Source organism: Solanum lycopersicum, chromosome 9 (genome assembly GCF_036512215.1).
Source record: "Solanum lycopersicum chromosome 9, SLM_r2.1".
NCBI classification, from domain to species: Eukaryota; Viridiplantae; Streptophyta; class Magnoliopsida; order Solanales; family Solanaceae; genus Solanum; species Solanum lycopersicum.
The window spans coordinates 60,454,728-60,598,906 of NC_090808.1; the positions used below are offsets into that span (position 1 = coordinate 60,454,728).

The 144,179-nt window shown below is 32.2% G+C and overlaps 10 protein-coding genes and 2 long non-coding RNA genes across 32 annotated transcripts; 9 read left to right on the forward strand and 3 right to left on the reverse strand.

Annotated features, from left to right (window-relative positions):
• The first annotated feature begins 1,566 nt into the window (after window positions 1–1,566).
• On the forward strand, window positions 1,567–15,880 carry LOC543993 (methylcrotonoyl-CoA carboxylase subunit alpha, mitochondrial). 2 transcript variants are annotated; one of them, XR_011211401.1, is made up of 16 exons: window positions 1,567–2,006; window positions 3,740–3,861; window positions 4,825–4,972; window positions 5,206–5,343; window positions 5,570–5,665; window positions 5,743–5,802; window positions 9,249–9,341; window positions 9,420–9,531; window positions 11,182–11,286; window positions 12,193–12,329; window positions 12,445–12,679; window positions 12,769–12,926; window positions 13,028–13,144; window positions 13,530–13,955; window positions 14,065–14,160; window positions 15,624–15,880. XR_011211401.1 is itself a non-coding variant. In NM_001309183.1 (16 exons), the coding sequence occupies exons 1-16, from the start codon at window positions 1,668–1,670 to the stop codon at window positions 15,627–15,629; spliced, it is 2,205 nt and encodes a 734-aa protein (NP_001296112.1). In that variant the 5' UTR covers window positions 1,625–1,667; the 3' UTR covers window positions 15,630–15,880. The 2 variants fall into 2 exon arrangements, 1 of the variants encoding a protein (NP_001296112.1); NM_001309183.1 differs by having other exon boundaries at window positions 1,625–2,006; window positions 13,713–13,955.
• Window positions 15,881–16,078: 198 nt separating this feature from the next.
• LOC138338331 (uncharacterized) lies at window positions 16,079–17,599 on the forward strand. Its single transcript, XR_011211795.1, has 2 exons — window positions 16,079–16,933; window positions 17,075–17,599. It is a non-coding gene; the product is annotated as an uncharacterized lncRNA (long non-coding RNA).
• A 7,944-nt stretch (window positions 17,600–25,543) lies between these two features.
• Window positions 25,544–34,280, forward strand: LOC101265068 (protein NETWORKED 1D-like). The gene is made up of 4 exons (XM_004247280.5): window positions 25,544–25,877; window positions 26,239–26,511; window positions 27,079–32,072; window positions 32,885–34,280. Exons 2-4 carry the CDS (start codon window positions 26,409–26,411, stop codon window positions 34,001–34,003), a joined length of 6,216 nt encoding a protein of 2,071 aa, XP_004247328.2. The 5' UTR covers window positions 25,544–25,877; window positions 26,239–26,408; the 3' UTR covers window positions 34,004–34,280.
• A 123-nt stretch (window positions 34,281–34,403) lies between these two features.
• LOC101264062 (sulfate transporter 3.1) lies at window positions 34,404–43,046 on the reverse strand. Its single transcript, XM_004247144.4, has 12 exons — window positions 42,519–43,046; window positions 41,661–41,868; window positions 40,492–40,663; window positions 40,096–40,161; window positions 39,862–39,975; window positions 38,165–38,281; window positions 37,445–37,571; window positions 36,355–36,641; window positions 35,672–35,862; window positions 35,480–35,562; window positions 34,981–35,057; window positions 34,404–34,784 (listed from the first exon to the last, which is right to left on the reverse strand). Exons 1-12 carry the CDS (start codon window positions 42,868–42,870, stop codon window positions 34,602–34,604), a joined length of 1,977 nt encoding a protein of 658 aa, XP_004247192.1. The 5' UTR covers window positions 42,871–43,046; the 3' UTR covers window positions 34,404–34,601.
• A 23,155-nt stretch (window positions 43,047–66,201) lies between these two features.
• Window positions 66,202–71,718, forward strand: LOC101264367 (serine/threonine-protein kinase Nek2). Its single transcript, XM_004247145.5, has 15 exons — window positions 66,202–66,551; window positions 67,227–67,399; window positions 67,552–67,618; window positions 68,109–68,174; window positions 68,716–68,762; window positions 68,891–68,936; window positions 69,051–69,131; window positions 69,221–69,263; window positions 69,337–69,386; window positions 69,467–69,548; window positions 69,642–69,691; window positions 69,844–69,917; window positions 70,045–70,096; window positions 70,224–70,679; window positions 70,862–71,718. The coding sequence occupies exons 2-15, from the start codon at window positions 67,314–67,316 to the stop codon at window positions 71,489–71,491; spliced, it is 1,830 nt and encodes a 609-aa protein (XP_004247193.1). The 5' UTR covers window positions 66,202–66,551; window positions 67,227–67,313; the 3' UTR covers window positions 71,492–71,718.
• A 136-nt stretch (window positions 71,719–71,854) lies between these two features.
• LOC101264669 (uncharacterized) lies at window positions 71,855–82,592 on the forward strand. Of its 12 annotated transcripts, none has more exons than XR_743278.4 (5): window positions 71,855–72,365; window positions 73,339–74,403; window positions 74,492–74,589; window positions 74,873–74,933; window positions 82,206–82,592. XR_743278.4 is itself a non-coding variant. In XM_004247146.5 (3 exons), exons 1-2 carry the CDS (start codon window positions 72,102–72,104, stop codon window positions 74,401–74,403), a joined length of 1,329 nt encoding a protein of 442 aa, XP_004247194.1. In that variant the 5' UTR covers window positions 71,855–72,101; the 3' UTR covers window positions 74,492–75,174. The 12 variants fall into 12 exon arrangements, 1 of the variants encoding a protein (XP_004247194.1); XR_002028607.3 differs by having other exon boundaries at window positions 82,327–82,544; XR_743279.4 differs by lacking the exon at window positions 82,206–82,592 and adding an exon at window positions 80,856–80,992.
• A 5,777-nt stretch (window positions 82,593–88,369) lies between these two features.
• LOC101264972 (VAN3-binding protein) lies at window positions 88,370–93,669 on the forward strand. Its single transcript, XM_004247147.5, has 7 exons — window positions 88,370–89,697; window positions 90,161–90,298; window positions 91,998–92,439; window positions 92,606–92,842; window positions 92,945–92,994; window positions 93,083–93,140; window positions 93,241–93,669. Exons 1-7 carry the CDS (start codon window positions 89,374–89,376, stop codon window positions 93,453–93,455), a joined length of 1,464 nt encoding a protein of 487 aa, XP_004247195.1. The 5' UTR covers window positions 88,370–89,373; the 3' UTR covers window positions 93,456–93,669.
• A 35-nt stretch (window positions 93,670–93,704) lies between these two features.
• Window positions 93,705–102,972, reverse strand: LOC101265275 (GDP-fucose transporter 1). 2 transcript variants are annotated; one of them, XM_004247148.5, is made up of 2 exons: window positions 100,401–102,972; window positions 93,705–94,218 (listed from the first exon to the last, which is right to left on the reverse strand). In XM_004247148.5, exons 1-2 carry the CDS (start codon window positions 101,422–101,424, stop codon window positions 94,199–94,201), a joined length of 1,044 nt encoding a protein of 347 aa, XP_004247196.1. In that variant the 5' UTR covers window positions 101,425–102,972; the 3' UTR covers window positions 93,705–94,198. The 2 variants fall into 2 exon arrangements, with proteins under 2 accessions (XP_004247196.1, XP_010326400.1); XM_010328098.4 differs by having other exon boundaries at window positions 93,705–95,022.
• A 369-nt stretch (window positions 102,973–103,341) lies between these two features.
• LOC101264505 (protein LIFEGUARD 2) lies at window positions 103,342–107,103 on the reverse strand. The gene is made up of 4 exons (XM_069289040.1): window positions 106,658–107,103; window positions 106,448–106,561; window positions 103,861–104,018; window positions 103,342–103,758 (listed from the first exon to the last, which is right to left on the reverse strand). Exons 1-4 carry the CDS (start codon window positions 106,905–106,907, stop codon window positions 103,552–103,554), a joined length of 729 nt encoding a protein of 242 aa, XP_069145141.1. The 5' UTR covers window positions 106,908–107,103; the 3' UTR covers window positions 103,342–103,551.
• Window positions 107,104–120,076: 12,973 nt separating this feature from the next.
• Window positions 120,077–120,443, forward strand: LOC138338659 (uncharacterized). The gene is made up of 2 exons (XR_011211829.1): window positions 120,077–120,172; window positions 120,282–120,443. It is a non-coding gene; the product is annotated as an uncharacterized lncRNA (long non-coding RNA).
• Window positions 120,444–126,189: 5,746 nt separating this feature from the next.
• Window positions 126,190–128,091, forward strand: LOC101265579 (chlorophyllase-2). Of its 6 annotated transcripts, none has more exons than XM_026032988.2 (4): window positions 126,190–126,574; window positions 127,106–127,454; window positions 127,669–127,710; window positions 127,799–128,091. In XM_026032988.2, the coding sequence occupies exons 1-4, from the start codon at window positions 126,308–126,310 to the stop codon at window positions 127,804–127,806; spliced, it is 666 nt and encodes a 221-aa protein (XP_025888773.1). In that variant the 5' UTR covers window positions 126,190–126,307; the 3' UTR covers window positions 127,807–128,091. The 6 variants fall into 6 exon arrangements, with proteins under 6 accessions (XP_025888773.1, XP_004247197.1, XP_010326403.1 ...); XM_069288857.1 differs by having other exon boundaries at window positions 126,215–126,574; window positions 127,124–127,454; XM_004247149.5 differs by having other exon boundaries at window positions 127,669–128,091.
• Window positions 128,092–138,497: 10,406 nt separating this feature from the next.
• Window positions 138,498–143,942, forward strand: LOC101265858 (protein TIFY 4B). 3 transcript variants are annotated; one of them, XR_743280.4, is made up of 9 exons: window positions 138,498–138,970; window positions 139,114–139,256; window positions 139,411–139,559; window positions 140,477–140,567; window positions 140,661–140,823; window positions 141,108–141,173; window positions 142,272–142,335; window positions 142,437–142,656; window positions 143,419–143,942. XR_743280.4 is itself a non-coding variant. In XM_004247150.5 (9 exons), the coding sequence occupies exons 1-9, from the start codon at window positions 138,853–138,855 to the stop codon at window positions 143,430–143,432; spliced, it is 1,020 nt and encodes a 339-aa protein (XP_004247198.1). In that variant the 5' UTR covers window positions 138,519–138,852; the 3' UTR covers window positions 143,433–143,942. The 3 variants fall into 3 exon arrangements, 1 of the variants encoding a protein (XP_004247198.1); XM_004247150.5 differs by having other exon boundaries at window positions 138,519–138,970; window positions 142,445–142,656; XR_011211485.1 differs by having other exon boundaries at window positions 138,639–138,970; window positions 142,418–142,656.
• The last annotated feature ends 237 nt before the right edge of the window (window positions 143,943–144,179 follow it).

Consider the following 144,179-nt stretch of genomic DNA (forward strand, 5'->3'; position numbering starts at 1 on the left):
ACCAAACATAATAAACCTAATGCAACTTTTATACATGAATAAGATGCATCTTATACAGTAACCAAATGATCCTTTAAAGTATAAGAAATTGTACAAAACTATCCTTCATCCACCTATTGACTTCAAAATACCCTTCGTACCCACCTATTGACTCCCAAATACCTTTGTCATCCACCTTTTGAGTTCAAAATTGACCAATTATTTAACAATTTTTAATTTAAACTATTTAAATATATTTTTAAATACATGGCACTCAACTATTATTATAATTTAACTTATTAATATAATTTATAAATCAAATCACTATCCATCTCTTACTAATTAAACTCTACTCAATTAATAAACTCGCCCCCATTACTAATGCAACAATAAGAAAGCTACTGCCAATGAGTGTTTCTAAAAGTTTGAGGCGAAAATGTTTATAGAAGTACATTATTATACATTCAAGTCCTCAATCAAATCATATTATAATTCAAGTGTCTAATTAAAAATTATTTGATAAACTTAAAAATCTGACTATGTTCATCTTAATTATTCCTTTGTATGTGATGTTACGTGACACATAACTTTTTTTAAAAATAATATATTAAAATTTTAATATTTAAAACAAATCATAAATATCTATAATATTATGTTTAAGAAAATACATGAATTAATTCAGAATGTACTACTTCTTTACCTTTAATCATACATTTCAAACTCAAATTTGAAAGAGAATCCTATTGAAAATGTCCTTCTAAATAAGTGACTCAACCTAAGTTTAATTGCTTGTTTGATGTGGACTCGAATAATTTTGGATGTTATTTTCAGAAATCTGTACTTTTGTCGTGTTTTAATAGTGTTGGCAATTTTGATATTAGAATTGGTTTGTTAATTGGGTGGGGTTTAATTAGTAATTAGTGGGTAGTGGGTTGGTTTATAAATGATATTAATAAATTAAATTATAACCAATAGTTGAACGCCAAATATTTTTAATTTTTTTTAAACAGTTCGAATTTAAAATCGTTAAATAAGTGATCAATTTTGACCCTAAAGTTGGATGAGAAGACATTTTTGAGCCATTAGATGTATGAATGATAATTTTGTATCATTTACAATACTTCAAAGGTATTTTAAATCATTTTCTATTGAAATTATGGATAAATGACAAAAATCCCACATTTAAGTTCTCTTATTACTATTTTCATTTTCACACATCAGATTAATATATCTTGCGCATCAGATTAGTGTATCATATATAAAATATAATGTATTTTATTTCATGATTAATATATCTCGCGCATTAGATTAACATATCAATGCTTATATTATTATATCATTTTGAGAAATTTTTGTAATTATAAATTTATAAGGGATAAATAATACTTTTACCTTAAATTACATTTGCCCTTAAATTATTACTATATTAAAGAATTTAAATAATACATATAAAACAATAAATTATCTATTCATTTATGTATCCTTTTGTAGAAGCAGAACAAATATCGTTTTCAAATGATCTTATCGTCATTCGCCAGTACTCTAAATTTAAAACGAGCACGGCAGTCGCCACAGCATCTCCACGTCATATTGGATTAACTCTCCTTCTTAAATTAATTAAAAATGAAATTCATCTTTAAATTCTCTTTCACTCTTAGTCAAGTTAACCATTATTACTCTTCATAACAATGTCGATGATGGCGCTCATACTCCGGCGAAAAATTCTCTCAAAACCCTACATTTCTCATCAATCATCGCTATACTCCACGACGCCGGAGATAAAGAGTTTGAATAGTCAACGAATTGAGAAAATACTCATAGCTAATAGAGGCGAGATTGCTTGTAGAATTATTACAACTGCTAAGAGATTAGGGATTCGTACTGTTGCAGTTTACAGTGATGCTGATAGAGATAGTTTACATGTGAAGTCTGCTGATGAGGCTTTTCGTATCGGTCCTCCTCCTGCTCGTTTGAGCTATTTGAATTCTTCTGCTATTATTGACGTTGCTAATAAATCTGGCGCCCAGGTATAATTTTGATTCTCTTAATTGATTATGTAATGAGTTGATTGAGTATTTTTGGACACTTTTATTGGCTTCTAATTGAGATTTGAAGTGTGTGATCAGTTTGTGTGGTACAGTTGGAACTTTGAGATTCAAAGTTCTAAACTTTGATCATGAATTTGGACACGGAAGCATTCAATCTTTTGAAATAAAATTTATATATTTGAAAACTACGTAAACTAAATTAATACTTTAAAAGATATATAAAAAAGTTGTGGTCAAAGAGAAACTTGGTTTACTCGCGAAATTTATATGTTACCACATAAATTGATAGAGATTGAGTAGTTATACCGTGTTCTCGCTAATATTAATGGGTTCTGTGGACTGTGTTCTGTATATATTTTAAGACACTAGAGTCATCATTTGTGCAAATATTTACTTTTAATTTTGCAATGATTTTATATGTATATATAGGTCTGTTATATGACAATAATATGTAATATTTCAATTTTTTCTGCACTACCATTATCTATTATCTCATTCATTTGTAAAAAAATTCTAGTCCAATAAGTCTTACTTGAGCAGGAGTGCATTATGGAGGTGACCAATAGACTCACCCTCTCCTCCCACCGTAAAAGGAAAAAAAGGAAAATTCCAAAATGAAAAAGGGAAAGAAGAGAAAATGAATATTATAATCATGTTTGACCAGTTTATACCAGTGAAATTTATGGTTAAAACTCAGAAATGCAATTCTAGGCATAATATGTCAATATAAGTAATGATAATCTTTTGGGTGATTGAAAAACAATATTATAGCTAGGACAGAAGCATTTTTCAGAATAGCTTTTGATCAAACATGATTTTAGAGCGTCTCTGGGCCTTACTCTTTCCATCTGTTCTTTTCAGTTGTCTTAGAACTGTATTCTTCAAGCAAGAACTTTGTTACAGTAGTTATATTATTTAGTCAGAACTGTATTTTTCAAGCAAGAACTTTGATACATTAGTTATATCAAACATGATTTTAGTGTGTGTAATATAGATGCTTGTTTTTTAACTTTTGGGCACCGTAATGGTTTAAAAGTTGGATGTGAAAGCAATGCTTATCATTTTACCTTTAATGGTAGAGATATGTGTTTCAAGTCATAGTTGTATTTAGCAGTGTACATTGTAGCAACAAAGTTACCTAGTACCCGTTGCTTGTGGGAGGTGGGAGGTATATGTGGAATTAGTGGAGGTGTGCACAAGTTGACATGGATATACCACTTATAAAAAGACCGGTATACATCTCTAGAAATAACTGACTTTCCTTTTTCTATAAAGGACATATAAGATACAACTCCATGATTCTCTTATACCTAGCTATCCAACATATGAAATTAGTTGACAGGTGCACTACATTGCACACTACTCAGTAAGTGCATCAGATCCAGCTATGTCTTAATGTATAGTTTAATGGGACTAGATGCTAGACTTAGTGATGCTATGGTGCATCCTTAAATATCTTAATTCTTAAAGAAAACATGGCCTTTCTTGCCACTTGACATGAACTCCAAAAAAAAACTAGTTAATACAATGATCATACTTGTTCCTATGTAATGTGTAAATTTTTACTTTTCCTTGTTCGACTCGTGATAATTTCATGATTCACGTTTAGATTTGTCACATTTTAAAATTAGAGTTTTGCTGATTAAATGATTGCCAGCATGTAAACATTCAGAGAGGATCTCTTGTTTATATTTTGTTTATTTTATAATTAGGCTATCCACCCAGGTTATGGATTCTTATCTGAAAGTGCTGATTTTGCTCAACTTTGTGAAAATGAGAATCTCTTATTTATTGGACCTCCTGCATCTGCGATTCGTGACATGGGTGATAAAAGGTAGAGATCATTTCCATTCCACTTGCTATCATGCTATGCCTATATATTCTGCTTGTTTTTTTTTATCAAGTTGATTTTTGAATCATTCAAATGGCTAGTTCTTGTTTCCGAGGGAGATAAAAAAAAAAGGCATAACTTTGAACTAGAATTATGAATCATCTAAGGAAGTTGCTCATACCCTTTTTCGATATCAGCAGGAGAAAGAATTAGGTTAAAAGTCTATTGTAATGGGAAGAAGGGAAGCTCCATGTTTGTTCTTCTCATTTCTTTTGTTTATGAATTTTCAGTTTTTCCCTCCTTTGAGCATGGACAATCATGTTTCATCTCATTACTTCCCACTTTTGTATTAATGTGGTTGATTTAAATTTAGGATCTCACCGATGTAAACCGGCTGCATTAATACTTGAATAAATGGGTATTAACTGTTGCACCAGACAGTAATTTGCATCTACTGTATGCATTTTGACTATTTAAAAACTGCTGACTGTGACATTGGGATTAATATGATTGGTGTTAGTGTTTGTGCGAGATGGGGATGTTGATTTATGTGTAGAAGCAAGCCTTAGTGGTTGTCTATTCATAGCAATTGATATTTAAAGTTGATTTTAGCCTCAAGCGTGTTTCATGTGGCTAAGCTCCACATTTGCAAAGGTCCTGTGTGCAACTAACAGGGAGCATGGCAATAATTCATGCATAACTTGAATGTTAGTCCTATATCACCTGTGTGAATTATATTTTCAGCTTCTCCCATATTGATTAAGCAATGTCTTAGAGAGTGTCTATATGCAAGCATTAAATCACATTGCATCGACCTACTAGCGTTTCTGGCGTGCAGTTCTATGAAATGATCTGTCACATTGAGTGCTAGCCTTTCAGTGAAGTTCTAATTTAGCAGTATGTTGCTGCAATTGGATGCTGACAATTCATGCTTATTTCTTTTCTTCCTCTGGATATTTCCATCAGTGCTTCAAAGAGAATAATGGGTGCAGCTGGGGTTCCACTTGTGCCTGGATATCATGGTGATGAGCAAGATATTGACTTTATGAAGTTGGAAGCAGACAAGATTGGGTATCCTATTTTAATTAAGCCAACCCATGGAGGTGGAGGGAAGGTCTGCCTTCTGTTAACGTTCTACTTATTTTTCTGAAGGAAAACAAACTTAACTTCTAGTGTACAAATTTTGCAATTCAATCCTATTGTGTATGGCCATTTCTGTTAAAGATTTCACTATAGGAAGAAATCTTATAATGGCAACAGGATAGCTCAAGTATATGTGAAGACATGCTCTTGTTTATAATGTTCTATAGTCAAAGAAAATAATGTCTGCTAACTTGTTTTGTTCAGGGTATGAGGATTGTTCAGAGTCCAAATGAATTTGCGGACTCATTCTTGGGGGCCCAACGTGAGGCAGCTGCATCATTTGGTATAAGTACAATCCTACTGGAGAAATATATTACTAAACCAAGACATATAGAAGTCCAGGTAGCTCTTGTTATGTTTTGATTGAATGCTTGGTCCTTTCCGATTTTGTTTTCTTGCTAGTTAGACTAATAGCTAACCTCAAGTAGTTGGGGAAAGAATGAATCGAAAAAATCCCCCTAACTAGCTTGAAATTGAGACATATTAGTTGTAGTTGTTGTATTTTCCTGCCTTGTCCCTTTTCATACTTAATAAAATAATTCTAGTTTGCTTTCAATTATTTTGTTAGATATTTGGGGATAAACAAGGTAATATAATACATCTCTATGAGAGAGATTGTAGTGTGCAGAGAAGACACCAGAAGATAATAGAAGAAGCTCCAGCTGTAAGACTTTTTCTTTAAATTTTTTATATTGCTCTTGAAGTGTCTTAAAAAGGTTGACAAAACTTTGTTATCCACAGCCTAACGTGAGCTCTGACTTCCGTTCCCATCTGGGTCAAGCAGCTGTATCTGCAGCTAAGGTCAGATGAATTTGTCTGTTTTTAGATTAGATAGTCTACTCGAAATTGTCAAGTTTATTGGTGGTTAGTATTTAAATACTTTTACTTTTTCTTGTCAGAGACAGATTATCTGAAATCCCGAAAAATGTGTGCTCATCTTTAACTATCATAAAGCATTTATCATGTAATGCATGTATACGAGTCTCATCAGTTACTTTATACATAACAGCGAGGAAATGAACCTTGGATCTAATTCAACCCAAAAGTGAGCTCATGAGGTGATGATTGCCCAAGGCCAAACAAGGAGGCAAACAACTATAATTGTAGAGAAGTAGAATGAAAAAATGTGTATATATAATGAGCTCTAAGAGTGTATATAAAGGAAATGAAACAAGTTGTGCTAAGCTAACTCCTAGAAGCTAGGAGCAGATAAGCAATATGGAAATAAACTAACTGAATAAATATTGTGAATAGGAAATTAAAGCCTAAAATAACTAAAGAGGACTCATCCTAATGCACAACAAGTACTGAGTAGTAGGGCTCATCCTAATGTACAAGTGATGAGTTATACATACACTGCTATACCCCCTCAAGTTAGGTGTGAACTTGTGAAAAGACATCACCTAACTTAGGAAATATGCGCTAGAAGATGGTCTTGGACAATGGTTTGGTGAGTGGATCTATAAGTTTTTCAGTGGAGTGGACAAGCAATACTCGGATTAGGCCATTGTGTACTTGGTTTCTAACAAAGTGAAGATCAACCTCAAAGTGCTTCATTTTGGTATGATGTACTAGATTTGGAATGTATGTGACCCAAAGGGTTATTACTAAGTTCTATAGGAGCAGAGAGCAGCACATGAAGATCCTTGACCAAGTGGGTGGTCCAGTTCATTTAAGACAATGCAGAAGTTACCAGACGATACTCAGCCTCAGTGGAGGAGGAGCAGGAGTAGTAGTCTCTTACTAGAACACTAGGAAATAGGCATTGTGCCTCGATAAAAAATGTAATCAGAGATCAAGAAATGTTATCAAAAGCAAAAAGTGCAATAGAGCTCCAACTTCTGATGGGTCTTTAAGCACAAAGCGCAAATGAAGTGTGGACTTTAATGAAAATAGGCTCAAATGGAGAAAAAAAAATATATGTATATTAGTCAAAGACTAACTAATAATTATAAGCATGAATAAAATATATATGGACAAAGAAAATGTTTTTTAATGATAAAGTGAAATATCAATTGTTTATTGTCACCTCTTCCGGAATCGCTCATGGGCAAGGAAAGTATGTCTTAGAGCCTTGATGCGATACTGAATTGCACATTAAGCGAGGCAAAACACTCAACAAGCAACAAGAAAAAATTCCCATTTTTTATATTTTTGGAGGCCAGTGTTGCCAATGCATCCGCGAACTTCTTTTTTCTCTGGGTAGTGGAGAGAAACTTATTTTCTTGAATTGCTCAGTGAGCTTTTCAAGATAAGCATGGTATGTAAAGAAAAGAATCTTTCGATTTAGAAATTAAAATTCTTTGTTTGAAAATTTTTTGGAGCCCGGACACGAGGTCTGAATATTAAGTATGAATCCTAATCTCAAAACAAAAAGAAAGGGGGATATGGCGAAATTGGTAGCAGATCCATTTTGCAAGTTCGTTATTACGGGTAGTTCCTACAAAGGATCGGACTAATGACGTATACAATACTTGAATTCTCACTCACATATTCTTCTGAATTATATGTATCCGCGGGATTAATTTGGAAAAACAGTAGGGTTTGCTTGCTGTAAAAAAATTAGGAAATGCCTACGAAAAGTAGAAACAGTTTGCATTTTTTCTAATTCCCTCGTCTCCCCCTGTTTTTGCCCTATCACTATTTGGAACAAAGCATCCATGCTTTAAGAAAACAATATGTTTTCGAACCTTCTCTTTAAAATTCAAAGTGGATATTCCTGCGCGAATCTCAGCAATTACTTGTTCTGACTGACCAATTGAACTACAATCCCAGGGAAATACGGGATCTAGCAGAAAATTTGATTCTTTTTTATCTCCGGATCGGGTATTTCTGAAGTACAAAGGGAGTTATATCATCTCATGGCAGATTGGCGAGCTCGCTTCAGGGCTTACATGCGTATTTGACAACATTGAGATGAAGTGTCTATTATTGATATCGCCTGCCCAATCAACATCTACATAGGCATAGCGCGCAAGCAATTGTTGTGAATACTATACTTGATGTTTCTTTTAGATACCATAGAAAGTGAGGTGTTGAACTGAGTAAGCATGTATACTGGATATATGATGTTAGGTTTGGTAAACAAAAGCTACTAAAGCTTATCAAGCACACTCCTATACTCGTTGCCATCAGTTTCGGTGGTTCCTATCAGACTCAGCCATCTGGAACCCTATTTGAATCAAAGAATCAGTGAGTGCTTCATACCAAGCCTTAGGAGATGAAGCACCTTAATGTTACAATCCGTAGATAGCCTTTTTGCGTATGTCTTAACCATATTATGCCTTCTCAGAAAAACTCAAGTGAAGATGTCTTTGGAATAAATATCTGTAATTGTGTTCGTATGTGTGATTAATGCAAGAAATAGTATCGCGTCACAAAGGAGAAATGGAAAAGTGTAAACTTTTGGAGGGGCAGCATTTGGACAATTTTAAAGCTAGGAGGTAATATTACCAAACTGGGTGCATACCGTTGGTAGCAGAAGGCAGAGGGTATGTTTAGGCAGTATGGACGAAAGACATTTTTGTGTGTATTTTCCTTTCTGAAGAGCAGGAGGGATAAAGTTGTAGGGTGAAGATCCATGTGCAGATAATTCCTTGTTTTACAAATAAAGCAATGTATTCTACGACTAGCAGGGAAAAAATGGTCGTTGGCTTTATTGACTTGAAGTTCAGACTGTTAAAGCTTATATCTGCACTAGGGGATGGGATTAATTCTAGCTCAGCACAGTGTTATATGATAGTTCCACTTCTTGTATAAAACAAGGATGAAGCTTGATATAATAGTAGTGAATTAAGAGCCCTATTTTACTACTGAGGTTTAACCTGCATCTTTGATTAGTAATTAGTTTATCTCCTTTTATGCTAAGTAATTTCGTCATCTTTTTTTGTTTTGGGTAAGGAGATTTGAGTTTGAAAAGCATTCTACCACATTGCCACCAGTGACCAATAAAACGAATATCTCCATTTTCTCTCTCTTATCGTATATTGATATATTCCCCCCTCCCCTCTCACTCGCTCGTGTGAAGTGTGATTGTAATATTCGGTTCCTATACAGATATTGTTATGATAAAGTTAGTTCTCGATCAATTAGTATCACTATCCTTCTGTTTGGAAGAAATGTTCTGTGGAAAACCCTCACATATTATGATCTGTTCCCTAGTGCTGTCTGCTGTCTGTTGAAATCTTTTTTCAGTATTGTTCTCAATTGCTACTCCTGACCTGACAGCTCCTCCATTATGTTTGAAGGCAGTCAATTACCACAGTGCAGGAACTGTTGAGTTTATAGTTGATACACAATCTGGACAATTTCATTTTATGGAGATGAATACCCGTCTTCAGGTACTTTTGATTAGTCTATACCTTTCCTTTCTTGTATCAGTAGACTGTAGAGTATAGGATATAATCACTCTCTGTCAGGTTGAGCATCCAGTTACAGAGATGATTGTTGGTCAAGATCTTGTAGAGTGGCAAATACGTGTTGCAAATGGGGAGCCTCTTCCCTTGACTCAGTCAGAGGTGCCATTTTCAGGTTTGAGTATACACTGGTTAGCTTGCTTTGCTGTTCTCTAATAGATATATGCAAAGTGCTTGCTTAGTAGGAACTGCTGGACGAAGCTAGAGCTATTTACCTAGATATACCAAGATTGCATACGATTCGATAGAACGATTCTTAATATATAATATTCCTTTTACTTCCCTGGAATGTAAAAATTTGCTTAGGATTTTGTGGTCCCTGGATGGTAAAGTTGAAAATTGCTTAGACTCGAAGAAATTTAGTTCCATTACATGCTGTAGCTTAAAAGTTTTGTTGACATTGCTCTTAAGTTAAAATTGGAGGTTGTCTCATATAATAGTGAGAGTGGAGTAGAAAATATTCATAGATCTGTTCTATTTCACTTGTATTTTTGGTGTAAAGAGATAATAACATGTTGTAGGATAGCCGGTCAAACTTGGTGGAAAGTGATGGATGACTTGAGCAGAGTCATATGCACCGATTGTACTGTGCTACTTTTTGCACCAACATGGGTCTTTTGTGATATTTCTCATCTTAAAAAATGGATAAATACTTGAATCAGTAGAATAATCACTTGCACATAAGTTTAACTGATACGACTGTTATTTTTCAAATAAGATAAAACAGAAACTTACTTTAATGTCATAATATTGACAGTGACTCAAAGGCTTATCTGAAATTGAGAACCATTTATTGGAAGTGATGCCTTGAGCCTTGATTAACATAATATCATCTTTGTAGCATAACTAGATCCAGTAATGCTCAATGAAAAGCATAACTTTTGGGTGGTAATGACATTTCTATTGTCTTCAACAACACAATCCAAATCGAGTACTTCGCTTAGTTGTTCGTTAGGAAGTGAATTATTCATGTATTAAAACCAACATAACTAGTACCATGTTTGGTAGCATTTCAGTTGCTGTGTATAAAATTCAGCACACCAACTACGGTGTTTGGTTACCTATTTACAAACTCACATAACTAATACATGTATAAGTTATGAGGAAACTATGCATTATTTATGCAGGGTGGAAGACAGGATAACTATAATATGAATAACTAAACCCCTGCATAAAAGGGCAGCTCCTAGGAAGGGGTAAAAATAGAACCTGCATAAAATAATACATAAATTCACTTATAACTTATCTCTAACCCTGTGTTACTAATACATGTACAATTCTAACCAGCAAGCAAATGAGATTTCTTTTTACCCCTCCTTAGGAGCTCCCCCTTTTATGCAGGGTTTAGTTATCTATATATTAGTTATTCTATCTACTATTCTACATAAATAATACATATATTCCCTCATAGCTAATCTCTATCCCCTGCATTACTAATACATGTACAACTCTAACCAACAACTAAACGACCCCTTAACCCATGGAAAGAAACTGTGTTTCATTATAACATAAAGTTCTTCTTCTTGTTAATGTAGTCAAAGCATGGACATGGTTCAGGAAAATTTCCCATTTCAAACTTGGACTAGCACACTATGAGTTTAATATAATTAATCAGTGGAATTCATTCGTGAAAAATGTTCTCTGAAGTAAACTGCTGCAGGAAACTCTTATTACTGGAAACAAATATAGGAGTTTTAAGTTAATGCTAAACCCTATAGCATATGGGAGAATTTGTAGATGCTAATGTTTGTTGATTTGATGCCAGGTCATGCTTTTGAAGCCCGAATTTATGCTGAAAATGTTCCAAAAGGATTTCTTCCAGCAACTGGTGTTCTTCATCATTATTGTCCTGTTACAGCTACATCAGCAGGTGTGGATCCATACCATGATCATCTTATTCCTGAAATGTTACATTAGGCCTCCTTTAAGTGGGTTTCTACTGAGGAAACATGATAGAACCCTCAATTTCTCCAGAGGGATGCAAGATATTTTAGCAGTTCTTTTAATTTTTTTTACTCTATCAACTACACTTTGTTCCTTGACTTGTGTAGATTGTTTTTCTAACTCTAATAGCATCAAATCTTAAATGTGAAACAAGTTTCCATGTAAAAAGCATAACCATAGCTGTAAAATGTACCACCAGATGCATAACTGCTTATTTGGTGTTGAATAGGAATACCAGCACTTGCTACCCATTCTCACATTTCTGAAGAGTTGCTGTTGCATATAAAAAATGAATTTCTCTCTTAAAACTCCATCCACTTAGAAAAAATATATGAGTGGATTTCTGGGAGATCTATCAGCGTTTTTATGTCAAAATTGTTATATGGAATCATTTGACTCGGAACTAAAATTAGGGCCTCTCTCCAGCTGGATTTCTTTTCACACTGCCTAGCCAAAAGCTCTTCAAATCCAGCTAGTAGTCAATTATTTCATGGTCTTTGAAGTATCAAGCTAGGTTGCTAAACTTGCTGATTGATAAATAAAAGGATAGCCTGGTGACCGAAGCATCCCAGGTTCATGCAGGGTCTGGGGAAGGGCCACTCTGCCGCCTACCTCTTACACAAGCATCAGGGCCGATTTAACAGTTTTCCGACTAATACAATAACATATTTACTAAAGCTAGTTGCTATAGTTTAATGAAGTTCTGAGCCTAGCCCATAGAGGATTCTCTGCTGATCATCTATCGGTTTATTTGCCTTTCTGATTATGCAAATTGCTAACTATTGTCAAGCTGTAAATTTTGCACTCGCATGACTTTAATACATAATTGCAGTTAGAGTTGAGACTGGAGTGGAGGAAGGGGACACAGTAAGCATGCATTATGATCCCATGATTGCAAAGCTAGTAGTATGGGGACAGGACCGCCTTTCAGCACTGATAAAAATGAAGGATTGCTTGTCAAAGTTTCAGGTAGTTCCTTTTTTCTTTTGTTTTGACCTGTTTTGCAGGTATTGATTCAGAATAAATAGTTTATAATGAAGAATACTCTAGTAACTGAGATCGAATCACTGCTCATTTAATGAAGGTTGCAGGTTTACCCACCAATATAGACTTTATCATTAAGCTTGCCAGTCATAGGGCTTTTCAAAATGGTGAAGTAGAAACTCATTTTATTGAGCGGTACAAGGATGATCTGTTCATAGATGGTTCCAATCCAATATCAGCAGAAAAAGCTGAGAGTGCTGCCAAACATGCTGCATCCATTGTAGCTGCATGCATTTGCCAAAATGAACTTGCAAGATTGAAGGATAAGGCTCCTGGTGAATACTAATATCCTGTTGTGTTTAGCAAAGGCGTGCTTTAGTACTGACAGCTGATGCATAGTTTATTGATATGTTCTCTTAAGCAGGAGGCCTTCATTTGTGGTATGGTAATCCTCCATTCAGAATCAATCATTTTGCTAAGCGAACAGTGGATCTTGAATGGGAGAATCAATACAGTATTAGTGGTTCAAATCTTTTAACAGTCTCCATCACCTATTTGCCAGATGGGAAATACCTAGTTGAGGTAATGATAGTTTCTCTGTTTGATGTAACAGAGAGACTACAGTCGAGTTTGTTTTTGCCTTTAAGTTTTTCCATTTGCAGCAAAATAATCTATATCTTTAGACAGGAGAAAGCAATTCCCCTGGTTTGGAGATCCAGGTGACACAACTAAGCAACAATGACTATAGAGTTGAAGTGGATGGTCTAAGCCTGAATGTCTGTTTGGCAGCTTACTCCAAGGTAACACCTTATATTTCAGGTCCTTATCTTCAAGCTGTCCTGGGCCCCTGGCATACATATTGACTGACAAGTACACAACTATGTTTAGGCTGAGGCTGGAGTTATTAAAATGTCTAACATTGCACAACAGTGTGATCAATTATAGCACTAAATTTTGTATATTAGGTGTTCTTTAAGGTTGTGAATTGTGCACTTCACTTCAAAGAAGATGCACTTGTCTGCTTACCTTTTGCTTCAGGCCCTATGGACTTTTTTTCTGTGCACATTTTGCTATTAAGAACACTATCTTTTAAACACCATTTTCAATCTAGTCCGGCCTATGAAAAAGAAATAAAAAGAGAGAAAGATTAACCTTCTAGTGATCCTCGGTGTAAAATTTTTCCAGGGAGTGGTAGAATGGTGCAACTTAGTCCACTGAATACAATTTGGAACTAAAGATCAAGGGTTTGCATATCTTTAGCACATTTAGTCTTTGTTCATGAGAATCTGATGCCCCTTGATCAAGAATGCAGTGATTGCCAAGGAAAACCCGATCCAAATTTAGTTTGCCAAACTTCCATTTTTGCAGGATCAAATTGAGCATATTCACATCTGGCATGGCGACTCTCAACATCAGTTTAAACAAAGGATGGGCCTAGAAATCTATGATGATGAAGAAACAATAGACAAGCCTGCTAGGGTGGCGACATCTTATCCTTCTGGTACTGTGATTGCACCCATGGCTGGGCTAGTGGTTAAAGTATTGGTGAAGGATGGGGAGAAAGTTCAGGAGGGACAACCTGTGTTAGTATTAGAAGCAATGAAGATGGAGGTGTGTATATTACAACCACAACTTAAGATTTAAATCTCCTGAGTGTCTTAATTGTTTTGGTTGGTTCTAATTTATTGCTTTTGCTGCCCTTTACATTGTCTATGAGTAGCATGTAGTGAAAGCACCAGCTAATGGCTATGTAAGCGGGCTTGAAATCAAAGTGGGCCAATCGGTCCAAGATGGTGTAAAACTCTTTGCTCTCAAGGTTAGTCTTCTCTTCTTTAGATTCATGGACTTCATTCACATTTATATTTGATAATAAATAAATATTGCATAGAACATTTTGAACGTTGGGAACAAGCAGCAGGCTGCTAAGGCTTTCTAAACATTCTTTGCATTAGAGGCGGAGCCAGAATTTTTAATAAGGGGGTTCAAAATGTGTAGAAAATAGACACAAGAAGTAGCCGAAAGGGGTTCGACATTTACTATACATACATATAAAATTAGTTTGACCATGTATAAATAATACAATTTTTCGCCGAAGGAACCCCCTTCGTACAAGGTGGCTCCGCCCCTGCTGGGCATCAAGCAAAAGTAGGATAAACATGATGCCAGATACTTCTCATTGATGAATGAATTTCTCAAAGAGAATTGATAACATAACAAAGTCATAGCAAGAAGTGGTTTTGGGGAAGCAAAAGGGCACTAAGATTATTCCTATATATATCCTCAATTTGCTTAGTCAAAATTTCAATGCACATGATTCTGCATGTTTAGGTTGATTGTCTGCTTTGCATAATGAAGTGGGAACTTTGTTCTTAATCTTGTTGGGTATCTTTCCTTGCCAAAGCACACAAATACTATGATTCATAATGTTACTCCAGAGAAGATCAAGATATCACTTTAGAAACTTTGGAAATCTCGCTCTTTGTATCTAATTGTCTTTGCTGTTGTATTCTAACCTCCTCGGTCTTTTTCATTATTGCTTGCCATGCTCGTTATTCCTTGACACTGCTGTCTTCCACCTTTGTTTGGTGGCCGGTACTAATCCTTTTCGTTGCTTGTTGAATTTACTAAAAAATGTATTAAAGACTTCTAAAAGCCTGCAAAACATATTCATTATCTATGTTGCTCGGAAGGTAAAGGGTGCATCTAGAGGTCATGTTCTTCACTACATAAATTTTAAGTTTCCGGGATATGGATCCGAGTGCGGATACTGATGCTCAGATACGACCAATAGATGTCTATTACGACATGTATACTCATATAAGAATATATGTTTTGATTAATTAAAGTTTTTGAGCTAAAACTAATAAAATTTAATTTGATATAAACACCTAATATTTTATTTATAAGATATCTTGTGTAATGACTGTGTTCTAGTATTTTCTATCTATATGTATAATTGTACATGCATAAACCCAAAAATCAACCCAATAACAATTCAATCAATATTTCTTGGTCATAGATGTAGTTGATTCATCCAAAGTAAGTTGGCCAAATCCCTGTGCGTTCCCATGCCCAAATCGTGTTGTATCAACTCGAGTTTGGCAGGGATTTTGAAGGGTTTTGACAAACGTAGATGATTTTATCTAGGGAGTCTTTACTCTCTTGTGAAGAAGTATGTTTATTTGAACGAACATTATTTCATGTTGCATCAATCTCATTACTATATCAGTATATAATGGTGAGAGCATATGCTGAATTAGTTTTTCTACTCTTTGACAGGACTGAAATATATCCTGAGGCTATGACAACATCATTCTAGACAACTGTATGTATGACCTTCCTATGAGGACTGTACATCCACTAGGCATAAGAATAACAACATTGAGATGTAAAATCTCTTGGAGTTTCATCTTCTACATTTCAAATACATTTACTTGTAAATGACTTTCCAGCTCAAAATTTGTCCAGATTAGTGGTATATGATCAATGGTTGCTCATTCATTTCTAAGATATACAAGCAAAGTTCTTTCTGCTTACTTCTGAAAGTTACTTGTTTAGGTATTGCAAGAAAAAAACGTGCTTTGCCTTGTCCTGTTTCTCATGTTCTATCATTTTACCGTCAATTCGTCATTAGTGATGCTTAGTTCTCCATTTTCTCCTTCATTTTGATGCGTGATGAGTTCGGACTTATCACGCAACATAAGGCCTAGTTAGGAAGAAACACTGTCTAATGAGATCGTTTTGTACATTCAGGTGCTTAAACTAAAAAAATTTAATTCAAAGATTGAGAGATTCTATCCATTTCATTGTAAAGTTGATCGATGAAACTTCAAATGTTTCGATTTTGCTTCAATATTATTGCGACGTATTACATTAGTTATCAGTGATTGCTTTGGCTTTTAGTTTTTAAGCTTTTGGAGTTGGCATATTGCAATACTCGAAATGATGTGTGTCAAAACGGCTATAATAAACCTGCCAAAAGGGTAAGTTTCTACTTTCGTTTTCTCTTACTTTTTAGACATTGGATCTTTATTTTGAATTTTTCTCTGTGTTTCTTTATATTATTATTAAGAGTGGGTCTACTTAACATCTTATAGGTTCTCATAAATATTGGCTCTGACTTTCTGTCTGAAAGAGAAATCTATAAATAATAGATTTCAAACCCAATAAATAAATGAATTGTGGTAGAACCCCAATTTGAATTTATGATGTCATAAAAAGTAAGAAAAATTACTTAAATACACTCTTTTACTTACCTTCATATTCATCTATCCCTACTTAATATAAAAATTTCAAAAATTCCTTATTTCCCCCAATTAATAAAATATGTAAGATACATATAGATTTTTCACTTTTTTTCAGTCAATTACCACGTTTTATTTTACAAAAATAAAATTCTATTTTCAGGCTACACTTCCCCATTAACAATAATCCTCTTTAATTTTCTTCCTAAAATATTTTTCCACGTTTAGGAGCAAATTTTTCTATCAATTTGAATTTCAGTAGGAGTAATGCAGCAAATTTATTCTATCAATTTGATTTTCTGTAGGAGTCTCCCTCAAGTATTTAAATTTCTAAGTTTTTAAAAGGTAAGAATTTTAGTCTCCATTTTTCTCTTCTTTGCGTGATTTTACTAATAATATAGAACAGGGTTCATCGCGAGTTGGTGATTCTAATATTAATGCTAACCGTATGTATGATTCTGATGATGAAATGTGGGTTGAGAACAGATCCAAGAGATTGCATGACCCATTTGCGATGATGAACAAGAATGTAGTCGAGCAAAAAAAAAAGCTTGAAGAAATCCCTAAAAAAAAGGCGAAGAAAAGTTACACATGTTGTTTTCCGACCCACACTTCCTAAGGTATGTGTTTAAAATTGATAATTTTGTGTTTTGTTGATAAAACCCTAATTTTAAATTGTTGCATGTCTTTGTGCAATCGAATTAAAAGTCATTTAACAATGAAAAGAGATTCACTAATTTCAAATTCAGTATAACCATCATGTATTGTACAGTATTAAGGTGTATCAGATGCAATAGGTGTATCACTAATTTTGAGTTTTGTATTAGTAAAATCATCATGTGTTGTACAGTTTTAAGTGTATCAATAATTTTGTGTTTTGTATTAGTAAAGGCATCATGTGTTGTACAGTTTTAAGGTGTATCAATAATTTTGTGTTTTGTATTAGTAAAAGCATCATGTGTTGTACAATTTTAAGGTGTATCAATAATTTTGTATTTTGAATTAGTAAAAGCATCATGTGTTGTACAATTTTAAGGTGTATCAATAATTTTGTATTTTGTATTAGTAAAAGCATCATGTGTTGTACAATTTTAAGGTGTATCATATGCTTAAGGTGTATCACTAATTTTGTGTTTTGTATTAGTAAAAGCATCATGTGTTGTGTTTTGTATCAGTACAACACATGATGATTTTACTAATACAAAACTCAAAATTAGTGATAAACCTATTGCATTTGATACACCTTAATACTGAACAATACACGATGATTATACTGAATTTGAAATTAGTGAATCTCTCTTCATTGTTAAATGACCTTTAATTCGATTTCACAAACACATGCAACAATTTAAATTAGGGTTTTATCAACAAAACACAAAATTACCAATTTTAAACACATACTTTAGGAAGTGTGGGTCGGAAAACAACATGTGTAACTTTTCTTCGCCTTTTTTTAGGGATTTCTTCAAGTTTTTTCTTTGGCTCGACTACATTCTTGTTCTTCATCGCTAATGGGTCATGCAATCTCTTGGATCTGTTCTCAACCCACATTTCATCATCAGAATCATACACACGATTAACATTAGTATTAGAATCACCAACTCGCGATGGAACCTGTTCGATATTATCGGTAAAAGCACACAAAGAAGAGAAAAATGGAGACTAAAATTCTTACCTTTTAAAAATTTAGAAATTTAAATACTTGAGGGAGACTCCTACAGAAAATCAAATTGATAGAATAAATTTGCTGCATTACTCCTACTGAAATTCAAATTGATAGAAAAATTTGCTCCTAAACGTTGGAAAATATTTTAGGAAGAAAATTAAAGAGGATAATTGTTAATGGGAAAGTGTGTAGCCTGAAAATAGGATTTTATTTTTGTAAAGTAAAACGTGGTAATTGGCTGAAAAAAAAGTTGGAAAATCTATATGTATCTTACATATTTTATTTATTGGGGGAAATAAGGGATTTTTGAAACTTTAATAATAAATAGGGATAAATGAATATTAAGGTAAGTAAAAGAGTATATTTAAGTAATTTTTCCAAAATAATATAGTATAATTTTTATACTATCTATTTATTATTCTTTAAAGACGTAATAAATTAAAATTGAAGAGACAAAGTGTGTGATACTATCCTACCTTGATTCCTTATTTTGGCCGAGTAGAAAACTACAAAATAATCAGCTAGCTTCTTTTTCTTAGTTCAGTGGCTGTCAATTTCAATACTAAAAGGAATTTTCAGAGCTATAATAAGTTAAACAATGTTGGTGGCTTCTAATTCATGATCACAGTATTTGAAACTTCTTCTTCGTGTAGGCCAGATCAAAAATTAATAATAGCCATCTATTTTACACTATGATGTAATATTTAATAAGAGTATTAACAAAGCACATGGCTAATCATTTCATTTTGTTACATTACACTTACACACCAACAAAGATTTATCTGATAATCAACCTGAGTTGTGGTGCAGTAGTGAGATTATTTTATGTTTAATCAGTAATTCTAGATATGAAGAAAATTCTATAAGATCGTTACTCTCAAATAAGCCCTGTAGAAAATGATTCAGATTCAATTGGAGCTCTGATATAAACACCACCAGATACTGAACACCAGATAAAAAAATGTGTTAGTTATCAAAATAAATATTATATATGCTTACGAATCACCATCTTGAATATAAAATTGAAACACAAGGATAATTGTAAGCATAAAGCAACTTAATTAACATTTATTTAGGTTCCTATTGAGTTTGATGAAAATATTGATTATCTAATTATTGGATGGTCTTCAATTATTAACTTAATTTCCCCCCTACACTCCCAAACAAAGAAACAACACACATAGAATAATAGCTGTATTCCTTTTTCCTTTTGCCAGCTGATTCTATATAATGGTCACTGAATTTGCTTTATTTTAGCCACATACATTCAACTTTAATTTTGTTAATTAATGGAACCACACTTTTTACTTTTTTGATAAAGTAATACAACTAAAAGATAAATTTATTAGCATTTTGAAGATGAAAATATGAAATGATAAAAAATGGAATTTGAGAGTTCTCTCCTGTTCAATACAGCAAAAAAGACACATTTTAGAATTAATAGATTATCCTTTCAACAATAATATGTTTGTCGCAAAAATATTTAGTGGGAATTAAGCTAATGTCATTGTATTTATAGTTTTTCAACTCTTTAGTGACATTTTATATAGAGTGTTGATTATAAATATTTATATTATATTATATTATTACCGCTAAATATAATATAGTAACAATTATATAATTGATGTTAAATATTTACTGCAAAACTTTAGATTTTAAAGTTCAAATTTATAACTTGGAAATATGAGTTTTTAATGTTGTGTTTGGACTCATTATCTTGGAAAAATAAAATAAAATAGGCTCAAATTTTATTTGTATATGTAGATTTGATTTTCAAATTTTGACTAATGTCAATATGGTTAAATGAATATTTAAAGATAATGTTAAAAAATTAATCTAAAATTTATGGCAAAACGCTAATAAAGTAGGAAGGAAGGTTTTCAATAAGTTTAACTAAAAAAATAATCAATTGGACCTTTCTGCATAAGAATTACTAGGCCTTCTAAATGCAACGGTGCCAAGTGAAAGGACTATCGCTCGACGGAAAAAAATAATTTTAGAGATAACATGTTATCTACGTCACTAATCATTTGATATAGTATTCAATACGTACACATATTGATTTGTCCTTCACTTCATTCTTTTTTCTAATTGAAGTTTTGGTATAAAGATTTCTTTACCACGCATTTAACTCTACTTATTAGAATAGATTTCATTGTGTATCTCCGCCTACTTATTTTTCTTCCGAATAAGCCTTAGTTTGTTTTAGAAAATAAGTTTTGGCTCAAGATTGACTATTTCAGATTTACATGTGTGATACATATTTCTTCTATTTCTCTGACTTTTTTTTACCTATAAAACCAACAACACTTACTAATATAATTAGATATAAAAACTCCAACAAGTTCAGGCCCAATATATATTATTTTATTTAATTTAATATTATAATTTGTTGTCAATAATTTTCTAATATTTAAAACATACCTTTAGCAATAAATAATATATGTGACACATGACTACGACGACATTACTCAAAGATTGATGATTTCACTTCCGTTGCTATAATCAGTTATTTGATAATTAAAAAACTTGTACTGTTTTGCCTTAATAAAGTAAATACACAAAAATGGAATCTCTAAGATACCTAATAATGGGTCTAGTATTTTGACCCACTATTTTAAATCCTTTTAATACATCAATTTTTTGCTAAAAAAGATACATTTTTCATCAAGCATATACTTTAGTTGTTAAATATATATTTTTACATTAAAAGATTCACATATATTTGTATTCCATTTTAACAAAAGTTCTCAATCTTCTTTATGTAAAACAAATATTAATTAATTAATCAATTATATTTATGCCATATAAAATCTGAACGTGAAACTAAACATTTTGAGATTTTAAAGTTAAATAATTTTTATATTTATACTATAAAAATCAGCTAAAAAATAAATTTCACCCGAACTTTTATATTTATACTATAAAATTTAAATATGACAGTGACTTTATAAAACAAGTTATAAACACTATAAATTAGCAACTTAACTTAATAAATCATATTAATATAATGAATCAATTTCAGATACCTTTCCCAATTTTTAAGAGACCTCCCATGGTAATGATGTTTGGCATGTGAGTGAAATAAATTATAGTTTTTTGGGGCAGGTGCTATGATTGAACCATATAGGCAATCACCAAATTTCCCCTACCTTGCTAAGTATTAAAGTCATCATCAAGATATCATTTCTAATTGTTATTTTTAAAAATCAAAATTTTATTGGATTAGAAGTTAATTATTTAAATTTACGCTAGTTTGCAATATTATGAGTCATATAAAATTGTTGGACTTTAGATATATGTATCGGGAGTATTCAGATACGTCTAAGTATATGTATTTTAAATACATCAAAATTATGCGTAATTTATTCTATATATGTTATATTTACGTAGTTCACATATAATTGAATCTCTCGCTTGCCTCTCTCCTCGCTCGTCTCTCCCTATTTTAGTGTATTTGATGAGAAAAATGTTTGTATTTAGGTGTATTTCACTTGAATTCTGAAATGAAATTATTAATTAGTGAGACAATATATAATTATTTAGTTTAAATTATAGAAGAATAATAAACATGTTCTTTTAACTTAGCTTCAATTGATATTTATGAGTTTTAATTTCGGTGTATATGAGTAAAAATTTAAATTTGTATAAAGTTAAATAAGTACACACATATGTCCTACGTGATAATTTGTTGAGATACACTCAAACTGATTTGTATTATGTCATGTAGAATAAATATATATATATTTACTTGTTGGTGCATGTATTATAAATGGTGTTAGCTAATACTTAACAGATATTCCAAAGGTGATGAAAATGTCATGTTTAATTTTATACAAATTTAAATCTAAGTTAGCTAGTGCTTCGATTATGAATTATTTGATTGTTATTGAAAACGGATAACTCAATACAAATAATAATAAAAATAAAACATCATATCATTTTAAATGCGTAACAACACATTCTGTTGTGATCTTAAGTTTATGCATTAATTACTTGCCAAATCAAAATTACAAGACATAATCTGACTTTCCTAGAGAGTGTAAAACTTCAAATACTAACAAAGGGAAAACTAGTAATCCAAATTATTAATTGATTAAGAGCTTATTTGGATTGATTTATTATAACTAATAAAATAATCTTTTTTAATAAAGTACTAATTAAATTATTAGTAAAATCAAGAATTTTATTAAGGAAATATACAAGGATAAAAGATGATTATAGTAACATTTACACACCTAAATAAGTTAAAGTGAACCAAAAAAACTTATGAAAAGATGATTTAATTGAAGATGTAATAAATTTACGCAAAAAAATAACTCCGATAAAAAATAAAAAAAGCAATGATGTAGGCATGTAGTCGAATGACAATTTCCTTTAACGGGTTAAAAAAAACAGGTCATATGATTGACCCATCCAGGCAATCACCTAACTAATCCCTACTTATTATTAAACTCATTATTCAATATAAATATTAAATTATTTAAAAATAATGTTAATTTTTTTAATGATAAAGTTACTTGAGTAATTTTAGATGATAAAAATCCTAATAAGTGTAAGGGATTATATTGTTACAAAATAAAATTTAATAATGTTACTCAATAAACTCTCGTAATTAACTGAACTTTCAAGCTCTCATCTACGATAAATTTATTAGATTAAGTTAAATTTAGTTGTATAATATACTCTATGATATGTAAAATTTGTTTTTTGAGACACAACACAACTGTATTTCTTTATCTTTATTCCATCTTGAATTATTTGATTCTTGTTGAAATGGACAACTCAAAGACATATAGTTGTGTAATTCTTGTCCCATATCATCATTCACTTGACAATGTCCAAGAGGCACCAACAAATATTGCAGAGCAGGAATGAATTACATTTGTTGTTTGTATTTTACTCTGAGTCCATCTACATTAATGTTTGATTATAAATTTTAGAAAAAATATTTAATTATTTAAAAATATATATGATTTATATCTATATATTCTAGAATTTTTTTTCTTTTTTTCAAAAAGTTTTTATTGTCATTTTATAATAAACACGTGTCGTTATAAAATTACCTTAATTATAACATACTAACAATCATGAACAACAAAATAATAATATGGACAATAGCTATACATCAATCACAAACATAAACTTATCACTGATTCAAAATTAATTATAATCCATTAAAAATAAAATTATTCTTTTCTGGCGTATAGATAGCGATAGCAGAGAAGAGAAGCTATTAGTTTTTTTTTTGGATCTTCACCGATTTTCAAAGTCCATATTGAATCACTCTCAACAAAATTTTTTTCATAGCTATTAGTTATTAATGGAGCGATTTGGTGGATAAATATTAGTTGAAATTAATAAATGATGAATTTTATTTTTTATGTAATATAAATAAATTTAGGTTAATTTTGTAAAATTTCCCAAATATTAGTACTTTGCCCAATTTGGATATTTGGGAATATATTTGTTACTTAGTGTCAAATTGTATGACTAAACATCATTTTTCAATATATTTATGTTCAAATGGGTGGTAAACATCATTTTTCAAGTTTTTTTCAAATATATTTATGTCCAAATGGATGGTAAACATCACCACTTATCTCCGATCTTAATATTATGGGTTCAAATAGTGACATATTCAAAATTTTCATTAAGATCTAAAGAGATTCAAAAAATAAAAATACAGTTTATAAAATTTATACTTACAATCTCAAAATATTAAATTCCCATAACCACTCACATAACCCTTTTATAGGGTAAAGTTAGTTAGAATACGCATGTTGATAAGTTAATCTCCAGTTTTATATTTAAAAAATTTCATATCTATACAATATAACTTCTTAACATAATAACTCTTTAGATCCACCTCAAAATTCAAGTAAAAATATATTGAAAGCGCCAAAGTAGAAGCAAAGAAAAAGAGAACGTCTCCAACTCAAGTGTTAGGAGCAAAGAAAATATATGACTTCCACCTTAAATGTACCTTACATGTTGCAAACTCTGATAGAGTCCAATGCTAATATTAATTATCGAAATATACGTTACATTCTAATATCAAATATCGAATAAAATTAAAAATTAAAAAAAAAATTAAGAGAATTGGCATGATAAACGTGGGCCATATATATAAATGAAGAAAGAATATTGCGTGTGTTATGACGATTGAAAAGAGCCGTAGCTACCGTTGCCACCGCCCAAAGCCGCCCCACTTTTTTAAAAGCTCACCAACCAAATTTTAATTTTAAAAAATTATACTATTCCACTTTATTTATTTATTTTATTTTACACATTTTGGGACCAAGCATACAGTGTGTAGATGCTGACTAATATTTACTCATTTATGATATTTAAAGTTTGAGCTACCTTTTATTTTATGTAGTATTTTTTAATTTTATATATTATTTTTTTTAAAAAAAGATGTTTTTCTAAATAATGATAGAAGATAATTTTAAAATATTTATATGTCTAAAAATCATTTTATTAAGGGCAGAATTTATTTTTTAAGTTAAATTATTTTACTAATTTATCCTAATCAAAGAAAAATTAATTAGTAATTCTTAATTAAATAAACAAAGATAAAATTGAAATAATAAAAAATTGAATCCTTCTTGAAATTCTAAAATACCACTTTTATATATTGTAAAATGAAGGGAGAATAAATTGCATGAATAAAATAATATTAATAAATCACTATTTTAAGAATGGTTTATTTCATTAATTTCAACGGTACATTTTATTTTTGAGCATACTTTATTAGTCCATTGTCTACTTATGTCAACGCAACCTTCTTTTTTTCAGTGACTTTCTTATTAACGTTTATAAGATGGAAAGTTGTGCAAGTTCGAAGTTTCATAAATATGTTATATTTTAATTCAAAAAAATATATATATATATACAAAATATATTTTTATGCTGTGAATTAAAATTAGTAACTAATACAAAATTAAAAAAGAATTGAATAGATGCGCAGTTATTAGAATCAAACTTTTGGTTCATTATACACAACGCCATCTTCCAAAATTTCCAAATCCCAAGGTTGATCTCGTCATTTACTCGGTTTCTCTCCGTAAGTTTAATTTATAAATATGTCCTTTTAATTTAGTTTAAGATAATTTTATGTCTTTAATTTTGAACCTACATAAATAAGCATTCAAGTTTGTATAAAATTGATCAAATTAACACATATATTATACATGACATAATATACGTAAAATATCTTGAATATGCTAATTGCCACAGAGGGGGTCTCGAGTATGATATATCTACTTAATCAATTTAGTATGAATATGAACGTGTATATGTTTACGTAAAAAAAATTAGAGAACATAAAGTCGAAACATAAAATTGGACGGACGTTACTCCTAGCTGCGCCAACTTTTTGTCTCTTTCTTGTCCTTTTTACCCTTGCTTCCCTGTTCTTCTTCTCCTATACTATTTCACACTTTTAGCTCCTCATACAACAGTAGGTATAATCACAGCTAAGCGTATCAAGAGCCAAATTTTTTTACAGAGAGATCTAACTGCGAAAATGGGTTGATCTAGAAAAACCCAAATCAAGTAATTAAGGAGTTATTGTTCATTTTTGCGGCTGATAATCCCAGTTTTGATTTCATTTTCTTGGTAATTTGGATTTTCCTCCATGATCATCTCAGTTGTTTTTTGTTGCTAAAATCTGTTCAGTTCAAGTTTTTATCAACTTTTAGTCAACCCCTTTATGGATTTTTAGTTAATTCTTGTTCAATCTATGGTTTTTGACTTTTGCTTCTGGATTAAGTAACTAGTTAACCTAATGTTTTCCCACTTTGTTTGATTCAGTGATCTGCAAAGTTTGCTAAGTTTTCATGTTAAAAGAGACCCTTTTGATTAGAGTACAGTTTTATATGTTAAATTTTGTTTGAACTACACCAAATTTTCATTTCATTTTAAACTGTGTTGTTTTGTTCCTTATTCCTTTTTTTCTTCTTCTTGCTGTTATCTGCAGGGACTACTAGAACAAGATTTGGAAATTTCATCAGTGAGCATTGAATTGGGTGTCTCAAAGTTGTAGTATATTTGTTTTGGAAAGCCATATTTTTTTCCTTGGCTTACATTTGCTGAGTTTGGAGGGAATTTGAGGAGAATTTGTATAATTTGTTATATTAACTTGGGAAGATGGCTGCTTTGTCGCATCAAGATTCTCGACGTATGTACTCATGGTGGTGGGATAGTCATATCAGCCCCAAAAACTCAAGATGGCTTCAGGAGAATCTCACAGGTACTGCTGTTTCCTTTCTTTGGTTGTGTACAACTCTTGCATTGTTTGGTTATGCTAGAGTTATCTTAGGAGATATCTAAGTTTTCATCAACGGAAAAATTAACTATTCTAGCTCGACCTTCGTTTCCTTTTAACTGGAGCTTACGTAGCGTGAAGCATTGGTTTCCTTCCCATGTACCATATGAATTCATGATTGTCTAAATTGTTGTGGAAATGATTGAGGTGAGCTCTTGGTGATTTAGATCAGATGTAGTACTCCTTTTATTTATGTAAGTTTGCGCATCAGATTGCAGAAATGGTAACATCATGTCACCAGTAAAAAGACTTGCATAAATAGTGATATCTGTTATTCACGAAGTGGAGTTTTTGTTTGATTCGTAATATGCTCTAGATGGCCTTAAAACCTCAACGACTTTGTGCATTTTCAGTTTATAAATTTTGAATGTAACATTTCTTGAAATGATTCAGCAACCATTAAAATGTGGATTCTCTTTTTCCTCTTAAGTAGTTCTTTCTTATACGGTGTTTTTGAATTACTGCTAATACAACTGTTGTTCACTTTGCTAGATATGGATGTCAAGGTTAAAGGAATGATCAAACTCATTAATGAAGATGCTGATTCTTTTGCAAGGAGAGCAGAGATGTACTATAAAAAACGTCCAGAGTTGATGAAATTTGTAGAAGAATTCTATAGAGCATACCGTGCATTGGCTGAAAGATATGATCACGCAACCGGTGTGATCCGGCACGCCCACCGGACCATGACAGATTTAGGACTTGGAGATGATTCACCTGCAGGTTCTGATCCTCAAACACCAGAGCTATCGCCAATGCTTAGTCTTTTTGACCTTGAAGAGCTGCAGAAAGATGCTCTTGGAGTCGCTGCATCTAATACTCATGATCTCAAGAGCAATGGAGGATTCACAGATGAGTCACACTCAGGGATGAAAAGAAAAGTATTCAAGCAGCGCAATAATTTGTTTGGAGACCAGGGAAGGTTTGCTGACGGAAGGGTTAGGAAGGGTCTGAATTTTAGTGAGGCAGACGAGAAAGTAGTGCAGACCAATGAGAGCAACAGTTTGCAAACTCGAGCACTTCAAGATTCAGAGCGCATGGTTGAATCTGAGGAGATTCTGAAGTTAAAGAAAGCACTTGCCCAAGTGGAAGCTGAGAAAGAAGCAGGCCTTATCCAATACCAACAGACATTGGAGAAATTATCTCACCTGGAGTCAGAAGTGTCCCGTGCCAGAGAAGATTCCCGAGGATTTGGTGAACGAGCAAGCAAAGCTGAAGTTGAAGCCCAGACTTTAAGGGATGCACTTTCTGCATTGGGAGCTGAAAAAGATGCTAATCTTAAGTTGTATCAGAAGTCCTTAGAAATGATTTCTGAGTTGGAGAATACTGTATCCCATGCTCAACAGAACTCTGTTACAGTTGATGAAAGTGCTAGCAAGGCTGAACTTGAAGCCCAAACTTTAAGAGAAGATCTTGCAAATGTAGCAGCTGAAAAAGATGAAGCTCTTAAGAAGTACATGCAATCGCTTGAGATGATAGCAAATCTGGAGAACAAATTGCAGTGTGCTGAAGAAGATGCCAAAAAATTAACTGAGAGAGCTGAAACAGCAGAAAATGAGATTGAATTTCTCAAACAAGAAATCCTAAAATTCACTGGGGAGAAAGAAGCTGCAGCTCTGCAGCTCCAGCAATGCTTGGAAACCATCTCCACTCTAGAGCATAAGCTTTCTTGTGCCAAAGAGGAGGCCCAAAGGTTGAATGCAGAGATCAATAACGGAGTTGCCAAGTTAGAAGATGCAGAAGAGCGCTGCCTTTTGTTAGAAAAATCCAATAAATCTCTTCATTCTGAGCTGGAATCTCTGACACTGAAGATGGGTGTGCAAAATCAAGAGCTTACAGAAAAGCAGAAGGAACTGGGAACGTTGTGGACTTGTGTACAAGAAGAACGTTTGCGTTTTGTTGAGGCTGAGACTGCTTTCCAAACTCTGCAGCATCTTCATGCCAAAGCTCAGGAAGAAATGAGGGCTCTTGCTCCAGAGCTTCAGAATCGGTTACAGGTGTTGAAGGACTTAGAAACGCATAATCAAACATTGCTGGGTGAAGTCCAGAAGGTTAAAGAGGAGAACAAGAGCCTCGGTGAAATAAATGTATCTTCAGCTCTATCCATGAGGGATATGCAAAATGAGATATCCAGCTTAAGTGAAGCGAAGGGTAAACTCGAGCTAGAGGTTGAGCTTCGAATGGATCAAAGAAATGCTCTTCAGCAAGAAATCTACTGCCTTAAGGAAGAACTTAATGATCATAACAAGAAACTATTATCTATTGTGACACAGGTGCAGGCAGTGGGCCTTGATCCAGAATGCTTTGAATCATCTGTAAAGGAGCTGCAACATGAAAAGTCAAATCTTGGAGAAACCTGTGAGAGGGAAAGAAGTGAAAAAATAGCTCTTCTGGAGAAGCTACAAGTGTTCGAAGAGCTTCTTGAGAAAAACTCCATTCTGGAAAACTCTCTGTCAGATTTGAGTGCTGAACTAGAAGCTGTGAGAGGCAGTTTAAAGGAATTAGAAGACTCTTGTCAATCTCTTCTACAGGAGAAATCTGCACTTCTGAATGACAAAGTTACTTTAACTAGTGAGCTACAGGTAACAATTGAGAATCTGGAAGAAGTCTCAGCTAAGAATACTGTTCTGGAAAATTCCCTTTCTGATGCTCATGTGGAACTTCAAAGCTTAAAGGTAAAATCAAAGAGCTTAGAGGAATCATGTGAAGTACTAGTCAAAGAGAAAGCAGATCTTGGTCGTGAAAAGGAAAATCTATTTTCTCAGTTGCAAGCTGCACAAATTGCACTGCATGATCTAGTGGGGAAGTATTCAGGACTGGAACAAAGACATTCAACCTTGGAGAAAGAGAATGAATTGACACTTCGTGCATTTGAAGAACTGAGGGTTTCTTTGGATGCAAAAAACTGTGAACATGAGAGTTTTGTCCACACGACTGGGGTACGGTTGGCTGGTATGAAATCAGAAATTCATGTTTTGCAGGAAGAATGTGAATTAAGAAAGCAAGATTTTGATAAGCTTCTAGAAAAAGCTATTGAGTCTGACATTCTCAACATCACCTTACAGACATCATCCCAAGATCTTGAAGGAAAGGGCTCTTCTTTGCTGGGTGAGTATCAGAAGCTTTTTGAAGCATCTACATTTTTTAAAACTTTAATTTCTGATTTAAAGCAGAAGAATGTTGAACAAAAAATGGAAATGACATCCTTGTTTGATCAAGTTAGTATTCTGAGAAATGGGATATTCAAGTTGCTGAAGGCTCTTGATATTGTTCCAAACCATGCATGTCAGGACAGGAAAGACCAAGTACATCTTGACCATATTTTTCATAGAGTTGAAGCTTCTAAAGAATCCTTCGACAAAACTGAGGAAGAAAATCATCAGAGGGCTATTCAGATGAATGTTCTTGTCACATTGCTGGAGCAGATAAAATTAGAGGTGGAGGCTCTTGATGCTGAAAAAACAATTATTAGCCAAGAGTTGAATTTCAAATCGGAGCAATTATTGGCATTGCAGAGTGAAGCCGCTGCACTCAAGGAGGTTAGTGAAGAACTGAAATTGAAAATAATGGAGACAGGTCATAAAGGGGAACTTCTAGAAATTGAAAATTGTAACCTGGCAAAAGCATTACAGTTGGCAGAAGATGAGTTGAAGACTGTTAAAGGTATGATGCATCAGCTCAATTTTCAAGTAGTTGCTAGCAAAAATCTGATGTCTGAAAAGGACGCTGAGCTTCAAAGAATGGAACAGAAGCTTTATCTTAGTGAAACTGAGAAAGCTGTGTTGCATCAAATTTTGATGAACGAAGTCGCTGCACTCAAAGAGGGTAGTGAAGAACTGAAATTGAAAATAAGGGAGAAAGATCACAGAGGGGAACTGCTAGTAATTGAAAATTGTGACCTAGCAAAAGCATTGCAGTTGACAGAGGATGAGTTGAAGACGCTTAAAAGTATGACTGATCAGCTCAATGTTCAAGTAAACGTTGGCAAGAATCTGTTGTCTGAGAAGGACACTGAGCTTCAGGGAATGGAACAGAAGCTTTATCTTACTGAAACTGAGAAAGCTGTGTTGCATCAAATTTTGATGAATGAAGTCGCTGCACTCAAAGAGGGTAGTGAAGAACTGAAATTGATAATAAGGGAGAAAGATCACAGAGGGGAACTGCTAGAAATTGAAAACTGTGACCTAGCAAAAGCATTGCAGTTGGCAGAGAATGAGTTGAAGACTCTTAAAAGTATGACTGATCAGCTCAATGTTCAAGTAAACGTTGGCAAGAATCTGTTGTCTGAGAAGGACACTGAGCTTCAGGGAATGGAACAGAAGCTTTATCTTACTGAAACTGAGAAAGCTGTGTTGCATCAAATTTTGATGAATGAAGTCGCTGCACTCAAAGAGGGTAGTGAAGAACTGAAATTGATAATAAGGGAGAAAGATCACAGAGGAGAACTGCTAGAAATTGAAAACTGTGACCTAGCAAAAGCATTGCACTTGGCAGAGGATGAGTTGAAGACTCTTAAAAGTATGATGGATCAGCTCAGTCTTCAAGTAAATGTTGGCAAAAATCTGTTGTCTGAGAAGGACACTGAGCTTCAGGGAACGGAACAGAAGCTTTATCTTACTGAAACTGAGAAAGCTGTGTTGCATCAAATTTTGATGAATGAAGTCGCTGCACTCAAAGAGGGTAGTGAAGAACTGAAATTGAAAATAAGGGAGAAAGATCACAGAGGGGAACTGCTAGAAATTGAAAATTGTAACCTGGCAAAAGCATTGCAGTTGGCAGAAGATGAGTTGAAGACTGTTAAAAGTATGACGGATCAGCTCAATCTTCAAGTAAATGTTGGCAAAAATCTGTTGTCTGAGAAGGACACTGAGCTTCAGGGAATGGAACAAAAGCTTTATCTTACTGAAACTGAGAAAGCTGTATTGCATCAAATTTTTAAGAACTTGAGCAGAGAACTTATTGGGAGTAAAATAATTATGGAGGACCAAGAAAAGAAGATCCTAAAGTTGTGTGCTGACAGAAACCAACTGCGCACAGAAAACATGCACCTCTTTGAGGCCAGTCTGCTATTGCAGGAAGGGCTTCAGCAATCGCGTGGTGAGCTTGAAAAGCTAAAGATGCAAGAGGAAGCATTGCACTCTGAGCTCCAGAAGCAATTGAATGAGACTGAGACATGGAAGTTAGAGATGGATGTGCTTTTAGGTGAGTTGCAGGTCTCGATGTTCTACCATATCCTTTACGAGCAGAAGATTCATGAGCTTGCAGAAGCATGTCAAAGCTTTGATGTCCAAATCAATTCAAAGGATAAGAACATTAAGCTTCTGAAAGAAAAAGTGCTCACTTTGAGTACTGAAAATGAAGACCTTAACACTCAGTTAGCTGCATATAGACCTGCAATCTTTTCTTTGAGCCAATGCATATCATCCCTAGAGAAGCATTCCTATTTGCATGGGAAACCCAAAAGGCCTGATAATGAGGACACGAAGGTAACTGCTTCTGCACTAATGTCCCCTGCTTGGCTTCTTTTAGATGGTCTAAAATAAGTAAACTATCATATTAAAAAACTTTTTGAAATTAATTTTGTCCTTTAAAATGCTAATTGGCTACTGACATGTGATATGTATAATGTATGTGTGTGTCTGTATTATATGCCACAAGTTGTTCCTCAATTGTAGAAAGATACATTCTCAATTGTATTGCATGAATTTATTTTTATTGTTGTATCATCTTTTATCCTCTCCAATCGTGTGGTGAGTTGCAATGGTACTCTCGTCACCATGGCCCAGGTGTTTTTCTCCATCTTGCATTTTCCTCCCAAATCATGTTGCATCCTGTCTAGGTTGCCTTAGATTACTTTCTTTAAGAAGTCTTAGGTTTGTTGGTTTCAGACATCGTACTTCTAACAATGACGTGAACACATCTTAAGAGCCTGCTAATTTTCATAGACACATCAACTAATATGTGATTGACCTCAAGATTTGGCATGCACAGTATGATGACCAGAATTAGTTCTTTTTTTCTAGGATTTAGTGACAAGAAGCTTGATTTCCCCAAGTGATGCTAAATATCAGAGTGTAGGGTAAAATGCCAGACACATTGTAAACATTTGTGTACAAAAGTGGACCCATGAATGATGCGCCTGCAATATGAATTTTAGAGAAATTAGATCAATGCTAACTTAGCACTGTATTCTAAAGGTTATTTTGAAGAATTTAGGCCTTATCAATATGAACAAATTAAGGTTTTCCTTTTTCCTTGTATATGTGAGATAAAGATTATCATCTTGGCTTATTGTCAGGACATTGTAGTAGCTCATACAGATGACAGCACTCGTTTGAAAGACAATGAAAATGCAGTGGCAACCGATGCATTTTTTGATCTGCATGGATTGGAAATAAGGGTTCGAGCTGTTGAGAAGACATTGGTTGAAATGGAGCAGCTTGTGGTGAAGGAAAATGTGAACATGCATAGCAAACTTCAGGCGGCGATGCTACAGATTGAGGAGTTAAAGTCAGAGAGCAGCCGGCATAGAAGAAATTCAGCTCCTAAATCTGAAATCTTTGAGGCAGAAAATGGAATCCTCACCAAGGACATCATGCTTGACCGTGTATCTGAGTCTTCATCCTACAGAAATGGCAGGAGAGAGCAGGCTGAGTCGAATAATCTAGTTTTTGACCTATGGGATACTACCAGTCCTACTGTTAGTAAAGCAAAGTTGGATGATACTCCAAATGCTGATAATGATATCGATTTCCATAAACGTGTTATATCAGTGAAGAAAAAGTGTCAACATTCTACCTCAGATGTGCTAGATGAGAAGTACCCAGGTGAGGGCAAACTGAACATCTCAAAGAGATCAACGGAGTCCATTCAAGAGGGAAACAAGAGGAGGGTCTTACAGAGGCTTGATTCTGATGTGCAGAAATTAACTAACCTTCAGATCACAGTAGTAGACCTGAAGAGGGAACTTGAGATAACTGAGAAGGGAAAAAGGGGTAAAGCTGTAGCTGAGTCAGACACTCTCAAAGGACAGCTAAATGAAGCTGAGGCTGCTATTCACAAGTTATTTGATCTTACTGGTAAGTTGATGAAGAACATGGAAGACACCTTTGGTTCTGCTGATATGAAATCTGCACTGGAGTCTGAAGAGGTTGGAAATGTTAGTAGGAGGAGATATTCAGAACAGGCACGGGGAATATCCGAGAAAATTGGGCGACTGCAATTAGAAGTTCAGAAGTTGCAGTTTGTTTTACTGAAACTCAACGATGAAAGCAAAGGAAATAGCAGTAGGATCCCAGAGACAAAAAGAAGGGTTCTACTGCGAGATTATCTCTATGGCGGGGTTAGGAAAAGCAACAACAAGCGAAAGAAAGCACCATTTTGTGCATGCATCCAGCCTCCAACTCAGGGAGATTGAAGTTTTAAATAAGGTGTGCAGTTTACATATGTTAGTTTAACTAGTTTATAGTTCATTTGTGTCCATATTACTTTTATAGTTTCGGTATGAATACATTCAGAACCTTAGCTTCTTGGAGAGAATTTGTTGTATATCCGCGTCCAGCTAAAAGATGCAGCCTTCTTATTTACTAATGTTTTCGTGTTTGCTCCAAGCTTGTCTCAAATAATTGGGTTGTCCCTGTACATATTTCTTCAACCTCTGTTACTTTTGAACATGGATTTTGATATTGGTCTCATGTTAGTTATTTCGATGATTATTATCTTTTATCTATTGTTATATTTCTTAGGTAACCTGACTTGTCAAAAAAAAGTTAGTTCTTCAGAAACATGATACTATAAATATTTTCTTTCATAGCAAGTGTATAAAAGTTGCTCCTTTTATTAAATTTCTGTTCATATGTTCTGTTTCGAACATATAATTTGGCCAACAACTCAAAGCTCAAATTAAGCAAATAGGTTACACAGCCTCATTATACTTAAAAGTCGATAGATGCATCGCCATGTAATTAAAGTATATATACAGATGAAATAACATGAACGTTGAAATTAAAGAGTTGTCAAACGTTATTGCTGAATGGAGCATCCATGCCGGATTTTGGTTTACAAGAGTGAAGCATGTAGTTGCATGATTCCACAGCTTCCCCAACAGTTAGAAATATCCATTCTTGTCCTAATGTCTCTAGGAATTTGGATTTGTTCAATTTCTTCATTACTTCTGCACCTGGATTTGCCAATACAAGCTGCAATAATCCAACAAAAAAATCACACAATATATTATACTTGTGTTACATATATAGTTGAGTCCAGCCTCAAAACGAACATTTTAGGGAGGGTCCCTTTTGATACGGTGTGTCCAAAAAAAAGTATCTGTTTTGAGGTCGGACTGATATAGTTAGCATTTCATAAATTGAAAAAGATTTGTGAAAAGAGGGTAACCTTGAGATCTCTTCTATCAAGATTTCTCTTGACTTCTTCTAGCATACTAATTCCGCTAGTATCAATGTTGCCTACAGCTGCAAATGCATCATATAACGAATATTAAAACAAGTTTAAGTTTCGTTATAACATATAATAATAACTCTTCGTATCAAGCATGATATAGTAACTCATAAAATAGAATGAAAAAACTCTACTATAGCTAACAAGTCACAGTAAGTTTTGAACACTAAATGCATAATGTAATCCTTTTAGCATGTCCTAATTGTTTCATTTCTACTCGGATTAGAAATTTTCAAACTTCAACATTTGACTTTTTTTTTTGTTTCCCATCCTGATCAATTTAATTTGTTCTAGAACATTTTTTACTAGAGTCTTTTTAGTCTCAACATTCGACCTGAAACGTTTGGTTAAGGGTGATGGGATTCTATATATCCTACCGCAACGTTTAATGGTCAAACTTCAAAATCATAAATAAAACTATGAGAAGTTAATTTACCTCCCATGTCAAGTATAACATATTGTAATGTCTCCCCTGAAGATTTTAACTTGTCTTCCTCATCGTCAATCCACCTTGAAATCCTATAAAAAGAAAAGTATCATTCTTTTTTAAACAGACTAAAAAAGAAAGCAAATCGTTTTTTTTTAAACGAGGAAGTAGTAGATAATTGAAAAGTTTAAAATTAATTACCTCTCTCTTAAGTAGCTAGCATTTGTAAAGTAAATGGGTGCACCAAGGTCAAGTATGAGAACCCCAACAATAATGTCTGTATTAGGATATTGTTCAACATTTCTATAAATATTAGAATCTGGAATGTTACCAAGTACTAGTGTTCTTGGCCTTGCTACATAGAGTAACACTCTTAACAAAGATAAAGCAACCTGCATTTGATTTTAAAACATAACGTAATTAACTAACCATTAATTGGAAATGGTAAAAAATGATGATTAATTTGTTATAACATGTTAAACATATAGCTGACATTTATGCCTTCTAACTGCACGTGTGCACAAATAGACACTTAAATTTGTATAAAATTAAATAAATAGACACACACATCCTACCTGACATAATACATGCAAGAAGTACACAAAGTTATCTATTTGTTCAATTTTATTCAAGTTTAAGTGTCTAGCTACTTGTGCACACCCAAAATCAAAGGACATGTTTATATATATGTTGATACTGTAAAAACATTCACTCTCAGTAAATATAATTACTTATATGCACTGACATTATATGTAATTTTACCATGTAACAACATGTTCTCTGTTTTGTTGTCCAAAGAACTAGTTTCATTTATTATTATTATATAAATAAATAAATAAATATCGTTTTGATCTATTAAAATGAAGGTAAAAAGGGATACGTACAGCAATGACTAAGCCAATTTCGACGCTGGCAAATACAACGCCAAAATAGGCACTCATGCAGACCAAGAAATCGAATTTATCGACATGCCATAGATGAATTGCAGCATTATAGTCAATGAGTCCAAGCATGGCTGAAACAATTATGGAAGATAAAACCACTAATGGAGTGTAGTGGAACAATGGAGTTAGCACCAATAGTGTAACCATCACCGCTACAGCCATAACTATGTTTGATACTGCTGTTTTACATCCTGCGTTGAAATTCACCGCCGATCGCGAAAATGGACCTATAATAATTTCATTTTCAACTTATCACATATTCAGATCTTCAAATCTACATAGCCATAAAATAATGACACGGAAATATAATGATTTTAAGCGTTGCAACTGTTAGAAGCTGACGATTGAAACATGTCAAAGGAACAGGTCCAATGCATCTGATTGACGAGTTTATAACATTGATATAGAATTAAAAGCCGTACTAAAATTAGGCTACTTATATTAATTAGGATTATATTGTTATAAAATTGATTTTTGTAACTTAAGTATTACATGAATTAAGTTTAGATTTTGGTTAGTACTATTGGAGAGATTAGCCCTTCATCAGCACCTAACTTTTTTTTTTTTTTATCACATTGTTATTATGTTATAAAGTAGATTTCTTTTTTCTTGTCTCTTTCTGCATTTATTTGCTACTCTCATGTGTGTCTGACTGGTGTTTTGGACATCATGGTCCACACAATCACATGCTGATATATTAGCACATTGCGTTGTTGTTTGATAGCTGATTTAGATAAGCTATTAAATTATATCTAAATAATAGCATGTTTGATAGTTTGTTAGGTGAAAAATTATATTGGTGTATAAGGTTAATGAGTACGTATTTTTCAAAAAAGTATACTGTTCGATTAGCAATTTAAAAACAAACATAATTAATAATGAGAAAATTTATGTATGATTTTATACAAAATATACAATATGAAATATTTACTGATAAATACATAACTCTAACCAGTGATACGAAGCGATGATCTTATATTATTTTGGGTAAAAGGAGGTTTAATGCAATAAAAAAAGGTTAGGGAATTACCAGTAGTGAGGTAGCAAGAAGTGCAAGAGCCAACAATGTTCATCATACCAAAAGCAATCATTTCTTTATTTCCATCTATATTATAGTTCTTGTACATTGCAAAACTTCTTCCCACTGCTATTCCTTCCTGTTTCATCAAAAAAATTTAATTTTATAAATATATATATATATATTTATTGTCATGAGATCATGACGAGTCTTAGATAATACTTAATTCATTTTCAAACATAGTCAATACCAACACGTATACAAGATCTTTTTGGTAACTATCGTTGAAAAGTCATCGAATCTTATGTTAATATATCACTCTAAACAAATAATAATTTTTAGCTACAATAAATATGTATATAATAATAAAAGTAATATTAAAGCATTTATTGATATTAGTATTATATATAGTCATTAAACTTAATGATCCTAAAGAATTGAATTATTATTATTAATTAATTATTATTAAAAATCATTTTTAGTATAGTAATACTATGTAGTATGAATTGACTATGGAATTCTTTTAGTCCGGTACTTAATAACTCTTTTACATGATATAAGCATTTAGTCAACATGTTTATTATCTATGTTGTTCGAATTTTTATAATTAATATCAATATAACATAAATTAACACGAACGTAACAATAATTTTTTAAAAATATTCCAACAAATAATGGAAAATAAGTAGGTGGAAAATGAGGACAAAAATAAATAAAACGTAAAAAGCTTACAGCAAGAGAAATGACACCCGTGACTATGCCAGTTTTTATAGCAATAGAGAGATAAGGAGCTCCAAATGACAAATCTGTTATCGATATTGGATTTAACCCTTTTTTCAGCTCCCCTATCTGTTTAATACGTAAACATAAATGTCAGTTGAAATCAAATTAAACAATAATTTATATATATCACGTTTTAATTTTATTCGCGTATTATATATATTTTTATAATAATAACAATATTTTTAATCAAGTCGTCAAAAAGAAAAATAAGTCATACCAAATAATACTTAGATGGATTCTCTAATACATTGAGTTCTTAATTACCATAATATATTTCAACAAATATGAATCATCGTCTACAATAATTCAAATTTCGTCCAATCTCATTTTTATTTAATGTTAAAAAATTACTAACTTCTAGGAATTAAGAAGGGTCATTCATTACGAAAAGACTTTTCTCTGAATGAATATGTGGAAATACGTTCTACGAAGGAAGAGATTGAGTTAGGAGCATTTTCGAAAACATGATTAGTCATCATTAATTAGAAATGTCTATTTCAAAATGCCTAAAGATAATGGCAGCAACGACTCAATCAACAACAATTATATATATATATATATGTTGGGCCCAGGGGTGGAGCTATCTCGAACAAAGGGTATTCTTCATCAGATAATTATATATAGGTTAAAATTTAGTTATATATATATATGAGTTGACACCACTTGATACAAATTGAAAATATAACGTAAATAGTTAAGGAGTTATAAAAATTGTTTAAGGCTGTGTGTTGTATAAATCATATTATTTTATAGTTTATATTTTGATAAAACTTAATAAAAATTTTGGATCGATCACTAATCAGTTAGGCTAGTGTCCTTTTAAACATTTAATGAGTCAATAATTATAACATTGGTAGGTCGTGGATTTCCAACCAACGTGTGCAATACTAAAACCATAAGAATAACAATGCAATTTCAACACTCAAACACAATAATCCAAATACTACCAGAAACAATATCACATCAAACCCCAAGTTCAATCATAGTGTGTTGGTGTGACATCATAGTGTTTATGTTGTAAAAAGAAAATAGTATAATAGCTAATCATAGTAGTTCATTAGTCAAATTGATCATCATTAAAAGCCAAATTTATTTTCTAACTTTATATTTTACACCTTCTAGAAATTAATTAAGTAGGTGTTTCACCATAAATTTTGATAGTTTACTTATTTGTAAAAGAAAAAGAAAACGTTAATGCTTGTATAATGAATTGAAAAACAAGTTACAAGTTATTCCATATCCGAAAATTTGTAATTTGCATCATCAAAAGTAATAATTTTCAAATGGGGAAAAAGACACATATACCCCTGAACTATCGTAAATGATATACAAATATCTCCGTCATACTTTTTGGATATTGATGCCTCTGCTGTCTAAAAACTAGAGCATATATATCCTTTATACTAATCATATTCACCGATTCGATATTCATCGACGGATTAGATTGTGCAATGTGTTCCTATTTAGTCTTCTGTTAGAGTAAAGGGCATGTATGTTCTACTTTATGGACAGCAGAGGCACTAATATCCCAAAAGTATAACGATGAATATCTGAATATCACTTACGATAATTCGATGATATATTTATCTTTTTTTTCTTTTCAAATTTATGGTCAAGTATGTTCATAAAATATTAAAGGTGCTTACCACTTGAACGCCGTGATTTTCAGCATGGGTGAAATAAACAAGAATAGTTGCCAGTATGACAGATAATAACGGAGCCATTGCTGATACCCAGAAAAACTTGGGTCTTTTCTGGCTCTGCATGCATCATTTACGCATTAATTTTGAGAAACATCAATAATTTCGATTTAAATCGTTAGAAGTAAAAATATTAATTATTTTGGATTGAAAAGATAATAATATTATATTATTACTTACGAAGAATCTAGCTGCGAGCAGGTAGAAAAGGAAACAGAAACCCAACACCGCACTTTGCCATCGCCACTACAATTCATATCAAATACGATGTTTGATTACTAGTTCATAACTAATATACGTATAAATAATAATAAGTTCATTTATGTACTATTTTGGATATGTTATGTAAAAAAAAAATGAAATAATTAAATCATACATTACTGATACCCAAAAAAGTCCCTACCACTTGATGACATTTCAAAGTGTGACACTGACGTGCCCAATAATGATACTTGATCAAGTGTGACTGGCACCGAACTTACTTCTTTTAATAGTATCGATATATAGAACTTAAATCAAATTACGGATATACCTAATGCGCTTATATATAGAACTTAAATCAAATTACGGATATACCTGATGCGTTTGGGTAAAAACGGAACGCAAGACGGAAATAATATCAGTGGACTGAGTGAAATGGTCAAGACCAAGTATTCCCTTTAATTGTTGGAGTATTACAACTGTGGCTGCTCCTCCCATGAATCCTACTATAGTTGAATGAGATAGAAAATCCACAATGAATCCCAACCTGCAAATTATTTGTTTAATTACTAAACTATGTTACCTTGTAATCATATTTTGCTTATTCTAGCAAAAAAAATTTAGTTCTAATTAAACATCAATAAGAGTTTAATTTCTGTAAATTGATAGCTAGCGTAAAAATTATACTTGCACAATTAAGTACTTATAATTAGGTAATAATTGACCAGTTCCTTAATAAGCATTAATGATTTATCTCACCAAAATAATAATTAATTTGCTATATACAAGTCAAAATTTACTCATAATTTGAAAAAATCATTGGATATAACTTAATTTCGATGGTATAAAAGAAAATACAAGCAAAATAGAATATCAGACACTTACTTTCCTTTTTAGTCTATTAAAAAAAAGACTGACATATTTTTATATTTAGGGGTCGTTTGTTTAAATTCAAGTTATGATGAAATTAGTTGCGATGTGATAAGTTATGACAAAATTATTTTTTATTGAGTGTTTGGTTTGTTACATTCAAAATAATAAATTTTAAGAACGATTTATTTATATACAAAAATACCCTTCATGAATGGAAAAAGTGTTGTCTCAAAAGAATTGAAAGAGACATTAATGTCATTTACTTATTTTATTCCAGGATAAGTTATCGCCAAATTACTATACCACCCAAGGATAGGGATAACTTATTCCGATAATAATTATTAATCCGGGAATAAGTTATCCCGGACTTGCCAACCAAACAACAAATTAAGTAGATACTATCATTTAATCTTAGGAGTATTCGATATTATTCTTCACACCAAACGACCTCTTAGTTATAAAACAATTTAATTTTAAAATATTTATATTATCCTTAGTGAAATAATTCATCGTCACACAAATGTATGTGACTTGCACAAGTTTCAACAATCTTTCTTTTTAATTATCTTAAATTCTAACCAAACTAACTAATTCAAATGAAGAAAATATTGACATTATTTTTATCTCAATTCACGTCACGATCGTGTTTGAATTTCGAAATTCAATTTTACCTGAAAATGCCAAGTGCGGCTTCAAATAGTCCGGCAAAGAATGTTGCGGTTAATGCAAGATGAAGATAAAGTGTTGGATTTTGAGTTGGATTAACTTCCTCTCCTAACATTGAACCAATGAGAAGTGATGCAACAGCAACTGTTCCAACTGCTAAATCTCTTGAACTCCCCATTACTGCGTACACTAATGCTGGGACAAAACTAGAATCTGCACGCAACCATTAATTGACGTAGTTAAATTATTTGTTGTGTTTCTCTCTTACAACGTTCTGAAAGAGAGATTTTGATCATTTTATCTATCTTATGTAATAATTATCTCGATTTTAATTTGACACAAAGTCTAAAAAAGTAAATAAATTTTTTTTTGCAGCTTATTGTATTAAACTAAAAATATGTCAAAGGTATCAAAATGTCTTTAATACCTGTCACATAAAAAAAAATGAAAATTTAGAGATTTGTAAAAAAAAAAAAATTACATTATTTTTAAAATAGATTAAAATAAAAAATAGGACAAATAAATTGAAACAAATGAATTATCATCCTTGACCAGAGGTCTCGAGTTCTCTTGGTAATGAAATCCTCTTTGTTAGAAAGCGATTTTTTATACTTTCAGACACAAATTTAAATTAATCGTATTCCAATATGGCTTTCTGTTACTGAAGGGGAAAAAAAAAAACACAAGGTATTTGTTGTCTTTATGTATTATCTCCACATAATTAAGGAGTTTGTACTTTCTAAGAACAATTACTAGGATGAGTATAGTTAATTCAATCTTAAATTTTAAAGTAACAAATAATTTGAGATAAACTGTTACTAAACATCACGATAGATAATTTGAAACGATTTTATATGACTTACATAGGCCAAGAATAGGTGGTAAATTGGCAAGTTTAGCATAGCTAATTCCCTGAGGAATAGCAAGACTAGCTATAGTAATCCCAGAAATAAGATCAGATTTAAAGAAATCAAGGGTATATCGAGGCGCCCATTCGAAAATTGGGAAAAAATATTGAAGCCCAAGTATCAATTTCTTCAATGGTGGTTGATTCTTGAATTGCCTAAGGGGATCATCTGGAAACAATGTTTCTTTTACAGTGTTTTTAAGTGACTTTAAAAATGGCTGTGCTGCTGGAATTTCAACTTGGTGTTTTTTTCTGTTTTTTTCTCCTTTCATTGATGATGAATATTCATCATACTCTGCATTACCCATTGATAAAAAAGCTCTCTTATTTTTTCTAAACAAAGATGGTGGTAATTTTATTGGTTATAAGTGGACTACGAGGTTGGTGTGGGGGTGCTTTATATAGAGAAAATCAATACCTACTCTTCGTTTCAAAAAAAATAATCGATCTTCTTTTTTTAGTTTGTTTTAAAAAAATAATTCTTAATTTTTTTTTCTTTTTAGGATAGGGTATATACCTTAGATTATGATTGAAATTTCAGAGATACGCGTTAGTTAAGCTAAGATCCTATTATTCATCAAACTCACAATTGAGTTCAGGGTGATAAAATTAGTTAATGTGTGTGGATTGCGGTCATAGTCCAAGGGATACTTATGTTTTATCGTTTATTTTTATTTTTTATAATATTTAACTTTAATTTTTCACGTGACATTTTAAAATCACAAAATTAAAAAATATTTTAATACTTTTAATATAATTTTAATTTAAAATTTCAAAATTAAATTTTTTTTAAACACACGTACATATGTATATTGAAACTCTATGCCAAATTAAACTTGATATTTTTTTTTAAGGTAAGAGATATATACTTTAAGGTGGGTCAAAGGGACCAAATAATCTATTTTCTTATTGGTTATTAGTAGTTACTATCTATCTCAGCGTTAACTGCTGCAAAGACGGATTTTTTATAGTAGCTGGTTTTTTTTTTTATTTTAGCGCGAGGAAGCAAAGTGCTGGTAGCGCACGATTCCACTTTTGAATGTAAGTTTGAAAAAAACAGTAGCATACTTGTCGTCATCGAGTTAGAGCGGTTTAAAATCGAATTGTAAAATTGAATTATTATTAATAGATTAATGATTGGAGAATGGTTTTAAATTTTATACTTATATAATGACTTAACGGTGCATGAAAAATGATTTATTCATTTTTCTTATCGGATTTACTCATTACGTCAAAATATGATTTACTCATTTTTTCAGAAATATAACCTTTTCACTAAGTTGAAATTCAACCAAATAATATTATTAGTTGCAAACTCTTATCATATTAATATTGAAGGAATATTGATTGTATTGAAGTGTTAAGAGAATACATGGGAGATATCTATAGGAGATATAGGAAGGAGTACTAATCCTAATAGGACTAGGATTAGTACACAGTAAATACTAATATTATTTTATACTATTTATTTAATACTATCTGTTATTATTCCCCCTCAAGCTGAGCTGAGCGGAAGCGAACGGAAGCTTGGAACTGAGGTAATCGTGTTGTCGGCTCGGGAGAGGCTTGGTGAGAATATCAGCCGGTCGTTCTTCAGTGGGTACATACTGCACAGTCATGGTGCCGGCCTGAACTTCATCGCGAACAAAGAGACAATCGGTATCAACATGCTTCATTCTGGTGTGTAGGACGGAATTCTTGGCCACACAGATGGTTGATTTGTTGTCACAATAGAGAGCAGGAACAGTGTGAGTGGCGCGGAGTTCGCGAAGAATATATGTGACCCACATGGTCTCAGCAGCAAGAAGAGCAAGGGCGCGGTATTCAGCTTCAGTCGAAGATCGAGAGACCTTGGGTTTTTTTTTGTACACCAGGAGATCAGGTTCGGCCCCAAAAAAATGAGAAACTCCGATGTAGATTTTCTGTCATTTTTATCATTCGCCCAATCTGAATCTGAGAAACCCCGAAGCTCCAAGTCCCAGGGTCGAATGAGTAAACCACGACCAAGAGTGCCAAAATTGTACCTGAGAATGCGTTTTAGACAATGGTAATCATGTTCACTTGGTTGATGCATGCGCTGAGCAACTCGGTTGACAGCAAAATGGATGTCAGGACGGGTAATGGCCAGATACTGTAGAGCCCCAATGAGGCTGCGGAAGTGGGTGATATCGGCAAAGAGGGTGTCGGCTCCGTTTGTAGACGAATCGTAGACGAAGAGACTACCATCGGTGTTGGTTGACTGGTGCATTTTTCCAGTCCAGCTTTCTGCAACAGATCTCGAGCATATTTTGACTGATGAAGAAACAAGCCGCTGCCTGTCCGAGAAACCTCCATTCCCAGAAAATAATGTAACGGGTCAAGGTCCTTCATTTTGAAGGTAGTATGCATAGCTCGAGTGACATCCTGAATGAGAGCTGCAGTAGTGCCTGTAATAATGATATCATCTACATAGACAAGAAGAATGATTGTACCGTGTGCTGAATGTCGAGTAAACAGACTCGTGTCGTGTACGCAACACGTGAAGCCGAGTCCCTGGAGGAACGTTTTCAGACGTGTGTACCAAGCATGGGGGGGCTTGCTTGAGCCCATACAGAGACTTCTGGAGTTTGCAAACATGTTGAGGGAAGCGGGGATCAACATAGCCCGGTGGTTGCGTCATGTAGATAGTTTCATCAAGCATGCCATGAAGAAAAGCATTGGAAACATCCAACGGATTGATGAACCAATTGTTGCGCACGACGAGTGACAGTACCAGGCGAATGGTTTCCTGCCGAATAACAGGACTGAATGTCTCAGAGTAATCAAGCCCATACTCCTGATTGTAGCCTTTAGCAACCAAACGAACCTTGTACCTGAAAATACTGCCATCTGCATTGTGTTTAATTTTGTACACCCATTTACAGCCCACTGGGTGCCTCCCATGGGGCTTAGGTACAAGAACCCAAGTTTTCTGATCAGTCAAAGCCTTAAAATCGTCATCCATAGCATGACGCTAATAAGCATTTTTTGAGGCAACATAGTAGGTTGTTGGTTCACTATCGGGAAGGGGTGTATTTGGTAGTATGGTAGCCTGAAAGGTTTTGGGTTTAAAGATATCGGCTTTGCCACGGGTTAACATGGGATGAGTATTGGGGGTGGCACGGGCGGTGGTGATTCGGGGGTGGCTGGGAAAGACCCAAAACGGATCGGGCTGGAGATGTTGTGGGTATAGGGTGGTTCGGGTTGGTTGTGAGTGTAGGTGGTGGTTGCGGGTGTATTGTGGGTGACGGTCGAAGGGGTGATAAGGGGTGGTTGGGTAGTGGGTGGAGGTGTGGGGGAAGGTGGTGAAGGACCCTGTGAGTATGTTGGAAAAAGGGGAAGGACGCCAATGAATGATGTATTTGTGGAGGAGGAAATAGACTCGTAGGGAAACTCATTTTCGACAAATTTGACATGACGAGATATGTAGACTTTATGAGTTTGTGGGTCAAGACAGCGAACCCTTGGAGGTAGGATGATAGCCCAAAAAAATACAAGGACGGGATCGGGGGTGTAATTTGTGAGTAATATGAGGGCGTAGCCAAGGGTAGGCAAGACACCCAAAGAGGCAGAGGTTGGTATAATTGGAAAGTTCTTGGTAAAGGAGTTGATAGGGTGATTTGTTGGAGAGGGTGTGATTGGGCATTCTGTTAATGAGGTAGTTTGTGGTGGCTAGAGCTTCTACCCAAAAGGAGACAGGGAGATGAGATTGATGTAGAAGAGTAACCACCGTTTCAATGAGATGGCGATGCTTACGCTCAGCCACCCCATTCTGTTCAGGAGTGTATGGACAGGAGGTTTGATGTATAATTCCCAGGGATTGCAGAAACTGGCCAAAGATGTTATTTACATATTCCTTTCCATTGTCACTTCGAAAAAGTTTAACATGAGAATTGAATTGTGTTTTGACCATTTTTTCAAAAGTGACAAAGGTGGTGTATGCCTGTGATTTGTGTTTTAGTGGGTACAACCAAGTGTATTTTGTAAAATCATCTACAAAACAAATATAATAGCGAAAACCAGCAAATAAAGGAACAACAGTAGGACCCCATAGGTCAGAATGAACAAGTTGAAAAGGTGCAGTTGTACGCTTCTCAGATAAAGTAAAAGGTAATTTATGAGATTTAGCAATTGAACAGGAGTCACAATTGTTTACATGAATGGAAGAAAAACATAATTGAGACATTAAAGAATTTATTATTTGAGTAGACGGGTGACCCAGACGACTGTGCCACAACAGACTGTGGCCATCAGCCGAAAGAGCCACCGGAGCCACAGGAACGCTTTCTGAAACTGGATGGGCAGACGAACTTGTGCCAGGAAGAACGTACAGACCATGTTCACAGGGGCCCTGAAAAATCACCCTCTTGGTAGTATTGTCTAGGATCTTAAAATTATTAGAGGTGAACAAGAGTGAGCAATTATTGTCTTTTGTGAATTGGTGAACTGAAAGGAGATCGGTTTTAATAGAAGGGACGTGGGTAAGGTTACCTAGGTGAAAGATAGCAGTGGGGGTTTTAATGGTACCCGTGACAGTGTGAGAAATATTAAGGGACTCACCGTTGCCAACAGTAATACCATTGGAGCCATGATATGGATTTGGAGCGTTAAGCTTGGATGGATCAGAAGTAACGTGCATGTTAGCCCCAGTATCCAACAACCATTCAGAGGAAGAGCCGTCTTGAGATGCATAATTGGCACGGTTATCACTATTTCGGCTCTCCTCATACCGAAACCAGCAACGAACAACGGTGTGTCATGTTTTCTGACAGATTTGACAAGTTGGACGATCCCGCTCGTAAGTGCCCTGCCCGCCGCTGGAAGATGACTGGCCGCCGCTGCCGAAGGAGTGCAGGCTGATGTTGCTGTCGTGCTGTTGACCGTCGTACGGCGAACGACTGCCCTGCCGACCGCCGCGCCCGCAGCCTCTGCTGTTTCTGCCATAGCCGCCGCAGCTCCCCTATCGGCCGCCACCACGCCCCCCGCAATAGTTCTGGCTTGCGGTGAGGGCGGTGGCCGGCTCCACAACAGCGGCTTCTCGGAGAAGAAGTTTGCTCTCCAGATCCACGTTGATTTCTTCACTTTTTAGCCACGAGGAGAGAGTAGCCAGGTCAACAGGCGTTGGACTGATGCGAACCGCCTGTTTAATGGAGGAGTAAGCTGATGGGTGCCCTCGAACGACGCACATGACGAGATATTTTTCGGGAATGATTTCGTTCACGGTGTCGAGGGTTGTGATGATGGTGGAAACCTCGTCTAAATACTCCGCCATAGTTTTCGTGCCTTTGGTAATTATTTGGAGACGATCACGCAATTGAAAAATATGAGAGTGGGAATTGATGCATAGCGTGTTGCGAGGGCCGTCCATAGGGCTGAACCAGTTGTGTATGATCGGACGTGTTTCCGAACCGTGGGAGAGATGACCGCAATCAAACATGATCGGATCTGGCCATCCACGGTTTTCCAGGTGGCATGGGCCGGATTGGTTTTTTCTGATTTGTCTGTGGCGGTGATGACTGACAGCGCGGTTCTGTGCTTCCATCGACGTATTTGAGAAGGTAATTGGCCTCAAGGGCTGTAAGAACGGAGATTTTTCATGTAGGGTAATTTATGTCTGATAATTTTTCGGGAATCAGGGCATGAAGATGCCTGAGAAGGAGTTTAACGCCAGAAGGAAGTGAATCGAGAGGATCCACCTCAGTTGTCATGGTTGCCGCCGCCCAAGAGAAGAGAGGAAACGATCGGCGCCCTAAAGAGAGAAAAAAAACTAGAGAAAAGAAGATCTAGGTTTTCTGGCTCTTGATACCATGAAGGAATATTGATTGTATTGAAGTGTTAAGGGAATACATGGGAGATATATAGGAGATATAGGAAGGAGTACTAATCCTAATAGGACTAGGATTAAGGAGTACTAATCCTAATAGGACTAGGATTAAGGAGTACTAATCCTAATGGGACTAGGATTAGTACACAGTAAATACTAATATTATTTTATACTATTTATTTAATACTATCTGTTATGAAATATAACAATTTTTGTAAAAAAATATAGTTTGAATTTCGAGAACAAAAAATAATAAGTTAATAGAGAGAGTAAAATGAAAAAAACAATTAATTATATTTTGATGTTGATTTACAAGTAATTTTAATGACCGATAATTTTTGTCGTTTAAATAATACAATTTATTTTGTATGAGGTTAAGAACACAGATTTTAATCTAACTTTTTTTTAAATACGTAATTATTTGAATTTAAATCTAAATTAATATTAGTATATTTATTTCTATGTGATTTTTAACAAATGAATATTATGAATTATCAAAACAATAAAGAAAATAAATTACACTAATTTTAGGACATCACTATTGTTTATAGAAGAATTGGACAAATAATACGCAAAAGGGATAATGAAATACTAATTTTAGGATATTATCATTTTTATTGAGTATTGCAATATATTAATTTTTTAAAAAAAATTACAAAGTACTCCACATAAAGGGGTAAATAAAAGGTAAAGCTAAGGAGTGAGAAAAGAAATGAAAAATTATAAAGACATAAAACCTATAAATTTTTATTTATTAAAATAATCTCGCACACAATTATGATGTGTTTCAACCACCATAAATTTTTTTCGTATATATACAAATGATTGAGTTATGATTTAGTTGTGATTTTAATGAAAAAAAATATTAATTTTACGAAGAGTTGTAATTTTTATAAAAAGTTGTGATTTTTATAAAAAGTTGTGACTTTTATGAAATATTGTGACTTTTTCAAATGATTATAATTTTTTGAATAAATTGTAGTATTTTTTATATGACACAATAAACATCTATTCACACTACCTCTTATTGTTTATAATGAAGAGGTTTCCTCTTATTTTTCAACAATGAATTTCTCGACTTCTCCTCTTCAACAAAATGTAAGAACACGTTAATGTCATTGATTGGTTAGCTGACACTGTGGTTTAAGTACCAATAAATCGGTGAGTAATCATTCTATCATGAGAGAATATATTCTATTAACCTCGAGTGCTTGAGGGGAATAATTTTCTTAAGACACCTATGCATTCAGTGGGCACAATTTTCTTTTTTGAAAAAAATATTTTATATATTATTATAGACAATAAAATTCGCATCGAAAAAACAATAATCAAGAGCGAAAAATTATAGCAACAATCGATTTATTATTTCAAGTGCGAGTGTTATAATCTCTATGATTCCTCTGAATTCGCCTTTTCAAATATGATTTCAAGGGACTTATAGTTTGATCTTGAACTTGGGATTTATCTTGATCTTGATCTTGGACTTAATCTTGATCTTGGACTTGAACTTGAATAATTGTCATGTCTAGCTAGACAATAAAGGTTAAATCCTTGAAACGATCGAGGTGTCTGAATCATATAAGAGTTTGGAAGAAACTTTTTCAATAAAGCTTCAAGAATCCTTATATGAATTGAAATAGTCAAAGAAGAAGAGGGTGCAGAAGAATGACCCTAATTGTCTATGAAAAGGTTTTGGTAAGACAGAATTTTGTCTTGACCTATAGATTGATAATTTGACAAATGAAATATTTGTCTATCAGTGCACATGCACAAACATGTTTTGATGTATTTTTATATGGATAAATCACATTCATTGAGTACCCCAATGATCATGAGATCACTTGACATAAATGATGATTCAGTTTGATCTCAAAAGAAGGATGAAGAGTTTCTTGGTGATGAAACTTCATATCTTGGTACAATCAAGGCACTAGTGCATCTTAATAACAATATTTGACCAGATATTTTTTTGCAGTAAATTTACTGGCAAGATTCAGTTTCTCCCCGAAAAGGACATTTAAATGGTGTTAAGCACATGATTAAACATCCTCGAAGGACTATAGTTATGAGTTTATTCTATTATGAGGAATCCAAGACAAAATTGATTGTTTATGCAGAAGCAGAATATTCATCTAATCCGCTTAAAGTACAATCTCAAACACGCTTTATGTTTGCATGTGGAGACACAATAATATCCTAGCGATCAATGAAACAATTGTTACTATTTAGAAATAAAAGTCCTCGATAAAGCAAGTCGAAAGTGCATTTGATTGAGATAAATGATATACCATATTCAGGAAATGTGTGGTTTTTCTTTGAAAAAGAATATACCAACCACAATGTACAACTATTAGAAACATCATTGCAAGAAATTAAGTGATGTTTTAATCAGGAGAGTACAATACGCGTTGCACTCTTTTTTTCTTGACCGAGATTTTGTGCCATTGGATTTTCCTGGCAAGATTTTTAATGAGGCAACAAATGATGCGTATCAAAAGATATGTGTACTCTTTTTCCTTCAGAAGAATATTTTTTCCCACTGAATTTTTTTCTAGTAAAGATTTTAACAAGACACATTATCTATAGACATTCAAGGGGGAGTGTTATGAATTTATTGAATTGTGTGGATTGTCCTTTAGATATACTCAAGACTTAATTGTATTCATATATACATGTTTTCAAGGTGATAAGAACCATTTGAATAACTATGTACCAACTAATTGGACATTTATCATGGTGGCCTTTGGAGTAATATTTCAACTCTATAAATAGAGATATCACTCACCTTTTATTTAATATATTTGAACAAGAAGAAAATTTCTCTTTCTTGTATATACTTCTCTTGTCTTTTTATTTTTATAATTCTATTCTAATGAGCTTGATTTTAGAAAAAAAAAAGGATAAAAAATTATTTTTTTATCTTGGTCAAAAAGTCAAATTTGTCGGTAACTATATTATAGGACCAAATATATTCCTATCATTAACAAAATACTTCCTTTTATATCTTTTCACCAAAACAAGATGAAAATCCACGTGACCTGACATTTGGATAAGTACCACATGGCATGCTATTTCATTACCATATTTTTTTTTCCTTTTCGTTATATAATTTTTTTATTCTATTAATTTTTTATTTATTTGTTGAAAAATTGAAATGTTCAATTGCATTTTCTCTCGTGCAATTTTTGAGCAAATATAAATACACGTTTATCTAGATGTTATCAAAAATGAGCATAAAGTGGAGATCAGCAGGAGTCAACTTTGACTCAATAAGTTACGTGATTTAGCTATATATAAAGTCCAATCATTATGTAGCAAATTTCACAATTAAATGTGTTTGACCTTTATTTTGTCTATTTAATAATCAATGGATTCCTTAAACTTCACAATTTTTGTAGTCGTAATCTTTTTTTACCTAATCCTTACTTTAAAAAAATAAAAAAATTACGAAGGATCTTTTCAGGAATTAATAATACTTATCTACAAGAGATCAAATGACCATTATTGGGAAGGAAAAAATATCATTACCCTTGCACCAAAATTACACTAATATAATTGTTTACGTCAAAGGGAACTTTTTTTAATATTCCCTCCGTTACTATAAATAAAGTTTGATTTTTTATAAAAAAAAAGTTAAAAACAAATATGAACACTTTAAAAAAAATAATTTTAAGGATATTATAGAAAAATTTCTATGTTATTTTTTTTTTTAGTAAGGTAGAAAATCACTATAACAAAAATAACTTTTAGCATTATTAAATATGACATTAATAAGAGTGCTAATGTCTTTATCAACATTAGTTAAGTGTCATTAAAATCAATATCGCTAAAGGCTTTAGAGACATATACAAAAAATATTAATTGTCGTTAAAAATACATAATTAATGAACCGATATGAAATAACTATTTTTAATAAGATAATCAATTAATATAAAACAGACTGAGTACAACTATTGCTATTGCTTGTTGTCATCGACTTATAAACCAAATTAGTAATTACTGGTTTAAAACAATTACTACAATAAAATAACACACTGTAAATTTTCTTAAAGCATACAACGATATTAGAGTTGATAGGAATTTAGTAATTTGGACAAAAATTATAACATTCTTTATTAATATATCTATTTATTATAAAAAATTATTTTTATGTTTTAGTGTTAATATAATGGATTGATTCTCAATTAATGACTAAGTTTAGGATGACATAAAAGAAATGTACTATTAATCTAACCAAGGTGTTCACACAAGATGCAGACAAAAAGTTTTCACATTCATGCATTCATAGAGGAAAAGGTCAAAATTAAACTATGTATTAGTCAATGAGATCGTAGTATGTGATTAAAATATTTATATTAATAACGACAAAACTCAACAATAATATATTAGTTCCAACTAATCATTCTTAAACATGTTTTTTTATTTGGCACTATGTTACGTGGTTCTAAATTAAAGGGCCGATGAAAATCTTACAATTAAAGAAATAGGTCAAATATTAATAACGTGAACGCCTCCAATACATTGTTTTTCAGATGAGTCCAAATTTAAAATTTATAAATTTTTTTAAACACCTTAGTTCAATTATTCATATACAATAATAACTGAATTTTTATCAGTTTTATGAATATTTGATAATTTTTTTTAAAATTACTCAATTCATATGGTAATCCGTCCTTGGTTATTCTTTATGTCAATTTTTATAAATTAATTTTAAACATTGGATGATAACTATTTGTGATTGTTATTTATATTCATGCAAGATGTATGATTCTGGAATGCTTTCGCTGTGTATGCTATTTTCCTACACTCAAAGCCTCTAGCACCATTGATTCTAATGACACTTAACTAATACTGATAAAACTTAGCACTCTTTATTAATGTCAATATTTATTGCTGCTAAAAATTAATTTTATCGTAGTGCCCAAAAGAAATACTATTCAAAAAGTGAACAAATTAATGGACAAACAAATTTAGCTAAAAAAGTTTGTCAAAAAATGATTGCAATATCTTTGACTAAACGTGTCTTTTATTTCAAGTGAAATTCATGACTTGATATAATTTTTCAACTTTGATTTCCAATACATGTTTTATATTTTTACAAAATTCATCCAAAATTATGGTCAAAATGTAACCATGGTAATGTATCCACACATGTTTAATAAATTTCATGAAGTGATGAAACTATTTTATAAAGGTCTAGAGAGGCAACTATTTTTTTTTTTTTGAGTGGGTTGAGAAAAGACATGTTCCTCATATTTGTCCCTTAATTTTATAGTGGAACTAATCACATACCTTGTGGTCCTCAAATCATATATCCATTTAATTTTTTTCCGTTTTTATTTATTTTTTTTTAAAAAAAATTACCCAACATATTTATGATCATAAAATTAAAAAAAAATTAATATATATATATGTATATATATATTATATTCTTCATTTGAAACTTTAAGATACAATTTCTTTTAACTCTGTATTAAATCCGAAATCATGGTGACTAGACACTAGACAGATAGGGCCAGAACCATCACAAAAATTTGCAGATTGTGATTCATCTTTTCTTCAAAACCACATAAGTAAGTTATCATGGTGTCATCCCTTAGCTTTTCTTCCATCCAAATCATTGGCGTTGCCTTCTCTTTGCTACTTTTTATTCCACTTAAATCTTCATTTGTGAAATATGATGACACGTGGCATTATTTATCGCAAATTAGAATATGAATTTTATGAGTTCAAAATTTTTAAAATTCATAATAAATTAAGAATATAGTATTATTTGATCTTATATAATATGGTTTCGCACATGTTTACGAAATAAGAATTGAATTCATTGCCAAACTTTTTTTACCATAAATAAATATAGGAGAAATGAGTGTAGTGAAATTTAATCTGAGAATAACCATAGCTTTTTTGTTTTTCATTAACAATTGTGTATAATATCAACACATGTGAAGTCATAATTTTAATTCTGTAGGTTCTGAATTTTATAACAACGAATTCAAGTATAAATAACAGAATTCTAAATTAATATCTGGACATATTTTTGATAAACTTTTTAATATAAATACACAATATAGACAAAAATTACTGACTTACCTAATCCAACTTGTACTCAAGACATTTATTTGGACTAAAAACAACATTTTATATCATGATCTAGAATTTTGTCTTACATTAAATAACATGCAAATTCTTGCATAATTTATGTAAATATTATTTATATGGAAAATAAGTAATGACCAAATATTATTTAGCGATGTAAACTAAATTTTAGTTAGGAAATTATATCTACTTGGCTAACCAAATCCTAATAACCTGTGGAATATATGTATCTTCTTTTAAAAAAATTTGGCCGTTATACTTATACAACCACCGCCAACCAGAATATTTAATTAATCTTTTTCACTACTACAAAAAAATCCTCATTAACAATAAAATTTAAAGTTTCAAATTTTAAAGTTAAACTATTATAAATTAAAAAAAATTATTATTATTTGAGACAGACTAACAACAAAAAAATTATCGTATAAATTGAGATCAAAAGAACAATAATTTTTGTGCTTGTGGTTGAGATTCATCGAAAGTACCTAGACAAAATTAAATACAAAATTTGAAAAAGATCAAAGGGTCACTTGAGTACATCATTGTATATGAGGATATAGAGTGTGTACAGTATAAAGGAAAAAAATATTTTCAAAACAAGATTTATGAGTTTTCTTTTATGTTTAAAAAATATTTTTAAAAAAAATAAGATACTTAAAAATGAATAAAATAATTTTCCTACGAAAATAGGGAAAACATATTATATAAATAATATTTCAAGTTCTACCACACTCACTTCTTGACCAAATACCCTCGAACCCCGCCCCCCTTCCCCCACCCCACCCCACTCCCCATCCCTACCTGCCTAACTTTTGCTAGATTGACTTGTAAATTCTCAATAATATTTTCTTGCTTATTTATTAAATACTAAAATATAAATAAAAAATTCACTTATTTTTGTAAATTTTTTTTATAAAAAAATAATTTTCTTTCGTACCAATCACTCCCTACAGTTTGTCAAGTTTTTTTTATCTTTTTTTATAAAATTGTTAAACCGGATAGATATGAAGAAGTGGGTTATTTTCTCGCCATTTAATGGATCAGCTAGTTCCAAAAACACCCGTGACATTGACATGGGCCTCCAAAAGCCCAACAAATTTTGTATATTATTATAAAATAAATATATACATAAAATATCAGAAAAAATTACGTGGTTAAGCAAACTTATATTATTTAATTCCTCAGCATAGATATAGTTTGCTATAATTATGATTCGCGATTAAAATTATACATTAATCACCTGGGCTAACTTCGAGTTTGTATAATTAGTCGGGTTTGTATATTTATAATTTGCCAGAATATACAAATACATTTGTATAATATACAATTATCTAACTGATATACATATATAATTTACCTCTATCCCACTCTCTTCCCTCTCTTGCTCGCCTCTCTCCTCCCTCTCCCAATCTTGAACGCCTCTCTCCTCCCTTTACCAGTATCTCTTGCCTCTCTCCTCCCTCTCCCAATCTCACTTGTCATATATACAAATACATATATATAATATACAATTATCTAACCGATATACATATATACAATTCACCTTTCTCCCACTCTTTTCCCTCTCTCTCGCCTCTCTCCTCTCTCTCCCAGTCTCGCTCGCCTCTCTCCTGCCTATAACATGTAGCTATGAATTGTAATTATCAAACTGTAGTTATGGTGAATAATTAAGCTATTTTTAAGTGGATATACGTGGATGTTTCCAGAAATTATATGTTTTTGATACAAATGTAAGGTATATATATTTGGTCAATAAATATATTTGAGTTTTGAGAGGACATACAATGAAGAAAAACATAAAAAGGTGCTTGCTATACTGATTTCTAGTCGAGCCGTGATTGTTACCTAATATCTTAATTCTTTAACTTCCCAAATGCTCATCCGATTTAGAAATAATTTAACTTTAAAAATCTCACCACGCAAGCATTATTTTAGACCACATTTAAAAGTCTTCATTTGTTATGTAAACATCGTGTCAAGTCAAATAGTGTCATGTAGAATAGGAGAAAGAAATATCTTGTTTTCTTAGTTATTTTAAGCAACGTATTTTTTACGAAGCTTCTTCTATGGGATATAAAAGTCAAATTGTCACGTGAACGTGAAATAACTGCACATAACACTTAAAAAGACTTCCTAATAGCATGTGTCTATATTCTGATGCTTCTCCAAAGGCTCATTGGGACAGGTAGGTGCGTAATTCAAGATTGATTGTTGTTCTCTCGAGAGTTTAGGGAGGTGTCCAGTCCTAGGCGTTGAGGCACATCAAGACATATGAGGAGAGGCTTCTCCCAAGTTCTTTCTATGCACGAGGTTTAGAAAAGAATCGGATCATAGATGTCTATTTTATTAGTGTTATGTATAACAAAATCTAAAAAAAGAAAAAATAATATAAAGTGTGGCTTAAAAAAAAAGAGACATGCAATGTCATTTCCTTGTCTCATTTGGTGTTGAAATGCCAATCGAAAATGTTAGAACAACCACCGTTACTAGCCCACAAGCTCCAAATTCAACCACAAATTGATGAAGTATTTACCCTAAATTGGTGGGTAACAATGTGAAGGGATCATACTCTTGGGACACACTAATAAGTCTTATGGGGTCTGCTAAAATGGCATCTAAAATTTGGTGGTTGTCACGTTACGTTTACAAGATCTTCAAGTGATTGACATGATTCCAATTTCAAACTTTCTTTGTGATCAACATTACACAATACAAAATTAGTATACCCATGGCCTTTGATAGGTGTGGATCAATTTATGCGTATCTCAATTAGTTTTTTGAATATCTCATATCTTGCATCAACATAGGTATCAAATAAATATAATGATTTTTAATCATTTTATTAACTGGACACTAAGTTACATTCTCAAATCCATATATCTACCATAATATTAGTACAAATAAATTTTTTTGATTAAAGTCAATTAACATCGATAAGTTATACTAATTTACTAATTTTGAATCCCTTTCGAAGAAGTGGGATCTTACTAATCTCAAAAAAAATAAGATAAATTCTGAATTTGATTCAAGAGATATTATTTTATATATATAGAGAGAGAGATTTTAACACTAAGAAATCATTTAGTGTGAAAGAGATAAAAAGTAAATAGTTTGAGGATAAAAATAATCCAAGAATAAGATTTTGGTGTCTGGTTTGATTGTTAAGTTTGGATAACTTATCCCGATATTTCCAAGATTATAGTGATGAAATAATTTATAAATATATATGTAAGGATAACTTATTTGGAGATAACTAGATTCAAATAATTATTTGTAATCAAATAATTTCTACAATTAAGCTAATTAATTTTTTTTTCTGTTTAGGTTATTTTAATTTAAAAGTATTTCAAAAAGTTAAATAATAACTTTCGCTTGCAGCTTTCTATTTTTCAATTTAAACTATATCGAAACACAAAGTTCACTTCAATTTGAAATATTTTTTCACCTACACGTGAAAGGTATGTAACTTCTAGGTGAATATGGCAAAAAATAATAATATAAGAAATGGAAAATTATATATAAAATGAAAAAAATAATAAAAAATGGTTGACAGCTATATTTTACCAATAAAATATTAATAGATCACATCTTACTAACCTGCCTTCACATCTTTACCGACTTGCTTTTCAATACAAAAATTCACTCCCTATTTCCATCTTAAATCTAACTCCTTTTTATCATAAAAAAGTAAGATCCAAATAGTAATAATCATGTAACTCGAGTAGACACTAAAAACTTTTTAATGTCACAATTACGAATCCACGTCAAAATATATATAAAAAAAAAATAGCCACAGACAAAATTTTATAATCAGATAATAAATTTCATCATAAGTCAATTTAATTACTGATTAGGATAGAGAGAAAATTCAATTAGCTAGAAGCTATATCTAGAGTCAGGTTAGGAAGGAATTAATTACTCATAAATTTCAATTGGCAAATATTATTACTCCTTATACATATAGAAAAATATTTTTGACTTATCCATCAAATATAGAAAAATATTTATAAAAATGTATTATTCAAAGCAATTATCTTTCCATTTCTTTTTTTTTTCCATTTTTTTCAAGTTCCTATTTAGATTAGTGACACGTGGCATAGGTTAAAAATAAATGGTTAAGATTTAATTTTCAGAATAAATCTCTAATCATGATTTAATTAATAAATACATTATATATTAAGTGTTAAAATTATTATAATATAACTATCTTAGCAACATATTATTTTGTTCATAAATATAGAGAAAAAAATTTTCTTCCTAAATTTCGTTTATAAGTAAGATTTTTTTTTAAAAAAAATTAAATAATCTTTTTATCTAATTAACTGAATAAAAGTATAAAAACTAAAATTAACTACCGTATGTACTGGCATCACCATATTTGTAATCTTATTATGAAATTGAAATTATTTTGTTAAAATGATTTGATTATCGCTAGGTAATTTATTAATAACGGATCAATATGCTTTTAACAAAAGATTACAATAAAAATATTATATAAATGGGAAAAAAAAGATCCTAAGATAAAAAAAGGGAAGAAAACTTTTTTCACTATATTTATGGAAGATAATATGTTGCTAAGATTGTGACATTATAATAATTTTAATACTTGATATATAATGTATTTATTAACTAAAATTATGATTAGAAGTTAACTTTGAAAAATTTAATCTTAACCATTTATTTTAACATATGACATGTGTCATTAATCCATATAGAAACTTAGAAGAAATAGAAAAAACAGAAACAGAGAGGAGCCGAATCCATTATCTTCTATTATATCATATCATGAATCGATTAAATATTGTAAAATTCCAGTTTATTTTAAAAACTGAAAAATATATCTCCATTTGTATCAAAACTGAAAAGACTTTTCTAAATTACATTCACAAATTTGTCAATAGTAAACTTCCTCTTTTTATATCTTTTCTCGTAACGTTATACATATAAATAAAAGTTAATTAAAATAACATTATTTCATCGTCCTTAATTAAAAAATTCGAAATAATTAATGATACAAAAATACAAATGAATGGCAAGTTCAAAATTCAAAGAAGATTATTATTGTCAATCCACTGGATCTTTTGATTTGTCGTGAAGTCTACAAATTTTTCTACATTCTGTAGCAATGTTTCCGGTGTGACATTTATAATACCCTCAAATATGAAACTCCCAAAATCATAATTTTCTTTAACTGGTTTGATTGAAAAAAAAAATCATAGCCAAATAATTTTATAGATTTTTTATAAGAATATTGTTTTAATTATTAATTGTTAATTGAACCAATGTTTTATTATTAAAAATCTTACTAGTAGTGAAATTTAATTTTAAAAAAATATTGAAAAAGAAAAAAAATCTGTCTAACTACAAATAGAGAACTATATAAGCTTGAATAATATTACCTATATCTTCCTTTACTATGGTAAAAGACAATAGCATTAAAGTAATAACTTAATTTCTTAGAGAAAATATATTACATCAAAATCTAACTTTAATCATTTAAATAAGTTATAATTTTAAACTTCACGAAAGTTGTAATACTATTTTTTAAATTTTAATTTATTTATTTAGTTTTAACTTGATAAAATTGAAGAAAATACTTAATGAAATTAAAGACAAAAATTAAAATCAATATCATAACGTCATTGTTATGTCTATACAACTGCTCCTGAGAGACAAAAATACTTTTTGGATTTTTTCTTACAGTATCTCTAAAAAGAACAAACAAAACAGTACATAGACACTGTTTCCTAGCACTTCATTTAAGACTTGTTTCACTAAAAAAAATAGTTTATTTATTTGAACTCCTTTTTCATATAATTGTCGTGACGGAATCAAAAATTTCATGAAAAGTATTCAAATATTAAAGTAAGTTTGCTCTTTTAAAAAAATAAAGTTGCTATTAGTGAGATTCAAATACATAAACTTTTAAATTCTTATGTCTTTACTCTTTCAGGACGCCTGAAATTACTAGGCTATGTTATATTATTATATCAAGCATGTTCATAATATGTTATTTAATTACTTTTTTTAATTATTTTACTCCTATACTATATAATTTTTCAATGAAGGGTGTCTAATACAGAGGTGGCTACGGCACTGAACTATAGTAACAATTTACTATAATTCCTTTGTTTGGTAATATCATTTTCATTTTAGTCCGTCATAAAAAAAAGTGTCAGTAGAAATAGTTCAACTTTAAAATCTAATATTTGTACTTAATGAAATGATTTATAATCATACACTTATTTATGAATTATTTTACACCATAATTTTTTTTTTTAAAAAAAAGAAGAAGAACTTCTCAAATATTGTAACAAGTCAAACATTGATAGAGAAAATGGGATGAAGGAAAGTATTATTTTCTTAAATATTTTTCCAAATATAAGTTATTGATAAAGATTCCATTAATCACGATTTAAAGATGGCAATAATCATGATTTAACTATGGCAATAATGGTTAGAATTATGATCTTCTGGATTAAATGATTATTTCAGGTTAGCGGATGTTTTCAGCAACTACAGAAAGTAAAAGAAAATTTTTATATATGTTGCTTGGTTTAAACTTTAAAATGTATGAATAATAACCATACAATTATAATTTTATTCATACTTCTAAAGTAAATGAAAAAATAGAAAATTGAAACCAAATTTTTTTGCCAAGTTATATATTTTTTTGATGACATGAATAGAAGGTCAACTTGAAAATAACAAAATTTTATTTATATTAATAGTAAATTGGTTACTTATGACCAAGTTTATTTGTGATTCATGTTATATCATAAATAATAGGGAAAATTGTATATAATAGCAAACTAATAACCTAAATTAAATGGAATAACTAGGGTTTGATTTAATTGTGCTCCATAGCAAACATTAGCTAAAATTTGCCAGCGTCTCTCACCCAAAAATCTCGCTCGCCACTCTCCATTCTCGCTCGCCTCTCTCGCTTTATACACAGAAGTGTATAATTTTGTTTCTGTTTTGTATAAAGCGAGAGAAAATTGTATATACACATGCAAAAATGTATATCTTCGTGTTATACATTTAATTATACAATTTACAAACATTTTACTTCAAATATTGCAGAGAAAAAGGCCAACGAATTATACAATTGCGAATTATACAATTGCAGTGAAATACAATTTTCTCTAGCTTTATACAACAGAAGTGTATATATTGTGTTTCTGTTTTTGTATAAAGCGAGAAAAACATATATCTTCTTGCTATACACTTATAATTATGCAATATACATACATTTTAATTCGATTCAACTATATGCAAAACAAATTATACAATTGCAGCGAAATAGGCCAGCGAATTATACAATTTAGGCCAGCGAATTATACAATTGTATATGTATAGCAAATTATACAGTTTTATGTTTGCTATGGAGCGCAATTATGCAAAGTTTGCTATAGCATACAAATATGAATTTTTTGTTTGCTATATGTGAAAGTTGCCCTAAATAATATTTAATAAAGAATATATTTTGTTTGTACGTTGATTATTTGATGAATGTACCAGATTAAGTTTTAACATCTATAAATTGGTCCTCGCTCCATTCATTTGGGTTACCACATATTCTCTACAATAATTTCATCGCTGACGATTGTGGTAATGTAAGGCTAGAGCAAGGAGGTAGAGATCAATTTACGACTAATGCTTTCCCTTTTCTCTGTGATGATGTCTTCTACATCAGGTATGTGCCCCTAACGATCTCGATATAAGATTATTGTGTTCAAGATCTTGATATTATGTACTCCCTCCATCCATTTTATGTGGCACCACTTTCTTTTTAGTCAATCCAAAAAAAAATGTCACATTTTCTTATATGGTAAGTAATTAAAGGTATAATTTTTCTTTTATCCTTGTTGGTCCACTTAATTTTAAAGAGTACTTTAATATATTTATGAGAAGAGAGAAAAGTGAGTCTACTTTTGAAGGACAATTTGATAAACAATTCAAAGTCTTCATTTATTTCTTAAATTCCTTGCCGGGTCAAATGGTGCCACATAAAATGAGACGGAGAGAGTATTAAAGTATTTAATCTTACATGTGGCATTCGAGCCTGGATTGTTTGAACGAATAATCTTCGTAAGTTATGTAACCGCATAAAAATTATATAACGTTGTATATATGAATTATGTGAACTACCTTACGATATCTTCAAAAAACCCACGTTGGGTCCAGGGGGTTCACCCGAACCCTCTCGACCAAAAATTACACTATATATTTAAGGTAATTTTTTTGTATTTTGTAGATATATATATACATATTTCGAAACCCCCTCAATGACAAGTAGAAATAGATGACTCAGTGGCAAGACCTCTAAAATTAGGCTACAATGCCTCTGATTCGAATCCCAATTCAGTTTTTCAAGATTTTTTTAGCTTTATTTTTTATTTTAAAAATGTGCTAAAAATATGGTTTTAAACCAAAAAAAATTAAGAATTTCTTTTTTAAAGACACGTTTATACTTTATTTTTTGAATCTCCAAAATAAAAATCTTAAAATCGCCACTAAAATTATGAGCATAATAACAAAGCAGTTCAAAGTTTATAATGTATGCTTATTCATTGTTCTTGTTTGTGCTTCTCTTTTGCATGCATTGGTTTTCTGAGTTTTTTGAAGAAAGAAAAGACCTAACTCTTCATATCTTTCTTAAACTAAAATTTTTATTGAATTCTTTGTGATTTACTAAATTACTAAATATCAATCCGTGTTGTCCATGCAACTTCATTAACCTTGTGTATGACTTAGTTTTTCTGGTTTTTCAAGTTAAACTTGTAATAATAGTTATGGCCACAAGTTATAATATAAGCCACCAAACAAATACCTAAGCCACTACAAACAACCATTTAAAACTTCAAATCAGTCGTTGACGAACACTGAATCAAATCCCTTTACCTTACACTTTTTTAATTTTTTTCCTTTTAATTTTTATTGCAAGTATTTCGGCGAGTTCAAAGCTTTAATCATGAATCTAATGACGTTTCGATGAGCTTTATTTTACAGGTCCATGACTTTGAGTAAGCTTTGTGCTTTAGAATCTGAACAACAACAAATACAACAAGCAGTTATGTGTGTTAGGTTTTATTTGCCCTAAATTTTTTACCATAAAGTATAAACGTGTAGTTCTAGCCACAACCTTTTTTGACAGTAATGAAGATTTTGTTGGAGAAATTGTTTCAGAGAGGTTCTATGTGTAGAGACATAAATTTTGCAAAGGAGATTATGCATGGGAAGGAGAAGCAAGTTGTTGAAGATTAAGTGAAGAAGGTGGACAAATTTATTTTGTCAGAAATTCTGGCCAAGGGGGAGATTTGTTGGGTTTTATTTGCCCTAAATTTCTTACCATAAATAGGTTTTCCTTTTAGGAAAAGAGTTTGGATTGACTAATCCTTTTTCTGGTAGGAAAAAGTTTAGAACTCTATAAATAGAGGTATGTTCCTTCTAACTTAAACAACATTCACAATGTAGTCTTAAAAGCTTTGAGAGTTTTGGTTAGGGGGAGAATTTATGGGTCACAAGCTTGATACATTATCACTTGTGTGAACCTCCCATGTACTCCGAGTGAATTGGTTGAGGTTGTTTCTCGCTGTATTTTGTACTCTCATATTTATAGTAGATTGCTCATCTCCTTTGTGGACGTAGATCGATTGACTGAATCACGTTAAATCTTTGTGTCTTTTGATATATTTCTCGTTGTCTTCTTACTCATAGTCTTTCGAGATTTGCATTGTTAGCTTCCGCATTTACACCTGCTTATTTTAGGTCCTAACAGTGTGAATATGAACATATAAATATATAAATACACAAATGAAAATAAAAAATTTTAACTCTAAAAAAAAGCAAATGGGTGTATGTATATGAATGACTACAGGTTACAAGTATATTTGGGGGTTTAAGGTTGGAGCTTTGCTTGTATTTTGCTAAAAATTTGAAGGTGAAAGTGGAAAGATTAGAAGAACAAAGTCTCAAATTTTTAGAATTAGTGTAAAATTTGAATTGAAAATTACTTTTTCTCAATATATTGAAGAAATTGAGTGAAATATTGTAGAATTTTGATAAGAAAAATGTAATTAAGTGAAAAATTGTGCAAAGAGAAAATTGAAGAAGAAGTTTTTTGAAGGAAAATAAGAGAAGAGGAACATGAAAAAGGAGAAAACATGGGTTAGGGGTTAAAAAAAATTACTTTTTGACCTTATTTTCAACCTCAAACGCGTCTAATTTATTTTTATTTTAAATTTTATTTCCACGTCAGTTTTGAGATGGTCTTAATTACATTTTGAAAAAGAATAAATGTGTAATAGGTTGTCATAATAGTTGAAGTGTGTAACTAACTTTTCGATGCAATTTGAAGGGGGAGTTTATGTCTTATCCCTATTTTTATAATGTTTGTTTTTATAAAAAAAAAAGTTACATTTATTATACAAAAAATACTATTAATAGTGGGTCAAAATGGTTTGATGGACCCTTATACTTGTATGTATTTGTATTGTAAGCCCATTTATTTAACCATTTGTCAACTGAACCCTTGAACTCAATAAAACACAATTTAATGAACCCCTTTGACGATTGACCAAACTTATGTGACATTTGAATGTATGAGTTGGCAAAAGTGTGTAACCACACGCTCCTATGAGCGAGTGGATACATTTTTGGGTTAATTTTTATTTAATAAATCCTTTTCATTGTTTCCCCCACAAAGTATTAAAAAATCTGAACAATAATCTTCATTAATTTACCCATTTTCAATTCAATTTTATCAAGAACACACTCAATCAACGCTTCCTCCAAAACCCAACTCAAATTTCCTAGGAAAATATGTTGCATCAATTTTCTTCATACCTATTTCATAAATTTCAAGAAAAATATGTTTTTGTATGAATTTCACAATACTCATTTCAGAAAATTCATAAAAATATGTTCTTGAATCGGCAACTTCCGAATAGGATCCAAAACAACATTAAATCAAATGCCTCTTCATAACAAAGAGTGAGTCTGCTGTTGATACATCAGTCTTCTTGATTTTCTTTTCGGCCACGTCCATCGTGGATTTCGGTGAGGAGGAACTACGTCGGAGATGGAGGATTTGAAGAAGCAATTTACATCGACAACAAAGAATTGATAAAAAAAATATTAAAATTATAAAACAATTAATTAACATCAATTTATCAGATCTTGGGTACATGTTAAGTCTACTGATTAACCGCGGAGGGAGAAAAACGAGGTGGGTGAGGGTGTGAGATCATGAGCGCGAAGAAGTTTCTCGACCAGATTTAGTGGTGTGATGGGTTAGGTTGTTGGTTTTGTAAAGGTTGGAGGAGGAAATGGCGATAGTGTGCGGCGGAGATGAAGACGGCGCAGGGAGAGAGTATGCGCGATTTCACCGAAAAATGGCGACGGTGGCAACAATGGCTTCTTGGTAGATGTTAGTCGTGAACCGTGAAAATTGAGAGAATGAAATATATGACAAGATACTAATATATATATCGTGAATATGATATGTCATATATGTAAATGAGAGTGAGCTACACACATAATTGGAAAGACTTAAAAATCTCACTTTAATTATATCCAAAAATTCTATTAATGAATAATTAAATATAAAATTTATATATACTAATCTGATATAAATATAAAGATCCACTATATCATTTTATATTAATAGTGGCGATATCAAGAATGTTTTCCTGAATCAGAATAAAGAAAGAAATGACCCCTACTAAATTAAGACTAGAGACGGTACAACTCTCGAGTTTGTTCATCCCCATGACTTTACCTATGGGGCCCAATTTTTTGATTTTAAAAAAACGAACCAACTTTTTTCAAAAAAATAAAAATACATCAATGTTTTGAAAATGTCGGAGACGCATCATCCCTTTTGCTTTGTTTACAATTCTTTTACCGCTCTCTCCATTTTCTTCCTTTTCTCTGTTCACTCCATAAATAAAATTAATTATTCAACAACTGGTCTTCATCTCTACATTGTTATCTCCATTAATTAATGCTCTGCCTCTTTCTCCAATTCTTCATCACTTTCAGGTACGTAATAGAGCAAAACATTTGGTACATTTTGAATTTTCTCTCTTTATCGGTTTCTGTAACGGTACGTATTTTTTTTTTTACTTTTTTTATGTGCTGCGAATTGTTGTTCTTCCAGGCAATTGCTATTCGATTAGGTTTAGTATTTGTTTTGAAGTTTTTAAAATGGAGCGGCGATTGATTTAATTGCAGGTGTCTATAAAATGAGGGTTTAAGAGTTTGTATGGCTTCTGAAATTGTAGTGTAGAAGTAATTGGATTACGTTACTCATGGATCAAAACATTGTGGTTTTTGAAAGAATTTATAGATTTACATTGAATAACTCATATTGCTGATTAGAATTCTTCGTTGATTAGTTGTGTGTGTGTGAATTGACTAATTTAGTATCAATGTGTTCTCAGGATAGTTGTTGCTAGTTCTTTATAGAAGTAGATTCTTCCTGCCTGGTTGAAAGAGAGCTGGGGAATGGGAGGTTGTGTAGGGTTTAGAAATGTCCTATGGTTTCAATTGGTGTATGAAAGTGGAATCGTATCTAGATATACAAGAAGTTTGCAGATACTTGCTATTATTTTCAACCTGTAATGACCATGGAAAAAAATTCTGGACTAAAGAAGTGTTGCTAATTTTTATGTTTTCAAAAAATTTCTTATAGATGCATTTCCTTTTGATCTACAGGATGTTTGCAGGTTTGGTTTGATATTTTTGTATTTTGATTGAAATCTGTTTGATAAAGCAAAGGTGGTCTTATAGATAGATCATAAGATGGAAAATTATGAGATTTTGGAGCAGATTGGGAAAGGTTCCTTTGGCTCTGCACTACTTGTAAGGCATAAACAAGAAAAGAAGAAGTAAGAAGATGTGCAACCTTTTCTAAGTACATCTGTTATACTTTGTTGTTTGTTACTGTATTCAGTTTATTTCATGAATTATTTCATTATTGTGTTACTCAGTTTATTTTTGATTTCTGACTGTTCTTTTTTATTTTCTTCTGTTCCTAAAGATATGTTATGAAAAAAATTCGCTTGGCTCGCCAGACAGAGAGAACACGCAGATCTGCCCATCAGGAGGTTAGCCTTTTATCAACTTTCTTTGCGAACTGAGAGAATGAACAGGGTAGTTACATTTTTTTAGGTATCTCATGAAGAGCTTGAAGACATCTGCATATCTTGGCATCTAGATAAGAAATGTCAGAAGCACTATAGGATTCACTATTATTGTCTTAAATTGTTAAGAAGTTGTGCAATGAATTGCACATTCTAACGTGATAGAATGAAGGTTATGTGTGCATATGGGTTACTAAAACATTTATCGAACTCTTTGATTTGATCAAGGCCACAAAACAATGAAAAGGCTTTTGTTGATAAAGTGAAGTAATCTTCATTGTTGTTAAGGTCAATGATACTTGCTTATCTTGAATGCACTTGTAAGACTCTAACTTGAGTAGAACCATTCTGCTTAATCTCTTTTTTTCTTCCTTCTATTTCTTGAGGAAGACCAGGGAATCTGTAGGTGCAGGTTTCTATGTGCAATTTCTGAACTGGGTTCTTTATTTTTCAGATGGAACTGATTGCAAGAGTACGAAGTCCATTTGTGGTGGAATACAAAGATTCCTGGGTGGAGAAGGTCTGTGCTTACTCTTGTCCTTTCACAATTTCACCTTAAACACATAAAAGGAATCAACGTACATGTGATAACTTGTCTACTCGTGTCATTTACTTCTCGATTCTCACAATGTGAACAGCATGAAAGATTGTCAAGTGGAAGTTTACAAATTGTAAAGAACGGCAAAAAAGTGCCTATCTAAGTTAATCGATGAACTATATAAGAACTAAAACTGCTGTTCAAGTGAATACTCTACCCTTGTGCATTTTCGTTATTTAAGTGATTTCTATGTGAATATGCATTTACATGTCTAAAGGTGATAGAGTATAGTGATTTAACTATTGAACTCGATGGTTAATTAGGATTTTAATAGGCAGAAGCTGGTGCTACAATTCCAATTTTAGCAAATATTCTCAAGTTTAATACACCAATACGAGGAGTAGTACATAAATTATCTCAGATACGACTAAACATTTGAGTTGTTCATAGTACCGTCTAGCTGTTGAAGAATTATTTATTCAGTCTACCGTGCCATTGACCATGTGAAAATACCCAATTTCAGGGATGCTATGTGTGCATTATTATTGGGTATTGTGAAGCTGGTGATATGTAAGTCATCTTCCTTTTCCAAATGAACTGTTTTCTGTATATTGGACCTTAGGCCTGAGCGCCTGAATCTAGTTACTGATTTCTTTTTGCCTATATATTGTCTAATAATCTGTTCATTACTTATACAGGGCAGACGCTATTAAGAGAACGAATGGTGTTCTTTTCCCTGAGGAGGTTGTTATTAAATTTACATTTCCTTGTGATTCATATGTTCCTGCCTCCTCCAAATTTACTTCCTAATATTGAGACCATTTCATTTCCTAATTCTAAATACTGACTGGTAAGCAGAAGCTTTGTAAGTGGCTAGTTCAACTGTTGATGGCACTTGATCACTTGCATTCGAACCATATAATTCACCGTGATGTCAAGGTGAGTTGCATATCTCTTCTGTGTTATTCCATAAAGTTATTCTTTCTCTGTTTCATAGATTTGTTTGCTGATTACTTTTTTGGCGTCAGTGTTCAAATATTTTTCTGACTAAAGAGCACGATATTCGTCTAGGTAATCCCCTTACCTCGTAATTTGAAGTTGGGTATGATTGACTTTGAGTATTTATTTAAAGATCTGTTTTCAGGTGATTTTGGTCTTGCTAAAATACTATCTTCCAATGATCTTGCTTCCTCTGTAAGTAACTTGTCTGCAAAGATTCTGTATTTGTGTTTGTTTTTTTGATTAGTCTGGTGATGAGGCATATTGACTGTCAGGTGGTGGGCACTCCAACTTATATGTGTCCTGAGCTTCTTGCTGATATACCCTATGGTTGCAAATCAGATATATGGTCTTTGGGCAAGTCTTTACCTTTCCTTGCTTGTGTTGCTTCACACGGAACCACTTTTTATTTTAGATGCACGCTGTTTTGCTGACTGTTTGCATATCCAGGTTGCTGCTTATACGAAATGACTTCTCACAAGCCGGCATTCAAAGCATTTGTAAGTCATTAAATAGTACTTTCCAGACAATGAATTTCTAGTACTATCATGAGTTATATAATCAATTTCTAAATTATAGGTGCAACTGGCAGGTTTAGGGAATATTCTGGCAGCTCAGTACTTTTAAATAACCTCCAATGCTTTTAATGCAGGATATGCAAGGTCTCATTAATAAAATTAACAAATGTATAGTTGCTCCACTTCCCACCGTGTATTCTGGTGCACTGTGAGTAAATGATCTTTTACACATTTGAGGCTACCCATTTTTGTTCTTATTTCGTCAAATTGTGCTACAATTGGATTATTATATTTTTTTAAATTCTGTTGCTAAAGTTAATTTGTTTCTTCGTCAGCCGTGGCCTTATTAAGAGTATGCTAAGGAAAAATCCAGAACTCAGACCAAGTGTATGTACCCCTCACTTCCTCAAGTTCACTATTTACTTTCTAAGTGTATATTTCAGCTTCCAGAAAGGAAGTTACTGTTTGACACATCAACTCTTTTTTCACTTCAATTCTCTTTCAACTGTTCCAGGCTGCAGATTTACTCCAACATCCCCATCTTCAGCCCTATGTTTTAAAAATCCTTCTGAATTCTGACAGCCCGAGGCAGCACAAGTTCCCAGTCCAATCTTCTAATTCAACATATGCAAAGAAAAAAAGATTGTCTGAGCCGAGACATGCTCCGGTCTTTAATGAAAGAGAGCTGAGGCGATTGTCCAGTGATAGAGCTTTGAATCCTAGTATTTCTGGAATGGACTCTCCATGTTTATCCCGGAGAAAAAAAGATCTAATGAGCTCTGTGAAGAAAATTTTTTCAGAGCCATCTGTTGAAAGTGCTCCTTATGACCTTGGCGTAAAAAGTTCTGCTATCTCAAAGTTGTCGGCTGCTGTCAAAACTGTGCGATTTAATTCAAACAGAAATTCTATTCCTCACAGGAGACAGAGCACTCCATTAAAGATGTCCAATGCTGGCTCTACCCGTGAACTGGTAAGTTTCTGATCTAGTAGTATCATAAAGATCTTCAGCTTATAAGTCGAAACAAATGAATATAACTCCAGTCAGGAATTGGATATTCTTTTCCCGATTCTATATTATTGAGCTAGTACCTGTAGTTTTTCAAGGCTGGATTTTTCATTTAGACTTAAATATCTATCTACACATGTATGCAGCTTCCAGTGACAAATACACTAGTTAGCCAACCTTCCAGGTCAACACGTAGAGCATCTCTTCCGTCATCAAGAGGAGCTGCGAAGTTGGAATCACCTTACAAACACAATGTTGGTCTTATACACCAAGTGCAGTCTCCGGATGTTTCCATGAATGCTCCAAGAATTGACAAGATGGTTGATCCCTTGGCTTCTTCAGAAGACCATTTTTTACCCATCCAGAGAGCTTCACCAAAATCGACACAGTTGTCTTCCCCATCACCACGCTATAGTGACTGGTCATTCACAAAAGACAAGTGTACAGTACAGGTTGTTGACAGAACCTTCCCCAAGCCACCTTTAATTGACCCTATTCATGGAGTTGCACAGATTGGAAGTGAATGTTCAGAACATTATCCAACTGGTGCCTCAAGCCGGTCATCATCAGAATCTCGTTCACGGAAGTTTGATACATCTTCTTACCAGCAACGTGCTGAAGCCTTAGAAGGATTACTTGAGTTCAGTGCGCAACTATTGCAGCAAGAGCGTCTAGACGAGCTTATGGTGTTACTGAAGCCATTTGGGCCAGAAAAGGTTTCTCCAAGGGAAACTGCTATATGGCTAACAAAGAGTTTTAAGGAGAATGGAGTGTAACCTTCTTCTCCGTTTTGATCTTTACTGCTTATATGAACTAACGAATGCATGGGTTTTCAAAAGAGAAAAAAGAATCACAATGCATAAGGGAGAACTGTACAACATGAAAATAACCTGTTAATGAGAAGCAGAAAGAGTAATTGATTGTCTTGGGTCTTGTTGAATGTGATGTTTAAATGAATAACTTATTCATTTTTAGAAGTTTGATATAACAGTCTTTAAACTTACCTCACTATCCACAACTAATTTTTTCAATCTTCAACACAAGCAAATGAAAAAGAGTACTACGAATTGACCCATTGAGTTGACTGTTTGACACGTTAAAATCTACAAGGCATTCTAGTTTCATTGAAATTTGAAGCCATTGTTATGCAAGAGAAGTTCCATGCGTGAGATTGAAATAAATGTTGGACCAATATAGCTAAATATTTTATTCTTACAGACACCTGCTAAAAATTTCTCAAAAAGGTATTGACATAATATTTGCTTGGGCAAGAACTGTTTATTAGTTTGCAACGAAACGACGTCACTTTAGTCGACTATATATATATATTTTACGACTTGGAAATTGCAGCATTGCTACAGCGGCATAGCAACAAACGGGAAAAAAATGGAAGTAGTAGAATTGTACGAGCTTCACTATTCCGATTTGCTGCAACTCTCTTCAGAGAAATCTTTATCAGATGAATTCATTGAAGAAACTCAGCGGCTGAAATCAGCCACCAGAAGTGTAATGAAAAACTTAGGGCCAGAGGGACCAGGACTCCTCGCCATCACCGGCGTTCCAGAAGCTTCCAATCTTCGGCGAACTCTTCTTCCTTTAGCTCGAAAACTCGCTCTTCTTAATAATGAAGATCGCAAGCGCCTTCTTAAGGTCAACCTCTCTCCTTTTTTCCTCCCCTTAATATTCAAAAATCCTAATGCACGCTTAGCTAAGGATACAATGTGATGAACAAATTTTAAAAAATTGTACTATCTAATTGAGGTTAAAATTCACTTATCACACTTGTTTGCTTAAATAAGGAGAAGCTCTAGCCCTTATTATTTATGCAAATGAAATGTGCTTAAATAAAAAACCATTGGTTAGTAGGTAGGAGTGTGTCGATAGTAGTGATTTGTATTGTCTTGTTGCGCTTATTAGTAATCATAGTTCTACTCTCTTAGTTTCTTCTTCTTTGATTTCTGTTAATATATGTTCTTTCGTGTAGTTCTATTATAGTATTATTTTGATGTAGTACTGTTCTGCTACTATATGTCGTTTATGTTATTATATATTGTCTATTGTACTTCCATTCCGTCTTTTCTAGATTGATTTTGTCTTGAATCAAGGTTCTATAGGAAACAACCACTCTAACGTCGCCTCTAAGGTAAAAGGTAAGGTCTGTATACACTCTACCCTCCCAGACCTCACTTTGTGGGACTACACTGGGTATGTTAATGTTCTATTTGGAGGACCCTTATATTTGTAGGATGACGTATTAATATCATTTACCAATGTTTGAATGAAATTTGGCGACATAAAGGAGGATGGTTCACTTTTTCAAATGAGTTGGGATTGGCTATATATATTTACTGATAACAATATTTGAGGTCCAATGGGTATCTACTGTTAAATGCTTTACTCCACTTTGATTGGTGAGCATATTTATCTGCATATCCCAAATTGTTTTGCCATATTACTGCTTGAGGGTGAAGGAATGGTAATTGTTTTAAAGGATATTTTTATGACGCTTTTGAAATGTGACTGTTGCATTGTAAAAATTTGATTTTGAAAGAACAAGGATGGTAGCTAGGTTGTATAATTTGCTGCATTGCTCACTACTCTCAATATAATCATTGATCAACAGGAACAAAATCTGGGAAGTGATGTATCATTGAAGAACCCGAATAGAGATGTCTCGTCTTTTTCCATGCAATTGAAATATGAGCAATGCTATGAAAGAAGTGGTTGTCAGGTTGATGATCTAGATGTTGATAATCGGGATAGAGGAGAGGTTAATCAGGATGAGTTTAAGAATTTAGGTTGCACCTTTAAGGAGCTAGGATATTGCATGATGGACTTAGGGCTTCGCCTTGCACAAATATGTGATAAGGCCATTGGGGGCCAAGAGCTGCAACAGAGCTTATTAGAGTCTGGCACAGCTAAAGGGCGTCTGATCCATTATCATTCTGCTGTTGACAATGATATTGTTAGAGAAGATGCTAAAAGAAATGGACAGTCTAAAGGAAGAAATGGGAAAGCCAATAAGAATGAGCAATTAGGTCTGAAGCAGCAAGGAATTGAGTCATTGAAAGACCAGTCAAATGACTATGGTCTGTGGCAGCAGTGGCATTATGATTATGGTATTTTCACTCTTTTAACAGTTCCCATGTTTCTGTTGTCCTCTCACCAAGAAGCACCAGCAACTATAAATAATGATTCACCTGTTTCTTCTAAGCATGAATTTCCTTCGCCCGGTGGGCACACATATCTTCATATATTTGATCCCAAAAAGAATCAGGTCTTCATTGTAAAGGCACCTTCAGAGAGTCTCATTCTGCAGGTTGGAGAAGCAGCTGATATATTATCTAAGGGGAAGCTACGAGCAACACTTCATTGTGTTTGTAGACCACCAAAGGTTGATAACGTGAGCAGGGAAACATTTGTTGTTTTCTTGCAGCCAGCATGGAGCAAACAGTTCTCTCTTTTGGATTACCCGCTTGAACTTTTTGCTTTAAGTGGTCAGCAGTGCGGGGTATGTAGCAAGGGAACTGAACAGTCTAGGCAGGTCCCTGAGGAATTAAGTCATGAGATTCAAAAGATTGTTCCACCACTTTTGTCGAGGCTGAAAGATGGGATGACGTTTGCAGAGTTTTCTCGCGAAACTACAAAACAATACTATGGTGGTAAAGGTTTACAGTCCAACAAATAGGTGAGTAGTAATCATTTCTTTTGCTTCGCACACGAACCTATAACTTCAGTATATAATAGCGTATTTCTTATTTTTATCTTGGATTCAGGTTTTCTGTGTATATCTTTATATGGCCAGAGGTGCCATCCAGCTTGATAATGTCAAACTGGTGGTTGCAAAGTGTCACTGTCAACTTCTCCGTCTCAGGTAAAGAGGGGGCGGCGTGCTCTTGTACTGTTAGGAAGTGATTTCACTTTCTATGGCAACTCTGTCTTTGGAACTTCGGCAATAGCCCGGTTTTGTGTCAATGGTTCAATGTACCTCAGGAAGAGAGAACAAGTCACTGCAACTTGCAATGACTGCTGAAAGCTAAGAACATATTCTTGTGACCTCTACTTGGGATACCTTTGCCACTCTAAACTTTGGATCTCCGAGATCTACCTTAAATTTACGTCCTAGTCATAGGTTTTTCTTTGTGTGTTACTTGCAGATAGCCAGAAGGTAGGCGCGAATGGGGTTTACAAGCTTGGGCCTCATCCGCATAACTACAGGTACGTCTGACTTAACGGAAATGCTCGCCTGGTTTTGGACTTGCATTAGGACTGGCTCAATGCCCTATTATTCTTCATCATGTCTAAAATAATGGTGGCATGTTCAATTAAGGAAGAAAATCAAATAAGTTAGTCATTTAAATGTTACCGTTTACGAAAGAAATATTGGAATATCCGTAAGTACAATGTGTGAATTTCTTAAAGATGTGCTAATATTAACAACTCATAATTAAATAGTGTACATTACTAGTTTCAAGTTAGTTAGTTAGTTAGTTGTATTTCCATTTTATAGTTGCTTGTTGTGATGGTTAGTTACATAACAAACTAGTTGGTTAGTTAGTTATTATCTTCCACTTGCTTGATTCATTTAATCACATGTGTATATATACATATCATAAGTGATGAATGAAAGTAATCAAAAACTTCCACATTTCAATCACAAAGCCTTGTATTGTTAGTCTTGGTTTTCATTCTCGTTCAGGGAAGTTTGCAACTTCATCAATGACTGCACACACTTCAGTTTGAAGGTGTCTTTACATGGTATCAGAGCACACGGTTAATTGCTCTTTTCTTAATTCTTTGGTTACTCATTTTTTTGATTGATTCTCGATCGATAAACAGAGTTGGAAGTCGCTGTGTTAATACATTTTGATTTCTTTCTGAAAGTTCATCTTTGCTCTCTTTCTTTTTCCTAATCGAATAGTTCATAATAGTCATAGTTGTAATGGCTATCGAAACTACTACATCCACGTCTGCATTTGAGGGATCTGTGGTATCTGGAAGTGATGCAAATGGTGTTTTGTATGTGCATCCTTCAGACAATCCAGGAATGATACTTGTTCCTGTTCAGTTTGATGGAACAGGATATAGGACCTGGAGAAGGGGTGTTATGAGAGCATTGTCAGTAAAGAACAAGTTATGTTTCATTGATGGAAGTTGTGAGAAACCAAGCACCAATTCACCTCAATTACGTCAATGGCAGAGGTGTGATGATATGGTGACATCTTGGATTCTAAACTCTTTAGTCAAAGAAGTTTCAAACAGTGTGGAGTATGTAAGCAATTCTGCTGAGTTGTGGAAGGAGTTGGAAGATAGGTATGATCAAACCAATGGAGCGAAATTGTATCAAATTCAAAAGGAGATCAATGATCTCACACAAGGAGTTTTGGACATTACTGTCTATTACACAAGAATGAAGAAGTTATGGGAAGAGTTGAATACTTTGAATGTGAAGAATCACTGCAGTTGTGTCTGTGCGTGTGGTGCAAAGGATAGTATATTCAAGGCTGAGCAAGATAGGCGCCTGATTCATTTTCTTATGGGGTTAAATGAAGTGTACACAGTGATAAGAGGAAATATTCTCATGATGAATCCTCTTCCTTCTATGGGCCAGGCTTTCTCATTGTTAATCCAAGAGGAAAAACAAAGAGAGTTCAAGCCTGTTGGTAGAATATCTACAGATTCTGTGTTTTGAATGTTAAAGCTGTTGATAACAAAGGTCATGGAGGAAGATCTTTTAGAACAAATTTTCAAGGAAACAATTATGGAAATGGCTATGGAAATCTTGGTGATACCAATAGTAGTTCAGGAGGAAATCACTATCCAAGTAATTGTAAAAGACCTGGACACATCAAGGATAAGTGTTACAAGCTGCATGGGTATCCTCAAAACAATAACAGACCAGGTAGTCACAATGGTGGTCAGGGCTTTAGACAACAAGGCTCAAATTACAAAGGAAGGAGAGTGGTAGCAAATGTACATGGTTCTGTAGGTGATATGGTACCTGCTAATGGAGAAGAACAATCACAATTTCAAGGTGTTGTTCTAAAGAATATTAACTTCACAAAGGAACAATATGGACAGATCATGAATCTACTGCAACATTTCAAAAATGAGAATGTGGGAGAAGATACTAGTGCCAACAATAATGCTTCTGGTGTGGCTGCTGGATCAATGAACTTTGCAGGTACTGTGGTTTGTTCTTCCTTTACTGTTTTTGACAACCTATCATGCAAATGTTTTGAATCAAGTGCAAATCTGTGGATCATTGACTCAGGAGCATCAAACCACATAACCTTTAGTAAAAACTCTCTAATCAATATTAAAACTCTGCCTATTCCTATACTAGTTTCTCTTCCAAATGGATACAAAGTCAAAGTAACAGAGTTTGGAGATGTACCAGTCACATCTAGTATTACTTTACATCAAGTCTTATATGTGCCTTCTTTTAAGTATAATCTAGTTTCAGTTCATTCACTAACTAATAAAATGAAATGCATAGTCTTGTTCACTAATGCATTGTGTCTATTGCAGGCCCCTTTAGTGAAGAGGCCACAAGTTCTTGGTAATTGTAGAGATGGACTTTACTTCTTATGCACAAAATGCTTGAAGACTTCTGATAAAGTCAATACATGTCAAATATGCTGTTGTTTTCCCAATAATAGTCTTCTTTCTAGTTCCATTAGAAGTGAAACATGTAATTCTGGTTCCTATTCTCATGACCAATACAAAGTGTTAGCTTCTAATCCTGTTACTTTCAAGTGTAAATCTTCTTTCAATATGAATGTTATGGCTGATCACAACTCTGGAGATAATGTAGATTTGTTGTGGCACAACAGACTTGGCCATGTACCTTTTGTTAAGATGAAAAGTATCACTGGATTACCAGTCAATTTTTCTCCCAAACAACCTTTCTGCTGCAATATTTGTCCAATGTCAAGACAACAAAGACTACCTTTTAGTCATAGCACAAGCCAAACCAAGTCTATTTTTGAACTGTTACATATTGACTTATGGGGACCTTATCATATATCCACTTATGACAACTACAAATATTTCATTACTTTGGTAGATGATTACAACAGAACAACTTGGACACATCTTTTAAGTACTAAGAGCAATGCTCTACAAGTTTTGAAAAATTTTATAGTCATGATAGAGAATCAGTTTAGTACCACTCTTAAAAGCATTAGAACAGATAATGGGCTGGAATTTACTTATAATGAAACACACCAGTTTCTTATATCCAAAGGGATAGTTCACCAGAAGACCTGTCCATACACACCTCAACAAAATAGTATAGTGGAAAGAAAACATAAATATTTACTGGAAACAGCTAGAGCTCTTTTATTCCAATCTAAACTACCTATAAGGTACTGGGGAGAGTGTGTTCTAACAGCTACACACATTATTAACAGACTACCATCAAGTTACTTGAAAAATAAGTGTCCATATGAGGTATTATACAATAAGAAACCAAACTACAGCCAGCTTAGATCCTTTGGTTGTCTTTGTTACCCTACTGTCCCAAAGGTACTTAGAGATAAGTTTGAGCCAAGGACCACTCCACATGTTTTCTTAGGATATATTTTTGGAACTAAAGGCTACAAGGTATTGAATCTAGCTACAAAGAAGATACATATCTCCAGGGATGTAATTTTCCATGAACATGTCTTTCCTTTTACTTTGTCAACTGAAAGTTCTTCTTTTCCTTCTGTTTTGAAGTCTTTTTCTTCTCCAGATTATACTGTTTTAGATTCATATAAGAACTGTGTAAATGATTATGACAATGTGACTGATACAACTCCTTCTCATCTACCTACTCACATTACTCAAAATTTTGATATACCTTCTACTACTTCTATTACTTCTTCAACTCCTTCTCAACATAATACTTCCACAATAGTACAGAGAAGATCTCATAGGGAAAATAAAATACCATCACATTTAAAAGATTATGTTGTCAATATCCCAAAATTGAAATCAGTTAACTCTAACACATCCAACACAACTCTCAACAACAATTTATCACTTACTGCATTGTTTACCAAACATCATCACATATCTCCTGAAGTCATTGCATCTAATAGTCAGTCACTTGTTGAAAATATTTGTCATGATAGTGAGCCATTATCATATGAGGAGGCATCACTAAATCCTGCATGGCAAAAGGCTATGATACAAGAATTTGAAGCACTGTATGCTAATGATACTTGGGATCTTGTTACTTTACCACCCAACAAACAAGCAGTTGGATGTAGGTGGGTATATAAAGTAAAACACAAAGCAGATGGAAGCATAGAAAGATTCAAGGCACGACTAGTTGTGAAAGGGTATACACAGCAGGCTGGAATTGACTACACTGAGACTTATTCACCTGTGGTTAAGATGACTACAGTGAGAACATTGATAGCATGTGCAGTGAAGAAAGGGTGGAACATGTTTCAACTTGATGTAAATAATGCATTTCTTCATGGAGATCTTCATGAAGAAGTTTACATGAAACTACCTCCAGGACTTGAGGTACCTGATTCAGGACTGGTTTGTAAATTGAAAAAGTCTCTTTATGGTCTTAAACAAGCAAGTAGGCAGTGGTACTCTAAGCTAACTGAGGCATTATCATCTAGAGGTTACTCTCATTCACAATTTGATCACTCTCTATTTTACAGAAAGGAAGGCTCCTTGGCAGTATTTGTTGCAGTGTATGTGGATGATGTTATTTTAACAGGCACAGACACAACTGAGATTGCACATCTGAAAACATATCTGGATAACACCTTTAAAATCAAAGATCTTGGAAGGCTTCATTATTTTCTTGGCCTGGAGATACTTGATACAGCAGATGGAGTACTTATTTCTCAAAGGAAGTTCATCTTAGACTTACTCAAAGAATATGATTGTTTCAATTATACACCTTTGTCTTCTCCTTTAGATCCTACTGTTAAGTTGAAAGCCAAGGAAGGAACTCCTTTGTCTGATCCTACTTTCTATAGAAAGTTGATAGGCAAGCTGAACTTCTTAACTAATACAAGATTGGACATAGCTTTTAGTGTTCAACACTTAAGCCAATTCATGCAAGATCCACGAGCTCCACACTTACAAGCAGCTTATCATCTGCTTAGATACCTCAAACAAGATACTACCTTGGGAGTGCAGTTGTCTAAGGACCCTGATTGCACAGTTCAAGCTTTTTGTGATTCAGATTGGGCATCATGTCCAGATTCAAGGAGGTCAGTCAGTGGCTATTTGGTGTTGCTTGGGAATAGTCCTATTAGCTGGAAGTTTAAGAAACAAGAGACAGTCTCCTTGTCATCAGCAGAAGCAGAGTATAGATCACTCAGGAAAGTCGTGGGAGAACTAACTTGGATTCACAGATTACTCAATGAGTTAACTGTCTCTATTTCCTCTCCTATTAGTGTTCATTGTGATAGTCAATCTGCCATCCACATTGCTCGGAATCCTGTGTTTCATGAGAGAACTAAACACATTGAGGTGGATTGTCATTTTGTACGTGACAAACTTCAGGAGGGGTTGATCTCTTTGCATCATGTGTCTACTTCCAATCAGCTTGCAGACATACTTACTAAGGCCCTTACTGGCGTTAAACATTCAGCTATTTTGCACAAGTTGGCTGTGAAATCCTTACCTCCAACTTGAGGAGGGGTATTAACAACTCATAATTAAATAGTGTACATTACTAGTTTCAAGTTAGTTAGTTGTATTTCCATTTTATAGTTGCTTGTTGTGATGGTTAGTTACATAACAAACTAGTTGGTTAGTTAGTTATTATCTTCCACTTGCTTGATTCATTTAATCACATGTGTATATATACATCTCATAAGTGATGAATGAAAGTAATCAAAAACTTCCACATTTCAATCACAAAGCCTTGTATTGTTAGTCTTGGTTTTCATTCTCGTTCAGGGAAGTTTGCAGCTTCATCAATGGCTGCACACACTTCAGTTTGAAGGTGTCTTTACAGCTAATATGAAAATGAGATACTAGAAATGGCAAACCAGTCAACCGAAACCTTCTTAGAAGAAGAATGTGGATTATCAGACCACAATCCTCTGCTGTTGCAAGGCGCGTTGCATCTTTAAATTCCTCGACTCCTCACCTAAATGAACTGTTCTACCTTTGCAGCGTTGGACGTTGGTTATACATTGTTTCAGTTGATCCGTTATGATGAACTTTTCGCTTTCCTTTGGTTACACCTACATCCTCATACGCATGTATAATATATACATGTGCTAATTTGCATGCATACAGTTTTCCAGATAGTCGATTTTGGGACCTCTGTTTAAAGCATAAATGAGGTTAATATACTGTTGTAAGTTGTCATTTCAGAAATAAACTTTTGAAACATGCGACTATAGTTGTAAAAAAAATTATGTGTCTGAAGCTGGGTTTCGAAGGACAAACATCAAGTATGTATATCTTAAGTATGAATTATCAGTTTCATATATATGTTGGAAACTGAGAATAGTAACTTGTTTTCTTATTCCAATTAAGGTGCTCTCTTTTCTCCTTTGAGAAAAGTATATAGCCTAACATGACTTCATCTTGAACTCCAACTTCTTAAAGTCCAAATAAAGTGAAAACATTTGAATTTACGACCAAACGCCTACTAAACTCACTTTTCATTTTGAAATTTAAGATCCACTTATTTAAAGTTGCAACACTACAATCTTTTCGAACTTTCTCCAACAACATTACTTGTTCTAATCGAATCTTAAGATTCACTTCTTCAAACATTATAGACGATGTACAATAGGTTTCAAACACACTATTATACAACAACTAAGAAGCACTTTATCTAAAGGCCTAGAGTGGCTACCAGTAGTGGCCGTCTGGCCGAGTGAGACGGCCACTACTTTCGACCCCTAGCTTGGCATATTTTGGAAAAAAATGGTAATAGGTTAAATAAGGTGTGCCATGAAATTTTACTGTTTTATGTTAGCAAGTTGTATGAGTATTACAAATGTTTGGCCCTTCGAGTGTTGTCAATCAATTAACAAGTATGGAGTAACAATCTTTTTCATGTTTTTGGATAGAAAAGAGTAGTTTATAATGATTACTTGTTGAATGCTTTTTGTGGGCACATGCTGCCCATTTTAATAACACAAGGACTAAGATGAGGTAATTATTCCACTAGTTGAATGATGGGATATATTTGCCTTGTAGTTTGTACCTATTGGAGAGCATAGTTGTACTATTTCGATCAATTTATTCTATAGGCCTTGTCTTTTTTGACTTCTAGATTGTCTTTATTTCAGAGTGGAATAACTACTCTTTATCACTCTCATAATTGAATCAAAGCTGAAAACTTAATGTTTATATCGAATCAATGAACGTAAAATGGTGAGAATAAATATTTATCTTAAATCACATATTCAATATAGAATCTTGAAGGTCGTTGAGAGTGTATTTCATATTTTCTTTCTATGAATTATTCGATCTGACTTACTAATCGATTTCTACCCTATACGACAGATGGACTCGGAAACAAATAATTAGATGTTCAATGGTTGAAACAATGTACTTGTCTGCAGGAAAATGATGACATTTTTGAGATGAAACTTGACAATTTTGGGTTGGTACATTGTGCATACAGGCAAATGAGTAAGCAAATGAATTGAACAAGAAGCTATGTGAGGTGAAAATTTCATGTACACTAGAGCCATCCTTGCCCAAGGGAGTCAAGTGGCACCGCTTTGATGGAAAATTATATTTTATATAAAGGTTAAATTTTGGTTTAATAAATATATACACTATTATTGACAAAAGTTGATTGTTTAATTTTGTAGTTAAAGGGTTGTGAGAATTTATTGAGCTTGCGTGTTTAAGCCCTATTAATTTATAATTAATTTTTTATTATAATTATTGACGCCCCTTAATAAAAATTCTTACTCCACTCGACGTTACTGAGTGTGACAATGATTTGTTTTACAATTAGATCTTAAATATAAAACCAGCACAGGTTAGTATCTGTCCACTTGTCCAATGAAAAACAAGGTGAATAGCTGATTTATTTAGATATGGATTATATTATATTTTATACATAGAAGCTACGTACTATATAAAAAAATATTTGGATAAAATATAATCCAAAAAATTCAGAGACGGCGCCACTGAGGGATTTCTAAAGATGCTACTTTGGCTCCAAATTATTTATATTATATATTTATTAAATGTGGAAGTGACTGAATTTGTTTCATTTAAAATCATATTATCCAGGTTATCCGTTAACCCATTTGTACTTGCAGTGTATTAAATATAAAAAAATATACCGGGTGCTTTAATTTGGTAGAAAGTCATAAAGAAGGCATTGAATTAGCAAAATTAGAAGCTAGCATAAACTATACCTATTATCTTTCATTTGAGATCGATATCGTATAACTCTATCTGCTATCTTTATTGAGATTTGAACATGAGATATCGTGATTCTCAACCTATTCCATTGACTACTAGACTACATTTTTGGGTGATAAAGTTCACGTCTTTTACGTATTTGTTTAAAATTCATTGAATATGTAAGTTTTGAATCAATTAATATCATAGTTATCGTCTCAAAGTAACCATTCTTTTGATCTATAAACTTTTAATTCTGAGATCATTTTTCATGAACACATATTTGTCAGTTTGATCATATCAAGTCAATAAAATTTTTAAACTCATACCCTTTTGGAGTTACAAAATGCAAACACCAATCCCAATGATAAAATGAAAGTGAAAGGAGAGTAATGGTTGATCATGGGAATTTTCAGACAAACCGAATAAAGGGATCTTCTTTTAAATCCTCACAGATATAGCTAGAGATTGTGTAATGGTCCCAATTTTTTTAAAAAAAAAATTCAAAAAAAGTATATTATTTTTTTAATATTATATTATAGTTTGCTATAATAGTTTTCAGATATTAGAAGATGATAAAAGTAAAAGAAATAAAAAGAACAGAAAAGGATCTGAAAAAGAAAAAAAAAAAGATAATGACGTTTCTTATAGCACGCCTAAATAACTAGTACAAAATTCATACAGCTTTGTTCAGAAATATTTTTTTGTATTGATCCTAAAAAAAACATGTAAGAGCTCTTGATGTTGAGAATACTTGAGACAAAAAATTAAATAAGAGACACAATATAAGAATTATTCTGAATTAAATAACCTTATATGGTTTGTCATTTTGTATGTAACAATTATGCCCCGACAATTTATATTGTTTTGTATTAAGGTATATACATAGTATGTTCAGTGTCTAAATTGGAATATAGAATTAGATGAACAGTGACATATCATCCAATTTTTCAAACTTTATTTAATATTGGTGTATGAGTTGTTAGTGTTGTTTTAGGGGACAAGGAAAAGATGAGTCAGGAGCCCAAAAGTGAAAAATGTTAATAAAATTTTTAATACGGTATATAATTTTTTTTAAAAATCAAAACGATAAAATCTGTTCGCCAGAAAAGCAAAATCACTACAACTTACATGTACCTTTTCCATCTTTTCAAGCAGTGATGTGAGATTTTATTCGTACATCAAATATATACTTACTTTTTTTGTAATTTAATTTATATGTTCGAATCGAAAGCAATAGATTTTATTGAAACTGACTCTACATTTTTAGCTGCATTAATGAATTAAACTTAAACTAAATATATGCAAGGATGGATCTTGATTCGATAAAAAATTATATAAGCTATTTTTTTAGCGTATATATTTGTAGTAAATGTTGTACTTTGACATGTATAAGCTTTAGCTACGTCTTTGTTTTAAACAGTGAAGGTTATGGGAGCTTTTGAGAAAAAGTATATATAAGCATCTTAATGATTATTATTCGTTGTAGAGTACATTTTTAGAAAAGAAAAAGAGAAGGAAAAGTATTAGTTGAGAATCTCACTTTCAACAAGTGCTTTTTGAGAAAATGGCAATCGTTTAATTAACACGATATAGTGTGTGTTTGGTTGGAAACATTTTCTCAAAAAATATACAAATTTTTTTCTGACGTTATGTTTGATAATAAGCAATAACATTATTTCAAAAATATTTATACGTAATTTAGAAAAACACTATGAAAGAGGATGTGGAAGTTGGGAGGCTTTGACGGTGGAATAGACAACGAAAGGCGTTTGGCCAAACGATATCATATTACGATATAAAATCAGCGTTTGGACATCTGATTCCACACTAATTCTATCTCATGATTTCCATTCATGAGATGAGAATTTCATATCATGATTTGGAATTTTTTAGATATAAAAATGGACCCACAAGTTTATATTTTATTAAAACAATCCACATGTATAACTAATAATCATTTATTGTAAATAAAATTAATAATCACATCTTTAATTTTTAAAATTTATTATTGCTTTAAATTTGATAAATATAAATGATAAAGTATGAATTGATTTGATGAATATAAATAAGTACATGGAAGTAATACTTTTTTGGTTTTTCATAATTGAAAATGCTTCTCTTTCGACTACATATGAAAATGTTTAAAATAATTTAGTATAAAAAGGGACAAAATTGGTGATGTATGTTTGAGAATCACTGCTTCCAATATGTTTGTTTTTAGCAAGAAACTAATGCACTGAAAATGTGTAATTGCACACAAGTGAAACAAGGCATGAACCATATATATGATATTGACACACAAGTAAAAATTGTCATAACTTTTACAGCATTACATAATTATTTGCGAGAATGTCAAAGGAGTGATGAAATTTTTATGATTTATGAGCATGAAAATATAGTTGTGACTGATATTGACCAACAAATGGCTCAACGTAACAATGTTGGTTCGTCTTCACGATCGTACAGTCGAGAAATGCAAGTTCAACGTGAGAAGGTTGTTCGTGCTATGTGAGAGGATTATATTAAATACTAGTACACTATAATTTGTGTACAATAGTTTTTATTGAATTAAAGTTTGAGCAATTAAAGTTAAATGAAACAGTTAATTAATTGAAGAACAAATAATTTTATAATAATTATTATGCGATTTAATTAATTTTTATTTATTTGATAAGATTAAATAAACAATTGAAGCTATTTTAATGGAGTAGTTCATAACTTATGAGATTTTTATGTATATAAAAAAAATATACAACACAAAAATGTCAAATTACATGTCCAAATAAAATTTCAACTTTATCTCATGATTTCATATTTTGATATCATATCATGATTGTATATCATATGACCGAACCGACCCTTATAATAATTGTTTACTAAAAGTCATTTTTCTGATTTTTAAATAACTTGTGTCCAACATATTTTGATCAACAAAAATGAGAAAAATTAGAAGTAATTTTTAAGAAATATTGAGCCAGTCGAGTTCCCCACTGAGGAAGTAAAAAAGAATACTTACTGCCTTTCCTTTTTTTTTTTTTCCTCTTGCATATTTTTGCCAGTTTGCTGCATCCAAATTTATTTCTAAAAAATTTATATATAATCGAATAAAAAAAACTTGAAATTTTATTTATGATTTTTTTTTATTTTTAAAAAAAGTCATTTTAGTTATATTATTAGAAAAAATAATTTTTAATCTGATCAACCAATAGATTTTTCCATAGCAAACTGTATATATTAGAATTTAAAATATGTGCTTATACTAGTGGCATATATTCACTTTCCTAGAAGATTTAGCACTCCGATTCACTGACATAAAATTTCAAAATTGACTCTAATTTTCTTCTAGATAAGGGCATTCGAAAATATTACATAAAATAAGCAAATATCTTTAGTATAATTATCACATTACTTTAAAATGATTACATAATCACACATTATTTAATTTGGATTTGAATTTATAAAGGGTAGGTGATTGATACCATAATCATTGAAGGACCACTATTAAGTCATAATTATACAAGATGATATATGCATCTATGCACAAATATATGTACTTGGATAAGTGTATCTTTATTCTTCTTTTTCTAAAAATTTATGTATGCACAAATACATTAGATATATCACAAATTTGATATTATGTGCATGTAATTTAATTTTTATATTGGTATGATGTGCTTATGCATAGATACGCTACATATATCACAATTACATTGGATATATCATTACCATTTCAGAATCAATGCATAATTATGTACAAATAGATCGTATACATCAATGCATTCTTAAAAACTAAATACATGATATTGATAGTGCATGCTAGATATTCGATACTGAACACACTGAATGAAATTGACATCGATAAAAACACTAGATAAATCAATGTATATTTGATACTGAATACATGAAATTAATAGTGGATAAACTAGATACTTATTTTACACCGAACACGCTTAATGACATTTACATGCACGAATACACTAAATACACTAATGCATAATCGATTTTGAATATATATATACATAAAGTTGTAAAACTCAATATATTATAAAATACATATACAATGAAACACATGAATAAGAGAGAGAGGAGAGAAGCGAGATATATTAGTTCAATGTCGTGTATCTAAAGGCAAACTCAGGATAAGATGTAATTATTGAATCAATCGTTATATTAAATAACTAATGCATATACTTTATGAAAATTTCCCTATAACTTTTACTTATTTCTTAACCCTTACAATTATACAATAAAAAAAAAATGGCAATATTATTTGTAAGTTTATGTTAGGACAATGTATATATTTTAAAAGTAGGAACAAATATTGAATAGATTACGTAAAAAATGATCATTAATGATAATAAATTTTTAATTGTCGCTAAATATGTATTTTTAGTGACAATTAGCATTCTTTATATATGTTCCTAAACCTTTAATGACATTGGTTCTAATGACACTCAATTATTGTCAGTAAAAACTTTAACAATCTTTATTAATATCAATACTTATTGTCATTAAAAATTATTTTTATTGTATTGATAAAATGATATTTATACCATATAAACCATATTAGTGGTGTAGGCCCTATTGGAAAGCTTTATTAGTTTTCATTTGTGGGACAATTGAACTTTAGCTTTTACCCACCACTGTATGCCTGGGATCAACCAAAATATTTGGTGTAATTATCTTTCAAAAGAAATCCCTGACAATAAGTCAAACACAATTGCTTGACCTTGCCCCACTTGCCCTCATTTTCAACAATTTTATCCCTCAACTGAAACACACTCAATAATTGGTTAGATTTTTAATCTAACATGTTATTATTAGTAGAAAATGATTTAAATTAAGGTTGTGTTCGATGAAAAGAAATTTTTTTTTGGATAGGCAAAATATTGTTTTTTAGAAAATATATTCTTTAAAAATGAAGAAAATAAACGGTGAAAGCATGAGAAAAAAATTTAAATAATTAATGACGTTTCGTGTTGATTGTGTTATCTTCACCCTCTGATACACTTTATTTTGATCCCACTCATTATAACACTCATCTTTGTGATACCTCTAACTTATATAATGTTTACCTAAATTATATATAATTATTAAATAATATTTTTTTTATGAAAATTTTTATCATACCAACCTAAGTCCACTTTCTTTGAAAAGCATGCTATACAAGTGGGCAAAAATTTTCTTTTGTATTTATAAGAACGATTAAATTCCCTTAATTTTTAGATATAACATTTTGTACTTCTTTAAAAAATCTTCTTATTACAATTATAGGTTTTGCTTTGTTTAGTACTGATTTTTGCACTATTTTTTTAATGTTTGGATTTGTTATACTTGAACCGAAGAGTTCAAACCATTTTACCTCTATATACTTGAGCTGATGGTAAAATTTATATATATTCTATCCGTTGAGTATATTGTTGTTATTGGCTCCATCAATGTTTATCTTATTTTATAAGATTCATTTATGTTGATATGTTTGGCCAAATTTTTCGAAAATAAAAATATTTTTTATGATTAAAAAAGTAATTTTTTCATATTAATTTGTTTGTCCGAAATTTGAATTGACACCAAATTTTAAAAAGTGAAGAAAATATATAAATTTTGTGATTTTAAACTAAAATTATGTAGAATGTATCAAAATATTATCTTGATCACGTACGATGAAAAATTAGAATCGTTGAACATCATATTCATAATTCTTCTTGCTTTTTAAGCTCCATATCAAATTAAAATAAAACAAATAAATTAGATCGAATGTAATACTTTATTTATCTTTTCTTACCTAACCTGATAGTGTAACATTACATCAATACATATAAGTTAAAATAATTATGAAAATGACTTAACAATCAATGTGTTTTAACGAAGCTATTATACCAATTTACATGATTTACTTTTTTTTTTAATCAACTTAAAAAAGTATGATACATTTTTATATTAAGTAACAATTTAACTATAAAATATCTATTTTATACTTAATAAAATGATTTACATCCACACAAATTGCTATGATTCATTTTGAATCACAAATTTAAAAGTCTTTCTTTCTTTCTTAAACTCCGAATTAAACTATCTCGTATAAAATGAATCGGAGGAGTATTACATTACAATTATTATAGTCATTTTTCAGTCATATGTGTACAAAACAGGACAACATTAACAAGTCAAGTTCCCACTATAAAAACACCCCCAAAATCTAAAAATTAACAAGACCCCTGCACTCTTTTTCAAAAGCAATTCACACTCTTACTAGTTGTTACTACTAAAAATTTGCTCCTATTAGTGTTTTTTTTTCTTCTTCTTGATGGATAATAGATGGTCAGAAAAGAACCTGAATATGAATCTTCCAGAAAGTCCAAAAGCACCAATGGAGTTTTTGTCAAGATCATGGAGTGCCTCTGCTTTGCAAGTTTGCAAGGCATTAACAACAACTTCTTCATTATCATCATCCTCATCTCTTCCTACGAAGACGAATAATAATAATAATAGTGTTGTTGTTACTATACCAGAGAACATTATCTCTGTTGTTGAGGAAGAAGATTCTGCTAATAAGCTTGCTGGAAACACATTCTCTTTTGCTTCCTCTGCTACTTCACAACTTGTTCTTGATCGCATTATGTCTCAATCTGTAAGTACCGTCAACCCTCTCTCTAACAGTATCGTTTGTCTGGATGTGTTTTGATTGCTCCAACGAAATATTGTTACAAAGTGTGTATGATGTATAACAAAAATTGTTCACAAAACAATTTTGTTATAGAGACGTATGATGTTAAACATTTTGATTGATATAAGCAATATGAATCGTAGAAATTTATGTAGTTGGTCTAAAAACGAACAATATATCACCATATTAAACGTATTTTTGGACCATTTTATTGCAACAAAAAAAATAGTACGGTTATAAGGAGGTATGGCCGATAGACTATACAAGTAGAATTACATTCATGATGCAACTTATTTGGAATTAGTTTATTATAAAAATGAAAAGGGAAAGGGGTGTTTTATTTTTGTTTGTTTAGAATATTATTATGTACAGGGGAATTTCATGGAGTAATTTAGTATTTTTAACATTATTTATGTTTTTTTATTAGATGCATAATGGGCAGGAAATATCACCATTAACATCAGGAAGATTATCTCATAGTAGTGGGCCTTTGAATGGTTCTCTGACTGAAGAAACTGATAGTCCTCCAGTCTCACCTTCTGAAGAATTTGAAGATGTTGTTAAGGTAATTAATTTCTCTCATTAATGTTAATTAATTTCATAAATCACTTTATTTTGTTATTTAAATGTTTGATTATGATAAGGTGTTGTTATTAGTTAATGATGATAGTAGTAGAAAAAAAGGGGTTATGTATGAATTGGACCCATTTCCAAAGTTAAACATAATACACTTTTGTTAATATCAATGTACAACTTTTTCTTGCTTTACAAATTACAAGGATGCTTTAGCCGTCTAATCAAACTCACCTTTTGACTTTGTTTAGGGAATAAATCTATCTACCCCCACAAATGGCCATAAAAGAAAAAGAAAAAGATGTTAACTTTGGTTTTATACGAGATAAAAAAAAAGTTAGTAAAACAAAAAAAAGTAAACATAAACTTTTTTTTATAGAAAATTGCAAAAGGGCCAATTTGGCGCTTAAAATGAATTTAAGTTACTCGCTCGCTTTCTCTTTTACTTGTTTACTATTTTAGTAATGTATTTTTCACTTTTATTGTGTTCACTTTTAATATAACAAAAAAAAATAATTATTTGGTAATTAAAAGCCTTTTAATTATAGACTAAACCTTGTAATAACATAACATGATCTATATATATATATATAACCTATCGTATGGAGTACCTTGTTATTATGTATAGCACGTGAAGATGTCATATGTAGAAATGGCCAATTTTTGTTTTTGTCTTAATTAACTTTCACAAAAATATGCTACAAGTACAATTCAAAATTGACTTAGATTTATTGTTGTATCTAGTTAGCTATGGATTATCAAAACAGAAACTTTTAAGTGGAGTGTGTGAATGGAAAATTGATACTCTTTTTGTCATTTTTTATCATTTTGTCATTACAATTTTCAGTATTCTGTCACTTACCAATTTCAGAATTCTGCCTTGCTTGTTTTTTAGTGTTCTATCAACATGTTTTCCTCTCTTGTGTTAAAAGTTAAATTTTACCTATTTATTTCAATGTTATACATTTTCATGTTTGTTATTTGCATGTTGTAGTCAACTTCATTAAAGTCATATTCAAGATTTTTCTCATAGATTTTGAGAAATTATCTTATTTGGTCATTAAATTTGATATCATCAATCTTCAAGTATTTTTCAAGTGACAAGTTTTTGGATTTTCACTCATAAAAACTCAAGCAAAATGGATGTCACATGACTTCAAAAACTCAAATCTATAGTCAAACAGAAGCTTAGATTTTACTGGTGTTCACGGTCAATCAACTCAATTTAATTAATATGTTTAGTAAGGTCTCAAATTCGAAATCCCCTGTTAGCGAAAGCAAAGAGTTTGCCTTTCGAATCAAGCTCATCAAACTTGTTTAGTGCGAATTACCCTTCTTATGTAGTTTGCGAGCTATTGTATAACAACAGAGTTTTATCCTGTACACCCCAAAAAATAGCGATTGCGAATTTTCGTGTTCGTCACTTTTTTTTTTTAATAGTCGAGTGACTTAATGTATGAAAATATGTATTAATTAACTATGTTTAAGTGATTAAAAAAAAAGCATATGTAATGTATTTATCGGTCTAGTGTAAAAACACTGTACAAATAAGTTTTTACCATCTTACATATTGACCATTATACATTTGAATCATGTGATCAAATATGAATATTTTCATACTTCAATACTAATAAAAAAAATATTGAGTTCAGTTAATTGACCATATTTCATTTTCTCATATTGTGTTACAGTATTTGAAAGCAAACAGCACTCTGCAACCATTATTTACAAATGTAAGAACAGGATACACTGGATCAGCTGTTGGGTTAGCACCCAACACGCCTGGTGGTAAGACAGTTGGCAGATGGTTAAAAGAAAGGAGAGAGAAAAAGAAAGAAGAAAGTAGGGCCCAAAATGCCCAACTTCATGCTGTTGTTTCAGTGGCTGGAGTTGCTGCTTCGGTGGCCGCAATTGCTGCGGCCACCGCATCAGCTTCGTCCACCGCCAAAGATGAGCAAATGGCGAAGACTGATGCTGCTGTCGCTTCGGCAGCCATGCTGATTGCCGCGCAGTGCGTGGAGGCTGCCGAAGTTATGGGAGCTGATCGGGACCATCTCATGTCCGCGATCAGCTCTGCTGTTAATGTTCGATCTCATGGAGATATTTCAACTCTTACTGCTGCTGCTGCTACAGGTGACTAACAAAATACTTCTATTGTTCAATTTTATACAAGTTTTAAGTGTTAAAATTTATGCACACCAAAGATGCAAAACATAAATATCTTAAACAACAAATCCAATTCGACGAGCTAATATTTGGGATTTGAGATAGTTCTAATATGTTCTTTGTTTTTTCGCAGCATTGCGAGGGGCAGCAACATTAAAAGCAAGAGCATTGAAGGAAGTATGGAACATTGCAGCAGTAATTCCAATAGAGAAGGGAATAGGTGGAGGCACAGGGCGAAACAACGACCAAAATCACAGCAACAACAATAATAATTATTGTGAGGGACTTGACATTGAAGAGAACTTTTTGGGGGTTTGTAATCAAGAATTACTTGCTCGAGGACGTGAGCTTCTCAAAAGAACTCGTAATGGTAATTTGCATAATTCTTTCCCCTGCTAACAATGCCACAAAAATTTGATTTTCTTTTTTTCTGTTCTGTTTCTAAATTTTTGTTTTATTTTGCGGTTTTCAGGTGATCTACACTGGAAAATTGTTTCTGTGTACCTTCATCGTAGCGGAGAGGTATAAGCACCTCCCTAGACTCGATAACTTTAAACTGTTATTGATGATGTTCTTAGTCCTTACCATTTCATGTTTACTTATTTCACAGGTGATGCTGAAAATGAAAAGCAAACATGTTGGAAAAACTATTACCAAGAAAAAGAAAAGTACGTCCAAATCGAATAATCTTTAATACTATATGTTATAGCAAAACAACTCAATTCAATTAAGATACGAAAAAATAACGTATGTTGTGTGTGCAAGCAGATGTAGTAACAGAAGTTTACAAAGACGTACCAGCATGGCCAGGGAGGCATCTATTTGAGGATGGCGAAAAGCGTCGATATTTCGGATTGAAGACAGAAATACGCGGTGTTGTTGAGTTTGAATGCAAAAATCAAAGAGAATATGAGATGTGGACTCAAGGAGTTTCAAGACTTTTATCTATGGTGGCTGAAAGGAAGAAGAGATTTCAACACTAATTCACCAATTAATTATGCGCCTAAGATATTAGTAGTACACTAATTAATATGGATTACGTACTAGTTACTAGGTACTACGTACTTGATTAGTAGTTAAATCTATGATGGTAGAAAATTGTATAAAAGTTTTGATGGGTAACACACTAAAACTCATGCTTGTATTATGTTTAGACCTTGAAGAAATCAATTAGTTGTCATTCCTAGCTAGAACAAATTTGTTTATCAAGAGGTATATAGTACACTAGCATATTCAGCAACATTCCCACAAATGGGAAAATTTCAGTTGAGTGATCAATTAATAATCTTGCAATGGAGGAGAGTAGAGCCATTGGTTCTAGGCAAAATGTGGGGGAAAAACAAATCACAAGTCAACTAATGTTTACTCCAGAAAGTCCATCTAACAAATCATGACATTTTCTACACTTCTTTTTGGTGGAAAGGGTACTAATATATGTAACAAAAGCCTACAACATGAGAGTTTGTTCCACAATATAGTACTTGAAAGAGTTTGAACTCCTAATACTAGTATAAGTAGAACAATAGTTAGTAGAGAGAAAGCTGCCTGTGGAGCAGAAATCATACGGATGGACATTGCTCCTATTCAATCGTTGCACAAAATTTCAGATGGCTAATGTGGAGTGTCCCAACAAACTTCTAAACAAGTGTAACCAGTCCCAGAGTAGCGAAGTGGGCAAGCCCGTCTGCAATTTGGTGTAGACACGCTCTATAGTAGAGCTAGCTATTCAGCGGCTGGAGAAGTTACCTACAGTCAACAACAATAGACGAACAATGAATATTAGAGTTACTTAGGATTTGAATAAACTCACTGGCGTCTATGTTAATTTCCAGAAGTCAAATATTATGCTCCAATTCAAGTGCAAGACCTGTGAAAAGTGCATATATTCAGTATTAAAAGCATCTCCATGTGTAATTGAGCCTATAAAACCTAAAATCCAAGTGACTTCATGGTTCCTAAAAACTCCTCCAATACCACTAAGGTTGTGCAATTGACAAACCATTCCAACAGTTTTTAGCATATAGCAAGGCTGTTTAGGAGGATTCCATTTTGACATAAAGAGGTATCTTTTGTGCCTTTAGAGGCTTAGGTCTGTGAAGAATCAAAATTCAATAGCTTGTTGGATGATAGGTTTTTTTTTCTGGAGAAAGTAACAACTCATGTTCTATTTCCAAAAACAAAATCAGAAACCTGCGACAACAAGTCACAGGTTTCCTAATTCCAATTGAGGCAGAGTATCAGGAAGATGAGCTTAAGACTTCTGTAACTGATTATACATCCTTCATATACTCCTGTTTACACCAAAAATGAAACGACACTAAACAATTCATTTTCATTTTCTGGATGTTGTGCTCTTGTTCTGGAAGCACCTGAGATTTCTTTCTCTCCAAACAGACCACCAGATGCGAGCTGGTATAATTTTCCATCTATCCTTGTCCAGAAATGTTAGAATCGCTGATCCAGATCTTCAGGGTCTCAGCTATTCTCCTTGACATCACCCACCTCAGACCCTTCATATTTATGAAGATTTTCCACAGTACATAGGTATTCCTGCAGCGTAGAAATAGGTGAGTTATTACTGTCTCAGCCTCTTCTTCACATAGGAAGCACCAAGGTCGGATGAATTCCCCTCTTCATGAGATTTTCTTGAGTCAACACAGCCTATTGATGAGTGCAAAGTTCATTATTCCTCTCAAGATGAAACTATATCTCATCTTCTTTTCAACTGTCCAAACATTATACCACTATGGAATTCTCTCAATTTTAGGCACAAATTGTCATCTATACCTTAATACCTGTTTACCCTTGAAAACTAATCTATTGCTAGCCTTCCATATCATCTAGAGACAATAAGAAAGGAAAACAGTACAGGGGATTGATTCATAATTGTAGGGGTGAATTGAGTGAACTGTTCAAGCCATGCAGAAGGAGAGGTAGCATCTAAAGGTACCAGTTGAAAAAAATATGAGATAGTTTCCTCTTGAGAGGAATGACAAACTTTGCACTCATTAGAGTAGCTATGCTAAGGTGAAGGGGATAGCTAGCAGTAGGCAATCTACCATGATTAAGTATCCATGAGAAATATTTTATTTTAGGAGACAGTTTGAGACGCCAAAGACAATCGAAGGAAAGCAAGTCTTTACTGAGAAGGAGCCATTTGAGGTTAGGCCCCAGATCAAACTATCACACGTAACGAGTGTTGGGGGAGATGCACTGCTTGTATTTTTCGAAGTAGAGTATCTGGTAGATTAAAGGAAAGAGTCAAGAAATCCTACAGATTACACGAAATACAGCTATTGTAGTCAAGAGATCCTTTTCCAGTAAAGGTCCATGAACAAGTGTTTAAGAGGGGTATTTGGTCGAATCCAAGAGGCATTCCAGAAATTAATGTGTCTGCTGTTCGCAGGGTTCCAAAGAAGTCCAATTTGGCAATACTGCCATCCATGTTGAATGGCTTTCCAAGTCCTAGAGTTATTAGAGCTAATGGCAGTAGAGGATAAGTATTTAGAACGTAACAGAGAAGCCCAGAGCTGGTGTTGTGAATTGAAGAATCATCAAGCAGTCACAGCAAGCAAAGCATGATTTTAAATTTAAGGTCTTGTAAATCAACCCCCCACCCACCCACCCACCCCCCAACTAAAGTCTTTGAGAAGTAACAACCTTCCAACTGACAAGATAATTTTTGCGTTCAAAAGTTCCACCGCAGAGGAAGTTGTGCATATATCTTTCTATAGTAGTTTTAAAATATAAGAGGGAATGGATATGAACTGCATAATATGGTGGGAAGACTGTAGAGAGTAGAGCGGATTAATGTCGTACGTCTGACCAGAATAAGACATGGGTTTTCCATCCATCCATCATGCTTTACACTGTCCAAAATAAACTGAAAATCTGCCCTAGAAGGTTTTTGTCAAAAATGGGAAATCCCAAACATTTACCAAAAAAGACTGTCTTCATTCATTTGAAAAGAAGAGACAGTTTTATCCAAAACTGAAGTATTATTCGAGAAATTTAAATTTGTCAATATTAACTTTTTGGTAGTAAGACAAGAAGTTTCAGTAGAACTTTGAAGTAAAGATAATATCATAAAGAATAAGTGCTACATTGGGGGTCCATTCCTTGAAATCTTGACATACCCCAAAAGATGGAGATCAACAGCCATAATAATAGTCTTGAGAGCATTTACATGCATAAAATGAAGAAAGTTATACAAGGAGAGAGGGTCTCCTTGGCGAATACCCTTACTGGGTTTAAAAGTATCCGTGACCAATTGAGACAGACAAATATTGAAGTAAAAGTAATATAAGTTTGACTACTTAGGAGGCACATTGAAATAAATTAAACTTTCTCTAATGGAACTCCATTCTAGTCAATCAAAACCTTTTTCCAAATCTAGTTCAGAAGCATATATGAGACACGACTCTTAGATTTATGAACGTAATAGAGAATCTCTTGAAAAAATAACGGCATTATCGGAGGCACGTCTATTCTTTTGGAAAGTAGATAGTGTAGGGCCAATAATGTCGGTCAAAAAAACATTTGAGACGCTTTACAATAACTTTGGAAATTATATTATAAATAGTTTTACAAAGAGTAATATGGCGAGATTGAGTAATCATACAGGCCCCTACACATTTAGGAATAAGACAAAGGTAAATAGATTTAATACTCGGGAATTGTGAATTCTCTAATGATTGATTAACAGAAACTAGTTACAGACTGCACTATAGTACTCCAATAATATATTTCTGCATAACTTAAATGTATACATATTATTTAACAGGAAAAGGCATAAGTATCTGCATGACTGAACATATTTCCAAACTACACACCTTTACTTTTCAGGGGTCCTATTACCCCCCGCCCTTTTTCTATCAATAGAAGGAGCAAAATTGGGGTTTTGCTCCCTTTACATTATGAAGAAAGAAACAAGGGTTGTGAACCAATTTAAAATGAAACAAATACACCCTTGTGTTGAGGTGGCACAAAGAGCATGCTCACTCTCTGTAAAGAATGCGAGGACAGATAAATAACTTATAATCTGATTAATGTGGAAACATCATTTTTTAATTGGACAGTTAATAATTAATTAATACACATAATTAATTAACATTAAAACTTAAGCATAAATCTTTTAAATAATCTTTCTTGTTTTCTTTTTCTTTCCCCTTTGAGAAGCAACATTACTTACAAAAATTATGCTCTTAAATATAGAGTATATATAATATGATAAAAATGAGCATTTTTTTGGTAACTAATTGTATTACTTAAGGAAGTAAGAAACTGTACAGTGCTTCATGAAAAGTAACAACCAATCAAGAACATAGTCCCCGGTTTGGGCCAGTCAGCCTGAACCGGCTGAGCTAAATGTTTTAAACACGAGTTTAGGCCAATCAGACTGAGAAATTCTACAATGAGCCTCACACAGCAAACAGTATACACTACTTGTATGAGAGGCTATATACATGCTTGACAAGAGGACCTTTTTGGGTCCCACTTACCAAAACTCCTCCAACTTTCCCTCTCTGCTCGATCACTTTCTCCCTCTTCTCTAATTTGCTTCAACTCTTTCCTCCTCCTTTTCTACCCTTCTAAATCTCTCCCTCCAAACTCTCTTCTGCAACTGTTCCCTTTCCTTCCATCTCAATAATTTTTTTTCCAAAGACCCTAACCCACAAAATTGGTGGGAACCATCCTCTATTATTCCCACCCCCAAAACAAACTACCTCCTTCTGAAAACAAAGAAACTTTATCAAGCACTCACTTCAAAGGGAAAAACACACCAACGACTTCTTCTACAGAAATAACACGGGACAGTCACCAACACGGAATCATCCCTTCACTCACACGGACAACATTACCCACTGCAGACCAGAAGATATAGTCTTTTTTTTAACTGAAACTTTGTATATTCCTCAAAAGACAATACTAACACTGTACTGGTCAATATTTACAACATGTACTTCGAATCCAACTATCTTTTCCTAAATTGAGTCTAGTACATAAATTATGGAAATAGTATCATTTGAGCATAACTGATTACACCAATAACATAAAATAATTTAGTTTTGACTTTTTGCATACTATTCTCTATTCTCGAAAGCTCCAGAATTCCTCTCCTTCCATTGCCCACCACATACTAGCAGGGACAATTCTCCATTTGGTTCTGCTCTTGGAATGGTTTCCTGCTTCCTCCCAACTCTGAATTGCTTATGTAATCTTGGCAGGCGTGGTCCATGACATACCCTTAAAGACAATGAATAACCTCATAGCTGGCCAGTGATCTTCCAGTGTAGTCAGCATTTTTCCATAAAAGAAACATCTAGAACATAATGGTATCCCTTCCGCATTAAGTTGTTTTGAGTCAGTACACTCTTTCGGCTAATAACCAGCAAAACAGGGCACTTTTAGTGGCATTTTTGACTCCAGATTCCTCTCCATGACCAATGACTTTGGGGTGATTGGGATGGTTGAACCAGTTGTATGCAAAACTCACCTTAAAATTCCCCTTCTGATTTCTTTTTTTTTTCTTTTTCTCTTTTTTTCTTTTTTTTTTGAGACAATCCCCTTCTGATTTCCTTTCCACCATAAAAACCAATGATGTCGAAAAAATTGCCCAATGGTGAAATTTGCTACCCTCTGAATCTCCCAGTCACTTAATTGTCTTCTAAAGATAAATTCCACCCTTAAGGAGCCCAGTGACCAGAAGAGACAATCCTCAAGACTGAAAAAATAAAAGGCCTGGCTCCCTCTTCCATAAGCCCAACACCTACTCTTTAATGTACACCACCATTGTCATTGCTGAGGATTTCCTTTTTAGCTCAAGCTAAGCTCATTGAGGAACTAATCCCAAAGACCAACAAACTTATTTGTAAAGTTGTTAAGAGTTACACTCAAGATAATGCAAGGTTCATGCATTTAGTATTACGAATACATTCACTGAATTCCTCCACACAATAAGAAAAAGGTCCAATCCTGAATAAGACAGACAATCCTTAGCAGATTTTGTTCATTTAACTGTCATTTTTTCCATCTAGGTAGAAAACTTGGAATAATCTTGAATGTCTGATTAAAATTAGAAGGGGCAGAGAAAAGCAAGTTGACGAAATTGTGGAAAAGAATTAGGAAAGACAGAGAGAGATTAAGGGAGGATATTCAGGGTTTTCCTTCATCAGATGCGCTGGGACTTGGTGGGTGAAATTATTTGGGTTTTATGGACCAACAGTCCATTATCACATAATAAGTTTCCACGCAAGTATTAATAATTATATCTCAGACTTGATTAGATAGCTCAGTCAGCCTAAAGGAAGCAACTAATGGATGAATCAACAACGCTTGCGCTGAATGTATTAGTGTACCGAATGAGAGACGTGAAATAGAGGTTCAGAGATTATCAAAACAGTGATAATTGTTAAATAACACAGATGCACTACGGAAAATGGTTTTGTATTAGATAATAAACCATCTAATAGAATTGTCTCTTCAGGTGACTGATAAGATTGTTGCTTACTTGCTTGACATAGAAATTAAGTAGTTTGACTCACTGTCCACTTTTCTCTGGGTTAAGAATTCAGCCCATCTCAGCGTGACATGCAGTATGTTCGAACAAAGTTGAAGATGCAAAGGTTGTCTACTTTTGCAGAAAAACAAAAAGCATACATTTCTGTGGGAGCTCTGTTAAACAAGAGATACATGTATGAAATCAACATAATAGCATGCTCAAAGAAAAGGAGCAAAAACACACCAAATCATAATCAAATCAGTACTATCTATTATTAAGGGTAGAAATCCCAATCTTACAAATATCTAGCAAAAATTTGTAAAGAACAACAGTTGAGAAGAGGATTCAAAATATAGTGGAAGGATTAACAATAGCCTCTTCAGCAATAGGCAAAGATGCCAAAATACTTATACACCGGAAATCTTACCAGACATTCCCTTCTCTTCATCACTATCTCCATAGTTGTCTTGGTCATTCCCATTGTCCTGCTTAGATACAGCTGAATCCCGTTGTGGTGGAGCACTAGTAACACCAGTTACAGATTGCTGATAAAGAACCCCACCCGCAATAGTCATCAACAAACACCCTAAACCAAACGGACTAGCATGCTTATCCCAAATAAGAACATTAATTGCAACAGTCAAAAACTTATTCACAACCCCAGTTACTGTAAAAGCAGTAGCAGATATCGCCTTCCTCGCGGCAAATCCAAAGAAACTAATAAGCAATCCAAACACACACGACAACGAAACCGCCACAAGCGCAACAGGATGAAACAAATTCCCTTTTCCATTCGATCCCATCGCAATAAACACATCAACATACTCCCCAGTAATAATCCAAAAGAAAGGCGCCATCATCAACGACAACAAATTATTATAAAACACAAAACCCCAAGTATTCAACCCTAGATTCGTGACCATATGCTTAATATAAACCATCTCAGTCGTAATAGTCACCAAATACGCCAACGCCCACGAATACGCTGTCAAACTAAACCCCGAATCCGTAGCAACATAACCAAATGCACCACCCAAAATAACAATCAATGCTAAAAACGTCAACTTAGAGGGGCATGGCTGCTTCCTAAAAGCAGTATCAGCAACTGCAACAAGTAAAGGCGTACACGATCTAAACACAATAAACGTATCGACATTGGCATGACGCAATAGATTAGTATTGGTAAAGATTGCCAAGTAAAAAACAAATGCAGCAGGCAAGAATTTCTTCGCATTTTCAAATGTGAAAGGATCATGATGTAAGAAACCAAATTTTCCCAAAATCCAAACACCTAAAGTTGAAGTTAAGTACTGTAATGCAGTGAGAAGACCTGGATAGTTGAAATTAGTAATGGCGAACTTGTTGATCACAGCAAGCAAGCTCGAACACAAAGCATACCCAACAACAAGACTGCTAGTGGCGTAATATTGCTTCGATCTCATTGCAGACATTCTCTTTTCTATTCTATTTTCACACTTCCACAAAATTGCTTTGCTTGGCTTTAGGGTTAATATTTAAGGCCCCAAAAATTGTTTTCTTTTTTTTTTTTGTTGTAATGAAAATTTTAAAAATAATTTTTGTTGTAATAAATTTTCAAGATATGTCTTTAATATTTTTGTCAGAGATTGTACAATAATTTCTGATTTTCCTTTTATGCATATAATTTCCCTTTTTAATGTTTTTTTGTGTTTTTACTTTCTAATTTCTACTCAAATACTTAAAAAAGAAAGAGGATATGATATACGTTTAATTTTGTCATTTGAAGCTGACATGTATATAATTGACACTCATATATATACCTTACCATTATGTAAATGACTGACATATACTCTTATCGCTAAAAAGCTCACATATGTCATTTATTTAATTAATATATATATCTATAGGAGCATATATAATCCTTTTAGCGAAATTCAAAGTATATTTTGATCTTTTTCATACATTTTCCCTACTTTAAATAAAGATTTTTTTGCTATATTTGGCACTCTCCTCCTTTCGACTCTACTTGTCCATACTTTTCTAGTTTATTAAATTAATGAGTAATTTATTATTTTTTGCATCTATTTTATTCTTTTTATTCAATCAGATTCAATTTTCAATATTTAAATGATTATATTTACTAAGTATGATTTGATAAAAAAAAAAATTGGAATTATTTACTATTTGTATATTAGTTTCGACTATTGTTGAATAGTGAGAGCAATGAATAATGTCTTCAAAGTTTTTGTCATTATTATCTTATCTTTGATTGAAATTAGAAAATGAGAAGGAAAACAGACGTTGTCAGGGGAGGTTGGTGAAGTATTGGTCTGCCCTTCAAATTTTGAGATCCCAAATATTTTTTACAGTAAATTTTTACTTATTTGAATAAAATATTTAATTTTTGGAGGAAAAATAAATAAGAAGTACAAAAAAAAGTGTCAGAAAGAGAGGAAGATTTTTCTACTTTTCAATTGAAATTTAAATTAAATTATTTGAATCCTTAGAGGCAGCAAAAGGGGGATCATTTTACAATATGAAAGAGAGAACAAAGATTTGTGATTATTTTAAAATAGAGCTGTTGAGGTGACAAATAAAATGTGTTCAATTTCTTGGAGAAATGTGAGGGACAAAATATAACTTGAATATATGGATACATATTATTATCCATTAATTAGACACGGCATAATTAATCAGCATTACAACTTATTGATGTTTTTTAGAATATTTTTCCTTTTTTGTTCCCCTTTCCTTTAGTAGCTCAATTACAATCTTATGCTCTTAAATGAAAATTAGCCAATTACTATAAAAATATCTTATGCTCTTAAATGAAAATTAGCCAATTACTATAAAAAAAAATATCCTATGCTCTTAAATGAAAATTAGCCAATTACTATAAAAACATCTTATGCTCTTAAATGAAAATTACACCTATTATATATAATATAAAATAAGTTTGTTCATAATTATAGATCAAAGTGAAGATAATTACTTGATTGGTACCAAAAGCAAAAATGAAAGAAGATCACTCATTTGTTTGACAAAATAATTACTTAATTGGTAAGAAATTGGACATATAACAAGAATGGACCACTCATTAACTATATGATTGATGAGAAATAATCGTCATTTGTTTAAGCAAATAAGCAGTTAGCTTATTAGAAATTGGGCATGGACAAAAAACAAGCGTTTGACCAAATAACTGTTTGATTAGTATAATAAGTTGGGCATATGTCAAAGACGAACCACTAATTTAAGTAATTAGTTAGTTAGAAATTGGGCATAGATTGAAAACGAACCCCACCGGAGTGATTGATCCTGACCAATGGACGTGTATGATTATTGAGTTAATGACCTTTTCCAACGACTCAAACAACAGAAGAGGAGAATTAGAGGAACCCCAATCAATGGATGTCATCTTTGGTAAAATCGATACAGTTCTACTTCTTCCAACTAAGAAAACGGTTCTATACAATTATCAATAAGCAAACCATCCACAACAAAAGAGAGGGGGAAAACTAGGAGAAAGGAAACAAATAATAGAACTTTCACACACATGCAGAGAGAAATTATTATTAGGTATTCCTCTCTTTAACTCTTTAATTGTCAGCAGCCCTGAAGATGGACAACAAAGAGAGGAACAAATTGATAACGTCTAGATACAAGCATATAGCAGCCCAGATGTACTCATCATAAGTGTACCGCTTGATTAGATTGTCTGTATCATAGACAATGTACCCACAGAATATGATCGACGCAAGACACCCATAGATCATCACTGAGATCTTACCCAGAGGGAAAAGAATCTGGCCATAAACAAGGAAAGAAATCAGATTATTTGTTTATGAATTATGAGAGTAATAAAGATGAACACAACGTGCAGAGTGAGAAATAATAAATTTACAAACCTGGATGAAGGAAAACAACAGAAGAACAATAAGAGCACCAAACAAAAAAGGTCCCAGGAAGTTGAAATCTTGGCCTCTTTTAGCCGCCCAGAAGGTGTATAATGTCAGACTAATCACTACCGCTGTTGTCAGTATGACTGCCTCCAGAATTACTTTGCCTGAAATACACCAATAAAAACATTCTAGATACCAATATGTTTTCAGGTCCTATTTGCAAGAATGTGTAAATTTCAAGGGCGATAGCAGAGGATACACATTGACACTAGCAAGTGACAATAATTGTCAGCTGAAATGGGTAAGAGACAAATGACACATATGTCAATTCAGGTTTTAAATCCTTTGAGATTGATTAAAGATTGAGCAGAAAGTTCATGTAATCCTGTACTATATCAGTGAATTTATCCTCTTAGACCAAAGCGGACACAGCTCGCTCACCATTTATCACAATCAGAAGTTCATGTAGTCAAGTACACTATCATAAACCGACAGTCTGGTTATTGTCTGGAAAATTAACCTATAACAATCTTTCGTGACTACCTTAACAATATACAAACAATATTTCATGGATACAATCAACATAAATGTTTCCAAGTAACAATCGCATTTGTCTCAGTTCATCTGTGGTATTAACCTGGTTCATTGAACAGAATTAACCTATTTCAAACATTCATGTAGTACCTTATCAAAATACAGACGATCTTTAGTGGGTACAATCAAGATGAATGTTCTAAATAACAATCTATGGTTTCAACTTGGTTCATTGAACATTCCAATTGTTAATGTAAAATAACTTCACCGAAAAAGGTCATAAGATTTAGTTATTCTTGAAAGGGACCATTTTTGCAGGAAAAAATGAAGACTAGATAGTATTAGTAGTATTTTGATCATTATCCGTAGAGGCAACATCACTGACAATCATCGTATTCAGACCATCAATTCTTGTTGTGATATCATATTCTTCTAGAACCCAGCTTCTAGAAAACGAAGAACTAATACAGGCAGTTATTGTTATGAATCATGAGCCACAACTACATCTAGTTTTATCAGTCTCGTTTGCAAAATTTTTGTTGTGCGGAATTTGAGATAATACGAGAAAATATAAACGCGAAAAATAAGACAACAGATTTACGTGGTTCACCAACAAATTGGCTACGTCCACGGGAAGAGAGGGAGCAGTTTTATTATGGAGAGGCAAAAACAGAATTACAGAATAGGGTTTCCCATAGCGTCTATATATAGTGCTAAGCTACGCCCTAACAGGCTTGGGCCCAACATACAGAATCAACAGAAAATTAAGGGCCCAATACAACAACATTGTATACCGTCGGCCCGGGGGCGTCTCCGCCCCCCCGGACCCCCAGGCCAGGGGGCGCGTCGCCCCCCTGGACCCCCCGACTCGCTGACCGGGCAGCGAGACCCCCGTCCTTTCTGTTTGTAGCGGGTCCGATTCAAGGCATTCAACAATTTTAACTAGTTTAAAGATGTGACGGTAAACCAAAAAGCTTAATCTGTGCTTTGACAGAACTATTTGTTTGACAAACATGGATCACTAAGGTCCGAAGGGGTGAAACGGCACCTACAGGCTTCAATTGAATTTTTTGTGTATACATGTATATAGATGTAAGAAATATTATAAATACGTTAGGTACTACCCGCTCTAACAAATAATTCGAAGGCGCCACCGGCAGAGGTTAAAAGTTCCTACCAACTGGTGGGAGTTCAAATATGACAGGCAACGTTATGTGGTTCTTTTGTCTTTCCTCTAGACTAGTTATTCTTCATTAGCTGTTGTTTGACTTCTCTTTTCCAATTGAGTCTAAACTTCATATTTCATATTTCTTTAAGACTCCATAAAAGGACTGAAGATCCTTTCTTCCTAAAAATTTAAAAGTTCATCTCTCCCGATCATGCTTGGGGCTTGATGCTCCATCACTTAATGGAACTAAACCACTGTGCTCTTTCATTCTGATTCATAAGTTGAGTCAATCTTCTGTTTTGCGTCACGTTATCATAATTATTATTATATAATTATTTTTTTGTTTGATTAATTTGTCTATATAAAGTGAAAACAGAACTTATCAAATCAAAGACTAAAGTTGATCAAAACCAACAAAATAATTGGTCAATTACGATGTTTTGGATAGAGTAGTATCGTCTTCTCAGAAGTGCCTAATTTGAATAGAATTTAACTAGTCAATAGTGTTTTTGATGGATCTTCCATAGAAGATTCCATACAATAAGCCAAATGTTGATGCTGCCGAACTACGTCTACATTCAAAGACGCTTAGCGACTAAAACCTGAATCTGTCTCTTCCGGGGCAACCAAACACTCTTTAAGCTCCCCATTTATGTATAGAAATATAAGTGTATAGGTGCATAGCAATTTTACTGAATTAGATTCTATGTTTCTATATAACAGTCGGTTCATTTGATTCTCAATGTCAACTTCAAAAAGTTAGGTGAGACTAACCGCTGTAATACTAATTCCAAGAGAAGAATATTCTAAAAATAAATGCACTATGACATAGAACGCACGCAATGTCCATATACCCTAAAACAGAAAAACAATCCAATTGAAGATGCTTACCGCTGGTGAATGCGCAAGTCAATCCGATAGTAAAGGCAAGAGAAACCGTGAACAATCCAAGAAGCAAGTAGTTAACCGGATGTTTCTGGTGATAGTAATACAACGGGCACAACGCTGCAACAACAATAACAACAACACAATCAATTAATTAATTAACACTGAAGAAGAAAAATACCCTGACTAGATCCACGATTAGAATCATTAACTTACTGATAAATGGAGTGATGATGAGTACAATATAAAGTGCTAAGCCTGCATTTGTGGCTGCAAAGAAGTGTGAAATTGGATGAACGGTGACGACGACAGAGGCGACCGCAATAGTCAGAAGCAACTGTATAGAAATAATCGAGTATACTTTTCGAATAAAAGACCACCGGAGTTCAGGACTTTCCAACATCGCCGGATACAAAGGCGCAGTGCCGAACTCCACGTCATCTTTCCGGTAAGCCTCGTTCCACATCTCTCAAATTATCGAAGAACTTGAACAAACTATTTCTCACACTGATTGTACGTTTGTAAGGTTTACTTGCGCGTGAGGAAATTTGGGAAGAAAGAAGTGCCTCTTTATATAATTTGCAATTTGCAATTGAAATTATGATCCGACCCGTATCCGTTTGAGACAGAGATAAGACGGTTAAGTGGAAAGTTCGTGATTCGTCGATCCACGCGTGTGAAGAAATATACATATTCTAGACTTCTCTCGACTCATTTTTGCTTACTTGTGAAGGCAAAAGCTAGAAAACGGTACGCATATGGACAAAGTAAGTTAATAATCATTTAAAATGGGCTAGAAAATCATTTCGCTAATTAAAAATATTATTCACTATTTTATTTTACTCCGTAGATATCAAAAAAGTTAATAGAGAATAACTTCAGTAAAAATATTGAAATTAGAAAGATAGAGAATGAAATTTCGAGAATAATAAACTAATTTAAAAATGGAAAAATTTTCATAAAATAGATAAAAGTTAAAAGATAATAGGCCTCGAGTTTATTTATTTACGAAGCGTAGCTATAGGTTTAATGGCTAAAACTGATTTTGCTTTGTATATTCTGCTTTACTAATTAATTATTAAAATAGGTTATTAAGCTGGTTTAATTAATTGAGTCAATCTCAATTATAAGTAAGGAAACGATCCTAAAGCTTACCACATATGATTTCTCCATCTTTCCTAATATCGATATTTCTACAGAATTTTGACAAAAAATCCATCGATTTCTTTGTGAATTATACAATAAGATAAACACAATAATTAATTATAATACGCCATTTGTATATCTCCGAATTAATTTTAACATTTGTATTTAAAATTTCTTTTGGTGAATCTTCGATGTACTATTTACCCTTTTATTTTATTTTCTTTTTAGAGATATTAAATATGTATGGATTGTGTTCTTATGTATACATAACGTAAATTTGATTGTATTCGTATGATTATGAATGCGTTAAAAGATTTTATATGAAATAGTGGTTTAATTTTATTCGTATTTCTATAGTTGGAATTTTATGAATACAAATTACTTTTTGAATATGATATGCAAGTTGGTCACTATTAACATCTGAATTATTTGTACACAAAAATGTATTTTGTATATAATGGATGCAAAAATACAAATGAATTTTGAACCCTTTCATTTACGTATATCATTTTGTATCTGTTTACCATCAAATTATATATATAAGATGAGTTTTATATAGTAACACGAGTGATTTGTATATCTTAATTGTATTTGTATTTGAATTAAATCAATTTGTATATGTTACTGAATAAACTGCATAGTAAATAATTTGTATATTAAAATTCATTTTTTAATCTACAGTGTTAGCAATTTTGGTGATGCATTCAGGAAAATAAAATAAAGAAAATTATTGTGTTGCAGTTGTATTTCTATAATTGTTCGGTTATAGTGTTAGTGTTTTTTTATACATATATGACTTAAAAATCGATAATATATATACAAATATGACATAATTTATACAATTGCAAAGCAAAAAAACTAACGAATTTAACTAAATATTTATACAACTGCTGGAAATGTATAACTATAGCTGAAAAATTGTATAAACAAGTTTTATACATCTGTGGCTTAGAAATGTCATACATACATCTATGACATAATGCAATTCAATTAACTGTTAATATACAAATAAATAAATTTTTTATATATATGAAAAAATTGAGGAAAATAAAAAGACTATATAAATACAATTAATTAAAAACTGATGAAATTCGAAAAAAAAAGAAGAAAGGATAATGCCTGATATCAAATTTGAACGATTAGGAGACAATTTTTTCAAAATTTGAATTTGATTCTGCTAAGAGATTTACAGAAGGGATTTATAGCGAGTTGAGAGAATTAAGGAGATAATTATGTGGGTATAGTGTTGTATGTAGGTTTGTATAAAATGAAATTTGGGATTCTACTCGACTTATACAAAAACGGTGGGACCCATAACCATTTTATGAAAACTCATTTTCTATAATTAATTAAAACTATAGTCATTATTATAAATTAAGTACTAAATGTTAGCTTAGTTATATAATTTTCCCTTTTAAAATTCCTACAACTTCAAAGAGTGATTCATAGAGTATTTTATAAATTTAAAAATTTGAAATGATTTTTATCTAAAAGTACATACGATAATAAAAGGTAAATTTTAATTGATAATGTGTGTTTAATTAAATGAGTGTTTGTCTAGCTGAATATAGATATCATATAACTTACTCCGTTATAAATTGAAGGGAAAATGTAAAAGTACCCCCTTAACCTATGTCTCGAATCTCAGAGGCACACTTATACTATACTAAGTTTCTATTACCCCTGAACTTATTTTATAAATAATTTTCTACCCTTTTTCGGCCTACGTGACACTAACTTGAAAAAAATATCAACACATGCTAAGTCCACAAGATAGTGCCATGCAGACCGAAAAAGGATAGAAAATTATCTATAAAATAAGTTCAGGGAGGTAATAGAACCTTAGTATAGTATAAGTGTGTCTCTGAGATTTCGTTCATAAGTTAGAGGGGCACTTATGCATTTTCCCTAAACTGAAATTCATAACTCTAATTGCTACGAAAATGTCGTTAAGGAAATTATTAAGAGTACAATGACATCCTATTAATATCTGAGATAATTGATGAGAAGCTTGCTATTAGACGTTGTTGTTGCCTTGAACCTTTAGTAAGTATAGGGGTGAATATGATAGGATATAGTAATTTTGGTATTCGATTTTTGTTATATTATATCATTATCATATCAATTTAATTTAATATGGTTCGGTATATTAAAGTTTAGTTTTAATATTCTACGGCATGAGAAGTTAATTCGTAATTTGTTTAACTTCGACTAATATATACTCGTATAATGGAGTATTATGACTTCAATAATTAAAAAAAAAGTCTCAATTATATCATACTAACACATTATATTATATATATATATATATATATATATATATATATATATATATATATATATATATATATGCAAAATAAAATCCAATAAATAATTTTGTTTATCAATTACAAGTCAAATACATTTTAATCAAAATAAAGTAGCCAAAGTTCAACTTCTAAAATATTTAATTTATACTAACATTACGTTGCATATTTGTTAGTGTATAATACGAAAAACGCCATAATACTAAACCACTCTATTAAAAATTTTGATATGGTATGGAAATTCGATATATACCATACGATGTCAGACTTCATTTAAGGACAAGGTTCTTTTGGGGGATGAAAGTGTTGCTATGAATCAATTCCAGTCCAACATGACCTTTGATATCACAGAATCAGTTATTGGTTTACTTGGGATTAAGGCGCAATTAGGAACTAGTTTAAAAGGTAAAGAAGTTAGAAAGAGACATTACACTTATTGTTGTGTAAAAGTGTGATTTGTTGGGTATGTAGCAAGAATCGATGGGAAATAAAGAGAAATAGAGGAATTTGAAGAGTTGAGAACTTGAAAAGTCCTCTTATGCTTTAATGAAAAGGCATTTGTCCCTCATCGGTGGTGAAAAGAAAAACAGGAGAGTTTAAATCCAGAAACACTCTTATTAATTGTTAAAAGAGTTGAAAAATAGGACCCCCTCGCGCCGTCATCGTCGTCGCTCGCTCGTATCGTCTACGGCTACAGCTTTGGCAAATGATCGATTGAGAGATTATTATTTTTGGACAAAGTTTATTTTACAGGTATTTAGTTTAAAATTAACCGAAACGTTTCAATTTTTTAGTTGACTAACCCGACCCGACTTGGATCCGCACGCAATCCATTTTATTCGAACTTTCCCATTTTATTTAAATTTCTCGCCATGATTATTCTAAAGTTGCAACTTTCAGGAACAGTCAGTACCATTTGAAAGGTTGCAAACTTTCATTAATGGTAGTGTGAATTCTGAAAGGGTTGCAACCTTTCGGAACCTGTTTTTCTTGCCTATAAGTACCACTCATTCTTCAGAATATTTACTTACGAATTTTCTGAGTTTCTTCTTCTTCTTCTGCACTAAAATTTTCTTCGTGTACTTTCCTGTTTTTGATTGGTTCGCTGACACCAGAGTTTTTGGTATCTATACTCTATTGATTGAGATCATTTTACCCTGCGAGGTCATAATCCAAATCAAAACTAACCTCAGATACTAGAGGGGAATAATTTCCTTAAGGGGACACTGTGAGTTCAATGGACTTGATCTTTTTCCTATTCAAAATTTTCTGGTATGTGTTTTTACAGATTTTAATTTATTCATTAATTGATTTATGTTCATCTTTTGTACTTATTCTGAAAACTTTAGTTACTTCGTGTTTCTGTAAAGTTCTATCAAAAGTAGTAATTCTGTTTTTTCCAAACACAAATCGGCCACATGATTCTCTTTATCTCCCTACCCAAGTGTGCATATTATCTGATCTCCCTTCTTTTGTCTAGGCATGGGCATAATATGGTTCAAACCAAAAAAATCAACCGAATCGATTATTTTTAATTTTGATTTCGATTTTTTGGTTATTTTGATCTGTTTCAATTTTGAATATTTATATTTCGATTCGATTTTCTATTTTTAGATTTAAAAATTTTGTTAACCGAAAAACCTATATATATATATATATATATATAATTGTAATTTGTTACCCCATAAGTCCATAACCCATGCGGCCTTTACTATTATTCTCAACAGTTAGCCTAAGCCCAACTACATAAATTCCTATTACTCAACAGTTAGCCCAAGCCCAACTATCCAAATTCATAAATCCTAACTCAAATACCCATAACCCAATTACCCAAGCCAATTTTCCTAAATTGATAAATCCCTAAATTAACTTCATACAAATTACAAATACTGAAACCTTCTTCTTTGAAACACACCGACCAGTCTACTACTGTCGACCGTCGTTCGTCTACTAGTCACGTCGTCACGCCGCCAACCGCCACGCTGTCAGTCTGTCATGCAATGACGCAGATACGCAGGCCGCAGCAGCAGCCAGCAGCACATGCTAAGTCGCTAACGTCGACGATAGCCCGAGTCCCGAGACGCAGCCACGTCGATCGCCGCCCGCCGGATCGCCGCAGCCGCCACTTCCGTCTTATCATCAGTTCATCACTCTCACTTATCTCTCAACTCTTATCTCTCGTTTGTAGTCACTCATAACTGTAAGTTAGTCAAATATTTTTGTACAGAAGAAGCATGTTTATGACCCTTTAGCTATGCTTGCTCCTGGACAGAATATCTTCCAAAAAGCAGTATCAGTTTCATAACAAATGTTGTTATTTGAAACTGATAGCAACGACTAATTCTACGTTAGGTAAATATGCAGCACAATCAAATAGAAAATGAATTCTACTTGGTTGTAGCCAATGTAAAATGTGAATAATAGTTATTAATTCATATACTATTTCTTATGTCTTTTCTGTACATGTAAGTTTAAGAGAAAGCTAGCTAGATTCAGTAGCACTATTAGGCAAAAAGAAGTAATGTATCAAGATGCAATGGGAAAAAAATATTGACACAAATGTATGAATTCTTTCATTAATACTCATGATATTGTATCTCCTGTTTTGATTTTCAAGTGATCTGATACTATAAGAATGTTATTTATGCAGCAAAATCAAGAAGACAATTCAATAACTGCGAAAATCAAGCATTCATTAGAACTATAACACATCACAGTGCTTAACTCTGTGACATTCATTTCATTAAAACAGGACTTTAACCTACATGATTTCATCATATACAACAATAACTTGAGAAGCAAAATCACGAGATGAAACAACGATTAGTTAATAGAAGAATTTGGCTGAAAGGGTTCAAATTATTATATCTATATTACTATATATTGCAGAGCAATAAAATCATATGCATGAACTCATTTTTTGTGCTCTTGTGTTTGATTTTATTGTTTGTTTTCTTGTAAGTTGTAACAAAGCTGAGGGGCGAGGGATATTTTGACTTTGTGAGGCCTGATCCTTGTAACTTTGTTGATTGTTGTTCTTGTTGTTTGTTTCACTTTTGTATAGATGGCACAAATTGGGAGTAAGGGAAGTGAAAGTGGAGCTTCAAATGAGAGCATACCTTACAACTCATCTCCCAGTGAGGTTGAAGTTGATGTTGATACTTCAAAGAAAAGAAAAATCATGGAACCTAAAGCTAATTATTGGAAGTATTTTGAAAAGTTCACCAATGAAAATGAAGATAGTAAAGCCAAATGCAAGTATTATGCAAAAGCTTATGCATCTTCTACATCATCTAATGGTATGTCATCAATGAATACTCATATGAGAACATGTCCTAAATTTCCTCGTGACACCGTAGATGAAGGTCAAAATCTAATTAATTTACTACGATTTTCAATGGGAGCAAAGGAAGGGGTTATTAGCACTTGGAAGTTTGATCAAGCATAAAGTATGAAAGCTTTAGCCAAAATGATAATTGTTGATGAGCTACCATTTAGTTTTGTTGAGAAAGAGGGTTTTAAAAACTTCATGAGAGTTACAATGCTGCAATTTCATATTCCTTCTCGTAGAACTGTGACGAGAAATTGTTATGAACTATACCTTAAGAAAAAAACCTTTTGAAGAAGATTTAGAAGCACGTCCAAGAGTTTGTCTTACAACAGATACTTGGACCTCAATACAAAAAATAAACTACATGTGTTTGACAGCCCACTTTATAGATAAAAATTGAATTTTGCATAAAAGAATAATAATTTTGTCCTATTTCTAGTCATAAGGGCGTGAATATGGCGGCTTGCATTACTAATTGTTTGCTTGAATGGGGTTTGGATAATGTGTTTACTATTATAGTTGATAATGATAGTTCTAATGATGTTACTGTGAAAGAAATGTCTAAAAAATTGAGCAATTGGAGAATTAACATTATGGATGGTGACAATCTTCATGTGAGGTGTACGGAACATATCCTTAATCTTATTGTGCAAGATGGGTTGAAGGAAATTGGTAAGTCTGTCAAGCTAGTGAGACAAGCCGTGAAATACATTAAACAATCTCCCACAAGACTTAGGAAATTTAAAGAATGTTGTGAATCTTAATTGATAACTTGTAAGAAATCATTATGTTTAGATGTTCCTACTAGGTGGAACTCTACATATTCGATGCTTGATATAACACAACATTTTGAGCTTACATTTGAAAGATATAGTTTTTATGATATTGGGTATTTTAATCATCTTCGTACCTTTGGTTCTGATTCTTCTGAAAACAAAGATGGAACTAGTGTTGAAGATGGAACTACTGCAAATATTCTTTCAAGTGTTGACTGGAAAAATGTGAGGTCAATGGTGAAATTTCTTGAAACTTTTTATGTACTTACTTTGAAGGTCTATAGTTCTAATTATGTCACTAGCAATACACACTTTGTTGAAATTGCTGAACTTAATCTTATTTTGAAAGAGATGATGACAATTGACAAATGGAGATCGTAATTTGAAAGAAATGGCGGAAAGTATGAATGAGAAGTTCAAAAAGTATTGGGGTGAACCACAAAAAATGAACAAGATGATCTTTATTTCATCTGTATTGGATCCCCGTAACAAGCTTGATTATGTTTCATTTGCAATTGTGGGTATGTTTGGTAAAGAAGTTGGGGAAAAACTATGTTCAGAAGTGAAAAAATACATGAACAAACTGTTTGAATATTATGTCAAGAAAGCCCCAAAAAGCTCTTTACATTTACCATCTTCACCCACTTCATCTGACAATTCAATAAGTATATCTAGTGTGAGTGGTTGTGGCAACTTTGTAAATAGAGGAAGAATGAGAACGAAACAACAATTTGAGAAGCATAAAGAAGTTAGTGGAAGTTCAGGTAATAAATCAGAATTTGAAAGATATCTTGCGGAAGATATTTAGCCAGATAGTGATGACTTTGATATATTAATGTGGTGGAAAGTTAATGAGCCGAGATTTCCTATTCTCGCGGAGATGTTTCGTGATGTGTTAGCCATTCCCATTTCAAGTGTCGCATCAGAATGTGCATTCATCACAGGAGGTCGTGTTCTTGATCCCTTTTAGGAGTTCATTAACTCCTAAAATTGGTGCAATCTCTTATTTGTTCAAGATTGCTTAGAAGTGAGTCTTTTCCAATCAATATTGAGGAAGATTTAGAGTATCTTGAACAACTTGAACTTGGTAAGAATTTGATATTTGTATTAACTATATTGAAAATAATTTTGTTACTTGTGTTTCTTAACAACTAACAAATTCTTTCATATTTTTTTAGATTTTGCTTGTAGTGGAACTGAATCTAGTATAATTGATATATAGTTGCAGCTTGTAAGTTCAACTATCAACTAGTGATGTGTGGTAACGAGTAAGTAAAGAACTTATTTACATAACTTGCTTAATAGTTTTATATATTCTATTATGAAATGTAGATCATTTGTCTAAACAATTCTATTTTCTCGCAGGTCCATCAGTGTTTTGTTATTTTCTTGGTTGCTATTTGCTAGAACTTGGAAGCTATTGCAATGGAGGTTGCAAGTTGCAACGATGTTTTGTTGGTTTATAAATCTCTTTGTTGCTGGAAGTTGCAATGAGCCAGATAATGATGACTTTAGTTTGTAACTAACTCTATTTTAGTGATGGACACACGTTTATTGAACTTTCTAGTGTTGTTGTGATGTTGTCTTGACTTTTGATAGTTTTTTTTATTATTGATTGAGTCGATATTTAGTTATCACAATGGCCGTTTTACCATTTTTTATATTAAATTTGGTTAAACCGAAACTGAATCGAAATAAGCCGAATCGAATTTATAATAACCAAACCAAATCAAATTTATTTCGATTTTGTTTGGTTTCATATTTGGCCAAACTAAAAAACGAACCGATATTTACGAACAGAACCGAACTGACCGAACGTCCAGGCCTACTTTTGTCTATCAATCCAAAGTCTTACTTTCAATATTTCTACATGTTATACAAGAAAAGTGTATATTAGTTGAAGATTTTCCTAGGAATTGTGTACGAAAATTGACAGGAAACTCAGTTTCTTGTGAAATTTCCTGCCAAAAGAAATCTGATGGTAAAACCTTCCTAGGTAATTATTTCTTGCGAATTTTCAAAATCCCTAAGTAATTTACCTAGAGATTTATATTTCGTATGTAATTACTTGCGAATTTTCTTACAAAAATTATTTTAAAATACAAATATTTTTTTTGGTAAAAATGAACAAAATAGACATTTCTTATCATTTTTTTCCTCAAGTAAATCTGCAGGAAGATATTCTAATAATTTTTTAAGAAATTTCTTGTAAGCAAATATAATTATTATATCCTATATAATTATTAATTAATTTATTATACCACCTAGACATATACACCTCTTCTCTAATAGTTGTGTTAAATCCAAATTTTTACATATACACCTCTTCTTGATTGCTTGTATTTAATATAATCTTCCACCTATTATTAAAGAGAAAATTGTATAAAATAGCAAATTAATAACCTAAATTAAATAGAATAGCTAGGGTTTGATTTAATTGTGCTCCATAGCAAACATTATCTAAAATTTGCCAGCGTCTCTCTCCCAGGAATCTCGCTCGCCACTCTCCATTCTCGCTCGCCTCTCTTGCTTTATACACAGAAGTGTATAATTCTGTTTCTGTTTTGTATAAAGCGAGAGAAAATTGTATATACACATGCAAAAATATATATCTTCGTGTTATACACTTAATTATACAATTTACAAACATTTTACTTCAAAAATTTCAGAAAAAAAGGCCAACGAATTATACAATTGCGAATTATACAATTGCAGTGAAATACAATTTTCTCTAGCTTTATACAACAAAAGTGTATATATTGTGTTTCTGTTTTTGTATAAAGCGAGAAAAACATATATCTTTTTGCTATAAACTTATAATTATGCAATATACATACATTTTAATTCGATTCAACTATATGCAAAACAAATTATACAATTGCAGCGAAATAAGCCAGCGAATTATACAATTTAGGCCAGCGAATTATACACTTGTATATGTATAGCGAATTATATAGTTTTTATGTTTGCTATAAAGCGCAATTATGCAAAGTTTGCTATATTATACAAATATGAATTTTTTATTTGCTATATGTGAAAGTTGCCCATTATTAAATGCACAACTTAATTCCTTTCCGCTACCCAATGTCCAACCTATACTAATTGCTACATTTTCACAATAATTAAAGTCATAACATTATATATGAAAAATTGTTAGTGTATGTGCTGCAACTTATACTAATTAATGACAATACACTTACTTTTAGTATTTTCTCCAAATTTATTAATTTTTAAGCTAAATTAGATTAAATTAATGAAGTATATTAAAATATAATTTTAACATTTATAAATTACACAAAAAAGAACTATAAAGTCATCTCATATTAATATTAATATGGTAATGAAATATGTGTTGAAATATTGGCTAAATTTCATGTAATTTAAATATAAATTATTACCACACAACATATCATGAAAATTTTATGTTAACACTTTCCATGAGATAATATCCATATCTAAGCATATAAAACGTAGACAAAATTTAAATTATACATACAAAATTCTTATAAATAAGTAACTAAAAATATAAATATATTTATAACTTTAATGTGGAAGGAAGTTATAATTGGTAGTATATCTTATTAGTTATGTGCGGCACTTAAAATTTAAATTTATCTTTAATAATTATATTTTAATATATTTAATTATCTATTGAAAAATAATATCACTATAACTCACTATAAATAAATTATATCATTTTTAATCTCGATAAATACATAATATTGAAGAGTTGTAAGGTATCATATATAGAATGATACCTAAAATCCTAAACATTTTAAGTTTCTCACGATTGGATTGGTGTGAAGGCGACTCTTAATTTCATTTGTATCGTTCAATATATGATACGTTACAATTATGTTGAGTTAATTAATCAAAATAAAAGTTCTACTTGAGCATCCTATGTATAATGCCCAATAGCCAAAGTTTGAAAATTTGTCAACTAATATATATATATATATATTCATCCTTTTTATTTTCCCTTGTTCAGTTCATTAAGATCAAGGGCTGATTTAGGATTTTGATATAGTGGGTGCCACAACATTCGAGTAAGATAAAAGGACCGGTTGCTTTAATTTTGGGTTACAATTCGAATTATTGATTTTTATTTTATTTTTATATATAAATTCATCAAATACGCATGTTAGTAATATTTTATTTCAAATATTCTGAGATTGCAGATGACTACATAATTCAATTTTTATTTTCTTTTTGAAATTAGATGTCTGAAACTTTGAGGGAAAAAAAGTTTTTTCACATTAAAATTTGTTCTTGTATTAACCATCTAATAGATTAAGTACGGAAAGAATAAAAATTGACTTTATGTGTTTTTGGAGATATAAGTACGGAAAGAATAAAAATTGTAGTTTCAGTCTAGTCATCTTACTTTGCAAGAACGTTAGTGAAGATGGAAAGAACCTTTAATTATTTTTTTTAAAAAAAAGATCTAATAATAATATTCATCATTTTTAAAAATTATATTTTTCAAAAACTATTATTTAAATATATTCTTAATAATATTTATGTGATGTTCATAATTCAGTACTCATTAGTTGATAAAAATAAACATGCAACGCTCATATCAAGAGGTCAATAATTAGTGCAAGAGAAAATTAAAAAAAATAAAAATTAAACAGAAAAAAGTCAATTTGAATTAATAAAAAGTAGTAAATAAATACGAATGAATAGATAAAAAAAATTGCGCCATTTACATACTAATAAAAAAGACAAAAAAAAAAAGAAGAAGAAGAAGAAAAGGAGCAAGCAAAAAGGAAGTGTTGGCAGTGAGGTTTGAACCTGGGTTGGCTGTGTGGCATAGCATTCCTTCACTAAATGAGTTGTTCCGAATTTCAGTCAGTGAGTGGCAAAAGTAATATATATTGAATTATTGTGCATATTTACATATATAAACAACGTTTTTTTCAAGATCACTGGGTGCCGTGGCACCCCCACCAGTCCACGTAGATCCGCCCCTGGTTAAGATACACATTACTTCTCTATCATCTTTGGACAATGAATTCTCACCTCTTTGATTTCTCGTTCGGTGATATGACCATTCAACAATCTCAATAGAGTCAACAAACTAATCTTATTGGGCATCTTTTTTTAATCTATACGTGCTCACTAGATAGTTTAATGTTTAATTTTTTTTATTTTGTTATTTGCTATCTTCGATTTTAACATTTTTTTATTAAAATTACTTTTACTAATGTTATTGTAATTGTCTTCTATGTAATTTGTTTTTTCAAGTCAAAAAATTCCTAAGTAAATTCTCAATAAATAATTTTCAGCTGAATTTGTAGAAAAAAGTTCCTATATATTTTGCAAGTAACAAATCTCTTAGGTAAGTTTCAAAATATAAATCCCCAGAAAATTACGCAACAAATTATTCCCCAAATAATTTTTCAAGTAATAAAATTCCTAGGTCAATCCCCAAATATAAATCCCCAGTAAAATTTCACAGCAATTAATCCCCAAATTAAGTAATAAAATTCCTAAACAAATCCCCAAATATAAATTCTCAACAAATTTCAGAGCAACTAATCCCCAAATAATTTCCCAAGTAATAAAACCTTTAGATAAAAAAATATCTCCAGAAAAATATGTAGAATTGATTACCTGGGAATTTTCTATGGAATAAGAAAAAAAATTCAAAATATTTTTTTGGTTCATTTACGTGTGGATTTAGGTAAAAAATAATGTACTTACCATTACTTTTTCCCACGTAATATCACAAGTTCATGTTTGGCGCAAAATGACGCAAATTTTACATGCAGAATTTGTTGGTATTATACATTCCGTAGGTAATATATTCTAATATTGAAGAACTTAGAACTTTTGCAATAAAAAATTCCGCATGAAATAGTTACGAAAATTTTCCGTTGAAAAAATTCTCATGTAATTCACAGTTTTCTTGTAGTGGTGGATATCATGTATCAAATCATATTTCAAACTTCAAAAGATTAAGCACGACTTTAAGAGATCTTCTTCTTGACTTTTGAGGATTAGAAATATACTTGCTTTCTATATCTAGTCATCTTATATATAAATACAAGTGCATTGAAATATTGAAAGATTCGAGAAAAATTATTACTACTCTTTCTCTCTATTGCTTTGTTATTAAATTTTAATATTTTATTTTATAACACGTTATCAACACGAAATCTCTTATAAGGTATGTTTCGGTGATATAACTATTTTTATTTTCAAATTCTAAGCACAAGTATATTTCAGAATATTTTCAGTTTATAATTTTGTTTTCATTTGAGATTTTTTTATTGCAGGGTTCGAATCTACATCCGCTAATATTCAATGCGTTAGACCGAATTTCTCATTTATCAACTGAAGATTTAGCTAGAGATCCTGTAATTTCTTGAAATTCATGAGTTAGACCCAAAGATAAAAATTGAAAATCGTATAAGTTTTTTGAATGCGTTTATATACTTCAAGTGATTCTCTTGGAAGGAGTTTGTTCATCTATGATTTTAATTCTATTAAAAGAGAAAACTAAGAAATAAAAGAAATCAATATGATATACAAATACAAATAAAAAGAAGAAGATTGAAACTGCAATAAGAAAAATTAAAAAGAATATTTTTTAAACAGTCAGAAGTTGCCTTGAAATATCGACAGATTTGAGAGGGGAAGAAGAAATTTTTAAAATCCGATTGTGGTTGAGTGAATTAATGAGACATTAAAAAAATTATGTAGAAAGAGAAAATATAACTTTGAATAAGTGCGAAAACATAATTATACAAAAATGAACATGGTGTAGAGAATAGCAAAAGAAAGAGTATAATTTGGGAACTCTTCTGCTAGCCTAAGATCATTAACTAATATCAGAAGATTCAACTAAGGAAGAGGAAGCTAGAAAGGAGAAAGATTATTTTGAATAAGAAAAACTTTGATATAGAAGAAGACCAGTTGATTTGGATTAATTGCAAATGACTATGGTCACCTCTATATATACTAGAGTAAGGATTCTAACTATCTAACAAAAATCTAGATTTTTCTATAATTCACTATAAATATCTACTTTTGTAGAACATCTATACAATTCCTACATACATCAAGTACTTAAGATACTACTCTACATAACTCTAGCAAGTTCTATTAAGTATTTAGGATTATTTATACCACCAAAAAATCATCTTTATCTTTCACACATGGCCTACGTAAATATGGTTAAAGATTTATGGGGAGCGGTAAATTATTTGAATTATAGCTATGTTAAATAATTAAATAATATATATTTGTTAATTAGTTGAGTGTTTTTCCATTCTTTGGGTTATTAGATGATTATTTTATGGGAAAATTTCGCAACAAAGCAAACTTATACTATTTAATTACTCATCATAGCTATAGTTTGCTATAACTATCACTCGCGACTAACATTATACATTAATTACGTGAGCTGACTTTGAATTTGTATAGTTAGTCATGTTTGTATATGTATAATTCGCAAGAATATACAAATACGCATGTATAATATACAATTATTTAACTTATCTCTCCCACTCTCTGCCCTCTCTCGCTTGCCTCTCTCCTCCATCTCCCAATCCCGCTCGCCTCTCTCCTCCCTCTCCAAATCTCGTTTGCCCTATATACAAATGTATATGTATAATATACAATTATATACATATATAATTTACCTCTCTCCCACTCTCTACCCTCCCTGGCTCACCTATCTCCTACCTCTCTCGATCTCACTTGCCTCTCTCCTACCTCTCCCAGTCTTGATCACCTCTCTCCTCCCTCTCCCAATCTCTCTTGCCATATGTACAAATACATATGTATAATATACAATTATCTTACCAATATATATATACAATTCACCTTTCTCCCACTCTTTCCCCCCTCTCTCGCCTCTCTCCTCTCTCTCCCAGTCTCGCTCGCCTCTCTCCTCTATATAACGTGTAACTACAAATTATAATTATCAAACTATAGCTATGAAGAGTAATTAAGTTATTTTTAAGTGGCTATATTGAAAGTTTTCCTTTTTTATTGATTTCATATGATTCTTTTGGGTTAATAGATGATTATTTTATTAATTCATATGATGATAGTAGCATATTTTTGTAAAATCAACTTCGTTATTTTCGTTACTCTCTTTTTGTAAAATCAATGGGTAGTTACTCTCTTTTGTTAATAAACTTCGTTACTTTCGTTGCTTAGTGCGTATATAAGCTCAAAAGAATGTCTGACTATTACTATTAACTAGAACAGATTTTTGATTTATAGTAAAAGCTAAAAAACATGTTCAACTAAAAAAAAAAAAGATCATTATAATTTATAAGCATTCCAAGAGAACTATAGTAAAATCAAAATCATAAGATACATTAATAATTATATATAGCAGAAATTTATAAACTAAAGTGTGGTAAAAAAACAAAACACTTTTTTTCACTAGCTTAAAACACTTGTTATGACTCAAGTTTAAAAAACTTTTTTAAGTAGGTTTAAACACTTGTTCAGAAATTTAAAAGAACATAAAACACAAATCTAAAAAAACTAACACGTGTTCAAATCAACTTAGTATTACATAAACTAACACGTGAGGAAAGCTAACAAGAATGCCGCCACAAGAGTGGCAACCTTAATTACCTAAACAAATTATGGGTCTATGTAAAATTGACAGATGGCCGCAAATATTATCTTTTAGAGTCGGGAGGAGAAATCGTGGTGCTATCATTTTTGATCCGCCATAAAGAAACAACTCTATTGCCACTTGTGTCTACCAAATCTTTTGCTTATTAGCCTAAAAGGTTAACAAATACAATATGTATTGAAGAAGGTCATGCTTAGTCAGAGGCGGATTTAGGATTTGGAGGTCCTGGGTATCGGTATTATTCAAGTGACATAAGCGGGTCGGTTGTTTTAATTTTGGTTATAATCAAGTTATTTTTTCTTTTTCTTTTTTTATAAACAAATCGATTAAACATGCATGTTACTAATATTATTTTTAAGTTATATGAGACTAGAGTTAACAAAACAATTCAATTTTTATTTCTTTTTATGAATTAGTGGTCTTATTCACTGAAACTTTGAGGAATAAGGAATAAAAGAGATTTTTCACATTAAAATATAAGTTTGTATAAACTATCTAATAGAGTTAATTTAATATATTCATGTGTTGTTGCAAATATATAACAAAGAGAATACAAAATTTAGTCAATCTAGTCATCCTACTTAGCAAGAACGTTGGTGAAGATCAAAAGAACCTTCAAATTAAAAGAATAATAATAATAATACTCATCGTTTTAAAACTTATGTTCTTAAAATTACTATTTAAATGTATTCTTAATAATATTTATGTCACGTTCATAATTCAATAATCATTAATTGATAAAGAATAAATACGCGACACTCATATTATGAGATTAATAATTAGTGAAAGAAAAAGTAAAAGAACTTGAGAATTAATTATGGTGAGTAAGATTCATTAATAAAAATGAACAAAAGAAAAGAAAGAAAGAAAAAACTTCCAAAAGTTAATACTGCAGGCAAAGTTCAAACTTGCGCTGCTTGGGTGGAAAACTGCCTGATTTACCAATCAGACTATTCACCATAGTGGTAAAGACAATATATAATCAGTTTCTTATACATATATATATACGAAATTTTTTTCGAGATCAGTGAATGCTGTGACACCTTCACAATTATCTATAGATCTGCCACGGTGTCTAGTCCTCCTTCATCCTTTGTATCCTTTTGACCGTGGCAATATTACCGTAACTTTTTTTTTGTTAAAAAAAAGTTTTAATTATCATGTCTTTAACCTTAGGGTTATTATTCAGAACTTCAAAAAAAACAAAAATTAGATGATTATAATTAACAAAGCATGTAATAAAAAAGACCACCAATCACCAATTTAAAATCTCTAAAATGAAGACCACGACAAATAAAAACAGGACATGGACCACAAAAACTAATACAATACAAACAAAGCTCAAATGGTAAGGTTGTTAGATTGGGTGTAAAAATCTACATGAACCGATAATATGAAGCCATTTGTTTAATAAAAAATGACTTATTTTTGCTATTAAAAAGGATCATCCTTATACTTTTAAAAAACGTTTTGAATATTTTTTATATGATACGTGGGAGGAAGGCCTTTTTCAAATCATTTATGATTAGTTAACTCTAATTTTTTTTAAAAAAGCGGTGTCACCATTTAAAAGGATAAAAATAGTTCGAGAAGAAAATTTATGACAATAAAAAAGAATAAAATAAAATAATTATTATGAATAAATAAAAAAAACTTCAAGCACATAATAAAAACATAGGATAACAAAACAAAAATATTAACATTATATAGAGATTTGAGATGTCGAATGACAATGAATATAAACAACTTTTTTTCTTTTTAAGAAACTCACAAGTCACGTAAATAAATATATGGAGATAACAATACTTTTATTTAACTATACTTCTAAACTCAAAAAATTTCAATTTTATTTTAATTCTAAAATAAAATATAGTAGCTAGATTTTTAATGAATCAGAATGAATTCGTAGAATTTTAATAATAGCCCTACTTTTTTAATATAAAGCTATAATTTATAAGAGAGAGAAACAATTTACAACTTAAATTTAAAAGAAAAATAAAACAAAAACATGAATTTAAAGCTAAAATTTAAGAGAAAAATAAAATAAAAATTGTGTATGAATCAAACTAGCGACATCTTACATGAATAAGATGCTTTTAACTGTTAGGATCGAATAAATTGTTAGGATCAAATTCACGCACACACACTAGATGAATGAAGAACACAGGAACTTTCAAGAGAAAGAGATGAGAGAGCTAGAGAAAGAAAGAGAAAACCAAATATTTCGTGGTAACACCCCGTAAGTAAACTTTCACGGCAGTGAGGTATATTTATATTAATAAATTTTTAGTTACAGAGAATAAATAGGAAAGCCTAAATTAGATTAAATCGCATAAACAATTATATATATAAATCAGGCTCCACAACACGGGTGCTGATAAAAATTTCATACAAGCAGTGTCCATTTCAATTTATTATTTTCTTTTTTACAAATATATATTTATATTTTAATAAAATTTCGGATGAAATCGTGTCACATAACACCCCTTTAATCAACATAAATCCGGCCCTGCGTTAGAGACATTTTTCTTATCATTTTCAAAGATAAATATACTGCTCCACTAAAAGTAGAACATATGAGACTTTCAGTCATTTCAAATATAACAAGAGGATTTACTACTTTAAAAATTTTAAATTCGTCTCAAACACATATCTCTCAACAATTTTTTATAAAAATTCTCTTTTTTCTATTCAAGTTATATATATACTTTTGATGTTTTAGTTTATTTGTCTTATTTTAATTTTGACATATAATTTAATCAAAAAAGAAAAAATTAAATCTTGTAATCTTAAATTAAAAATGATATAAAGAATGAGTATATATATATATATATATATATAAAGGGACGTGAACCACCAATCGCGAAAGGACATGGACCACTATAAATAATACAATATAAATAAGAAAAAAAACATGAATAACAATTTTAAGAATCAATATCACAAGTACTGACAGGACTTCCTAATTATAATAAAGCATAAAAAAAATTAAAATACACAATGTTTAACAGATATTTTTGATATTACAAATCGAAATAAATTAATATCGACAAAGTAGAACTATTGGGACAACTTCCACATTGCTAACGTTAATAAAGCAAAAAATACGTTTTGTTTTTTTCTCGAATGAAAAGACGAAATAAGGAAGAAAGTTCAATTTTTGAGACCTCATAATTTGCATGGTTAAAAATACCTAAGTATCCATTCAATTCTAACTATATATTTAAGAATGAATAACTAAAATTAGTAAAGAAAAAAAAGGAACTAAATAAAGTGGAGGGATTTTTATAAATAAACAACTTATTATTAGAAATTAATGAAAATTAATTTCAACATAACTTATTCCGACATAACTAATCCAGCATAACTTATTCAAACCAAAACGACAACTAAATTATTCAAAATGAGTTAGTTTTGTTCTTTGTTGCGTTTTTAGCAAATATGCCCTAATTACTATGTTTTTAACTCAAATATGTCCTCCAATTAATAAAAGAGTTCAAAATACCCAAGGTGTTAGTACAATAACAACAAAAGGGGTCCCCTCCAATAAGTTAGCTAGGTAGTCGATGTAAGCTCATTGATTAGGTGTTAGCGCAATACAGCGTAATTTTACAAGTGACAGTTCAAGTGGGTAGAGTATACGCACAACTTTCGTTGCCCAAGGTGTGAGTGCAATAACTACTATATATATATAAATCAATAATGCATGGCAATTGGCAAAGTAAGCATAGAGAGAGACATATAAAGATGGGAGTATCATCAATTTTCGAAGTAGGTAATGAGACAATCGACACTATAAATGTTAAGAGCTCTTCTTCATTGCCATGTTCATTGTTAGTTTTTTCACCAACAAAGAAAGCACCCTATCCAGTTTTACTCTTTTTTCATGGCTTCATGCTCCAACCTAGCTGGTACAAATCCCTCCTTCAACACATTTCTTCCCATCGATATATCATTGTTGCTCCTCAGGTACAGCTTCATCGTATATACTTTAAGCATATTTAGTGTTGGTACTATTTATAATCACATAAACATTATTCTGTCTCGCTAATTAATAATTTCATACCAGATACATGTATGTTTGCTATAAAGATACACTTTGAAACACAGAGGCATAAAGAGAGAGGCGAGCGAGAGAGCTATAAGAGTATCCTAAATAAATACATGTAAATCACGAGATACATGTATCTTAGATACAGATAGAGAGAGGGGAGCAAGATAGTTAGAATATCTCAAATACATATAAATACACTTGGATATATATATAATGTATCTAAAACAAATTTCACCTAATTCTGACCAGATCTGGTATATGAAATCTGACACAGATGGTAATTTTGAAATTTTACGGGATCAAGGCACATAATTAGGCGTTAAACTAGTAAAATTTGTATTGTTTTCTATATGAATCTTCATTGTCGTTATTTACGCGTGTCTTAGATTTTTAAAAAAATATTTTAATTTTGATTAGTAAAAATATTTGTTTGTTACATGTTGCAGTTTCCTCTTATGAACCAGGAAGTGAAAACCGTACAGAAAATAGCAGAATGGTTAATCAACAACCTCAAATCCGTACTGCCGGAGAAAGTTCAACCGGACCTGGAGAAAGTGGCGATCTCCGGTCACAGCAAAGGCGGTAACACGGCATTCGCCGTAGCTTTGGACAGCTCAATGCCTCTAAAATTCTCAGCACTCCTTGGAATTGATCCAGTAGCAGGATGCTCTCCCTCCTGTCTACGTCCTCCCTACGTTCTCGAATACATCCCTCGTATTTTCAATCAATCGATCCCTGTTGCTGTTATTGGTGCTGGCTTGTCAAATCAATCAACATGTTGTTTGCTCCCGTCAGGTTGTTTTGTTTGTCCTGATTTTCTTATCATAATCGTATTTATTTATTTATTTTTGTTGGTGACTTTTATAAATGAAAAAAAAAAGAATAAATATATCCCAAAATATTGTAAATAATATGCAGATATCCTGCGTTATATTTTGGGTACATTGGTGTCTCTGCTGTCAAAAAGCTATGCTCTACTATCATTTTTTTTATTTCGATCCTAATACAGGTGCGCCAAATGGGGTTAATCATGCGGAATTTTTCAATGAGAGTAAGCCCCCTTGTTATTATTTCCTTGCTAAGGATTATGGTCATGCAGATATGCTTCAAGCTGATGGAATAATGGCAATTTTAATCAGAATTATGATGAAAAGTGGAAAAGGATCTAAGAAAAGTATGAGAAGAGCTGTTGGAGGAATTGTGGTAGCATTTCTTAAGGCTTATTTGGAAGGTCAAATTGATGATTTAAATGAGATTGTTAAATCACCTAATCTTGCTCCAATTATTCTTGATCCAGTTATATCTATCAAGGATTAATTAACTAATTAATTAGAATTGGATGTTATCAAGTATATATGTGGATGTTTGCATTTCTACCAATCTTATTCTAAAATGTGGTCCTCTTATTTCAGAAATAAGTTTGTTTCGAAAACACTCGAATCAATATGTCTTTCTTTCTTCTAATTTTGAGTCATATATATCTCTCTTTTATTCATTTCTTTGTTTATTGTATGGGTATCAAGTTAACAAACAGGTTTGTTGGGTTGTTAAATTAGTTAATTTTCTTAAATTTATTTCGGTATTTAACTAGGAAAGAGTTTATTAGATGCTAGTTTATCTATGTTATTTGAACCCTTTAAAATTGTTGGCAAGTGTGTGTTAGATTGTCCAAACGAAAAGTAATGTATTTTTAGAAAATTCTATATGAATGCAATATAAAAAATGAAGCGTTCCTGCATATTATATGTTGATGGTGTAAAAAGAATTTATATTATTAGGAGTTGATATGCATCAATTTGTAACTTTTTATAAGGAGTTTGATATGATAACTTTTTAAAAAGAAAAATCTATGTAATAATTGATAAGAGTTATGAGAAACGTCTTTAGCTGTCGGTCATTTCGTGCGAAGGATAAAAATATAAATAGTGATTGGATAAATTTTTGTATCTTGTTTGATTTTCATGTTTGAAATAACTTATTCATTATTTATATCATAGTAATAAGATAAATTATTCAGGATAGCAAACCTAAAATAACTAATCGTGAATAACATGTTCCCAATCAAACGACTTAATCAACACTCAAATATGTTGCAAGGGGATGATGAAAAATGTTCTAAAGTACCATCATCATAATTCATTACCAATGAAAGATTCCTTATTTGGTCTAAATGTAGAATTGGAGAATCTTAATAAATCAATTGATTGATTATCTGAATTTTTAGCTCTTATTGGTGAAGGTTCGATTTCAAATATTATAAACCCCTCCGTATTTTCCCTTCCCAACCCCTTTTTTTTAAAGAAAAGAAGATAACCAACCTAGACATGTTTCGATCTTCAAACATGACCTTATTTTGTGAATATAGATATTTTTTTCTGTTTTGCAAATGTTCACTATAATCGATTTGGTGTTTCGTGTAAGGGTCTCAAAATTTCGGTGCACCAAATAAAAAGCCAATCAATAATTAAATCATTTGTGAACAAATCAATGTACCAATAAATGTGCAATTCAATTTATAGTTAACTTCAAATATTTTGAAAAATCAAATCAAATTGAATTGAATTTACTCGGTTCTTCAATTTTGGTTCTTCGATTTAGTTTGATGTTCGTGTTATTTTTTCAAAAGTTCGATTCTTCAATTTTGTGTTCGGTGCACCAAATAAAAAGTCAACCATTAATTAAATCATTCGTGGACAAGTCAAAGTAGCAATAAATGTGCAATTTAATAGTTAACTTCAAATATTAATTGACAAGAGGAACGTACCAAAACATATATTTTTCAATAAGCGTTATATAAAGGAACCTGTTTTCGTCCTTGTTTTTCTTAAGTAGTAGCGGGAGGCACCATATTCTTCACAAAGATAAATAAAGTCTTTTAGTGAGCACAATAATTATTCTCTGGCGAGACACATCATTCCTTAATATACTTTAAATTTTTAAGTATCTTATATTTTTATTTTGGCCTCATTTTATTTTTCATTTGCACCGAAAAATCGATTTAAAAAGAATGAACTAAAGTATAAAAATTCGAATTAGATTAGGTTTGGTATACAATGCACATTTTTCTAAAATCAAATAAAAAATTGAATCAAATTTTGATAAATTCAATATAAAGAATCGAACATCTACTCCTAGTTAAAGTTGCGTTAAAACAATGGGCTTCTTATTTAACCAAAATCATTTTAAACTAAAATGGCCACAAGTATATGTAATGGATTACTACTGTATACTTAATTATATAATGTATTGATATTGTATAGCTCATGTATAAGCGTGTATATACATGATATATTCCATACTGTTTGAAGGATTATCATTGATATTCCGTCACATGATTTAGATTAAAATAAAAATTGAAAAATGCATAATGAATAATAATTTAATTACTCTGGGTAAAAAAGATTGGCCCGATAAAAAATTTATCTTTTTCTTAAAAAAAATATATAATCGGATATGATTGAATGCAATAAATAGATAATTATCATTTGATGTGAGGAATAAAAATAAATAGTGATGAATGAAATTTTTTGTGTCTTGTTGGTTGTCATGTTTAGAATTCCACGAGTTCTCCCTTTTTTCATGCCTATAATCTCTCCACTATATCACCAGTCACCTCCATTACTCTCTTTTTTAAATTTTAAATGTTTCCTTGCCCAATTAACGATTTAAAGTTAACAAATAGTTTTAATTTTTTTTTTTTTTTTACAGGATAACACGAACAAAGTTAATATTTATTGACTATGTATCAGTTTGTTCTGCATGTGCAGTACTATTTTATAACCAAATTATGTTTATTATATTCATATTATTATTTTTTGTATATGACACATAGATACGTCAAATTACATGGGCATGATTCATAAAATACTAATTTATATTATATGTATCGATCTCAAAGCAAACAACAATGTATTTGGTAATAATACAATACTTATCAATATAAATAAGATACATAAATAGTAATATATTATGCATGCACTAACTCTTTTAGATATGATACGTAAATTTGAATTTATACTAAATGTATCAATTACGTAGCAATTACCATATGATAATGTATTGATCGCAAATCTAACATCTTATAAGCAACAATTACTTATATAATGTATCTAGTATAAATACAATACTTATCAATTTAAACTATATTCATAAATAGTAATGTATGATGCACTAATTTTTTAGATATGATACGTAAATTCGAATTTATACTAAATATATCAAATCTAACATCTTATGAACAACAATTACGTATATAATGTATCTAGTATAAATACAATACTTATTAATTTAAACGACGTTCATAAATAGTAATGTATCATGAATTAAACTTTTAAATATGATATGAAAATTCAAATTTATACTAAATGTATCAATTACATAGCAACTACCACATGATAATGTATCGCTCTCAAATATAACATTATGGAAAAGAATTACTTATTTAATGTATCTAGTCTAAATACAATACTTATCAATTTTAACGACATACATAAATAGTAAAATGCTAAGTAGCAAAAAATTGAAAGGATCCTCAATGAATTAATAGAAGAATTTTGCATCTCAAAATTTTCAACAATTTTGAAATTGAAAAGATCATCGATGAACTGGGAGAAGATTCTTGAATCTCAATTTTTTTGACAATTTTAAATCAAAATTGAAAGGATCTTCGATGAACTTGAAGGTTCAAAAGAAAATCGTTTGTCCAACAACAATTCCATCACTATTTTATCCTTCATAACTCACCCCCATTTACCTAAATTTTTGTCAATTTTTTTTTAATGATCATAACATGGTTTCAAGAAAAGTTTAGTCTTTCCACTTGCAACAATGGAAAGTTATGGTGCACTTGGATCTTGACAATAATTAAATCAGTCTAACGGATATCACTAGCAACCTTTGTGATGTCCATCAGATATATCAAACAAATTCTTTAATGTATCTGCAACTGAAGTCATCATCTCGTCCATCTGCATAAAAGTTTCGTCGCAGTCATGGCTGAAGAGGATAATGACAAGGTGTTCCTTTTCAGCGAGAATGGCTTGATCGACGGTACATTCTCTCGACAAAAAATTTTAAAAATGAAAGGTTTCTCCTGTGAACATAGGGAGTAGTTTGAAATTTTGAATTTCTTTGTTTGGTTTAGGGTTTGCCTCTTTATGATTGAGAGTAAGAAGAAACGTAAGCGTGATTTATGGGATTTAATTGAATTTTCAAATTTTATTTCTTTTTTAACACAACAGAATGATTCTTTCTTGTATTAGAATAAATGTATCCGGATGGTGACTTATGTATCTAAAAGGAATAAATTTTAAGGAATTATTGTAATTAGAAAAAGAATAGGAATAGAATATAATTTACTCTTTACACTATGAAATTTAAGTAAGTTATACAAAGAATAATATACTTTTAATGTGTATTTTACTTGCACACAAATATAATGGATTTTGCTATATTAAAAAATAAAACTATTATTATATTTTATACATGTATAAATTATCACAACATTTCATAATATTATAAAACATAAATATGCTCTTCAACTTATATTCACCTTGTATTTGTGCTCTCCAACTTTGAATACGTATAAATATATACTTAAATTCGTATAAAATTAGATATTCAGATACACATATCCTTTGTCACATAATATATATACAACACCTCATAAGATATGAATTGTCATATAGAACGCATGTATCTATTTATTTAATTTGTTTAAATATTTATTTATGTATATTCAATATAAAAGAATATAATTATCTGCTAAAATTAAATTAAAATAGCATGTTTTTATGCATTATGTTTTTAGTCAAAACTCTTGCTATATAAAAAAAGTTCTCTTCTTTTTTTTTCTTTTTCTATTTTCAATTGGGGAAATGCAGAGTGGGTCAGCCCAAATTTAGATGAAACCAAAGAGCAAATTGTCTACATACTAGGTGACATAATGAGTGGACCTCTTTTTCTTCTACCAAAATAAAGAGGTAGGCCTTTAAGTAAAGCAACTCAACTTGCAAATAAGCTTAAATAAACATATCCAATTTAATATGACTTAAAAAGATTTGCATATCTAACGGGAAGAGAATAATAATTTAAAGATTAACTATTATTTTTTGTAAAATGAATTAAATAATAAAATAGGGAGCCATATTTGATTTAACTCCCACGTCCTTTCATTGTGGGCCGAAGCCCGATTGTGGAAGATTATTTCCCTGACCTGATCTGGATCAACACTTAATTAGTTTGCCCTTAATTTAAAGTTGTTAATTTGATTATTATTATTTTTGAATAAATTATTTAAATATATTCTTTTTATGATTTTTATTATTTTCTATCATTTTAAAATATCTCAAAAATCCCAATTTTTCCTCCTAAAACTCCAATGTTTCGGCATAAAGTTTCAACACTCAAAACACATGTTTCTCTTCTTAATTTCATATCCTCAATCTCTTTCTATTTTCACTCCCTCAATCTTTATTTTCTTTCTTTTTTAATTTTCAGATTTGCTCTTTCACCATAATATCGTTTCATAACTCTTTCCAAGAATTCAAGTAAGTTTTCGCTTCAAAAATTTTTTCGAAGAACTATCGGATCTCCTCCCTTTTCACATTTACAAATTGTATAAGGAAAAGGTGAAAGAGATGATGTATTCTCATTGCTCCTGGTAACAAGATCGTTTTCAGAGAATCATCTTTTGCCGGTGAAAGCACATTTCATTATTGACAGTAAAAAAAGATATAGAAATTGATATAGAGCAGAGATAAAAGTTTATGGGATTTCTTCGTCGCCTTTTTTGGTTTCAATATCAATTGTTGATTTGTTCAATTTGTTTGTTGTTCATCCTTTGTAATATATATGAGTTCAAAAACATACATAAATAGATATGTATAATGTCTTCGTTGATTTTCAATGTATCTCGTTTATTTTAATTCTTAAATTAATCTTTGTAAGTGTCATAATTGATCTGATACATTATTGTAACAATAACTTTTGTTTTATGCAATGTCTGATATTAATATTTAAGATATTGATACATAACCCTAATGTTTGTTGAATATTCGATGAGTTTTATCATATTCAATATAAATGTTGAAGATAATTGAACAATATCTAATGTATCATCTACATGTAACAAGTTCTTTAATGTATCATCAATCTTAGTCAAATTTAAAAGGTTATTAGCAGTAACAAATCAGTTGTGTGTTATCTATCTGCACTCTTTTTTTTGTTCAGTCTTACCGAACTTAGAATGCGATATATATATGTATATATTTTACCCAATAATAATCTTGATACATAAATCGTAATGTTCTATAACTGGAGCATTATATATCAAATCCAACAATAGATATATGATACATTCATTCTTTGGCAAACTAGAACTACGTGTATATGATACTTAACAACTAGCTCACAATAATGTATCGATTTATAATCAAACATTTTACGGACAATCTTTACTTCTCTAATGTATCTGATAGGATTACTATACTTAGCAGTTTACTAAATACTTTAGGAATAGTAATGTATCATGAGTAATATATGCTTCTTTCCACAATATTCACAAGTTATCTCTTCTAGTTAAAATCTACGACAATTACATATTTTTTACTTAAAGCAAACAATGTTTTTTCTTTCAGCATCAAACTAACACATAACGACACAATTTTGTATCCATCTTATAGCATGTATCAGATACATTAAAATTACCAATGATACAACCATTCAACAAAATCCAAGATGGATATATATACATGTATATCCAATAGGTTGAACTCTAATACATTATACGAATTTGTGATACATACACTCGATATCTAAAAAGTAATTGATCCATCTAAATTGTCAATCTATTTATTACATGTATTATATACAATATATTTTGATGATACATTTTTATACAAATCTCATCTAGATACAAATAATTTATCACATCAATATCCGTAGATTCAAAATTACAATACACACGCGTTGTTTACCAGTTATGTATCATGACTTATATATTCATATCAAAATGACAAACAAAACCATGACTCAGAGCTTTTTTTCTAATATCGGTCAATAGATTCTGTTTCCCTGATTCAGTTTCCGTCAAAGAAAAATGTCCAAAGGTAATGACTATTACTTTGTTTTAGTTGTTGCAGTACCAAAACTTGATGTGACACTGCAGTCTGCACAACATCAAGCACTTAAACTTGAATTTTATCAACTACAATATGGTTCAAAGCGCTGCACATGTCCTCCTTTTCAGTTTCTCAGGTGTGACGATTCTAAGGATGTTATGGAGCGTTTTATACATCACTTGTAATCCCGAATAATGACATATAATGCTCAAAAGGATGGATATATATACATATATAAAACATATATTTGCCTCTGCAACTGCACTTGAGAAAAATATTCGTTATTGTAAACTTCTCATATCTGAACAAGAATGAATTAGCTTTTCAGAAATCAAATTAAAGTTTAATAAACTAAAGATGAAAAGGAATAAAAACTACTAACTGACAGAGAAAACTTGTTAGCAATGTTAGCAACAACCAAGGTTGTCCATTCATTTTCAAAATATTGCAAGTAATTTGCCAGATATATTTGCTGAATCAATATTTTTACTAAGTTGCAAATGCTCCAATAAATAGTCCTTGAAGGACACAGTCTATGGTACTCCAGAAGCGTGATAGACCAATCGATTCCAAATAAAAAACTCCTTGATAAAAAAGATGAGCAAATTATCAAAATGGTCATTGCTAATGAGGCAAGTGCTTCGAAAGAGCACTATGACATAACATTTGATAAAACCTTGACAAAGGTTCAGGTACTTGAAAATGATGAAAATGGAAGAGATCTTGATAAGTTATGTCGTATTAGAATCGATATCAAAATGGTCATCGACGGTATATTTGATATAATGTAACACTCGGTGCTATAAATGGTTACGAGGATCTTAAATTTGAATCTGTCATATAGTATGGACAGATAAATGATTGACACTATTCAAGTATATTTTGTTTCACTTAGAAAAGTGATGCTTTTGAACATATACTTCATAGATTAAAATATATGTCAGTCAGGGTACAAACGAAACACTACTTGAAACGGCTGTTCTGCTCTGAAATGGACTGTTCCAAATGTTCCTGGAAATATCATTATGTGAAAGTATAACCGTAAGATATAAAGTACGGTTTGTGCCTGAGGGCATAAAGGTTTTTCGCAAAAATTCTTACATTATTAAATGGAGATATGTTCTCCAATGATAAATGCAATGAGACTTGTTTTAGTCTGGCAATAGATGAATTACTTGAATATGCGTAATGAATGATTATTACGTCTAACTAGACGATGAAGGTTATTATGAAATCCTTGAAGGATTTAAAAGGTCTTAAAGCAATTCCATTGAGTACTCAATGATTTTGAGATTGCTGAACACAAAGAAATGATCTTTTCAATCTCATGAAAATAATTTAAAATGTCATGTATTAGTGCAATTGGTGCACTTACAGATTATTGGTTATGCAAATGCTAGAAGATGTTTGACTTTCTTTGAGAAGAAAAGACGAGCTTCAATAAAATTGATCAATCTCTCATGAATCAAAAATGATTTGATTATGTGGATGCAAAATAATTATTTGATCTACATAAAGCTCGATCGCAAATGAGCTATTTGGTTACATATGGAGGCACAATAATATCTTGCAATTCAACAAACATTAGTAACCACTTCTTCAAATCATATAGATCTATGAAGTAAGTCAGGGGTGTGTTGGTTGGAATCATGATCTATCATATTCAGAAAATATGTGATTTTCATTTGACAAATGATATTTCAGCCACCATATACGAAAATAATATATAGCTCAATTGAATGAAGGATACAATCAAAAGAGATCGGACACAACATATTTTACCAAAAAAAAATTTCACACATGGTCTTCAACAAAATGGTGAGATATACATTCAAAGGCTCGTTGAAGTGATAATCTTGTAAACTTATTCACTAAGGATTACCAACATCAACATTTGAGAAGTTGAGATATAAGATTGGAATGCATCGTCTCTAAGATATCAAGTAAAGTTTTTATCATGTGAGAAAAATACGCGTTGAACTCTTTTCCTTAACCTAGGTTTTGTCCCAAATGGATTTTCCTGGTAAGGTTTTTAACGAGGCAACATTCAAGCGTATTAAAAGATATGTGTACTCTTTTTCCTTCACTAGAATTTTTCCCACAGGGTTTTTTTCTAGTAACGTTTTAATTAGGCATATTATTTATGGACATCCAAGGGGGAGTGTTATCAGGGACGGACCCAGTAAGCTGGTTTAAATCTCTGCAATAAGAGGCGCGCGAAGCCACTGACGAGTGTTCGAATCTCGCCAGTAGCATTTTTTTTTAAACTTTCTCCAGCGAATTTTACACCTGGAAGTGAGCACCCACAACCTTTAAATTCTGGATCCGCCACTGAGTGTTATAAGATATTATAGTGTGAATGTCCACTATACCAAGAAGTTACTCACCCATTATCTCTACTGTTTTCCTTATTATGAAGATGACCATAACCTCCACCTTTATAACCATTATTCTTGTAGCCTTTCACTTTCATAACCTCCCCATTGTATTTATGTTAATGTCATGTTTATGACTAATCTTTTATATGTATCTATGTTACACTATAAATGGAGGCATAAGAGTTTATATTGTATACACTTGAAGTTTTGATGAATAATTTGAAGAATAAGAAATGCTCTCATCTTTTGTCTCCCTATTTCTATTGCTTTATTTTTTATATTCTTTGTCTTATTTTGCTTTAGTTTTACAACACTAATATTATTGATACTCAATATGATATAACTATATTTAGATATGCACATTTACCAATATCTAATAGCAAATGCAAATATAAGTTAAGTGTATATGTGCATCCATATACTATATTTCTCTGGCCTTTGTTTTCCGAAAAAAAATATAAAATTTGTGAAAAACGATTTTAAAGGCAAGTATATAGGTCAGACCAAATTTTTTCTCTTTTAAAATAAATATTAAGGCCATGATCAATATGATCTTTTAAACAAAACGAAATAATATGCAAGTGGGAAGGAGGAGGTTTCAAGACTTCTTTCGATAAGACGTGATATCTACCTCAATCAATCTACAATCAAAGATAAATCAATTCAAGAAGGAAGAAAACGTAAAATTTTAATCCTAAATTATCGAAGAGGTAAAAAGAATAAGAAATCCTCCAACTAATACCTAACATTAATTTAATTTCACAAAGGAGGAGCTACACTCAAAAGAGTGTTTTAATCAATGATCAAAAGCTATCAAATGAAAATAACTTGGGTAAATATTTTATGGAGCCTTTACAAGCTTAATCCCAAACATGAACTTAGCAAAAACCCATAAACGACTAACTCACAATGCGACATTGTAGTCACAAATGGGGTATACAATCGCATATAGGGATCACAAGTGTTCCATCGACTTGCATTGCATATGTGAGCGCATATGGTTGCATTGCTATCATCTATCATCGATAGCTTGAACATCTGGACACACAAGTCTTTAACTTTCTATCTACGTTATTTTTTATAATTATTTTAAGTACCGCCAATATATGAGTCCATCTTCTCAAACACGAATTGATTAAATGAATAGCTTAAAAATGTACATTTGAGATACCTTAAAACATCTTCAATTTGATAAAAGTGTACCATGTTACATATTAATTACGAGAACTTTTCAATATCATATTAATATTTTTTTTAGAACATTTATTTTTTGTCCAATATAGCTAGGATACGAGTGAGAGATGATATTATTTTTGAACCTAGTCAACACACATTAAAATGAGTTTGACATTAGTAGGTTTGTGAGAGGCAAATACTGTGTGATAGGGAAAGAAATAGTAGGGCGTGAAGTAGAGAGGTGGTAAAGAGGGGGGCCCCTCGGCCTCTAAAGATTAGATAGGGGGGCTAACTTTTTCAATAATGACATAGCTGATTACGTGGCAACCTGGGGTTGCAGCCTTGCCTCCCCAAAATGGGTTACGGCCAAAAAAGTATAAAGCAACACACTAAAGCGGCGACGCTGCGGCCATTTTTTCCCCCAATCCTCCACTCTCTCACTCACTGCTAAACACGTTTCTTCTGTTTCAACTTCTCCGACGAACCAAATTGTACCGATACCCATCGGAATTTCACATCATGTCGCTGGAACAAACTGTTTACAAGTCTCCTCTGGACAAACCGCTTTACCTACTTACCGATGACGACATTTCTCAGCTCACTCGCGAAGATTGCCGACGTTTTCTTAAAGCTAAAGGTTCATTTTTCCCTTTTATCTATTTCTCTGTATATATGTGTGCTAGTACATTAAAATAATCTGGAGCTGCGAAAATCGAGAATCGAATAAAGTAATTGGAAGGATGATTATGCTTTCTGTCTTCTGAATATGTTTCCGCGTAGGAATGAGAAAGCCGTCATGGAATAAATCACAGGCGATTCAGCAGGTGATTTCACTGAAGGCGTTGTTTGAGACGACGCCGGAATCCGACACCGGTCAGCGGAAAAAGCGTCACATTCCTCGCCCGGACACTAGTTTACAGCGAGTGCGTTTTGATTTGTTTACTTGCATTTCCTCTTTTGATTATCTTCATGGTTCTGTGATGAATATGATGCTATATCTGCTGTTTAAATTTCATAGTGTGAGCGTAACTCTGCATGTTTAAGTGCCTAAAAATTGAATATATTAAACTAATGTAGGTCCAGAAAGAAACGAGTATCGATGCAGAATTTGCTGAATCGGCTGAAGAAACGGTGCCGTACGGTAGAAAACCTCCCAATAAACCTGATCTTTCCGGCGACAAAGCTGCAAGTGCTGTTGCCGTTGTCAATAACTTAGCTCCTTCTAGGTGAATTTTCGTTTCCTCCAATGGTTTATGCTGTTTATTACACCTTTTATATGCTGAATGGATGACTCTTTACTTTTCCTTATAAATAAGGTGCTTGTCTTTGAGATGCTTTGTTCCTATTGAATAATACTACTGCATTAAGTAGAGGTTGGCCGTCCCTACCAAATTACATTGAAAGATTACAATACTATTTAAGTGGCTAATATGAAATTGCTCGCTTATTCGTCTGTCCTTATTGGTTAGAATTGTGCTTGATGATTTCACAAGCAAGTAAATGTGAATACCTTGTAAATTTAGTCTCGTTTGAGAGCTTCGGTCTTTGAATGGCATTAAGGGGTTTTTTACTTGCCAATGCCCAATAATGTGCATTTTATTTCAGGTACAATGTTTTGTATACAAAGTTGTTGGTATTTTGTTGTTCGTATCCCAAATTCTACTACCACTTGCTAGATCCTGGAGGAGCACTGCATTGTTGCTCCTATAGAGCTTGTTCTATTGAGCACACTATATTCATTTGGAAAATATTGAAGAGCATGGACTGAGTGTTACAAGGATTTTAAGAAAAAAGGGTTTATCATCAGCATTTATGCTTTATCAACTACCTTAGCCAGAACCCTTAGGCTTCTCGAATTAGCTTAAAAATATGATTTTAGCTATCATATGAGAACTTAGAAGATAATCATTCAGGTCAGAATACCATATTTTTCTTACCATATAAATTTATAGTTTTCAATTCAAGTCTTCTATTCATCTCGTTCCTATGTAGTGTATACTTCCATTTACAAATCTATCCTACACATATATATACATACACACAAATCTATCCTTAACGAGTGTGTTGTGTGCACCTTTACAGAGATTTAAAAATTCCATTAAAGTTAGTTCAAATGCTAATAGTTTTTTCTTGGTGAGTCCAGAACCACAGATTCAGGAAATGCATCATCAGGTCAATTGACAATCTTCTATTGTGGCAAGGTGAATGTGTATGATGATGTACCTGCTGAAAAGGTAACTTAAGTTTGATGTACGTCGGAACTACAACAATTTAAGTATTGATGTTAACTAATTTGTTCCTGTTGTGGCCACTGGCATATTTGTTAGGCAGAAGCAATCATGCATCTTGCTGCAAGCCCACTCTTTGTCCCTTCAGAAACTCCATTGGATGCTAACAGAGCAGCTCAACATTCCGAATGCCATTTGCAAGCTGCAAATGTTAAACTGGGTCAAGATTCTCCTATGGTGTTCATGCCAACCATGCAAACAGGTTCGTTCTTACCATGAATTGAAGAATGTGAGTACATTAGTCCACGATTTGGGGATTTTGATGGCATGTGCATGAGTTGAATTGAGAAACAGACCTAACCTGTAATGTGCTTGTTCAAAACGCTGATAAATTTGATTATCCCCACCCTCCCCCTCCTCTTGCCAAATACCACATGTGAGTTTAATTCCATCTAGGTTATGACTTCCTACGAAAAATAACTTCCTATGAATCTCGATGAGGTGTATCCTTGTGTTACAGAACATAATAATTTGGATATTTTACAGGGAAAATAACTGAAGTTACTCGCCTGCATTTGGAGGAAAGCAACACTTCCTATGAAGACAATCCTGGCAAGTTCTTTTGTTCTTTTCAATTCTGTCCCCTCCCCCAAACGCCAAGAAACCCTGAAAAATGAAGGGGAAAAGTTCATATTGTGCCCTGCTGCTTGCTGAAATTTGGGTAATATTAGGCTCCTCTGTTTAGTTCAATTGAGCAATGTACTTGGTGTTGTTATTTACTAAGGGTGGTGTGAGGCTATGACTTTCTTTCTCCTTGTTAACTGGCCTGGTTCTATAGCTGTCACTAATATTACAGTATTGGACCTGAAAAATGGAGAACAAGATAAGATAATTCTTGCCATTTTAAGATAATTCCTTAACTTCTTGAAAAAATCATTAGTAATTGTTATTCAAGAGTCTAGACTTCCCATCCTGACCATATTTTATAGTTAAATGAAAGATTTCAAAATTCCACAACCAGTCCAAGCACCGAAATACTGAAATGATAATGCTGGAAAACCAGAGGACCACCAAGGGTGTGACTTAGCTGGCCCCAAAACCATCATTATGAAAAAATGAAAGATAAGAGGAAAAGATAATAAGTATAGATGTTGCTTAGAATATTATATCACTGATGTGTTGAAGGTTTTTTTCCCATTTAAATTGAGTGGCATTCCAGGGTGTGCATACAGGAAGGTTTAATAGTGCGTTCTCCCTATGTTGCTCGAACACTTCAAAAGTGATGTCACACTCGTGTCTAATTCTCCAAAAATGCACTACTGGCATGCACCCTTCAACATTATTGTAAAGTAATGAGTAACATAAATTTCTCCTGCTAACCACCTGTTGTTGTAAAAAAACTCTAGTTACTATTAACACAATCATGGAGCCCACAACTTAACCCGACCATTTCTATGGCAATTTTGTGATAGTTTAAGCATTTAAGCTAGGAAGGTCAACCTGCTACTCTTTAATTTCTTTGTCAATGCAATATAATATATCAATGGCCTTTAATTAATGCAAGTTTTGAAGTAGGTAATGCTTGTATGAATTATGATTATTAACAGAACTTGTTGAAGGCGAAGCAATCCTGAGCATCTTATTCTACTTCTCCATAAATTTCTTTCTTATATCTCTCTTCCCCTAATTCCTCCAAAATCAATTATGCAGAAGCAGTGAACCACGTAAGCAGGAAAGCATTACTGGAAAGATATCGTGAGAAGCGGAAAGACAGGTACTGCAATAAGTGAACTGCTCAATATCAAACTGGAAATAAGAAACGAGAACAGTTGTACGTCTTTTTGTTTCTTTTTCAGTATCTCACGTCTCTGTTAGGTGAAAAGGTTCAAGAGAAAGATGGGAATGCCTTCATCTGCTAGCTTGGACATCTATTTGAACCATCGAACCATAAATCATACCCAAAGCGAGCTCTCAAGTAGGAGCAACACTTGTTCCCCGCCCGCAATTAGATTATCTGCTGCGCCTGCTCCAAGTGGTTCAATGGATAACATTCTCCAAATGGATGCCAATGCTTCTGGTTTTCTCGACGACAAAGGTGAGTTTTGTTTTCACCAAACCATATTTAGTGGTATTCTAATTTCAACTTTCAAAGAACATTCTTGTTTTTGCCTCTCTAAGTTAGTTCATTTGAGATTTTGCCTCTCCAATTAGTTCTTTCGAGCTTTAGGGATCTATCAAAGCTGCAAACTTTCCAAGGTTGGGCAATAAGTTAATTTTTGTTCTCAACCCTGAGCTAGTTGTTTTTATTGTGTGATCTGGTTGATAACGCAAACTCTATGTCACAACCTTTTAATCTGCTCTTTCCAAGTTTGTACGTCCATCTTGACATGTGTTTCTTTTGAGTGAATGTATTGCCTTTTGAGCAAACCAACCTCGCATGGAAGCTTTGGGGACCTTGCAAGATGCTAAGTGCTTGTTAATTGGTGATTGGTTATAAATAAAGATATAGACCTATCATCCAAATAACGTAATTGAACAGATAGTTATATATAGACCTATGTATATTTTATCCTTGTTTGTGTAGGAACCCTGTCATTCTTGTCAATTAAATTTGTTCTTTGCCTGAGGTCATGCATCACAAGTAGTTGTAGTTTTTGCTTGTTTTCCCTCTTTATTCTTGCACATTCCTCTTGTTTCGAACATTCTTGTAGTTATATGAACTTTGAGCTCCATCCAACCTCATAATCTAATATATAAGGAAAAAAGGAACTTGTTGCTAGCTCTGGAAAGTGGTATCTTGTACGAGATGAGATTTTTAAAATGGCTATAATTTATAACCGTTCTTTTTGCTGTTCAGATGGTAAAGAGTGAAAACTGGGATGGCGAGGAACACTCTTGCTTTCTAATTTGTTTTCATGCGCCAGAAAGTCTGGGAGGTAACATCCTGTTCCAGCCTCTGCCTAGTTGAATGATGAGGAAAGAGGTAGGTTGTTCCTTGTGGATCTGTGTTCAGAAGCAGTTTGTATTTAGGCTGTCCTCATTCCTCAGTTAAATTAAGAGAAAATTAGTCAGGAATAGTCCTCTTGTCATGCAATGTTTTCTGCTTTCAGAATCTTTTTGAAAGCCGACAGTCCTCAATAGTCCCACTTTAGTGTAGAATTTTAGGCAGTTGCATTTTTCCCTTTTGCTGGAACTGGATCTAACGTGGAACGCTGTTGTAATTAGTCTCACTACTTTCCACTCTAACAAGACAGAAGATTTTGGCTGAACGGTGGAAGTACTTGGGATACCAAGGCATGCTCTTGTTTTATTTGGACTGATTTTTAGGAAAAATTTAAATGCTTGACTTACTAAAAATGTTTTAAGGTTGGTTGGTTAGTACTCCCTCCGTCCATCTTTACTTTTACAATATTGACTTAGAATGACAATTTTACTATATCACTCTTTGAATATAATAAATTCAATGCTTTGAGAAATTATTGTAGTTAATAATAAGGATAAGTAGACATCTATTTTTTTGTTGTAGTACAGTGGAGGGATGGAGTAGTAGATGTGTGAAAAGATGGTAAACTAACAATGCATGATATTTGAACTATTCATGTTGCAGTAAGGCTAATA

What these genes read in the sequence shown, in the direction of transcription:
- LOC543993 (NM_001309183.1), top strand. Translation starts at nt 1,668, where the DNA reads ATGTCGATGATGGCGCTCATACTCCGGCGAAAAATTCTCTCAAAACCC. An exon ending in AGATGAATACCCGTCTTCAG is followed by an intron (nt 9,342 to 9,419) that starts GTACTTTTGATT and finishes ACTCTCTGTCAG; the next exon opens with GTTGAGCATCCAGTTACAGA. An exon ending in TAGAAGCAATGAAGATGGAG is followed by an intron (nt 13,956 to 14,064) that starts GTGTGTATATTA and finishes GTCTATGAGTAG; the next exon opens with CATGTAGTGAAAGCACCAGC.
- LOC101265068 (XM_004247280.5), top strand. Translation starts at nt 26,409, where the DNA reads ATGGCTGCTTTGTCGCATCAAGATTCTCGACGTATGTACTCATGGTGG. An exon ending in GCTTCAGGAGAATCTCACAG is followed by an intron (nt 26,512 to 27,078) that starts GTACTGCTGTTT and finishes TCACTTTGCTAG; the next exon opens with ATATGGATGTCAAGGTTAAA. An exon ending in CTGATAATGAGGACACGAAG is followed by an intron (nt 32,073 to 32,884) that starts GTAACTGCTTCT and finishes GCTTATTGTCAG; the next exon opens with GACATTGTAGTAGCTCATAC.
- LOC101264062 (XM_004247144.4), bottom strand. Translation starts at nt 42,870, where the DNA reads ATGGGTAATGCAGAGTATGATGAATATTCATCATCAATGAAAGGAGAA. An exon ending in TGCTCGCAGCTAGATTCTTC is followed by an intron (nt 39,976 to 40,095) that starts GTAAGTAATAAT and finishes TGATGCATGCAG; the next exon opens with AGCCAGAAAAGACCCAAGTT. An exon ending in AAATTGGCTTAGTCATTGCT is followed by an intron (nt 35,863 to 36,354) that starts GTACGTATCCCT and finishes AATCAAATGCAG; the next exon opens with GTTGCTTTATCTTTGTTAAG.
- LOC101264367 (XM_004247145.5), top strand. Translation starts at nt 67,314, where the DNA reads ATGGAAAATTATGAGATTTTGGAGCAGATTGGGAAAGGTTCCTTTGGC. An exon ending in ATCAGATATATGGTCTTTGG is followed by an intron (nt 69,549 to 69,641) that starts GCAAGTCTTTAC and finishes TTGCATATCCAG; the next exon opens with GTTGCTGCTTATACGAAATG. An exon ending in ATCCAGAACTCAGACCAAGT is followed by an intron (nt 70,097 to 70,223) that starts GTATGTACCCCT and finishes CAACTGTTCCAG; the next exon opens with GCTGCAGATTTACTCCAACA.
- LOC101264669 (XM_004247146.5), top strand. Translation starts at nt 72,102, where the DNA reads ATGGAAGTAGTAGAATTGTACGAGCTTCACTATTCCGATTTGCTGCAA. An exon ending in ATCGCAAGCGCCTTCTTAAG is followed by an intron (nt 72,366 to 73,338) that starts GTCAACCTCTCT and finishes ATTGATCAACAG; the next exon opens with GAACAAAATCTGGGAAGTGA.
- LOC101264972 (XM_004247147.5), top strand. Translation starts at nt 89,374, where the DNA reads ATGGATAATAGATGGTCAGAAAAGAACCTGAATATGAATCTTCCAGAA. An exon ending in TACTGCTGCTGCTGCTACAG is followed by an intron (nt 92,440 to 92,605) that starts GTGACTAACAAA and finishes GTTTTTTCGCAG; the next exon opens with CATTGCGAGGGGCAGCAACA. An exon ending in ACCTTCATCGTAGCGGAGAG is followed by an intron (nt 92,995 to 93,082) that starts GTATAAGCACCT and finishes CTTATTTCACAG; the next exon opens with GTGATGCTGAAAATGAAAAG.
- LOC101265275 (XM_010328098.4), bottom strand. Translation starts at nt 101,424, where the DNA reads ATGTCTGCAATGAGATCGAAGCAATATTACGCCACTAGCAGTCTTGTT. An exon ending in TGAAGAGAAGGGAATGTCTG is followed by an intron (nt 95,023 to 100,400) that starts GTAAGATTTCCG and finishes TCTACGCTGCAG; the next exon opens with GAATACCTATGTACTGTGGA.
- LOC101264505 (XM_069289040.1), bottom strand. Translation starts at nt 106,907, where the DNA reads ATGTGGAACGAGGCTTACCGGAAAGATGACGTGGAGTTCGGCACTGCG. An exon ending in CATCATCACTCCATTTATCA is followed by an intron (nt 106,562 to 106,657) that starts GTAAGTTAATGA and finishes TTGTTGTTGCAG; the next exon opens with CGTTGTGCCCGTTGTATTAC. An exon ending in TGTTGTTTTCCTTCATCCAG is followed by an intron (nt 103,759 to 103,860) that starts GTTTGTAAATTT and finishes GTTTATGGCCAG; the next exon opens with ATTCTTTTCCCTCTGGGTAA.
- LOC101265579 (XM_004247149.5), top strand. Translation starts at nt 126,308, where the DNA reads ATGCATGGCAATTGGCAAAGTAAGCATAGAGAGAGACATATAAAGATG. An exon ending in ATATCATTGTTGCTCCTCAG is followed by an intron (nt 126,575 to 127,105) that starts GTACAGCTTCAT and finishes TACATGTTGCAG; the next exon opens with TTTCCTCTTATGAACCAGGA. An exon ending in ATGTTGTTTGCTCCCGTCAG is followed by an intron (nt 127,455 to 127,668) that starts GTTGTTTTGTTT and finishes ATCCTAATACAG; the next exon opens with GTGCGCCAAATGGGGTTAAT.
- LOC101265858 (XM_004247150.5), top strand. Translation starts at nt 138,853, where the DNA reads ATGTCGCTGGAACAAACTGTTTACAAGTCTCCTCTGGACAAACCGCTT. An exon ending in AATAACTTAGCTCCTTCTAG is followed by an intron (nt 139,560 to 140,476) that starts GTGAATTTTCGT and finishes TGGTGAGTCCAG; the next exon opens with AACCACAGATTCAGGAAATG. An exon ending in TTCCTATGAAGACAATCCTG is followed by an intron (nt 141,174 to 142,271) that starts GCAAGTTCTTTT and finishes TCAATTATGCAG; the next exon opens with AAGCAGTGAACCACGTAAGC.